The 144,179-nt window shown below is 40.0% G+C and overlaps 1 protein-coding gene across 16 annotated transcripts; it reads right to left on the bottom strand.

Moving 5' to 3' along the window:
• Positions 1 to 27,364: 27,364 nt before the first annotated feature.
• On the bottom strand, positions 27,365 to 143,302 carry RBPJ (recombination signal binding protein for immunoglobulin kappa J region). Of its 16 annotated transcripts, XM_063603750.1 has the most exons (13): positions 140,724 to 140,863; positions 140,074 to 140,142; positions 100,003 to 100,185; positions 75,946 to 75,984; positions 56,080 to 56,175; positions 46,697 to 46,862; positions 41,592 to 41,766; positions 37,823 to 37,960; positions 37,559 to 37,671; positions 33,434 to 33,574; positions 32,240 to 32,395; positions 31,773 to 31,876; positions 27,365 to 31,603 (listed from the first exon to the last, which is right to left on the bottom strand). In XM_063603750.1, the coding sequence occupies exons 3-13, from the start codon at positions 100,017 to 100,019 to the stop codon at positions 31,288 to 31,290; spliced, it is 1,461 nt and encodes a 486-aa protein (XP_063459820.1). In that variant the 5' UTR covers positions 100,020 to 100,185; positions 140,074 to 140,142; positions 140,724 to 140,863; the 3' UTR covers positions 27,365 to 31,287. The 16 variants fall into 16 exon arrangements, with proteins under 16 accessions (XP_063459820.1, XP_034814284.1, XP_063459819.1 ...); XM_034958393.3 differs by lacking the exons at positions 100,003 to 100,185; positions 140,074 to 140,142; positions 140,724 to 140,863 and adding exons at positions 142,206 to 142,321; positions 143,133 to 143,302; XM_063603749.1 differs by lacking the exons at positions 100,003 to 100,185; positions 140,074 to 140,142; positions 140,724 to 140,863 and adding exons at positions 142,206 to 142,321; positions 143,251 to 143,276.
• Between the last annotated feature and the right edge of the window lie 877 nt (positions 143,303 to 144,179).

Below are 144,179 nucleotides of genomic sequence, written 5' to 3'. Positions count from 1 at the left end.
CATACACCATTCTAAGAACTTCATGTATATTAACTCACTTAATCCTCACAGCAACCCTACGGAGTAGAAGCTCTTACTGCCCCTTTTACAGATGAGAAAAGTGATACCTAGAGAAGTGAAGTAACCTGCCCTGCTTCACACAGCTGAAAAGCAGAAGAGCTGGAAGGCAGGCCCAGGTATTGGCACCATGAGTCATGCTGTCACCCGCTACCCCACACACTGCCTCACAGAGCAGGTGAGGTTGGAGTGCAGGAATCGGCCAGCCTCATAAAGAGCTGGGGAAGAATATTCTAGACAAAACAAAAAGCGAGGAAATCATTGCAGTCCTTTAGGCAAGAGATGAGGGAGACAAGGACCAGACGGCAGCAATGGACACGGTGATAAGTGGAAGGTTTCAGATCTGTTTTCGCTCTGTGGTGGCATTTCTTATTTAAATACCCACCTTTCCTGATAAGCTGGTAGCTCCACAAGGGCCAATGCCTCATCTATTCTGCTCATCTTATGTCCCCAGTGCCTGCTATAGCATTTAGTTCATAGATTTTTTTTTATAGAGATGGCGTCTTGCTACATTGGCCAGGTTGATGCTTGAACTCTTGGCCTCAAGCAATCTTCCTACCTTGGCCTCCCAAAGTGTTGGGATTACAGGCATGAGCCGCCCCCCTACACAACCTACAGATTTTTAAATAATTCGGTATAGAGTAAGTAATTAGATAAGTAAGTAATTAATGAGCATTAGGCCAGCCTGACGTTGGTTCGAATCCCAAATCCTTCACCTCCTTCACCTGTTTACTGTTCAACTCAGGCAAATTACTTAAGCTCTCTGATCCTCTTTTGATTGTATCTACGATGGGGATAATAAGGCAATCACAGGGTTGAGTGTGGAGAGGATTAAATGAGATAGCTTTTGTAAAGGGTTAATAGCAAGGCAGTCACAAGACAGATGCCTACAGAAATGTTGACATCCAACATTCTTTCCCTACTACATAGAAAACCAGAGTCATTTCAGTGACATGAATCGTTGTAGAATCGAGAGCTGAAAGGGAATCAAAGCCCCTATTACTCAGTATGGTCCAAGGACCAGCCCCATCATGTTAGAAATAAAGAAACTCAGAGGCCCGGTGCAGTGGCTCACACCTGTCATCCCAGCACTTCGGGAGGCCAAGGCAGGCAGATCACATGAGGCCAGGAGTTCGAGACCAGCCTGGGCAACGTGGCAAAACCCCATCTCTACTAAAAATACAAAAATTAACTGGGTGTGGTGGTGTGTGCCTGTAATCCCAGCTACTCAGGAGGCTGAGGCAGGAGAATCACTTGAATCTGGGAGGTGGAGGTGGAGGTTACAGTGAGCCAAGATAGTGACACTGCTCTCCAGCCTGGGCAACAGAGCGACACCCTGTCTTGAAGGGAAAAAAATAAATTAAAAAAAAGAAATAAAGAAAGTCAAGCTCCACCCCAGACCACTAAAGCAGAACTTCTGGGGGAAAGGCCTGGTTATCTGTATATGTAGTCAGCACCACCACCTTTCCCAGGGGATTTTTTTTTTTTTTTTTTTTTGAGATGGAGTCTCCCTCTGTCACCCAGGCTGCAGTGCAGTGGCACGATCTTGGCTCACTGCAACCTCAGCCTCCAGGGTTCAAGCCATTCTCCTGCTTCAGCTTCCCAAGTAGCTGGTACTACAGGCATGCACTACCACACCCAGCTAATTTTTGTATTTTTAGTAGAGACAGGGTTTCACCATGTTGGCCAGGCTGGTCTCCAACTCCTGTCCTCATGATCCACCCACCTTGGCCTCCCAAAGTGCTGGGATTACAGGCGTGAGCCATTGTGTCCGGCCTCCCCCAGGGGATTCTTATCAAGGAGAAAGTTGGAGTAGGTTGAGCCTGCTGCAGTCGAGGGTCTCGTGTCCTTCGTACTGTCCTGAACACTCACTTGAACCCCAACCCTCTCCCCGCCTGGGGCTTGGTGCCTGGGCCTCCACACTTTGCTGCCAATCCATCTGCTGTGCTTCAGACACCTGCCACTCCAAGCTGGGCTTCCAGTGAATTGAAAGCTGCCCCATCAGACGCCCACACTGGACTAATCGGCTGGGGCTAGGAGGTTCCAGTAGCATCACGCACAAGGGGAACCTGAGCCTGGTTGGCTTGGCCACCAGCATCACAGCATCCTGGGAGAGGTGCCTTTGGTCCTTGGCAATCCTCCTGGACCACCTGCTGTACCTGAAAAACACAGCAGAACAGGATTCTGACTGTGGAAGGCGTCCCCCTGTCTGAATTATCCACCCCATAAGCAAGCCCTAGAGACAGAAGAACAAGAGCACACATTCTTCCAAGCCTCTGAAACATTATCCAGACCTGTCCGTGCCGATTCATCAACTCTGAGCTCAAGGAATCATAAAAGTTTGTTTTTTCATATCTAAGAGATGATCCAACCTTCTGGAAACTAAACTTTCTTCTCTTAGTTCATGCAGAAGTCATTTTAGTGAGCCACAGGATCTGCTTTTCATTCGTGATGACTATACCCATATGGGATTGTTGGGAGAGCCAATAAAGAACGTTTTTAAAAACCTCTCTGTAACAACTTCGCTTTGCACCTCAATACACCTGCTTCGAAAGGTCATTTAGAGACCATTTGTATTGGGATGACAAATGAGGTGATTGTACTAAGATGTAACTTTCATAATGGCAACAATCCTGTGTGCTACAACCGCCCCTCCTGGCACAAAGTGGGCCTTCAGTATAGATTTCTTAATAAATGCCATGAAGTATAGAAGTGCAAGCGGACTTTACAAAGATGCTCATTACGATCATAATTGGCGGCCACGTTTCAGTTCGTTTTTGTCGAAAGCTGTTTACCTTTAAGCCTATGATGCTCAGGCTGACTTGTGTGCTCTGTTACATCAAACTACCGAAAAGCCATTTCCCAGACCAAGTTCAAACTTACTGCCATCTACTGGCCAACACTTAAAATTAGCCTTACCGGCATATGTTTAAATTTTAACTACCTGCGTAAAATGGAAAACATTTGCAGAAAATTGTGGAAACATAATCTACCGTAAAGACTTGAGGCCAGGCGGAGTGGCTCATGCCTGTAATCCCAGCATTTTGGGAAGCCGAGGCGGGCGGATCACCTGAGGTCAGGAGTTCAAGACCAGCACGGCCAACATGGTGAAACCGCGTCTCTATTTAAAAAAAAAAAAAAAATTACCTGGGAGTGGTGGTGCATGCCTGTAATCTCAGCTACTCAGGAGGCTGAGGCAGGAGAATCACTTGAACTCGGGAGGCAGAGGTTGCAGTGAGCTGAGATCGCACCACTGCACTCCAGTCTAGACAACAGAGTGAGACTTCATGTCAAAAAAGAAAAAAAAAAGACTTGACAGTAGTATTCCATTTTCAAAAGAATGAACGGAAACTACTGTTTTTGCATTAATAGTGTTTTAAACGGTTACATTTGATGTATATATATATATATATATAATTTAACCTCTAAAATATATATGTCCCCCCAGAACATTCCTGCAAAAAAAAAAAAAAAAGCTTAGTTTATAAACTAGAGCTCAATGAAATTTCTAACCAGTAAATTCTGTGACAGCCTCCTTTGATAGATGTGCTGTTTCTGCTGGGTTTGATGCTACTCCTTCATAGACTGTGAGTCTGGGAAGAAGCAAACTGAGGTTGAAAGATGGAGAAGGTCTCCTGAAGATGGTCAGGCCTGGAATGTGGAGATTCAGAAAATCCTGGCACTCAAGAGCATACTGCCCACTCAAAAGCATACGCCAGAAGTCCCCCTACCCCACTCCCCACCAAAAAAACTGGTGTGTATGTGTGTGTATGTGTGTGTGTGCGTGCACACACACGCGTGCTTCCTGTGCTTTTTAAATATCTGCAACTGACATGTGGGGAACTTGCAGAGGAGAACAACAGCTGCCTTCACACTGCCCCCTACCCCACACTGTGTATTTAAAGGAAAGTCTGGCCCAACTTTCCTCTGAGTGCAGCAGAAGGAAAACACACACAGACCACAGCAGAGAAAACCACACAGACATATAAGCAAACAGACAGCTTCAATTTCAAAGATTCTTGCAAGACCCAGTGTGGCTCAGGAATGGCCATCAAGAAGCTGATGGTTCTGGAATGGGCCCTGATATTTATACACTCAACGCCTGGCTGCTGGTTTTTTTAGACTGACCGGAGTGGCCACTGCCTCACAGAATCACTAAAAGCTCACTCTGCCAGGGGCAGGCAGGCAGACTCTGTTGTAGTCCAGGAAGTGTCCTCTTTCCTTGAAAGTAGATTTAAACTTTCTGAGAATTAATGTTTGTCCCTAGGAACAGGTGTGTGTGTATGTGTGTGCATGTGTGTGCATGTACGTATGTGTGTATGTATGTGTGTTTAATGGTTGCCCCTTGGACAACTTCTCACCAGTAGGGAAGACAAACCCCTCATCCCCTCAACCCAACTGACCTGCTGGGAAGTCCCCATGGAACTTATTTATTCTATAAATTCATCCAGTAAATATATTTGGGGCCTTTACAGACACTATTCTTAGCTCTGGAAATACAGTGGTGGAGACAGATGTTTCCATCCTCCTGGGTCTTGCCGTCTGGTGGGTGAGAAAGACAATAAACAAGGACACGAATGCAGGAGCTGCAAGCGCTACATGGAAAATAAAGCAGGGAATGAGAGAAGAGTGAACGAGCTAGGGCGCTGGAGGAGAGAGAATTCTTAGGCTGGCCGTCTTTGAGAGGTGACACCTGAGTGAAGTGAGGAAGTCCACCATGAGGAGATCTGGGAAGAGCAATTCAAGCAAAAGGAAAAGTGGGCATGAAGGCTTGGGGGTGAGGGCCCCTTGGCATTTTCAAGGAACCAGAGAAAAGTGCTTCTTCATATGTGATCTCAATGTATCTTCGCAAAGATCCTAAGAAGTACTGCTATGATCCTCATGTTAAAGATGAAGAAATGAGGCTCAGAGAGGTTAGGTAACCTGTCCAAGGTCATCCAGCTGGCAAATGGCAGAACCAGCAAATATCCCAGGCAGTGTGGCTGTGGAGTCCAGGCTGTTAAAGAATTTGCCTGGATATAGTAAGAAACCAGCGTTACCTATTACCTGCAAGAGTTGGGTGGGAGGGACTGAGTAGGAGGTGGAGGGTGGATCCCAGGACCAAACCAGTCTTTGTGGATGAAGGGTGGAGTTTCCTTCCAACTGTGGGGCTTATAGAAAATAATCTTTCAGAAGAGCATGTGCTATCTGATGAGAAAGGAAAACGACGGCCTACAGTGTGTCTACACGGGTCCCCAGTGAAGTGTGTGTGTGTTTCCTTGGATGATGGAGACAGTCATATTGAGTACATCACTTTAAATTCCTCCCCACTGAAGACACATGTGCGCTCATTATCCAGCCCCTCTGTAGAGTTTTGCAGCCCACAGGGCCTCCCCTCCCCATATCCCTGCCTCCCTCGAGCTGGTGACAACGTGGCAGCATAGGTCAAGGAGGCTGTTTCTAGAAGAGATGTCATTCTGACATCTTTTGCAAAATGGAAAATGTGAGGGAGTTAGCCCCCGGGGAATCCCTCAGCCAATGGAGGACAAATCTAGTGAGTAAGTGCCACCCCCTTTCATTCCTCCAGGAGGCAATTCTAGCTGCATACACATGTCTCCCAAGGTGGTCCCCTGTGGAGTCAAACTCAGTGGCCCACAGTAGTGATCAGCTGGATAATGCACCTTTATGTGGCCTCTCTCTCTTTTTTTTTTTTTTTTTTAACACTATTCCCAGTCTCCCACTACTGTTTCTTGGGAGCATGCCCAAAATAAACTGCCTGCTAGCTGTTGTCTCAGGCTCTGCTTTTTGAGGGAAGCAAGGCTAAGACCATTGGGACCAGAAGGGTTCTAAAAAGCAGATTCTGTCCAGGCTTGGTAGCTCATGCCTGTAATCCCAGCACTTTGGGAGGCCAAGGTGGGTGGATCACCTGAGGTCAGGGGTTCGAGACCAGCCTGGCCAACATGGTAAAACCCCATCTCTACGAAAAATACAAAAATTAGCTGGGCGCAGTGGTGTGTGCCTATAATCCCAGCTACTCGGGAGGCTGAGGCAGGAGAATCGCTTGAACCCAGGAAGCAGAGGTTGTGGTGAGCCGAGATTGCTCCAGTGCACTCCAGCCTGGGCGACAAGAGCAAAACTCCGTCCCCCCCAAAAAATAAAAAAAAAAATTAAAATAAAAATAAAAAGCAGATGCTGTGGATGAGATTATGGAACCTCGGTGACAGGTTGATTTCCCCAGATTTCCTTTACCCTGGAAGAGGTTGCGATTTGCTTTTCTGGAATTGACGTCTATATCAGATATAAGTTTGCTTTCACTGCCAACAGTATCCTTGCTGGCACCACCACCTAGGACATGGGAACCTGCCTATGATTGCTTCAGATCAAGAGATCTATTTGTGGCCAAGAGGCATGGCAGTGGGTACCCAAACATGGGATCCACTGGCCCTACCATAAACCTGCATCACCTGGAAGCAGCTGCTGTAATAGAATGATGGCACGGACTGGTAGTGGTTGAGCTAAAATGACAGTTTAAGCACCCGCCCTATGGGGCTGGGGAGCTGTCCTTCAGGATGTGGCATGAGCTCTGAGTCAAAGACCACAACATGCCACTGTATTCCCAAGAGCTAGAATACTCAGGTCCAGGATCCAAAGGATGGAAGTAGGATGTTCCCCTCTCCCCATCACTCCCAGACACCTAATTGCAGAATTTTGATTTCTGTTTCCCAAACTTGAGGCTTTGCCCAGTGCCTTAAAAGGCTCAGTTAGAGACTAGGGAATCAAGAGAACCCACCATTTAAATCCTTTTGGAAAGATGGCAGATCCAGGGCTGGCAAAATAGGAGAGAAATAAGAAAGAGAAAAAGAGAGAGAGTGAATGAGATGGATGTTTCTTCTGGAGGTGTCTGTAAGGGTGGTGGGTACTGGCCACACAGGTGGAAATCAGCATCCAGAGACCCAGAAGAAGTGGCCACAGCCATGCACAAGGGTCACACACACACACTAACCTCAAAGCCCAGGGCAAAGCTGAAGTGTATAGGAGCTGCTTGAGAAGGAACCTTGAACATGAAGATGCCGGTCTAACACAAATCAGCAGGGGAAGGGTGCCCAGGGCCCAGCCCTCCTGCCCCCTAGTTTTTAGGTAGCCATCCAGGTGAGGCCACTAAGGTTTGACTGAAGGCAGGTATCTCCAAGGTACGGGGCATCCAACAGGAGTCCTTGACCATAACTGACAGGTCCTCTAGCAAGGGACTGTGACAGGGTGGGGTCGCAGGGTGGTCAGCCTAGATCTCCCTTTCACACAAGGCTACAATGTAGGCCTTTGATACTACACCCAAATAAGGATATAAGCCATCATTGTTTTTAAACTGGGTGTGATGAAAGTGTTGATTTGTAAAAAGTAAACATTTAAAATATACATAGTTTTTGAGAACCCTGTTTTGGCATTCCTTCACTTAAAAAAAATAGATTTATTGAGGAATCATTCACAATTGAGGTATCATTTAGGTACAATTAAATTGTTTTAGGTGCATAATTCTATGCATTTGACAAACACATATAGTTGTATAACCATGGCCATATTGAAGATATGGAGTATTTCCCTCACTGCAAAAAGTTCCCTGGAGCCTCTTTATACTCAATCCTCTCTTTTCCACTGTCCCTGAAAACCATTGCTCTAATGTCTGTCCCTCAACTTTTGCCTTTCCTGGGTCATATGATGGAATCAGAGTTCATGGCCTTTTGTGTGTGGCTTCTTTCACTTAGCACAGTGCACTTGAGATAAGTGTGACTATTGCATGTCTCAGTAGTTTATTCTTCTAACTGTTGAGTTGCACTACATTGTAGATGCATTACCACAAATCTGGTGGCTTAAAACAATAGAAATTTATTCTCTCACAGTTCTGGAGACCAGAAGGTGGAAGTCCAGGTGCCAGCTCCAGGAAGAAGTCCAGGGCTGTGCTCTCTCCAGAGGTCCTAGATGGGATTTCAGTTTCCTGTCTCTTCTAGCTTCTGGTGGCTCCAGGGGCCCTTGGCTTGTGGCTGCACCACTCCAGTCTCTGCCTCCATCGTCATATGGCCTTCTCCTCTTCTCCCCTTCTGGGCCTCTTACAAGGACACTTGTCATTGGATTTGGGGCCCACTCAGACAATCCAAGATGGCCTCATCTCAAAAGACTTAATTACATCTGCAAAGACCCCTTTTCCAAAAAAGGTCACATTTACAGCTTCCAGAAATTAGCACGCAGATATAACTTTGGGAAGAGCTGTCACTCCACCCACCACACATGGATAAGCCACAGTTTGTTTATTCTTTTGCCAGTTGATGGGCATCTGGGTTATTTCCAGTTTGGAGACATTATAAATACAGCTGCTCTAAACATCCACTGTTCTTTGCAGGAACCCATATTTTCATTTCTCTTGGCTGTGGGATTAGGAAGCATTCCTTCACTCTGTAACATATAAGGAAGGTGCTGCAAAAAAATGGAAGTGCATTAGTTGGGTGTGGTGGCGTGTGCCTGTAATCCCAGCTACTCGGGAGGCTGAGGTACACGTATTACTTGAACCAGGGAGGTGGAGCTTGCAGTGAGCCAAGATTGCACCACTGCACTCCAGCCTGGGCAACAGCGAGACTCTGTCTCAAAAAAAAAAAAAAAAAAAAAAAAGGAAGTGGCCCATCTCTCTCTGCCTATCCCAAGTGGCCTTGCCCTGGGGCTTTGGTTCCACAGCTCGTAGCACACTTCTTCCCTACCCTGGCTGCAGGTATGTTCAGGTCCAGTCACCTGCCCTGCTGCCCCTGCTCCTGCCCACACACCCCTGCACATCCACAGTCCAGCACCGTCCGTTTACATAAATGGGCTTCTACAGAGGAGGAGCTGGAGCAGGGAATGGAGACAATCTCATTTCCTGGGCCTGCTTCCTCGTGTGCCAGGGTTCAGGCTCAGACGTGGCAGGTTCTCTTTGTCACAAGCCCTGACTCACGAGACCTCGGTGGCCTCGGGAAGCAACAGGTACAGGGGTATCATGCTGCTGTGTGGGACTCTGGCAGCCCCCCTGTGACCACAGCCAGGCTGACCCAGACAGACTAATGGGAGATTTAAAAAAAAGTCAAGGCACACTGCTGAGATGCAATTTTATAATCAGCCTGTAACTTGATTATCTCAAAAATAAATGAACAATCAATACCGCTAATCTCAGCGTATTCCCCTGCTGAGACAGGAAACTTGAGCCTGGCTTGTGTTTGGCTACCCATGTCCCTCTTCTGGTTCAAAGGAGTCTTCTGTTTAATGTCAACATTTGCTTTTGTACCTTTTTATGTATTTTCATTACTTGCTTCTGCTTGTCCTTGCTTTGCGTGAGAAAAACCCAGTGCCAGGGCCCTTCTAGTCTAGCTGGTTCCGCATTTGTGAGATCCTGCACACCTGTGTGACCCTCAAACTCTGACTTGTCTCACGCTGATTAGGACACATCCAGGGGAGGAAGGAGTCAGTGAGCTTGTTTAGAAACATGGCTTACTGATGGCCGCACCTGTTCCCCAGGGAAAGCTGCCTCCTAATGGGCAGGTGAGAAGGCTGGTGAGGGGAGGAGGGGCAATAAGCCCTGATGCATCCTCCATTCCGGTTCCATTATTGACTCAGGGCTCTTTAAATTCTACGTCCTTGACTTTCTGGCTCCATCACCAGCAGTAACTCAGCCTGTCTGCGCTGTGTATCATGGAAGGCTCCACTTCATCCTTTTCCCCCCAGGATTCATTCCCTCTACTAAAAATCCCCCTCGTTAGCCTTCTGTGGCTTGAAATGCCTCGGTGTTTTGCAGGGATTCAAATTCCTAGCACAATCTCCCTTGAGCAGAGCGTCTGTTTCTACAGCAAAGGCAGAGAGATCTATCTTAACTTCCTCCCAGCTCAACTTTTATATTCTCGGCTACCCCAGGAGCTTCCTGAATTTTATGCAGCTTAATTCATAATGATAAACATGAGTTCTGGGAGGCTGAGAACAGGGAGCATTCACCCTTCTTACTAGAGAATACAGATGGCTGCTCAGACATGGGTGAAGGCCCCTCACCTCCTCCACCAAGGGATAAGTCTCAGTAGGGTGAAAATTCAGCCACCTTCCTTCCCATGTGCAGGTCTGCCTTCCACCCCAAAACACAGCTGAGTTTCCACATTGCCCAGATCAAACCTAGAATTAGCTGAGGGTCAACTTCATGCCAGGCACTTTTCATATTCAGTTTTTTTATGTTTATCAGCAACCTCAATAAGGCAGATAACATTACCCCATTTTACAGGAGGAAACTTAAGGTTAGAGAAATATAATAAAGTGAGCTGTCCAAAACCACAGAGCTGGGAGTGAGGAAGCTTGAATCTCATAAAGTTCAAAGATATGTGCCTCTCAGGTTCATGTTCCTTTCCCATACCATGCTCCAACGGCCCCTACAACTCCCCAGCTCTCACATCATTGACATCGTGCCCTTAGTCACATCATTTAGCTTCTCTGTGCCTCAGTTTCCTCATCTATGAAATGGTTATAAGAAGTCCTGCTCTCCGGAGTTGCTGTAAGTTTTAGAAATGCAATCAGGCAGGTAAAGTATTTAGCACACTTTCTGGCACCTTAGGTGTTTAGCAAGTAGTGATGACGATTATTTTCTAGTAGCAGCATTGAAGCTTTTGATAGCAGTCATAGATCATAGAAACTTCCACCCAGAAGTCACCTTTGAGCCCATCTATCACAATCTTCCCCTTTACAGAAGAAACAGAGGCCAGAGAGTCTAGCTGACCTTCCTAAGCTCAGAAGGTGAGGGGCTGAAATGCAGGCCTGACTTGGGAAAAATAAAACAAACAAAAAAACTGTTTACGCCTGTCCCCTGATCTGCCTAGCTGTATTCTGGGTCGTTTGGTCTTTTTTTCTTTTTTTTCTTTTTCTTTTGGTGTATGGGCTGGTGGGCTGGGAGGTGAGTGCAGGAAGATACAAATCACAATTGAAAAAAAAGTGGCAAAGGAAAGGTAGTTACAGGCTAACACCCCTAGACTGCTGGTTCTCAAAGTGGGGTCTCTGAATTCGCATCAGCATCACCTGAAACTTCTTAAACAGTTTCTTGGGCTCTAATCCAGATATCCTGAATGAGAAACGCTGGGGAAGGGTAATCTGAGTTTTAACCCTCAGGTGATTCTGTTGCAGGATCATGTTTGAGAACCGTCACCTAAGGCCAAGGAAGGAAAATAACTGGTGTCTGTGCATAGTCTCCATCTCACACACCAGGCATCACTGCTCATAATGCCCTTTAGTTAACCACAGATGCAGCCTCTGAATCCTTGTTTTTAAGTTCTGGGATACATGTACAGAGCGTGCAGGTTTGTTACATAGGTATACATGTGCCATGGTGGTTTCCTCCACCTATCAACCCATCATCTAGGTTTTAAGCCCTGCATGCATTAGGTATTTGTCCTAATGTTCTCCCTCCCCTTGCCTCTGACCCTCTGACAGGCCACACTGTGTGATGTTCCCCTCCCTGTGTCCATGTGTTTTCATTTTTCAACTCCCACTTACAAGTGAGAACACGCGATGTTTGGTTTTCTGTTCCTGTGTTAGTTTGCTGAGAATGGTCCTTCTTGACACACAGCACTCCTGACAACCATCACCACTACGGGCCACAGGGAGGCAATGGAGATAGTCATGTGTTAATCCACACAGAGAAAGAGTCACCTCCCTGGACTCAATTATCCATTCCGGGAGCAACTCCTGACATTTCTGCAGTCATGTTCAAGCCCAGAGCCTGGTACAGATCTGGGCCTGTTCCAAGAACTTGGTTTTCTTAACTGTGCCCTGTCTCCTTGAGTACTGGGCTTCCCTTGCAAAAGCAGGAGCAAAACTAAAACAAACATGGAATGGAGAGCAGCTCAACTGGGCGAGGCTGTGTTTGATCAGCAGCCAGGCTGTGGACCAGCTCAGAGGCCCTAGGTGAGACTCAAGCCTCACCTGTAGCTCCCCCTGTAACAATGAAAACCTGTGAGGTATCAGGAGAGCAACACAGGCTTTTGGAATCAAATTTTGGTTTCTATCCCAGTTCTGTCGCTTTTGAACTGTGGAATCTAAGGTAAATCACTTAAGGCATCATTTTCTAACCTGTAAAATAGAAATAATAACACCTGCTTCTCTGAGCGGTTTGGAAGATTAAATAAGATGATATATGTAAAGCCCCTGACTCAGTACCTAGTTTACGGGACAAGAATGATACATTTACTCCAGGAGCAACCCTCTGTCTTTTGTCCTCCACATCTCAATCAGTATCTTGAGTCAGTGAGTGGAAAAAAAAAATCAGCTAAAGTGGAATACTCATAAAACAGGAAATAGTATAAGTTTTAACTTAAACATATACATATTAGTGATCTTTGATATAGGGCTAAGGCCTTTTCTTTGACAATGTGCCCAGTAATTTACATTCTCCATGATTTTTCTTGCAAAAATCTCATCCCAAATCTGTGACTTCTGGTTTGGGTTTATTATTATGATTTTTTATTTCAATAGCTTTTGGGGTACAAGTAGTTTTTGGTTACATGGATGAAGTGTGTAATGGTGAAGTCTGAGATTAGTGTACTCATCAGCTGAGTAGTATATATTGTACCCAATATGTAGTTTTTTAGCCCTCACCCTCTTCCTAGCCTCCCTGCTTCTGTCTCCAATGTCCATTTTTCCACTCTGTCTACCTTTGCGTACCCATAGCTTAGCTCCCACTTATAAGTCAGAACATAGTTTTCCATTCCTGAGTTATTTTACTTAGAATAATGGCCTCCATCTCCATCCAAGTTGCTGCAAAAGACATTATTTTATTCTTTTTTATGGCTGAGTAGTAGTCCACGGTGTATATACACCACATTATCCATTCATTGGGTGGTGGGCACTTAGATTGGTTCCTTATCAACTGTGAATTGTGATGCAATAAACATATGTGTGCAGGTGTCTTTTGAATATAATGACTTCTTTAAACATATGTGTGCAGGTGTCTTTTGAATATAATGATTTGGTAGATACCCAGTAGTGGGATTCCTGGATCAAATGGTAGATCTACTTTTCATTTTTAAAGAAACCTCCATACTGTTTTCCATAGAGGCTGTACTGATTTACATTCCCACCAGCAGTGGATAAGTGTTCCCTTTTCACCACATGCACACCGACATCTATGTTTTTTTTTATTTTTTATTTTTTAATAATGGCCATTCTGGCTGGGGTAAGCTGGTATCTCACTGTGGTTTTAGTGTGCATTTCCCTGATTTTGATGTTGAATATTTTCACATTTGTTGGCCATCTGTATTATCTTCTTTTGAGAAACGTCTACTCATGTCATTTGCCCACTTTTTGATGAGACTTTTTTCTTGTTCATTTGAGTTCCTTGAAGACTCTGGATATTAGTCCTTTGTCAGATGCATAGTTTGTGACAATTTTCTCCCATTCTGTGGGTTGTCTGTTTACCCTGTTGAGTATTTATTTATTTTGCTATGCAGAAGCTTTTTAGTTTAATTAGGTCCCATTTATTTATTTTTGTCTTTGTTGCATTTGCTTTTAGGGTCCTAGGTTTTCTTTTAGACTTTTTATGGTTTGGGGTCTTAGATTTAAGTTTTTTTATCCATCTTGAGTTGATTTTTGTATATGGTGACAGACAGGGATCCAGTTTCATTCTTCTACATGTGGCTATCCAGTTTTCCCAGCACCATTTATTGAATAGGGTGTCGTTTCCCTAGTTTATGTTTTTGTATGTTTTGTTGAAGATCAGTTGAAGTATTTTGCCTTACTTCTGGGTTCTCTATTCTGTTCCATTGGTCTGTGTATCTACTTTTATACTAATTCGCCTTATAGTAAAAATTGAAGTCAGATAATGTGATGCCTCCAGATTTGTGCTTTTGCTTAGGATTGCTTTGGCTATTTGGGCTCTTTTTTGGTTCCATATAAATTTTAGGATTTTTTTTTCTAATTCTGTGAAAAATGATGTTGGTATTTTGATAGAAATTTCATTGAATCTGTAAATTGCTTTGGGCAGTATGGTCATTTTCATGATATTGATTCTTCCTATCCATGAGCATGGGATGTGTTTCCATTTGTTTGTGTCTCCATTTGTTTGTGTCATCTATGGTTTCTTTTCCAGCAGTGTTTTGTAGTTCTCCTTGTAGACAGCTCACCTTCTTGGTTAAGTATATTCCTAGGGTGTTTTTTGCTTTTGGTTTTCAGCTACTGTAAAAGGGATTGACTTCTCCATTTGATTCTCAGCTTGGTCATCATTAATGTATAGCAGTGCTACTGATTTGTGCACATTGATCTTGTAACCTGAGACTTTACTGAATTCGTTTATCAAATCTAGGAATCTTTTGGAGGAATCTTGGAATCTTGTGGTTTTCTAGGTATATGACCATGTCATCAGAAAACAGAGATAGGGCTGGGCATGGTGGCTCATGCCTGTAATCCCAGCAACACATTTTGGGAGGCCGAGGTGGGCGGATCACTTAAGGTCAGGAGTTGGGGACCAGCCCGACCAGCATAGCAAAACCCTGTCTCTACTAAAAATACAAAATTGAGGCAGGAGAATCGCTTGAACCTGGGAGGCGGGGGTTGCAGTGAGCCAGATCCTACCACTGCACTCCAGCCTAGACGACACAGCAAGACTCTGAGACAGAGAGAGAGAGAGAGAGAGAGAGAGAGAGAGAGGGAGGGAGGGAGGGAAGGAGGGAGGGAGGAAGGCAGGCAGGCAGGCAGGCAGGCAGGTAGGCCGAGCAGAGATAATTTGACTTCCTCTTTTCCAATTTGGATGCCCTTTATTTTTTTCTCTTGACTGATTGCTCTGGCTAGAACTTCCAGTACTACTTCGAATAGAAATGTTGAAAGGGAGCAACCCTGTCTTGTTCTATTTCTTAGGGGGAATGCTTTTAATTTTTTCCCATTCAGTATGATATTGGCTGTGGGTTTGTCATACATGGCTTTAATTATTTTCAGGTATGTTCCTTCTCTGCCTAGTTTGTTGAGGGTTTTTATCATAAAGGGATGCTGGATTTTATCAAATGCTTTTTCTGTGTACCTATTGGGTTTTGTTTTTAATTCTGTTTATGTGATGTAACACATTTATTGAGTTACATATGTTAAATCATTCCTGCATTCCTGGGATGAAGTCCACTTGATCATGGCATATTATCTTTTTGATGTGCTGTTAGATTCAGTATTCTAATATCTTTTTTTTAAGATTTTTTTTTGCATCTATGTTAATCAGGGTTATAGGTCTGTAGTATTCTTTTTTTGTTATGTCCTTTCCTGGTTTTGGTATCAGGATGATACTGCCCTCATAGAATAAGGTAGGGAGGATTCTCTTTTTCTCAAGCTTTTGGAATAGTTTCAGGAGAATTGTTACCCATTCTTCTTTGAATGTGTGGTAGAATTCAGCTGTGAATCCACCTGGTCCTGGGCTTTTTTATTGTTGTTGGCACTTTTTAAATTACTGATTCAATCTCACTGCTTATTATTGGTCTGTTCAGTATTTCTGTTACTTCCAGATTCAATCTAGGTGGGTTGTATGTTTCCAGGAATTTCTCCACTTTTTCTAGATGTTTTTAGTTTGTGTGCATAGAGGTGTTCGTAGTAGTTTTGAATCATCTTTTGTATTTCTGTGGTGTTAGTTGTAATGTTTCCTTGACATTTGAATTGTATTTGAATCTTCTCTCTTTTCTTGGTTAATCTAGCTAATGGTCTATTGATTTTGTTTTTTTCAAAGAACCAACTTTTTGTTTTATTGATCTTTTTTTTTGTTGTTTCAATTTCATGTAGTTCTGCTCTGATATTTGTTATTCCTTTTCTTCTGCTAGCTTTGGGTTTGTTCTCATTTCTCTGGGCCCTTGAGGCATGACACTAGATTGTCAATTTGTGATCTTTCAGACTTTTTGATGTAGGCATTTAGTGCTATAAACTTTCCTCCTAGCACTGCTTTTGCTGTATCCCAGAGGTTTTGAGAATTTATGTTACTATTATCATTTATTTTGAATAATTTTTAAATTTCCATCTTGATTTGTTAACCCAGAAATCATTCCTAAGTAGACTAATTCCCACGTATTTGTATAGTTTTGAGGATTCCTTTTGGGGTTGATTTCTAATTTTATTCCACTGTGGTCTGATACTTGATATGATTTCTATTTAAAATTTATTGAGACTTGTTTTGTGGCATATCATATGGTCTATCTTAGAGAATGTTCCATTTGCTGATGAGAAGAATGTATATTCTGCAGTTCTTGGGTAGAATGTTCTGTAAATACCTGTTAGGTCCATTGTTCTAGAGTGTAGTTTAGGTTCAGTGTTTCTTTGTTGACTTTCTGACTCGATGATCTGCCTACTGCTGTCAGTGGAGAGTTGAAGTCTCCCACTATTAATGTGTTGCTGTCTATATATATATATATATATATTTTTTTTTTTTTTTTGAGACGGAGTTTCGGAGTTTCGCTCTTGTTGCCCAGGCTAGAGTGCAATGACTCGATGTCGGCTCACTGCAACCTCTGCCTCCCAGGTTCAAGTGATTCTCCTGCTTCAGCCTCTTGAGCAGCTGGGGTTACAGGCATGCACCACTACGCGTGGCTCATTTTGTATTTTTTGTAGAGACAGGGTTTCTCCATGTTGGTTAGGCTGGTCTCAAACTCCCAACCTTAGGTGATCTGCCCGCCTCAGCCCCCCAAAGTGGTGGGATTACAGGTGTGAGCCACCATGCCTGGCTGTTTTCTTAGGTCTAGTAATAATTGTTTTATAAATCTGGGAGCTCCAGAGTTAGGTGCATATATATTTAGGATTGTAATATATTCTTGTTGGGTTGACTCTTTTATCATTATATAATGATCTTTGTCATTTTTTACTTTTTTTGCCTTAAAGTCAGATATTAGGTAAGATATAAAAAGTTACTTTTGCTCACCTTTAGTTTCCATTTGCCTGGAATATCTTTTTTCACCCCTTTACCTTGAGTGTATCATATACCTTAGATATTAGATGAGCCTCTTGAACACAGCAGATATTTGCTTTGTGATTTTTTTTTTTTTACCCGTTCTGCCAATCTGTATTTTTTAAGTGGAGCATTTAGACCATTTACATTCAGTGTTAATACTGAGATGTGAGATGCCATTCCAGTCATCATGTTGTTACCTACTTTGTTTTCTTCATTATGTTATTGTTTTATAGGCCTTGTGAGTTTCATGCTTTCAAGAGGTTCTATTCTGGTGCATATCAACCTTTTGTTTCAAGATTTAGAACTCTGTTTAACATTTCTTGTAGGGCTGGCCTGGTAGTGACAAATTCCCTCAGCATTTGCTTGTCTGAAGATCATTTCTGCTTCACGTATGAAATTTAGTTTTTCTGGAGACAAAATTCTTGGCTGCTGATTATTCCATTTAAGAGGCTAAAAACAGGACCTTAATCCCTTCTGGCATGTAAGGTTTGTGCTGAGAAGTCTGCTAGCAGTCTGAGAGGTTCTCCTCTATAGGTTATGTGATACTCTTGTCTCACTGCTCAGAATTCTTTCCTTCACATTGACTTTAGACAGTCTGGTGACTATATGCTTTGATGATGTCCTCTGCAACGAATCTCAGGTTTGGGTTTATTTAAAATGTAGTTAAGAAGTTCAGAGAAGGGTGGGGTGGGGAGGGCATGAACACACAGCTGCCAACAGAGATTAAGTGAAGGTGACAAGGATTCTCTCCTTGACCAAACTCTAGCCAGGCTCCTCTCAAACCCTTTGTCCACTAGATCTCAACCTTGGCCTATAAAGATTTGCAGAAACACTAACACAGTTTCTAACAGCTCAAGATGACATCCCTAGGATGACCATAGCCTCCCTTAAAGTGCCTGCCTGAGAAAACTCAAGGCTTCCAAACGAACTTAGTTTATGCTAGTCAACACCCAAAAATAGGGCCCTCATCTCTCAGTCTCTGTCCAGTGCCAGCTGGCAAGCCCAGATGGGTTTCTCATGGACCAATTCTCTCCCAAACCCTCCATACTTGTTGAAAAAAATATGGGAGCCAAAATGAAAAAGGGAGAGCTAAAAGGAAGATTAAAGGAAAACTCTCTCAATATGGGAAAAAAGAGCAAAGAGATGGAAAACAGATAATAAAAGATAAGACAAAGAATTAATACAGAGTGGTAGGGTCATCTGGTAGAAATTCTAGAAAGAAAAGACAGAGACAATGAAAGGGAAGAAACTTTCAAAGAAATAACACTAGAAAACTCCACTGAAGTTCACAAGTATCCATTTTGAAAGAGCCCAGTGGAATGTTGAGCACCTGTGTGTGAAAAAAAAAAAAAAGTACAACAGCACATACATATCAGTGTGAAATTTTAGAAACCAAGTATTTTTTTTTTAATCCCAAAATCTTCTAGAGAGTAAAAAAGCAAATAGAACCAAATAAGTACACTGTAAGGGAACAGATATAAAGGAAAAAGCCCACAGAAAAAATGGCAGTAAAGCAGAGGTCTCTGGAAGGAGGATTTTTAAGAAAAAAAAAAATTAACGGTTATTTGATATGTCCAAGTATTTAGAAAATAACTGATAGGAATTTAACCAAGTATAAGCTCCATGAGGGCAGATATTTTGTAATTTGTTCAGTGCTGATCTCTGGTGCCAGAAACAGTGCCTGGTGGATATTGGAAACTTAGAATTAATGAATCTGATGGACCACTCAAAAACAAAGAGAGACTAGCTGTATTGAAAACTGAGTAGGGGAAGAGATGAACTAATTAATTCCAAGAAAAACAAACAGTTGTACAAAAAAGAAACATAGTATACATATTATTGTATACTGTCAAGAACGAACCGCAAAACATAAGCATAATGTAAGCACTCGCCAATAATTTAAGTGAAAACTATCTTATACCTACAAGTATATTTGGAGGAAAGGAAGAGAGGAATAGCAACAAGGTATAGGCAAGCAAAATCTTCATCTATCATAGCAGTAAGATGACAGGTTTTTTACAATCCCATATTCTTGGGATTTTTACAGTCCCAAGAATCTCTTCGATCCCAATGTTTCTATTGTCTCTGTGTTGGATCTCTGATCTTGGGTAGTTTGCTGTCACTTCTAGATGCTTCTGTCACTGCCGTGTTCCAGGGTATGTTGTTCTTTATCAAGCTTCTGAGTTAAAGCAGGGATCTGGATTGTCAAGGTAGATTGGCCATACCATCCCGGAAACAGTCATCCATTTGGCAAATATTTATTGAGTACCTAACATGTGCTAGGCACTGTGCTAGGGTCTGGGGACACAGTGAAGAACAAAGTCCACAGTCTCAAGGAACTTTCATGCTGGTAGGAGGAGGCAGAAATAAACAAGCGGCCAAGTGATTACACAAAATATCAGGTGATGATAAGTGCTGTGAAGAAAAAGCAGGTCAAGGGTAAAGAAAGTGATGGGAATGGAAATATAATTTTGCACATCTATGTAAATAACCTTCAGGAAGGACAGATGAAAGAGTGTTCCAGGCATAAGGTACACCAAGTACAAAGGTCTTGAGGTGAGAGCAAGGTGAGAGAGTTTAAAGAGTTCAAGAAAGTCAGTGTGTTGGGAGTACAGTGAACCCAGGGAGGGGGGCAAAAGAGGAAGACTGAGAAGTAGGAAGGCCTAGAGGTAAGAGGCATGAGGATGATCTTGGTGAGCAAGACAGAAAATCTGTAGAGGCCTTTATGCAGCAGAGGGACATATTTTCAGAGAATCGGTCTGAATAGATTAAGATGGGAAGAGATGAAGCTGCAGGGGCGGTTTTGGACCAGTGCCAGTTAGCAAGCCCAGATGGGTTTCTCATGGACCAATTCTCCCATCTTAGCATCTAATCAGACCAATTCTCTGAAAATTCTTAGAAAGATACTGTAATAAGCAATGTGAGAGACGATGGTGGCTTGGCCCACCGCGGTAGTGATGGAGGTGATGAGAAGTGGCTGGAGTCCGAGTATGTTTTGAAGGACTCAATGACTGGATGTGGGATGTGAAAGAGAGAACCAAATCACAGCTACCTTCATAGTTCTCCTCCAAGCAATTGGAAGAATGAGGCATTATTTACCCAAGGTGGAAGCCTGGCTGGGTACAGTGGATTAGGTGAAGGCAAGGGGAAGGAAATAATGAGTTAGTTTTAGATAGAAGTTTGGAATGCCTATAGCCTTCAGATGTCAAATAAGCAGCTATATCTACATTTCTGGAGTTCAAGTGAGAAGTCTGGGCAGAAACTATGAATTCTGGAGTCATTTCCATATAGCTGGTGTTTCAATGTGAGACGGGGAGAGGTCACCATGGGAGGAGCACAGGTGGGGAGCACCATCGCTTTGGTGATTTTCTTATTAGGTTAAAGGAAGTGGGTAGGACTTCCCAGTAACTGGAAGGATAGATGGTCCATTTCCCTAATTCATTTTAGATAATTTCCATCAGTATGGAAATGGGGTGGGATTTGTAATACTTTTAGAGAAGATAATCACATAGCATCATTTTGTGTTAACCGAATTCAGGGGATGGGACTTTGTTTTGGAACTCTCCAAGATGCAGAGGTTGGGAAGGTGAGAAGGAACCAGCAAGGCGGACTGAGAAAGAGCAGCCTGAAAGCTTGGTGTCCAGGAAGCCATGTGAAGAGTTTCAAACATGAGAGAGTGATCAGCTGCCTCCAGTGAGTTAAAGCCTAGGATGTGCAATATTTCAGGCAACACTATAATGAAGTGATCTGCACCTAGTTAACAAAATGTGAGTTTGCAATTTTTTTACATCTCAGAAAACAAAGTATTTCATATGCCCTAACATGCTACTTTCAATCTTTGAAAATATCTCCATGTTTATTACAAATGTTAAAACAAACACAAAAAACAAAAGCAAAGCCCCAGGTTTGCCTGGGCTCTTGCGCCTACAAAGTCATCTTTCTCTCCACTTGTCCATAATGAGTCAAACTCCAGTAACTGTCCGAAGCTCTGCTCTTTGCACACACTTGGCCGGTGTTCAAATCACATGACAGAAAATGTTAAGCATCACATTCCAAAAAGAGACTCCTTGGTTTTGTTGAAACATTTTCAGAGCAGGTTTGCAGTGTGTGGTGGTAGTGGGGATGCACACTCACACACACGTGTGTTCCAAATCTCATTAGTGATGGGACTGCACATCTCAGTTGTCTTCTGACAACCCGTCTTTGGGACCTCCACATTTCTGGGACCTCTCCCTCTACTTTGCTTCTCTCTGCTCACCTTGTATCCACAATCCCCTCCCTAGAAGGCACCTGTGTCTTTGTTGGTGTCATTTAGATCTCAAATCACAGTGTGGAAAAGAAAGCACGGCCCTTCCAGAGCCAGGCCACAGGAAGGTTTCTCTAGATACGCCTGGCCAGTTTGAGTGAGGAGACACAGCTCTGAGGATTGTCTCTGTCTGTGAATCTCAGCACAGATACCTCTTATTAGGTTTTTGTGATAATTTAGCCTCTCTGAATTTGCAGAACTGCTCTCATGAGTAGGGGAGCTCACCAATTAAAACTGAGGTGTTTCTTTTCCCCCAAACCAAAGGTTTTTTAAACTCAGGAGTTGCCCAACAACTGTATGCGAACTTCTACATACAGCAACTTCGCCTTGGATGTCAAAAGGCTCTGTTTATGCACACGGTTAGGTAATGCAAGCCTCTGTATTGTGACTACAGTTGCATATGAACATTTTAGCTTTTAGACAGGCCACATTATCACATTATCTGACTATCTCATTTGTAATTTGGTATATGGGCCTTCTCAAGTATAAGGAGAAATTTTAACTCTGTTTAAAAAAACAAGGCAGCAAATTCTAAAATGACTGTTAACAGTTATTTGGAAAACAGTAACAATCACTAAAAATAATTACTTTTATGGAGCAAAGCCACTCTTTCACTTCTTGTCAATCACTCTCACTTCTGTCTGTGGACACACTAAGCTCCTGCCACCCAAAGGGGGGTCTTTTGACCAGCAGCATCGGTGTCACGTGGGAGCATGCTGGAAAATGCAGAATCTCGGGAGTCACACTGAAGACCTGAGAGTGACTTGGTATCTCACGCCCTCCCCTGGGGCTCAACTCTTCTCCATACACCCCTCCCTTGGTGATCTCATCAGGATGATGGCTTTAAATATCATGTCCAAGTGACTGACTCCCAAATGTTCCCATCCAGCACAGACATCGCCCCAAACTCCAGACATGGAGATCCAACTGCCTACTTGTCGTTTCAACTTGAAGTCTAACAGGGATCTCAAAATGAGCATAGCGAAAACTCTTGATTTCCTCTCTCAACCCTCAGCTCGCTCCTCCTTCCACCTACCTCCCGCTTCAGACTTCCCTGCTACTCATCTAGTTGCATTCTGTGGTAGACAGAGGTCACTCCTGAACCAAACCAAGAGTGACAGTGAGGCTGTTTCCTCAGCCCATCTGCAAGTTCCCTTGCCTTTCGTCAGCCTGGCTCTTCCGTCCCGCCTCCAACTTGTCTGACTCTACTCTAAGGTGGGGTTCTCTATCAGGAAACTCCTTGGAGATCCTGTAAGTAGCGCCTTCTTGGTATACAGGAATCCCAGAGTCACAGTCAGCTGTGTCAGTGTCTGGTGGGATTTCCTTGTCTCTTACTCCTCTCTCGATCCCTACAGTTCACAGGGGTCATTCTACCCTGATGAATGGTATACCCAGGGGCTGGTTACCTGAAGATGGCTGAAACAGACCCAGAGAAAGACAGCTGGGCTAAGCTTAAGTTACTTAACCAGCTTCACCTTACTGTGATATGTGCACAGCACCCCCACTGCAATAAACAGTGACATCAGAGGCAGCAGTTTTATGCTGCACATCACATATCAGTACATTTAGAACATAATTCTCACCCTGGATGCTGCTAAGGTCCTTTGATGGTCAGATTCTATCTATCTCTGAGCCCTCTGATAGGTAAACATGCATCCATACTGTTTCTTGCCTCTCTCCACTAGAAGGAAAGCTCCACGTTGCAGGCCTTTATTTATTGCCACATCCACAGTTTCTGGCTGTGGAGGAGCTAAATTAACTAATAGAGCAAACAGTTATTAATACCTTATCAAAGACAGAGGCTAATGGCCAGGCGTGGTGGCTCACGCCTGTAATCTCAGCACTTTGGGAGACTGAGGTGGGCAAAGTGCTTGAGCCCAGGAGTTCAAGACCAGCCTGGGCAACACGGAGAAACTCTATCTCTACAAAAGATACAGAACAATTAGTCAGGTATGGTGAGGCACACCTGTGGTCCCAGCTATTCAGGTGGGTGAGGTGGGAGGATCACTTGGGCCCAGGAGGTTGAGCCTGCAGTGAACCATGTTTGTGCCAGATGTGCACTCTAGCCTGGGCAAGAGAGCAAGACCCTGTCTCAAACAAACAAAGAAAAGGCTGAGTGCAGTGGCTCATGCCTGTAGTCATGGCACTTTGGGAGGCCAAGGCAGGCGGATCACTTGAGGTCAGGAGTTCGAGACCAGCCTGGCCAACATGGCAAAACCCTATCTCTACTAAAAAAAATACAAAAATTAGCCAGGCGTGGTGGCACATACCTGTAATCCCCCAGCTCTCGGGATGCTGAGGCAGGAGAATCACTTGAACCCAGGGGACAGAGGTTGCAGTGAGCCGTGATTAAGCTACTACACTCCTGCCTGGGTGACAGAGTGAGACTGTGTCTCAAAAATAACAACAACAAAAAGGCAGAGGCCAAGAATCAGCAAATGTCAATGGAAGGAAAGACAGTGGAGTCTCAGAAGGAACTGGCGCTGGGAATGCTCCCACTTCTTGCGGAGTGTCTGCTTCATTCTTCTCTTTGCAAACCAGTTCGCTTTGATCCTCTGTTCCATGGCAAAACAAGGCTGATGGGAGCTTGCACGTTTGTTCTCTGCCCAGTGGCCAGCGGAGTCTGCCAGAAGTCCCTCAGCAACCCTGAGTTTATCAGTCATAGTGGGAATAAAAGCAGCGAAGGCTGCCCATGGAAGGGACATTTCTAGAGAAGACTGCAAGCTAGAGATGGGCAGGGCTTTGTGCCTCAGGACCTGGGCATCCTTTCCAAAAGCTTCCCAGTGTATTATTAGCTAACTGGAATTTGAGGAGTAAGAAATATTTCATGTAAAGCCCTTAGCAAATAGAAGATAGTTCATTATTGAACCTATTGCTTGTAGTCCTCTAGAATGGCTGCCTGGCATCACTTCTCCCATTCTAGCAACCTCCAGGCCTCTCACCAGAGAAACTAAAGAGCCTCTGGAGGTCCCTTTTAACTGACGCTTCAAAGCGTACAGGCAAGTGACCCAGGCTCGCATGACCAGTTATTCTCACCTGCAAAGTGGAATCCTGATCAGGTATTTAAAGATAGAAAAGAGGGAATGCATTCCAGTCCCCTAGATAAGTCACTCCTATGATAAAAGATTTCCAACCTGCAGGACAGAACTAAGATGGAAAATATTTTGAAGTGTCCAATAATGGCTATCATAGTGAAGGTCTACATTTTTAAACCTTTGAAGTATTAAATGCAAAACAACCATATCACTGTTTTCTTGAAAGAACAAGCAAAAATCAGGCCTGAGCACTGAGCTCTCGTTGCTCCTGGAAGAACCAAGACAAAATGATCTCTAAACCTTAGGACAGCCAAAGCAGATCCTTGGGCGTTGAAGCTAAACTAGGGCTGGATAGGCAGGACAGAAACACAGCTAGGAGCTTTTTGTGTCCTCTCCTAACTATGCATAATTTCCCCCCACTTAAATGAAACAAATTAGCAAGGGAGAGCTGCAGAATCAGCCACCAGATGATAATCAATGGCAGAATGGTGTTTATGATTTGAGCATAAATCTCTGCCACGATTTCATACTCTGGTCCTTGGAGTTTGGGTCTTCCTAAAGTCAATGTGAGGTCCAGAAACATGAGGTCTAACCTGGCGTTAGAAATGACTACTGGCTCTATTTATAGATGAAGATCCATTACCTTTAAGATGAAAAAAACGCTTTAAGACAGGGGTGTCTTATTTTTAGGCTTCCCTGGACCACACTGGAAGAATTGTCTTGGGCCATACACAAAATACATTAATGCTAATGATAGCTCAAAAAAAATTTTTTTTAATCGCAAAAAAAAAAACTCACGTTTTAAGAAAGTTGGCAAATTTGCATTGGGCCACATTCAAAGCCATCCTGGACCGCGGGTTGGACAAGCTTGCTTTAAGGGGTCCATGATCACTCTCCCTAGCTTTGTGTAATCTAGCGCATATTCAAGTGTAAGACTTGGCCAGGGGAACTAAGAATGTTAGCAAAGAGGTCATATTTTTTCCCCAGACTTTTCCTTGTATCATCTAAATATAAATATCTGACCACCACAATAAGAGCTCAGTCATGAAGGTTTAACGAGCAGAAGAAAACCAGAAGCCCTGATTTTCGAGTTGTGTGATGAGGAAGAATAAAGGGAAGGACAGCCTTGCAGGGAGGAAAAAGTTCTAGGAGAAAAGAAAAGCTGCCAGAGCCAGCTCCAGGCCACTGCAGGAATAACCTAGTCACACTCCTTACCCCTTTATATGATGAAGGTGGGAGTGTTTCTAGATAGTTTGAAATGTAAGTAATTATGAGCATCCTGACTCTGCCCAGCACCAGTAGACATTATCAAACAGGTAAAGAAGCAAGAAATTGACTGACCTACATGCTCACCGGCACTGAATGACAGGACAGTGGACTGGAAGGAGATGAAAAGCTAGAAATGGTAGATAAAACTACACCTCATACTTACCTTTTTAAAAAATTTCCATAGAACATCAGAATTTAAAGTGCCTCCCTCAAAGCAAAACATCATGGAAATTCTAATAGTTATAAAATAACCTATTTGCATTTAGTATGCTTCTTACAAGAAACTAGTTACAACCTTTTCATTGTTCTGTATTAAAGAGTATTTACCTGCATTTTCTACAAACCAAGATTAGTCCTGAGTTCTATATAGGTGAACATTACAGGTGTACCTAACTCTGTTGAATGCCTATGTGCCAGGCATATGGACAGCCTTACTCTGAACACAAAGAACCATGGGCATAACCGTTCAGTCTTACAGGTCCTGACAGGGCTTGAGGCTTACAGCTCGACCTCTTTGATGAAATGGTCTTATTTGTACTTTATATACAACAGCTTCATCTGTCTTCCTTAAATGTTTTCTAGCACCAAACTTTCTGTTAGGGTTTCCTTTTTAGTGTATCTTTCTAGTTTGTTGTTGCTGTTGTTATTTTAGAGGTGGAAACTTCCTTCTGTGCTGACTCACTAGATTTGGAAACTAAATTGGCTTGCACATCATCATAACTGGTGGCCATCTAGGGGTTCAATGACCCAAAAAAAACAATATATTTAATTTTTTAAATAAGATTAAAGTGACCATGCAGTACTTATAGTAAGGAGTACAGGATTATTCTAAATTCTAAATCGAGTGACTCACTATCACTCTCAACCTCTGGAGGCCTCACAATTCAAACCCCAACTAAATGTTCGTTTCTAAAATCAATGAGTATTTATAGCAAGATGTCTTTTGCAAAATCCTCATAACTTAGATTCTTTCTTTGGGTGGGTCAATAACAACTGAACTTGCTATGATTTAAAAATTATGGGCTGGGCACGGTGGCTCACGCCTGTAATCCCAGCACTTTGGGAGACAGAGGCAGGCACATTACCTGAGGTCAGGAGTTCAAGACTAGCCTGGTCAACATGGTGAAACCCTGTCTCTACTAAAAATACAAAAATTAGCCAGGCGCAGTGGCGCATGCCTGTAATCCCACCTACTGGGGAGGTTGAGGGAGAAGAATCACTTGAACTCGGGAGGCAGAGGTTGTGGTGAGCCAGGACTGTGCCACTGCACTCCAGCTCAGGGGCAACAGAGCAAGACCCCATCTCAAAAAAAAAAAAAAAAAATGATGTAACTTCCCCATTTAACTTTGTTTCATATTAAAGAATACTATCCCCACTTCTAGGACCCACCGACCACCCCTCAAAGGCAAACTATTATGTGTTCCTTCCTATACCAGACAAAATGACCATCTTATATTGGAAAAGCAAGTTATTGCTAAGTAATATTCTCAAATTTTGTTGCAATCAGCTTTAAATGATTCTGATTTGAGAGATATGACCCTTGAGTGACAAAGCCCATTTCACCATTTACACGCGGGAAAAAAATCTCTTTAAAGCACTATATAGTTGAAAACATTGACAAGGAAATTAAATTAGTAGAGCTATCACTTTGATGTGATGTACATGGTAAGACTGTAAATACACCAACTATAATATAGAATTTAATTTTATCTTTATGAAGTATTCTGAAATAAAAGACGATAATACATGCATCAGGCACATTCGACAGAAGACTTTTACAATGGTTTACATTTCCTTTTTATTTATTCCTTGAAACTGCTCGTATTGCAAGTTTTTCATGGATGAAATATGGAACTGAGCAGATTCTTTTTTCTACAAAATTATGGTATAAACTTGCTCAATTTTCTATCTTATTGCTAATAAACCTTACAGGCGCACAGTTTGTAAAATAAACCCCTTAAGGACTGAATGCGTAGAGCATGCTGCAAGGTACAAGAAATAAGCTAAAAATGAGCATATAAACCTACATCTGGACCAACACAGTACTGAATGCTGGCAAACATTTATCACAACACAGGGGAAAATTAACAAAAGGAGATACAGTTCAGTCCTGAAAGGGTTAAACAGAAACCCTAATATATTATTGTTTCTAACCATCCATCCCACATTACAGTGCTTGAAAACAAAGTCATAAGTCTGGCACAGAAAATTACACACATTTGTTCAGTACTCATCAGAAACACAGCTGCTTTTGCAATCAAAGTAACTTGGTTACTAACTGAACAGCATTTTGTTTCAAAAGGAACCTCCTCCCCAGTGGATTTTCTGGTTAGCATGACTAGTTAGGTCAGTTCTCAAAAATGGCATTGGAAGTTTTTTGTGAAAGCACAGATGGTACCAGTTTCATTAAAAACAATAAAACAAAACAAAACAAAAAAACTAACCAGTTATGATTGCAGATAAGTCTGTGCAGTAAGAGTGACAAACATTTCACGATTAAGTCATGTATAAGCATGCCTTTAATTGCCACAGTTTAAAGAAAGTGAGCAGCAAATTTAGATAGTATACTAGTGTTCAACGCTGAAATCACTCAAAATATAAAGGGCATTTTTAAGGCTTTTAGCTTGCCTTCCCAATCTATGTGATAAATTAAATGGAACAAATAAAAACATATTGGATCAGAGACTCAGCTTCTATGTGTATGTTTAGAAACTGCATAGTCATGAGAGCATAAGATACATTTCTAAAACAGAATTTTTTAAAAATTCAAACATACTATAACTGAAGCACTCACCATTCTAATAAGAGAGTCTTTCTGAGGGTAAATGACCAGCATGTCTAATAATGCCATCACTGTAGGAGGGCACACAGTCTACTATAACCAGAGGACAAGGTTCCTATAAATTACATACTGAAAATGATTCACAAAACCATGAAAGAAAAAATGTAAGCAGCTGACAAAAGAACTACTGATAAACAATAAGCTACAATGGACAAATCATTTCACTCTTTAGTCTGTGGTATGAGAATGGCCAAAAATAGGTGGGGAAAAATGCCTGTATAAGTACATTCTTGGACTTTTCAAAAAAAGAAAAGAAAAGGGTTTACAGTATAATATTTCAATTATCTTACGGAAAGAAACTATCAAAATAAAACATAAACGTTTGTTAAAAAAGCACAAGTTCATTTTAATAAGGTCATGAACTTGAAAAATTATTTTTGAGCTACAAAAATGGGTAAGGAATAGTTTGTTCTTCAAAAGTATCTCTTTTGTTATTGGTTAATTTAATATGATTCCTTAACTAAATACCAAACCTAGGAAGTAGAGGAAACTTGTGGCCGTTAAAGCAAAGCAGCACTAGGAACATGTCCATGCTCTGAACAAAAGCACTGTGTAATGACTCCTGCCATGACTCCATAGAGAGGAATAACTACTACTCAGAAATAAGTGGTCCGTAAGAAAGAGACAGTGAACAGTTACAACAAAGAAAGATAAGGCCACAATGAGTTCTGCCCTTGATCACTGAAACAGATTTAAGGTGTGAGGCAGGATTAGCTTATAAGAGAGAAGTGAGTGATTGGAGCAGATTTGAAGAAAAAAGGCGATATAGAATAAAATGCAGCCTGGGGGTGATTAAAAAGGCTTGCAGTAAGAGAAAACCGCAATAACTGATTTAACCACCTAACGTGCTTTACAAATGACCTTCCCCTTGAAAACTGAGGAAAAGGCGATTTAAAGATGTTAGGAAGAATATTTACAGTGGCATAGTCTGAGCATAGAGTGAGTGATGAAGACAGCAAAGCTGGAAAAAAAAAATGCTACTAATAATAATTTCTAAAAAGTCTATTAATGGAAACTTTTTCAAAACAGCCCAGGACACCAGAAAGACAATCTTCTGTAGGGAAACACTGTAGGAAGTTACAGTTTTGCATTTATAAGGTACTGTGGCTCCTGTTTTATGGGACAGTAAAAGCTTACCACAATCTAGAGGTAGTTTTTACTCTAAGAGGGATGATTGTATTACTAGACTGTGTTGTATAACATTACACACGTGGTTCCTGTACTAAATGTAGCCCAATGAGTCTGCTGCAATTTCGAAGAAACCAAACAAAGGCATAAACAAAGTTCAGGAATGAAAGCACGGTAAAACCGGCGGGGTTAGCAAGCAAGGCCAACCTACAACCCTGAATGCAACCAAATCTCAACTGAAAAGAAAAGAAACATTTTCTGAGTTAGGAGACATTTGTGGAGATGCTCAGTACTGGAAAAGAGAAAACAAACAAACAAAAAAGGCAGAGAAAAAAATGAAAACATAAGTTACATTTGCATTTTATAATCTTACAACTATCTGTTTCTAAAGTACTGTCTTCCAGCTATTTTAGTTGATCATCTAATAAAAGCATCTTATGTTTTAAGATTACAATGATGTTCTGGCTAGGCTACCCCCTCCAACCCCCCAAAAAAGTAAAGATAATAAAACATGCTTTTGCTGACATTTTCCTCATTCTACCATTAAGGGCACCATCTACCAACTGGTAGCAAATACTTCCCAGATTTTTTGTCACTTGCCAACAAGGCAGAAAATACCCTGCTGAATGAAATCACTGGGAACATTCCAAGTTCAAAATAAAATGTTTAACTTACACATAATACAAGTTATGTACAAGATTAGGAGGGGGGAAAAACCTGAACAAATCCTGGAACACACATATGTATTTACGTCATGGGAAAAGGGGAGAGAACACTTCAAATATCAACAAGTTCTGCGCCATTAACTCATTAATAGCTAAATGGCCACACCAAATTGCATGTGAATGTTAGAACCTCTTGGATAACCACAATAAGTCCATATTTTTTTTAAAAAAAAGGAAAACACAGAAATAACTACCAACAGTGTCTGAGAAGAGAGACTAAGTTAACATACATTGCATGTATTGCAGGCAAGGCAGAGGCATTTTTTTAAAGCTTTTGCACAGACTTCATATAATCTTAAAAAAAATATGCAGGCCTTTACAAGATTTGACTTGCTGAAATCCAAACAATTTTGACTCATGAAAAGTCATAAGACTTCAGCTGAAAAAAAAGAAAAAAGTTCCAGCCTTAGACCAAAAAAAAAAAACCTGGAAGAGTATGATAGATTAAACAAGGATGGTCAGGCTTGGAACCTGAATGTATTTTAGAGCAAAAGCTCAAAGGTGGGTGGGGAAGAGAACAACCTATTTGGTAACAAGGTGTACTATAATACCGTGATATAAAAAAAGGTATGGTGAAAATGTACCTTTTACTAAAGCTTATACAATATACAAGTTCCTTGGTCCATAAAAACTATGTTAGATTTGTGTCTTCTAGTTTGTTCAACTTGTATTCCAGCCACATTATTCACTTCTTGCCCATTTAAACAAAACCAAACAAAAACAAACCAACCAACCAACAAAACAGCTGAAAAACTTGATTTCCAATATTTATACATTTTGATTTTTTTTTTCTTTTTTTCTTTTTTTCTTTTTTTTTTTTTACTGTGGCTTCTGCATTTCAAATCAGCACTTGCAGGGAGACAACGGGGTTTTTGAATAGTATCACCTGGTATGAAAAGTTTTCCCAAGAAACCACAAACGATTGTTCATTTTTTCTCCTTTTTTGTTAACTTTTTGCCACACTCAAGTCAGTTTAAGTCCTAGCAAAAAGACGGTAGTTAGGATACCACTGTGGCTGTAGATGATGTGACACTGGTTGAATTTGTGCTGGCGTTTGTGTAACTTCCCTCGCTGTTTGTGTTTGATTCGTTAGGGGGCACCTGGCTTGAATTGGCTCGAAGGATTGCTCCTGCTGCACTGCAATGTGGCCGCGGCCCTGGTTCTGGTGTGTAGGTAAAGGTAAGGCTGGTGGAATAAATGATTCCATCATTTCGGACCAAAGTTACTGGAACCTGGACTGGTTGCCGGACCCATCTCCAACCTTCTCGGAATGCAGAAATGTCTGGGACGACACAGAGCATACTCTCTCCACACCTGAGGAGGAAATAGAAATCACTTAAAAACACTTTAAAAAGCAAAGTACATGTTAAAAATGAGACTTAACACAAGGTTGTTTAATACATTACAATCAATGCCAGGAAAGAATCTCCTGTACCCACACCCCTCACAACCTCTGGATGATGCAAAAAGTTTTATCAAGTACCTGTACATAGTTTCAGCTTCTACATCCCCAAACCACACTCGTAAATTTGGAGTGAAATTCTGTCCTGTAAGTTCAAGCATTGCTACGTCCCCACCGCCATTCAACTGCAATTCACAGAAAATCACAACACTGAGAAAACTTTTCATTTTTCATTAAAGTACACAAATTAGATTCTCATTCAACTTTCATTTGTTTTTTTAAAAAAGGGCAATTAAAATGTTTTTTATTACAAAGCTAGCTAAAAACATTTCAAGATAACATACAAGTTTATTTACATTTAAATTTTCTGGCAAGTACGCTCCTCCTAATTTTGTTTTTTTTCTTTAAATCAACAAATGGTGTATATAAAAATCCCCTAATCAGACGATTGGAGAAAAATCAAAACTCCCATGAAATGAAATGATGCCAGGTCACAGCTGAGAGTAGCTGCAAAGAGCTGAAGGCCAACTTGGACTAGGCGTTCTCACCTGAAGGCTCTCTACCACAGGCACAGGCGTGACTGGGGCAAGGACAGGGCCCATTCCCTCATAAAATGTATACTCTGCCTTATCTGTGCTAATGATTGTCCAGGAAGCGCCATCATTTATCATCTCTTTATTTGGTTCTTTTGGACATGGAGTGGCCTAATAAAGAAAGAAGTTTAGAAACTAAGTTTTATACAGTTTGTATTAATAGGATAAGAAAATTTTACCAAGTAACCCTCAGACAAGAGTTAATAAGAAAGATAACTCAGTAAAAACTTATAAACTTTCTAAAGCATGGTGCTTTGCCAATCCCTACATAAACACAAACAGAATGCTAATACAGAAACCCCATAGACAGCAGTTTTTCTTATAATACAAACTATTTCAGTGACATATTAAATAATAATACCTTTCAGAACAACCATTGTGAGTATACCAATGCAGGTACAATTTCATTAACAGCAGATCAATATCTGTGATGTAAATGGCTGTTTAAAACTCTTCAAGGACTCCTAAGAAAGAGAATGGGACTCCTCATGCTTAGGCAACAGCTAGAAGCTTATGCATGTTCCATGGGAGGGAATCATGATGGGAAGGCAAAGCCCCTACCCCTACCTTAACACACCTAGACCAGGGACTCAGCATGCCCATCAGTGTGTGTGGGCATCTCTCTGCAAAGGAGTTTCACATGAAACTATAACTGTCTTATTAAATCATCTGCCCATGTCATAACCTCATGAAAGCCTTCTGAGTAAATGTAAAACATTAGCTTTCAAAGCATGTCATCATTACTATCTTCGGAAACCACGACGTAAATCTGATGAGATTTTGAGCCTTCACCCAGAAAAATGCTTCATCTATACAATGTTTGCACACAATTTCAGAGGATTCAATGAGCACTGAAAATCTATTTTTGGATATCCTGAGGGGCTCTTTGTTCTTCAATTAAGAACCCTGGAACCAGATGTTAACTGTTTTCTCTGAGAACATTTTCATAATTTTGAGTTCTTCCTTGAGGAAGGATTGCTTGCATGTCTGAGGATTGTGTGTTAAGGATGCTCATACCTGAGATAAATATCTGTGTATAGCTTCATGTATTTGTATATAATTAACAGCAAATGAAAATTTCATATTTTTGCAAGCTGCTAACCTCACAGTTTGTACATTTTAGATTTCACCAGTAATTTAAAAACATACCTGAAATTGAATTATTCTTTCTTGAGAAAGGCACAAATACATTCTTTCTGTATCCTTAAGGTAAAATGCACATTTATGGAGTTGTGACACAGGATCATCTGCATCCAATAATGCGGTCTGCTTATCAACTTTCCTAATTATCTATATTTAACAATTAAGAAATAAAAGGTCATCCACACATGGAAAGGATTTTCCTTGTGTAAAACATCAAAAGTACACAGAAGTTATATACTGCATAATAATACATCACAGTTATTTGTCCTATGCCTACATATATAAAAACATTCACAAACAAAAAGACTAGGAATAAAAAACACGTTTAGATTGCAAGCATGGCAGAATGTAGAAACTGTTACCCTCTTCCCTGAACATCTAAAAAAAAAAAAATCAGGCAGGCACTTGTTTTCTAGATCAGTGTTTTTCAAACATTAATGTGCACACAAATGAGCTGGGGTTCTTGTGAAAAACACAGGTTCTGATCTAGCAGGACTCTTGTGGGGCCTGATATTCTGCATTTCTAACAAAATCCCAGTTGATGTTAATGCTGCTGGCCTACAGACCATATTTTGAACAGCAAGTTCTAATGATATTTTCCAATAATATGCATAAAATGACAAATACTCCAACATCAAAGGGAAAAATCTCTAGAAGGCTACTGTCAGTGCAAACATCTTATATCCATTATCCAAAACTTACGTATTTAAAATCATAACAAAATCAAACTCATTTTACAGATTACAAAATGGGCTTAGAAAGGTCAGATAAATTGCTCAAAATTACCAGTTTAGTAGCTGAAGGACCAGAATATGTCCTGATCCCAGGGCTGGCTGCCTGTCCAACTGATCTCTAAAGCTTATAACCCAACTAGTCTACAAAACACATGAATATCTGAAAGATAATACTATCAAACCCTATATGACACTTGACACCTAGAAGGTAATGGCTAAGTAGATGATCATGATGAAGAGCAAAATTTGACACAGAACTTTTACTCTGTTTCCTTTTCTATTGATCACTTCCAACAACATACAAACATAACTATCTCTCATCTCAAAATCAAAAGTAAAGAAAACACTGACTACATGCTCCTGTCCCTCCCTCTCACTACCTGTTTCTCTGCAAACGCCTCTTCCTCACTGTCCAATCTCCTGCAATCTCTCCAACCTTTTATTTCAAAGACGCCACTACAACTGCTTTTCAAAGCCACCAAGGATTTCCAGACAGATGCATCTCACGGCACTTTTCTGCCCTCATTTTACTTCATTTTCTCAGAAGCTCTCAACACATTTTGCTTTCAGGACCACAACTGCTCCAACTGACCTTTAAAATGCCCAGAGCTGAGTTCTCAGCCCTCTTTTCCTCTCTTTATAATCTATACTGTTTAAAAATTTAAAGGTTGACAACTCCCAAATTTATTATCTCCAGACTTATCTTCTCTCCTGCATTCAACTTGTATGTACACTTAACTACCTATTCAACATTTCCACTTACGATGTCTAACAGGCACCTCAAGCTTAGCATATCGAAAACAGATTTTTGGATTCCCTCCTAAACTTGATCCTTCCCCAACTCATCTAGGTCAATAAATGGCACCAGCATTCACTCAATCCAAAAACCTTAAGAGTCACCCTTGATGCCTTGCTTTCTCTCACACCCAACCATCCAATCTGCCAGCAAATTCTGTCAGGTCCACTTTCCAACAAATCAGTCACCCCTCACCACCTTAATACTATGATCCTGGGTCTAAGATAGCATCAACTCTTGCCTCAATTATGACAACAATCCAAGCACCTGTCTCTCTGCTTCCACGGCCGCATTGCTATGCTCTCTTCTCCACACAGCAGCCACACATATACTTCTAAACAAAAATAGGCCATCGTGCCCCGTTTAAAATCCTCCAGTGGCCTTCTAACATGCAGAGATAATATGAAGTCCTTACCCTACATACAGAGAGGGATCCTACAAGGTCTTGCTTAGTGCTAACCTTACAGATTCAGTTCCTGCCACTTGACCTCTCCTCCCTCCGCTCCAGCTCCACTGGTTTCTTTACTAGTCATCATACATCCCCTGCCTTCAGTTCTGTACTTGTTCTGTTTGCCTGAAATGCTCCTCACTCAATTACCGGTTCTTTGACTTCATTCTGGGCTCTCTTCAAATACTGCGACTTCAAAAAGACTTCCCTGACCTCTCTAAGCGCTCCTCCAATTCTCTATCCCTTTATTATCTTGTTTTGTTTTTTCATCACTACATAAATCCTTTACATGGGTATTTGGCTTATCACTCTATCAAAATGTAAACTCCATGACGAGAGGCACTCGACTTTGCATGTCAGAATTCCTGTCATGAAACCCCTGGAAAGATTTATGTATCAGCGTCTTAATAATGGTACTGCAACTTTTTCTAATAAGTTAATTTTTCATTGCAACATTTTTATATAAAGCCATACAGTTTTGAGTGTAAAAACCTCAATTAATGACTTTCAAGCAAGGCAGGCTACTGGTACTTTACAAACAACTGTAAATGAAAACACTGTTTTAAATTTGGGTCTGTCTTCTAAGTGGTTTGTATTATAAACTATTGGTGATCAGAATCATCCTCCTAAGTTGTGCTTCTGCAGTACAAGCATTTAACACCAAAGCAAATGAACATCATCCTTGGAACAGAGGAAATGAATGAGAAGAGGAAAAAAATGAATAAATGCTGATTCAGATTTTTTGCTTGCTTCTGTCTCCTGCTCTGTTTTTCATGCCCTTCATTCCCTAACGTTACCCTTTTTATTATAATTTGTCTCAGCTGCAAAGCTTTACAGATTACTATTACTATACTTCATGTCTTCTAGCTTATTGCATTGACATGGGAAATAAAATCACCTTGTACAATCATGACAGAGGGTAAAAAAAAAAAAAAACAGTAACAAAGAAATGAATCACTGGCTTAGAAAACTGTAGATCAAACCAGCCTCTGCTGAAATGACCCCAGAAAATATAAGCCAGTGGAATATTGCACCAAAAAGATAAATAGAAGGCATGTTTAGGAACATTAATACTAAATGTTCTTCTACTCACCCAACCTCTTCAGTCTGACCTTGAATCAAACTTACTCATAAATCCCCTTCATCTTGAATATAAATAAATTATATTGTTTGAGAAAAGGAGAGGGAAAATTGGGAGGGTGGTGGCACTATAGAGGACTTTTGTTTTCATTTTACTAACAAAAGTAGTTTTTACAATTTCAAGATCTCCTTTTTTGTGGTTGTTGAGATAGGATCTCATTCTGTTGCCCAGGCTAAAGTCCAGTGGTACGATCACCGCTCATTGCAGCCTTGACCTCCCGAGCTCAAGTGATCCTCCCACTTACGCTTGAGAGTACAGGTGTGCACCACCATGCCTGGCTAATTTTTTTTGGGGGGGGGGGGCGCGGTCAGTGGTAAAGACGGTCTGACCATGTTGCCAGGACTAGTCTCGAACTCCTGAGCTCAAGTGATGCCAGGGCTAGTCACCTCTCCTTCTCCTGCCTTCACCTGTTGAAGTGCTGGGATTGCAGGTGTGAGTCACCATGCGTGGCCGAGTTTCACTGTCTTCTATTGAACAAAAGCCCTAAATCCTATGCCCTGCTCCCAGTTAGAAATACCAATTTTATTTCAGTTTTAATAAATCTATCTTCTTGTGAGAGAGTAAGCTAACAAAAATTACGCTTATATTTCAAAAGAAATAAGAATGTCTTCTGTTTGCAAACTTGGTCCTACATTGGGATATGGCAGGTACCACAAAAAAATGAATACGGTTTATCCGCATTAGTAAAGAAAAGAAATGTAATTTATAGTGCCCTCTACTGAACATCTTCAGATAAACAGCCAAAAAGGAAATTGCCACCAAAATATATTGGAAATCATTTAAGAAAAAATCATTAAGAATGTACTTGTAAAAACTGGCTATTACCTTAAAGCATTTCTGAAATAAGGTAGAGCATAACTGTCAATTATAAACAGCACTGATTACTAACATACCTTTTAAAATTAAAAAGCATAAAACTGAGGTGTGTTTTTCCATTTGAATGTTGTGATTTTCCTGTTTAAGGAATTAATTTTTACTTCACATTATCACTAAAGCAAAAGTAGAGCCATACCAATCTTGGGAGTGCCATGCCAGTAACTGAGCACACAAGTTTGACTGTTTGTCCATAATGGATGTAGCCATCTCGGACTGTGAATTCTTCTCCTTCTGATTCATCATCATCCACTGCAGTAGGTGGAAAAATAAATCAAATTGTCATCTTTTTAAATTTATTTTATGATTAGGCAAATGACAAAACTTAATATATCCATGTATCTCATCAAAAGATTTTAACAATTTCACACTAAAAACATTAAATGCACACTTTTATACTCACAGAGATGAATAAAAAAGGCTCCCCACTGCTGTGAACTGGCATGAAAATTACCTCCTTCTACATGCAAGTATCTGGTACTAACTGTCTGGGATCGTAGTCGATTAAACAGAGCCACCTTTGTTCCTGAGGCAATGCATACTGCAAAGAAAAAACAGCTCTTATTTATGTGATTGGAGCAGAAGGTGGGGAGGGAGCAAAAGAAGGAAATTCTGCTTGGCAGTGTATAATTATTCTTTCTTATCATTTAACAGTTTGACAAATATTTTCACTTTCTAAGACAGTACAGATGATATCAAAAAGTCAAGGTAACTGTTATTAATAATGTCAAGCTAATGATATCAAATGTCCATAAAAATAATTTTAAAGTGAAAGCTACACAGTATGTTTAATGTGGTGCTGATTATTAGAGAAAAACTTACTTTTAAAATAATGTTAGACAGTAGAAATTTAAATGATGACCTATTTAAAGGATGTGTATCTAAACACACTGATAAGAAAATATTTTCCTGGAATATCACTGAATGGAAAAGCAGACTATAAAATACTCTGTATGCTGTGGTTCCAGTAGGCAAATGTATATATTTTAAATATGTGTTTGCATCCAATTCCACAGAATACATGCATAGAAAAGGGACCAGAAGGATGTTTGTCAGAGTTGATGGTAAATGCCTCTGCATACTGTGATTTTAGAAAATTCTGCTTTCTTCTAAATAAAGTACTGTATGAAATTTCTTGAAAATAAATCCATGTAAGCAGAAAAACATTCTGAAAGTGAAATATGTTCTCTGCCATCAAGAAACTAATATTCAGTACAAACACAAAGTTAAAGCAGTTATATAAAACTGTGTAATCTGAAATGCAAATAGCCTGAATACAAGACATAATATACCTCCTAGCGCAGGAGAGCACACCACCACCTTTGAAGCAGGTCTTGCTTTTCAGAAAGAAAACAAGAACCAAAGGACAACAAACTTAAATCTGATCACCATTCTAGACTAAAGATTCTCTCCTTGACCATACTTTTAAGCAGGCTGCTCTGAGCAATCAACTAGTATTTGTCCTTGAGCCCCGTCATCAGTCTGTTTAGCTCAGTTATATATAGTAAGAATCCTCCTAAACTATCTCCCACTCTGGATCTATGATCACCTTGGCCTGCCTTTAGCAGGAATCCTAAGTCAGGTCAGAAAGAAACCTTCTACCTTTGATGTCTCCTTTTAGAAAGTTTCCATCCATTGACCCTCTCACTCTGCTTCATCCCCAAGTGTCTTTGTTGTATTCTGAAATGGAACTTGGTTCTATTTTCCCCTATTGCAATAGTACTGAATGAAATCTGTCTTTCCAACTAGGCCCACGCTCTATTTCTTTTTGACTCTACCAATTTACAGAAAATACATTAAACTATACCAAATAAATGAAATCAGCAAAATCTAGTACGTGGAAATCTCTAGTGACTAAATGTTTCAACTTACTTAAATAAATTGCAAGAGTTGAGGGGGTGTCCATAGATTATACTCAAGGACATGTCACAATATAAACTGTACTAAGTGGTAGATCTGAATTTTGATTCAAGCAATCTGATTTTTAAAATAATATTTTAGACCATTTTAAATTTGAACACTGATTGGATATGCATCAAACTAAAATAAGGGCAGAACAAAGTGGGGCTGGAGTACAGGTATAGATGAAGATAAGATTGGTTGAATGTTAAGATCACTGCTGACGTTAGAGAATGAACATAAGAGGTTTCATTGTATGGTGCAACTCTGTCTACTTGAGAGTGTTTGAAATTTTTCCGTAATAAAAACTAAGTGATATTAGTGGACTGAGTGGACTAAAATATAACCAAAACAACAACAACAACAACAACAACAACAACAACAACAACAACAACAACAACCAGGAGCTCATAATAAAACAAAATGAAAAGAAAGCAAACAAAACAAAAACCCTAAAACCCCACTGGTCACTTTCAAGGAATGTTATTATTCTGCAAATGAGTAAACAAGCAGCTAATCCTGCCTTTTCATTACATATTACAATTGAAGCAAATAGCTGATATGGCAAAGTCCCTCTTTGTAGAAAGAACTCCAGCTAACGAATGCAGAAGTTAGAATTTAAAAAATTAGAATATCACCATTTTGCAGCATTTAATGAAATGGATTTAAACATCATCAATGACTATTAAAACCATTAGGTTAAAGTTTGCTGAGGAACTTTATGGGTGGAATAGACTTACAACAGCTGAACTACTATAATCAATCTTAACATGACCAAAAAAAAAAGGGGATAATCAGATATTATGACTTCCAATCCAATGGAAATAAATGTATATTTTACCAATCAGTTCTGAAAGTCTTTATGTCTAACCACCAGTTCATGGAAAATAAGAGAGACAGAGAAACATGTAATCAGCCAAACCCAGAATATGGAATTCCACAACAGGAAAAATGATCCAGTTTCTTCAACAAATAAATGACATAGAAGGAAAACAAAGGTGAGAGAGGGTGAGAAGAAACTATTACAGACTAAAATGTGTGGACCTTATCTGAATCCATGTTTGAACAAACCACTGTAAAACAAAACAAAGCAAAAAAACTATAAAAAGACATTCTGGGTCAATCTGATAAATCTGTACATGAAATAGGATATTAGATGACACTAAAGAGCTGCTGTCAACTGTTACGTATAATGATGTTTCAAAAAAAAGGGCATGTATTAGTCACTATTGCAGAAATTTTGGTTCAAAGGATAGGATGAGATTTACATTAAAATACTCCAGCAATTAGAAGACGAAGAGGTGTTGGTGGTGATGGAGATAATGAAACAGAATTGATAAAACCTGTTGAGGCTGGGTGGCTAATTTCTCCCTTTTATATAAATTTGAAAGTCTCAGCCAGGCATGGTGGCTCACGCCTGCAATCCCAACACTTTGGGAGGTCGAGGTGGGTGGATCACCTGAGGTCAGGAGTTCAAGACCAGCCTGGCCAAATGGCGAAACCTCATCTCTACTAAAAAATACAAAATCAGCCGGGTGTGATGGTGGGCACCTATAATCCCAGCTACTCAGGAGGCTGAGGCAGGGAGGATTGGTTGAACCCGGGAGGTGGAGGTTGCAGTGAGCTGAGATCCTGCCACTGCACTCCAGCCTGGGCGACAGAGTAAGAGTCCATCTCAAAAAAAAAAAAGAAAAGTCTCCATAATAAAAAGTTAAAAAAAGAAAAATGGGTGTGGAGGTTAAATTTATAATTCAAACATACTTCTTCGGTAGTCTAAAAATAGGCTGATGAGACAGCAGTCTCTGCCAGAGCAACCACATTAAAAATTGTGTTTAGATTCTCAGGAAGGCCTGCCAAAGCCCATTTAGTTGGTAGCGTTTTTCAAAGGGGTACTTGTTGACATTGTGGGTAGATCAATTCTTTGTGGAATGGGAACTACCTTGGACACTGCAGGACATTCAATTCAGCACCACAGGCTCAAGACACCCAAAGCCAACATCACCCCCTCCAGTCACCGTAACAACAGAAGGAGAAAATCTCCCATTTCCCCAGAATGTCCCTGGGAGCATTAAGGAACCAACTCTGGTTAAGAACTGCTTCATTAGACCACATACTGTCGATTTACGATTAAAAAAAGAGAGACAATAAAGAGGGCCACAAAAATATTAGTAAAGAATTAACTGGCTATTGAAAAGGCAATTTTTAATTTAAAAAAGAGTCTGTCTTATTAATTCATGGTGGGAGTTGGGGATAAATAAGAAAAGCATACATACAGTCAGCATTTTTCAATGACTGCTTCTTTTTGGAAGGTTTGGAGATGACTTTTATCCGCTTGCTGAGGAACACACCAATGTCATCACTGTTGCCATAGAACATCTTTACAGACAACATGAAGTGCTTTCGCTTGTCTGAGTCAGATATATACAATGTTTTGGCTGTGCAATAGTTCTGTGAAAGAAAAGTAAAGTTTTAACAGCAGCAAAACCTTGTTTGTTTATGTAGTACCTAAAACTCAGAATGGCCATGGTTTAAGTAATAAGTAAAACAATTCCAAGGGATAGCTGATAAAACCAACTATAAAAATTATCAACTATAAAAATTACTGAAATTGATTTCTGAAAAGTACAAAGTCTTCCTTATAAAGTCTGTAGAACACAAACATTGTCATCTATTGTATCCTCTTTAAAAGACCATTTAAAAAAACAGCCTTTTCTTGTTTTACATAGCTGTACAACTGTGTCATGGAATTATCACTCAACGTTACAGCAGTAACTTTTAAAATAAATTTTACAGTTAAAAAAAATCAATGACTTTCTCCAAAAAAAAAAAAATAAAGCTATCAGAATTCAAGAAATTATGTAAAAGATTTTAGCAGTCGTTCTTCTCAAAATAGTGCATAAAATATTTTTCTTTATATAGCTGAACACTAGAGTAATCACTTATAAGATTGAGGAAAACAATGATAGACAAACTGGATGATTATAAAATATCTTAAACCAGAAAGAGATTATATAAGCATTACTTTAAAGAACTATTTTTAAAATGGTTAACTTTGCCCAAAAGGACGATTCATACGTATCACCAGAAGAACTGAATTTAAAGGTACTAGAGAAAATGCTCAAGGCATTATGTCAGTTTACCAGAATTTAAATTCTGATAACTGAAAAGATAAAGAGATATAGCACTTTACAAACAGCAAAGACCCTTCAAAATGCTACTGCTTATATTATATATAACAATTCTAAAATCTTTCCTATTCTCTTGATCCCTGTGAATCAGGGAGGGGTCTAAATTATTGTCCTTTTCCAGATAAGATAAATGATGCTGAAACACAGCATAAGTATCTAAAGTATCGAATTATATTTTTTAAAGGATCAACATTCCACTTTAAAATTCAGCTAAACAAGTTTCTTCAACTACCTCTCCTGTATCTTCCTTTTAAAAAGCAGAGCAAATGCTACTCAGGAAACAGTTAACGACTTCTAGGTTTTTATCTTTAAAATTTTACTCACAGACAGCCTCGGTAGCAGACAAAACTACTGCAATAGTTTATTGTATTTCTCATAGCAAAGCTATATAAGAAAATTTAGATGCCATCTTGAACATTATACATTTAAGTTTTTAAAAATCAAAAGTTTGGTAAAAGCTTTGAGAGGTTTTGCTCTGTAGAAGGCAAAAATAAGATAAAGCCAATCATAGTAATAAATAAAAACAGGCCAGGGTGGTGGCTCATGCCTGTAATCTCAGCACTTGGGAGGCCAAGGTGGACAGACTGCTTAAGTCCAGAAGTTTGAGACCAGCCTGAGCAACATGGTGAAACCCCATCTCTATGAAAAACACAAAAATTATCCAGGCATGGTGGTGCATGCCTGTAGTCCCAGCTACTCAGGAGGCTGAGGTGGGACGGTCGCTTGAGCCCAGGAGGCAGAGGTTGTAATGGGCCGTGATCCCACCACCGCACTCCAGCCTGGGCGGCACGGTGGCACCCTGTCTCAAAATGAATAAAGATAAAGAAACAAAAAACAACAGTACTTTGCAGTCACATCACTCCTTGCACCCAAGATCTCTAACGCACTCAGAGATGGCATCTGTGAGCTGCTATACCCATAGGTCGGCCATACTCTTAAAAGTGACAGACAGCATTGAAGGTCAAATTAAGCCTAAACAATGAAATTCTTCTGCAACATAAGACGAGGTCTATGCAAATGGGTATCAATGTACTAAAGCAGACAGTCATGGGAAGCAAAGATGAAATTTATATCTAAATGAAGGTAATTACATTCTAATGGGAAAGCTTAAAAATGTTGAGATGGCTTTTGAGTGTTAAAATTAAAAGGTAAGATCCATATCAGAAAGAGAAAATACTGAAATCCAGCATATTTTAAGACATATTGGCAAACAAGAAAGGAAAAAAAGAACCAAGAAGGTTGGATCATAATACCTACACAAAAAGAACTGCATTTTGTTCGGAAAAAACAAACACACATATATCTCCTTGGAAAGAAAGGAAATATATCCCTAATTACAATGAGTAGTTTGAATCCACAAAAATCATAATCAAGATAATTTTATGGGAACTATTATTTTTAAAAAACTATAAGGCCACTGACCACAAACTACTCAAATTCCATTAAGAAAAGAAGGAAAAAGTCACTGACTCATAGAAAATAAGCAAATAAAACTGAAATTACATTTGCCTTGCTATTGCAAAAGGTTAAATTAGCTAACGGAATTCTAGAAGAGAAAATGGCATATAATCATCTCTCTAGAAATACTCTTTGAAAACAAGATCTTTAGGCAATAAAAGACATTTCCCTGAAAGAAAGAAGAAATACCAAATCTAATGCTGCAAAGTGATACTGCAGAAATGTTTCAATTATAGAAACAAAATGTTACCAAGAGTATATGATGTTTAAAAATAAGAAAAACACAAGAGTGTTAACTAAGTCATCCTTGTTGCGTAGCTTACCTAGCTGTGACTATAAAAAATGTAAATTTTTTTAACAAATTAAAAACATTACACAAAATCTAAGATCCAACATATTACCTACATACAGCCAAATGTCATGACCATAAATTTAAAGCACTAGATATACTAGAATTTTGTTGCAGTGAGTATTTAAAATAAGTATAAACACCAAAAATTGCAAAATGAATATCCCATATTTCTCAATAACTAATTGTACCACTCAATGAACAGACTATTTCCTTACACGAATGGAGTTTAAGTGAGGCAGACAAGAGCAAAGTGCCTCTCACTGAAGCTCAGAATCCGCTGCTCAGGACACCTTTGCCTACCTTGGTCAAAACCATGTTCTTATACCTTTATGCTCTAAGCACATGATTATATTGTTTTTTTTCTGCCTGGGATGCCTTCTACTAACTCTCACCAGTCTTGCTTTACATAAATTTCCCTAATAGAATTTTTCCTTAAAATTAAATATTAACATATAATTTTGGCTTACAGACATTGTACTAACCTATTACGAGGTATTTTAAATACTAGTTAAATGCTCAAGCTCTCAGGTATTCTATTCCTCTTCTGCCAGTTTCTAGGCCTTGGGGAAAGGGTATACTAGTGGAAGTTGGGGAAAGGGTATACTAGTGGAAGTTGAAGAAAGATATAACGAAAAACAGCAGAAAGATCTCCATGTTGAGGCAGCCCCTAAAGGTACAAAATTAAGATGTGGCACTACTAAGCCACAGTGCTGCGAAAGGCAAGCAGTGATACTACTGGTTGGTTTATTTGGTATCACCTCATTTAAAATTACTGGAAGCTGGAACTGGTTAAAATGAGCAATGAAGTAGGATTAAACAGTTATACACACAGGTAGCTAGAATCCCTGGCTTCTCACTACCTATCTGATCCACTCATTCATAGTACTGAATGTCTACATGTGAAGCCTGGAGACATATAACTCTGAGACTTCCTAGGTAACAAGAAAACAGATGAGACAAGACTTAAGATCTATTAGATCAACCCACCACTTAAATATATTCGTTACTTTAGCTCAGGGATCATAATTTAGAAATAGTTTTAGTGGTTTAAGATGAAACTATCTTTATTGTAATAAGTATTATCCCAAATCTAATTTAAAATACATAGTCAACAAATCTTACTTACAAAAACTATAAAGATATAAATGACATACAAATAGCTAAATTTGAAGGAGGTTGACATTAAGACCTGTAGTACTATCTGTAAAATCACTAAAATTCAATTTGAGAGTACAAATCCCCTAGCTCACCTCCACCAACACTACTCCCAACCCATATCCCTAGTGCCAACTACAACATAGCAAACACTAAAATATTCAACAAAGATGTATCAAATAATGAAACAGCTGTTTATGCGCTATTTTAGAAGATGTTTAGTCATTGAGATCAGAACTAACCATTTTCCAAAGTACAGTAGCAAGGAAAAATAAAACCATAGCTAAATTCTAAGTGAATAAAAAACTATCTTTCAATACTAAAAGTATAGATTGGCTGGACACGGTGGCACACACCCGTAATCCCAGCACTTTGGGAGGCTGAGGTGGATGGATTGCTTGAGCTCAGGAGTTCAAGACCAGCCTAGGTAACATGGCGAAACCCCATCTCTACAAAAAAATACAAAAAAGTTAGCTGGACATAGTGACACACACCTATGGTCCCGCTACTTGTGAGGTGGAGGTTGCAGTCAGCCAAGATTGCACTATTGCATTTCTGCATGGGTGACAGAGTAAAAACCCTGTCCCGGGGGAAGAAAAAAAAAGATCTAGATTGACTGCTTTCTAAATTCATACAATATAATCAGTAAAACTAGCTGATAAATTGTTTTCTCTAGAAAATTAATTGAAGAACCCCTGCCACGCACTAAAATTTGCGTAAAGCCAACTGTGGCTGTTCTTGTCTACAGTATCACTCTGCTTCACTCTGATGTCAAGTAAACGTTTATGATCGTTATAACCCAGATAAATGCTTTCCACAATGTATATATTATCGTGTCTAGTATAAAACTAAGATTAAAATAGCAGAGTAAAACATTACTGAACAATGTATTTTTGTTGATAAACCTCTGTCAAACAGAAGATGAGCAATCAGCCTCCTAAATTTATTACTGGCTTCCAATAGAAATCTGATTTATAGTCTGCTAAAACTGCTTGCAAGCTGGGGAAGCTTACTGCATGCCACCTTCCAATGTCAGCAGCGTAAGCTTCATAAGTGACTAGACCAAAGCTATCTGAGAGGCATGTTTTTTGGTCCTAGTTTATATATTCAAGAAATTGTTACCAATAGTTATTAAAGAAAAAAATCTCCACCACAAAAATGAATATGAAAACTACATTCTGGTACCATGGTGCCCCTTTCTGGTGAACTAGCAGTCTTGATTTACCTTTCCTTCCAAGTTTAGCTGCTGCATTTCTTGGTCACTATTTCCTATCCCAATAAATGCACACGGTTGAGACTCTTGTTCAGAACAACCATCGCGTTCCATTTGTTCTTTTTTTTTCTTCCATCCACTGCCCATAAGATATACACAAGGAGGTGGGCAAAAAAACCTGAAGAATAATGGGGGAAAAAAAACAAGAAGCAAAAATCAATTAGATTCAATAAAGCATTTCCTTTCCTTGAACATTATGAATACAAAATCATATTGAAATGCACCTATTCCCCAATGAAAAATTTTGGTGAAGCCTTTTGTAATGCAAATAATCATGCCCACAGGACAGAAATCGGGACTTCCACAATGACTAAATCTGTTCAGGTAAAATATTGGAGTTATGCATACAGTTAGATTAAATACTTTTTAGAGTACAGAACTTCTCTTTGTATGGCTCAGAGTTCTAAATTACCAGAGTTCAGCAAATCCAGTGTACTCTAACATATTACAAAACATGATAAACCACCACAAAAATCTGTAATTACTAATTAAGGCCTATTCAAAATGACACAATCATTAATGAGTGACATTACTATTATGGATACTGCATTTAACTTAATGTGGTAATTAACCTGGAAAATTGTATTAGAGCATTGTCCATAGTAGAAACATCCAAAATATTAATAAAACTAAGCAAAAGAGTCAAAAATACATGGATCTCCTGATTATGAGCAGTGCTGTGTTTTATATATCTTTGAATTTTATACACACTTGGAACACCTGGTGCGCTGTAGATATCTGAGAAATATCTCATGCTCAAAGAACAATACACTGTGTTCTTTCAACTCACAGAATATGACAGGTTTGTTTTGCTAGTTGTCAAAAACCACCTTCACAAGTTCTTCTGAGAATGATTTTCTTATAATCTTTTATTTAGCAATTAAAAATATTATCTATTGCAAAGCCTAGCTCAAGGCTCATATTTTACATAGTTCAGACCATCAATCCAGTCCTTATATAGGGTGTAAATTCACCTTTGCTCAATTATAATGTTGACTTGTACATACTTTAAAACATCTATGCCATATCTCTCTAGAGGGCCTGAAAACTCGAATTAACTATAGTAGCCACATAAGTAATATAAATGGGTGAACGGCGTGTACAATAAACAGGAATATCCAGGCTGGGCGCGGTGACCCATACCTGTAATCCTAACACTTTGGGAGGCAGAGGCAGGCGGACTGCTTGAGCCCAGGAGTTTGAGACCAGCCTGGGCAACATGGCTAAACCTCATGTCTACAAAAAATACAAAAATCAGTGGGCGTGGTGGCAGGCGCCTATAGTCCCAGCTACTCTGGTGGCTGAGGTGGGAGGACCAACTAAGCCTGGGAGGTCAAGGCTGTGGTGAGCTGTCATAGTGCAGCTGCATTCCAGCTTGGGTTAGAGTGAGACTCTGTCTTAAAAAAAAAAAAATTAGGAATATCCTTTAGTTACCCAAAGAAGTAGTTTCCTTCTCTTCTTTCTTGAAACACACAGCCTCCATTGTCATTCTCACTTCTTGTACTGTTATTAGTACAGAAAATGGCTTACTTTTCTTAATCCTAGTATAAGAAAACCCAGAGCTTAAATGCAATGATAATCAGCCACTGGTGTATATATACCCACTCACACTCACGTGGCTGAACTATGGGCATGCAGGCCTAGTGTTGGTCCCGTCCTCCAATTGTTCAATAGATGACTGAAATAAAATTTTATATGAAATACTGTTTTTTTAAATTTGGCAACTAATTTACACTTATTAACACTCTGTAGGCCAACAACGTGCAGACTAAAAGAAAAAAACTTTATGTGCATATGTGCACACACAAGCAGACATCAGCAGGCTGGATTTGGTGCTCAGGTCTTCCTGAAGGTGGTAGTATCTACTTCTTGTTTGCTTCCCCCTCAGCCTCTACAATATTATCTACTGAACTGACTGAAAATATATTAATGGAACCTACTTTTTGCTCAACCCTAACCAGACTACTTTAGAGGCAATTTACATATGACTTACAAGAAGTAAGCTGGGTTTATTTAATATTCATTAATTCTCCAAATTATTTATTATATCCTGAGTGTGTTAACAGATACTGGGGATATAGCAGTAAAAATAAACAAAAAAATTAGACAAAATTCCTCTCCTTATGGATCTTACACTCTAATAGGAGAGAGATAATAAAAACAGATAAATGAGTGAAATAACATGCATATGTACTCCATTAGCTGGTGATAAGTATGGGGAGAAAAAAATAAAGCAGGCAAGGGGTACTTGAAATGGGGACAGCCCAAAGTGGTCAGGAGAAGTTTCCTTAAGAAGGTGACTTTGAGTCACGACCTAAAGCCATGTGGACACCTGGGGCAAGAGCATTTCCACAGAGGAAAGAGCCAGTGCAAAGGTTCTCAGATAGGAAGGACTGTGACCAACAGTGGGGAAACAACCAACAGACCAGAGCGGCTGGAGTAGAGAGCAAGAGGGGGATTAACAGGCAGCGAAGCCAGAGGTAGTGGACAAGTAGACCAAGGAGGCCCTACGGATTTAACTGAGGGAGGAGGGAAGTCTCTGTAGTCCTCTCACATTTATCTAATCCAATAGAAAAGAGCAGTTTTCATGCCTGTATACTTACACTGAGGCCAAGGATATAAAGGTCACAGCCAAGTTAGTGGGCCCAGTTCCAGGTCACTCTAAATTTGGAGGGAAGCCTGGATTAGCTGGGCTAGTTTTGGAGTGGGTTCAGTTCAAGTCTACAAAGGGGAGCTTTCTGGCTTCTAATGCTGGGAGCTACCCAATGCTTACTATGGCACAGAGTCAAATACCTAGGTTGGCACACTCTCAGGAGGTTGAGAAGGCATCAATTTTGGAAACACATCTCCTGTTTTTTTAATTGAACATTGATGTTAAGACTCCTTAGTAAATTGGTGTATCAGCTATAAAACTCAAAAGAGCTGTGTTTTAGTACAGGTTGTGTATTCCTTATCTAAAATGCTTGGGACCAACAGTGTTTTGAATTTTTTTTTCCCAGACCTTGGATTGTTTGCATTTATACTTAGTGGTTGAACATCCCAAATCTAAAATGCTCCAGGCTGGGTGCAGTGACTCATGCCTATAATCCCAGCACTTTGGGAGGCTGAGGCAGGCAGATCACTTGAGGCCAGGAGTTCAAGACCAGACCGGCCAACATAGCAAAACACTGTCTCTACTAAAAATACAAAAATTAGCCAGGCATGGTGGCGCACGCCTGTAGTCCCAGTTACTCAGGAGGCTGAGGCATGAGAATCGCTTGAACCCAGTAGGTGGGGTTGCAGCGAGCCAAGATAGCGCCACTGTACTCCAGCCTGGATGACAGAGCAAGACTCTTACAGGGTCATGTTGGCACTCGGGGTTTTCAGATTTTGGAGCACTTTGAATTTTTGGATTGGGAATGCGCAACCTATATGCCAAATACAGTAGTCAAATCTCAATGAGTTATCATAAATGGTACTTTTTTTTTTTTTTTTTTTTTTTTTTGAGAGGGAGTCTTGCTCTGTCACCCAGGCTGGAGTGCAGTGGCGCGACCTCCGCTCACTGAAAGCTCCACCTCCCAGGTTCATGCCATTTTCCTGCCTCAGCCTCCCGAGTAGCTGGGACTACAGGCACCCGCCACCACGCCTGGCTAATTTTTTTTTTTTTTTTTTTTGGTATTTTTAGTAGAGATGGGGTTTCACCATGTTAGCCAGGATGGTCTCGATCTCCTGACCTCGTGATCCGCCCGCCTCGGCCTCCCAAAGTGCTGGGATTACAGGCGTGAGCCACCGCGCCTGGACCATAAATGGTACTTCTTAATTTCACATCTGAAAAATATAAAGAGAGCTAAACTGATAAAAGAATGAGTAGTGCTGGTTTTCTCAAAAGTACTGTGACAAAATGCATGAAATGGTAAAAATCAGGTTGATAAAAAATTCTCTATTCAAAACACTGACCAAGTGTCTATCTTGAAAGTGCTTTCCAATCATGTAATAAATATAAGAAAAATGAAGACTTTTCAATAGTCTGAGTCTTTAAAAAAAAAAAAAAGTCAACTCTAAATTATTTCAAAAAGCCATGATGGAAGTAGCAAATCCAATATAATCTAAACATTCAAATTATTTCTATATTGCTGATAAAATCATACCTTAAACATCCCAATATCATCATCCCCTAAAATACGGCAAACAAATCAAGTTGTTGCCCATACTTCGTAAAAATCCAGTGATTGAATAAAAGTCAGCATATATACAAAAAAAAAGGCAAGAATACACGCAAAAGAAACTAAAGGGAGTGGGGTAAAAATAAAAGGCCACCAAATTAACAGAAGAAAACTTAAATACATCTTTATTTATTTATTTATTTATTTATTTAATTTTAAAGACAGAGTCAGACTTTCACTATGTTGCCCAGGCTGGTCTTGAACTCCTGGTCTCAAGGGATCCTCCTGTCTTGGCCTCTCAAAGTGTTGGGATTACAGGCATGAGCCACTGCACCTGGCCTAAAATATATCTTATGTGGTGTTTTTTAGGCCAGGTGTGTGAAACTGACGATTTTTAAAAATTTGGGCAGTTGGTCAATATGTATCAAACACTCAGTGAAAAGTCTGAAAAGTGGTTAGCTTACAGAATTTAACTGCTGCTATAAAAAGATATCCTATAAAACACGTTGCCTTTATTTTCTCATCTTTCCTAGCAGCTCTATCAACTATAACAAACAATACTTTCTCTGCCACTTGGTGGCGATATGCACACATTTAAAATTTTACTCCTTTCACAGTTGTCTTTATTTTCAGAGACTGTTTCAACCACTGATTTCCTCAAATCTTGAGATGATGTCTGAAAACTGCCTTACAGATTCAAAGAAGGCTTTTTATCCATTCCAATATATAAAATAAATTAGGTTAAACAGAATCCAAACTCATGATACTTGCATTATCTTGCTACCTTTGCAGAATCATCACTAACCTTTGATGATTATTCAGTTCACAAGGACCATATTTAGGAACTTTTTGCATACCACAATTGGCCAATTAACACAAATCTCAATATGACTTCAGAATCAGTCTAAATGACTTTACTGTTCATTGTTTTAACAGCATCATTACTGCTACTGCTTAATTACTTCCTTCGAGAAAGCTCTAGATAAAATAATCTTTTAAAAAGTTTATTCTTTAACCTAAGATCTTACTTAACGAGAAATTAATCACTAATATAAATGGGGTACTAGATGTGCCATGCAAACACATACTAGTTATTAGGCACCATATTTAACATCAAGAACAATTTTAAATTTGGAGATAAAATTTCCTAACCAAGTATTTTTAAGCATCACTCACTGGAGTTATTTTGTATGCCAAAAAGACACAGCCAAGAGGACTGTGATCATGCCCCCAGGTAACCTCATGCCTTACGCCTTTGCAACTCTTCAAAAAGGCCTGAACCAGGATCGGCAAGAAAGAAGACAGATCCTCTTCCCACTGTGCACTCCACCACCAAGTAAGAGCCCAGAACACTTCTCTGAATCCAGGGCAGTTTGACAGACATCCAGAGGGCTAGATTAGCATTAGCAGTCCTTTACTACTAACATCTGTTTTTTTAAAAAATCAAGTAAATTTAATGGGTTTCCCCTTTATTATAAAGTAATGCAGGTCTACTTTGAAATTTTTAACAATACAAATCAGTAAAAATATAGGAAAGTAGTTACTCTGGCCTTTTCATCATTTTTGTTCATTTTTTAGAGGACTTCAAAGCTTAGATTGTTAAAGCTTTCTTTTGACTGGGGTTTTAGACCAGCTAGTCCATGCCCAAATAATACAGAGAAATTGAAAATAGGCTGGGTGCGGTGGCTCACGCCCGTAATCCCAGCACTTTGGGAGGCAGAGGCGGGCAGATCACAAGGTCAAGAGTTCGAGACCAGCCTGGCCAACATGGTGAAACCCCGTCTCTACTAAAAATACAAAAATTAGCTGTGCGTGGTGGTGGGTGCCTGTAATCCCAGCTACTTGGGAGGCTGAGGCAGGAGAATCATTTGAACCCAGGAGGCAGAGGTTGCAGTAAGCCAAGATTGCACCACTGCACTCCAGCCTGGGCAACAAGGCGAGACTCTGTCTCAAAAAGAAAAAAGAAAAATAAAAGCTACTACAATAAAAGATATGGTTAAATTTTCCATTTTAACTTGACAAACCACTACAGCTCTATATATATGTTGGATTTTTTTCTTTTTTAGACGGAGTCTCACTCTGCCGCCCAGGCTGGAGTGCAGTGGCACCTCGGACCTCAGGTGATCCGCCCACCTTGACCTCTCAAAGTGCTGGGATTACAGGCATGAGCCACCGTGCCGGGCCGTATTTTTTAACAGTAACTAACAAACAGGAACCTTATCTGGACTTTAACACAATTTTCTAAATAGGTCTTCCCCTTTTGTTATCTCCAATGGGCCTCAGTTATACATCCCAGTATTAAATGACACAGTGACTTTTAAAACTCCTAGTAAAGGTCCTTTTGCATAAAACCTAGCACACAATAGCCAATCAGAAATAAAGAATAAGTGAATTCAATTGTACTAAAATGCATCTTCAAAAATCCAGAGAAAAGAAAAGCAGCTTGCCTAAATTTGAAGCTATATGATAAACACACATCTATTCATAATTCAATTGGGCTAGCCCAATCTCACCTAGGTAATGGAAAAGGGTTAGTCCTAGGCAAAGTTAAGTTTACAAAGTTTAAGTATTTAAAGGATCTTTTCCTCCTCAATCCCTGCTCTAGATAACCAACACTCAAACGCAAATGGAATGGTATGGCAATTAGGGTAGTAAAAAGGGTAAATATTTAAAATTAGGCCCTCAAGAGTTCCAACCCTAGCTCCACAGATTCCTAACTAATGTCAACCTGGACACATTTAAAGTCTCTGATTTTCAGATTCGTTGCCCACAGAATTTGGATCATAACATGACTACTTTACAAAATTGTTACGAGGATTACAACTTTAAAATATTTATAAAGCACTTTTGGAATCATGTCTGGCTCATGATTGGAGCCAATATGAAACTGTTTCTACCTCGGATTCACTATGAGGTGCACAGCTGGCCTTTTAGATTCTTCCTCCATAATGATGGGTGTTAACTTTTTCTGTTTTGCTTAAAAAGCAGAAAACTTGCTATAAACACACACTAAATTTTATTAATGAAAAAAAAATACTGAATTTCTAATATCAACTTCGTGGGAAAAAAAAAAGGACCACTAATTTGAGTTGGTACGCTATGTCCCAAACTACAGATACCAACACCAACTTCTTCCCATCTTTAACCCTAAATCAGTGTTTAAGTTGTATTAGTAAAGTAAGATAAAATAATCAGAAATTTAGTAAGCCTGAATAACAGTACCTGGCAGTATGAATCTTAAATATTGTTTTCACTTGTTCATCTTTGAGGATTAAAACTACCAATTAAATAGCTTTACCTTCTTGGCCAAGCACGGTGTCTCATGCCTGTAATCCTTTGGGAGGCTGAGGCAGGCGGATCACTTGAGCCCAGGAGTTTGGGATCAGCCTGGACAGCATAGTGAAACCCCGTCTCTATAAAAAATACAAAAATTAGCTGGCCATGGTGGTGAGTGCCTGTAGTCCCAGCTACTCAGGTGGCTGAGGTGGGAGGATCACCTGAGCCCAGTAAGTGGAAATCATACCACTGCACTCCAGCCAGGGCAACAGAGACCCTGTCTCAAAAAAAAAAAAAAAAAAAAAAAAGAAAGCTTTACCCCTCTTTTCAGCTCAGATCTAGTCAGCTTCAAGGAACTTCCTAAAAATTCTCTTTTAACATGTAAATTAATTTAATCACATACATATTACATTTCCCTTCTCTTAAGCATAAGCTGAGGTTTCCTTTATGTCACAATCTCTAAGAATTCTACTCATTCCTTTCACAACAATCCCAAAACCTTAGTCTTCATTCCTTTTCTCTTCAGTTGGGTACCTTTCTAGCCAATTAAAAAACCTTTGATCTTTCTCCATAAGCAGGCTTTTTCCATGGAATGCTTAACCAAAAAATGCTGTTTGAAAGACAGACTCAAGAAACTATTCAAAGAAAATTCCAGGAACCAAGTGAAGAAACAACAATGAAAGTCCCCAATTAAACATAAAAAATGCGGAAATTTATAGAATACCACAATAAATAATTTTTTAAAAATCACCTTGTTGTAATTTAATTTTGGTTAATCTACTTTATAGGTAATTTCTGTTGAGTCCACATTCAAGTAGTATGAGAGTATGAACCCAGTTTTGCTGTTTCTTCTTAACAGCAACCCAAACAAGAATAGGATCAAGAGAGAGGGCCAGGAGTTTTCTTTATAATCATTCCATAGCTCAATTAACCTAAGCTCAAGACAGTTTTAGGATCAAGAGCTTATTCAGCCTTTTCCTTTTCAAAACGGTACTTTTGGGGTCACATTTGCGTAAAAAACTACATTTTCCACCAAAAAGAAAGCTTCTTTGTGAATAAGCTAATGTATCACATAAGTATTTCGGGAACATTATGTAGCCCAAAAGAAAAACTGCGGATTATTTCATTTTGTAAGATCAGGGATTTATTAACCAGATGACCTTCATTAAATTACCCTTCTGGCTTGAGTGTATGTAGAAAGTAGAAAAGTTCCACCTTCAAAGCTCGTCTTGGTTTGAAAATAAAATAACAGACACTAGAAATCATAGCTTCTTACTCTAAAGCCTCCTATCAACTATCAGTTCTTACACTTTAGCCCAATTAGTTGCTTTGGCTTATTCAGGCATGTCTGGGCAGGCCCAGGCAAGTCTTAGCTCATAGCTTATGCCCCTTCCTTATTTGGAAATGTTATTGCTTTCTTAAACCTTTTGTAAGCAACTTCCTCTCTTCTTTGTTCTCCCTCGCACTTAACGTATTTAGGAAAGTTTTATGTTATTAGCAAATCAGGTATCAGTTTAATACTGTGAGGTCCAGCTCCAGCCAATGGATGCAGGACACAGCAGTAAGGATGACCCAAATGCGTAAGGGACAAATATGTCTGCTTTTCCTTTGTTCAAGTGTGCTCTCTCCATTGTTCCATCTGCAAGGGGCACCCTTTCTGCAGAAAGTAAAGACTGCCTTGCTGAGAGGTCCTCTGTCTCCATGCTGACTTTTCTTCACAGCACCAATTATCTATTCCTAACAGTATACCACAATTCACTTTGTTTCTCCCCTTCAGGAGACAAATCCCCTATTTTTTATTTTGTACTAGCAAATGAACCCAGTAATAGAAGCCATCCTCTGACATGTATATTAATACATAATTGGCAAATTCATGTGGTAACTACAATTAACTATCCACCAGAAAAATAATCTTACCTTTTTTCATTTCCATATGACTTCTGTGCAACTTTTGCATGAAGAATAAGTACTGTTTGATCCCCTCGCTCTTTTAAATAATTTCGCATAGCTTCCCTAAAAACAAATACAAATATTACTGTTACAGAGGTGAAATTCTTGATGAAATCTTTCATCATTACTACGCTTTGTAATGAGAGGAATGCTTATAAATATTTTTTAAATAAGCAAACCTTAAAAACAAAAACAAATCCATAAATTAAATTGGAAGATTATACAATGATACAATAAATACTGCTCATTTTCAATTCTATTCCTTGTTCTTTAAAAATAAGAAACTGTCTCTCATTCTTTGGAATTTATGATGTAACTCAAACCACAATTACACCTTCCAGAATAACTAGAATCAACATATACACTGCTAATGTGGCTCTAAAATATTATAAAGTTAATAAAATGCAGTAATTTTGTAGTTTAATAATGTAATTCCCTTCCTCAGTTTCCCTACCCCAGCTATCGGAAGCAATGTTTTTCATTGAATACAAAAGCTGTAACAAATCCTTAGGCCATCCAAATTTATTATTACATATCCTAAAATGACAATCCTATAAGGACCAAGAAAGGCCTATAGTTCACATACGAATACATAATTATCTCAAGGATATTATTAAATAAATAAAATTTAATAAAGTAATTGAAATCGGTGAAAATCTGAATTTTGAAAAAAATACAATGTTAATTCTTTCAAGTAAAAACAACTCTACATATTTATTGAGCAAATGGTCTATACAAAGTTCAATATCTTAAATGTATTTACATACTCAATTGTTTTGCTAAGCAATATTATACAGTAAAAAGAAAGCAAGCTCTACACAGATGAAACTATAACAATTCTGAATAAGCAGAATCCCAATTCTTGAGATGTCTTACACATCCCAAACTTAAATGTTATTTTACTGATACTATAAAGACAAATATCAGGTATAAGAGCATAGCTATACAATAGTAATACGTTATTAAATGTGAGGACTTCTAGGTTTACAGCACTTACACACTAAGTAGCCCGGTGCAAATCATTTAACCTCAACCAGCCTCTGATTCCCTAACTGGAAACTGAAGATAATAACACCTCCCTACCACAGGGTGGCTGAGGGGATTAAATGAGATAACCTAATAACAGCATTTATATTTACCAACTGAAAAAACCTGTTAGCTCCAAGGCAGGGCAGTAATACCAGGATATAAATAGACTGAGAACTAATCCCTACCACTGAAAAGAAACTCAAAGTCCAAATTGTAATTAAATGCAATAATCCAAGTAGAGATACGTACAAAAAGCACCAATAAGGGAACGCCTATGTAAAGACAGGGGTAGATGGTAAAGGACTACATGCTGGGAAAAGTTCTTAGAAGCCCTAATTCTGAGCAAGAAGTAGACACAGGAAGTGGGAGGAGGAAAGCATAAGGCGTTACAGGGCCTGATAATAGTGTGAATAAAGGCATCAATAACTGCACATTCAGGCTAAGGAGTAAGGCAGCCACAACAGTAAAACAAGAGCAGCTTATGTTTCTTGAGTGTTTACTATGTGCCAGGCCTTGAACTAAGCACTTTAACTCCATTATTTTATTTAATCCTCATAATCCAAAAAGATAAGTACTGCTATACAGCTAACACCATTTTGATTGTCATGCCCAAGCTCTTATAGTGAACAGTGGCAGTCAGGAATTCACACAAATTTTGTGAGATTCTAAGGTGAGCCACGGCAGTGAATAAGGTTGACAATGATAGAGTCAAACTATGAAAGGCTTTGAAAATTGGACATTTGTATACTTAAATACTAAGTATAAAAGTTTATGCTATTTCAAATATTACCCCATAACAGGTGATGATAAAAGTGGTAATACGTTTCTGCATAGCAAAATAAACCATCAATGGAGTAAACAGACAACCTACAGAATGGGAGGAAATACGTGCAAACTGTGCATCTGATAAAGGTCTACTATCCAGCATCTATAAGGAACTTAAATTTACAAGAAAAAAAACAAACAACCCCATTAAAAAGTAGGCAAAGGATATGAACACTTTTCAAAAGTGTTCCAACAAGCATATGAAAAAAAGCTCAGTATCACTGATCATTAGAGAAATGCAAATCAAAATCACAATGAGACACCATCTCACACTAGTCAGAATGGCTATTACTAAAATAGCAGATGCTGGAGAGGTTGTGGAGAAAAGGGAACATTTATACACTGTTGGTGGTAGCGTAAATTAGTTCAACTGTTGTGGAAAGTAGTATGGCGATTCCTCAAAGAGCTAAAAACAGAACTACCATTCCACCTAGCAATCCCATTACTGGGTATACACCCAGAGGAATATAAATCATTCTACCACAGAGACACATGCACACGAATGTTCATTGCAGCACTATTTGCAATAGCAATGACATGGAATCAACATAAATGCCCATCAGTGACAGACTGGAAAAAGAAAGTGTGGTACATACACACCACCGAATATTATGCAGCCATTAAAAAAAATGAGATCATGTCTTTTGTGGGAACATAAATGAAGCTGGGGGCTATCTTCCTTAGCAAACTTAACGCAGGAACAAAAAACCAAATATCGCATGTTCTCACTTACAAGTGGGAACTAAATGATGAGAACTTATGAAGACAAAGAAGGAAATGACAGACACTGAAGTCTACTTGAGGGTGGAGCTTGGGAGGTGGGAGAGGAGCAGAAAAAATAACTATTGGGTACTGGGCGTAATACCTGGGTGATGAAATAATCAACAAACCCCCGTGGCATGAGTTTACCTATGTAACAAACCTTCACATGTAACCCTGAACCTAAAATAAAAGTTTTTTTTAAAAACTCTTGGAAAATTATTTGAAGCACTTTTAGGGGAAGTATGGTTATATGGTTATTCATTATGATTAAACCTTTAAGTATAAAAAAAGTGGTAGCGTGTAGTAAAATCTTTAAAGATCCAGAGAAAAACAAAACGAAAAAAAAAAAAAAATCCATCACTTTGTGAATTGGGACAAGATCACCAGTCAATTTTCTCTCAAGCCCATTACAGAAAATCAATACTATAGAAACTGAATTTTCAATCTAAACTAAAGGCAATGAGAGATCTTATTAAGGTTTTTTAAAAATACGTAATTAATTTTACTTTTTAGTTATTTCTAGAGAAAGGATTCAAAAGCAGAGAAGACAAGACAAACTTATAAAAAGGCTCTCACACTAAGAAGAAGGTAACAGAAGATAGTAGGGGACAGGAAAAATAACTCTATGTATCTTTTGTTTTGGGAGAAGTGGGTATATATTATTACTAGGTTCTGCTGACAAAAGTCAACTCTGAAGTGCCCCTGGGACCTCCAAGTTGAAAGTATTCAGTAGGCTGTTGGAAGTATCTATGCATAGTTCAAGAGAGAGGTCTGGGCTGAAAAGGTGGGGTTCACTAGTATGTAATTGGCAAACAACACCATGGAAGTAAATGGACTCTCCCAGAACAAAAACACATTGACAGGAGAGTCAAGAAGAAAATGTATTAAAGGAAACTGAGAACTGATAAGAGGAAGAACTGAAACCAGCCTCAGGTGCTGTAGAAAGACACAACCTCGAAAGAAGGGAGCAATCAAAGGTGAAATGCCACAGAAGTCAAGGTCACTTTAATTTCAGCAAGAAGTCTAACAGATGCCAGCTGGGGGAAGGACATAAGCAGGAGTCAAGTATGAAAGTCTCTATTTTATTCGTAAAATGAGAGGCCATATGATGTCTAATGGATAAGAAAACAATACTGGAAATACCTTCCAGGGTATGGAAAAGGAAGCTAACTATGGACAAATAAAACAACTGAAGATTGGTATCAAAGGACCAGCTAATGTTGGAATCCAAAATTAATGGTGCCGATTCCCACTAACATTCCAAGGGAGGGAATAGGGAGACCACACTCTCAAACTGCTGGGTACCAGAGATGCAGTCTGGAGAGGGTAACATGATGAGGGATTTGAGGTGTTGCAAAGTCAGGTGACTGAACATAGAGTTCAGGGTGAATAAGAAAACAAAAGCAGGCTGGGCGCAGTGGCGCACGGCTGTAATCCCAGTACTTTGGGAGGCTGAGGCAGGCAGATCACCTGAGGTCTGGAGTTTGAGACCAGCCTGACCAACATGGAGAAACCCCCTTTCTACTAAAAATACAGAATTAGCCAGGCATGGTGACGCATGCCTGAAATCCCAGCTACTCGGGAGGCTGAGGCAGGAGAATCACTTGAACCCAGGAGGCAGAGGTTGCAGTCAGCCAAGATTGCACCATTGCACTCTAGCCTGGGCAACAAGAGTGAAACTCCCTCTCAAAAAAAAAAAAAAAAGAAAGAAAAAGAAAACAAAAGCAAAGCCAAGAGAAGGCCAATATCCTGACAAAACTGGCACAAAATTTCCCAGCACAAAACTTGAAGAGCTACTATATATTTGAATAGTTTTAAGCCATTAAGTGTATTTCCGGATACTAAATTCTATTTGTATTTGTAGTCTCTATTACATCATTTAGCAGTAACTGCATTGTGTTTGTCAGGTTTCATGTTTATTTTTCTTGTCTTCCCAAATAGACTACAAAGTCTTTAAAGGCAAGATCCATATTTTACATTTCTATCCCTTTCATGACAACTCGGGTAAAACAGGACACAAACTTGGTATTTGATAATATCCGAGGCAGTCACAAATGCTTTCTACAAAGATTTTAATTACAATCATTAAACGAGCTAAAATTAAGCAATCACTCTTCCAGTACTCTTCTAAGCATGTATTAACATAACCAATGACCTTGAGGGTAACACTATTATGTACATTTTAGAAACTGGGTAGAGGTTAAGTAACTTTCCCAAGATGATACTGAAGAGTGAGGATTCAAATCTGCGTAGCCTAGCTTGTGAGGACAAAATCATACCGTTAGTGATTAGGGGTATAGCTTTGGTGTGAAATAGATCCGGGTCTGTTACTAAGGGTCTGTCAATCACTAAGCCTGAGTTTTCTTGCCTGTAAGATAAAGACAGTAATGCCTCATATTGGTGGTGGGGGCAGGGGGACACTTTAAAGTAAGTTAGTCCCACAAACTGACAGAAAGCAAGTGTCAGTAGCCTCGAGCTATTACTATTATTTCCTTAGAAAGAAGACTTCAACCTTCAACAGTACACAAAATGCAGAGGGAGGGAAAATGGGACTTCCACTGAGGCTTTGAGAGCAAACTTGAAAATGACCTAGGAATGAATGATCAGGCATGTTACCCAATGTGCAAAGCACAAATTTTGCAAGTACACCAGGTAAAGTGCACAACTATCCATCTTCCCACTGAAGATTTATTGAAAGCTTACTATATTCTAGGCACTGGGCATTCTACTGGCTTCTACTACTGGATGTAACTGTTCACAGTTCAAAGATCTCACAGTGCTTATGATGAATGCAGGGTGACAGCTCTGGTTTTCCTCGTCTTTTCCTTCATGTTTAGAATACAAATTCCTGAAAAAGTAACTAGAGCCTCAAGGTAATCATGAACAATAGTTGTCCTGTAAAAGTAATTTGCCAAATAGCTTCTTTCAACAGTAAAAATAAATTTCGCTTTATTAAACAGAATATTAAAACATTAAAAATTATGTTCTCTGGCAATTAAAGCTTGATCATTGACTTTCTGCACCTTAAGGAGCCATAAAACAAGACGATATACTCTAAAGAAACACAATAAATAGTAAAGCCTGCCAAATAATAGCCCATATGCTTTTCATCCAAATAGAGGAATGCTGTGTCAATAAATAGGATTTCTATCTCAGCACTGCTGACATCCTGGGCAAAATCATTTTCTGCTGTGGAGAGATTGCGCTGTGCATTGTAGGAATATGTAGCAGCATCACTATCTTTTACCCTGCAGGTGCCAGTAGCACCCTCCTTGAATTATGACAACTAAAAATGTCTCCAGATGGTGCCAAATGTCAAGAAAGAGGATGGAGTGAGATGGTCACATGGAATGAAAACTACTGGGATAAACCCAAAAAATTTCAGTGGTAAGATATTACAATCATCCAGGGTTTTTTTAAATTAAAAAATACTGAAAATTTTATTATTGGAAAAACATATTACAGGTGCTGAAGAATCCTTGACCGTAGAATTACTGTTTAATTATTGAACTGTTTTTTTGAATACTTTAAAACATAAGGTAAATTTTGAAGTCTATTGTTTACTAATTTCATTTAATGATTTCTTAAATAAAATTTTCATTCTAAATGAAAACCAATTGGATTACGCCTGTAATCACAGCACTTTGGGAGGCTGAGGTGGGCAAATCAATTGAGGTCAGGAGTTTGAGGCCAGCCTGGCCAACATAGTGAAACCCCATCTCTACAAAAAATACAAAAACTAGCCAGGCATGGTGGCACGCGCCTATAGTCTCAGCTACTCAGGAGGCAGGGAATTGCTTGAACCCAGGAGGCGGAGGTTGCAGTGAGCCAAGATCGCACCATTGCACTCCAGCCTGAGCGACAGACTCCATCTCAAACAAAAAAAACAAAACAAAAAAAGGAGATTTTATTGTTATCAAAAATAATTTTACTAACATGAAATTATGGAATTATGGCAAATGCCATTCTGGTTCAACATGCTTAATCTGTGATTACCTCTGTCAATTTTTTGACTGTGGTTTGCCTTATAAAATTCAAACTTTTTTTATACAGAAAAAAAAAAAAGGAAAGAAAAATACCACAAAGAGAATACTACAGTGAAACATCCATGAATGGTAAGATAAGTTCATGTGCTGTTTCTAATGGATCTACTTTTACTAGTTATGCCAATGGAGGCAATGGGAGTCTGCAAAAAAAGGGAAGAACCTGGTCCCCGCGTAAAGGTAAAAGAGAACTTCAGTTAAGGGAACATAATCAATGTTATTAAATATTACGGAATAGTCAAGAAAAATAAAGATTAGAAACTCTTCATAAATTTGACAATTAGTTCATAAATGGAACGGCTTAATTAGAATCTTCTCAGTGAGCTGGTGGTGAGGCAACACCACTGAAGTAAGCTACAAAATGAAAGGAAGGGAAGAAAGTGCAATGAACATAAGTCATGCTGATAAGGAAAAGGGGTGGTGGCGGGAATAACTAAGGTTACGGCAGAAAAGTTTGTCTCTTTACAGGATTTTTAAAATTTTGGATATAAAGGGAAGTTTTTAATTCCTAAGTTTGTTAAAACAAAAAAAGCCAAGAAGAAAAGGTAAAGATGCACTGCAAAAAAACCTAGTATCTAGAAACTGAGTACTTTTAAGTAGCTGAAGTATATAACACACAGAATTCTGAAAGACGGGCTGGACGAGGTGGCTCCCGCCTGTAATCCCAGCACTTTGGGAGGCTGAGGCAGGCAGATCACAAGGTCAGGAGTTCAAGACCAGCCTGGCCAACATAGAGAAACCCCATCTCTACTAAAAATACAAAAATTACCCGGGTGTGGTGGCAGACACCTGTAGTCTGAGCTACTTGGGAGGCTGAGGCAAAAGAAGCACTTGAACGTGGAAGGCAGAAGTTGCAGTGAGCTGAGATTACGTCACTGCACTCCAGCCTGGGCGACAGAGCGAGACTCTGTTTCCAAAAAAAAAAACAGAATTCTGAAAGATGAGATTGGAAAGACAGGGTGGGGTGAGATTGGCTCAAGCCTTAAATGTCATGCTAGTAAAATGTACATTTAATCCATAGCTTAGTGTTTCTCAAAGTAAATTCCTGGAGGCAAGATCCTCCTTAAAACGGAGTTCTGAGGGCCAAGACATATGGAAAACACTACAAACCACATCTCCCGCTAGGACATTAATTATAGCGGTGAGTTTGCGGTGTCCTTATGGTGCTAATCGCCATTCTTCTGAAAACAGACTTCCTCACTTTCTCACCACACTCTTACACACCTCTGTGATTGGTCCAAGGGGTAAATGGAGGGAGTGTGGGAGAGAGGGAAGAGGAGAAAACCACCACAAAGATGGGAGGTCCAGTCATCTTTACCTCCAGGCTCACTCTCTGCACTTCTCAAATTGGACTACTGTCACTTTAAAATCCAAATAATAAAAGTCCAAAATGAACTCTGTCTTCTAATGAAGAAACTTATTTTTGTTGTATCAAGAATTTTCAAAGTAATCACACACACACACACACACACACACACAATATCACTCGTGAACATTTTAGAGAACTGAAGAGCATATTGAGAAACACAATAGGCCACAGTCATCAAATCACAAAGCAGCCTGTTTTTGTGCCCCCTAGGAGCTAAGCATGCCTTTTACATTTTCAAAGAGTTACAATGCCGGGCAAGGTGGCTCACGCCTGTAATCCCAGCACTTTGGGAGGCCGAGGCAGGCGGATCACAAGGTCAGGAGATTGAGACCATCCTGGCTAACACAGTGAAACCCTGTCTCTACTAAAAATACAAAAAATTAGCTGGGCATGGTAGCACACGCCTGTAATCCCAGCTACCTGGGAGGCTGAGGCAGGAGAATCGCTTGAACCTGGGAGGTGGAGGTTGCAGTGAGGCAAGATCGCGCCACTGCACTCCAGCCTGGGCAACAGAGTGAGACTCTGTCTCAAAAAACAACAACAACAAAAAAAGAGTTACAAAACAGAGACTAATAATATGCAACAGAGATAGTATGTGGCCCTCAAAGCCTAAAATATATACTACTTGACGCTACAGAAAATGCTTGTTGATCCCTGCAGACAATTTTTAAAAGTTTTTAAGGAAAAGTTGCAAAACAGAATTCTAATTAAATCAATTAAGTATATTGCACGGCTGACATTCAATCAAGATTTTTTTAATAAAATTCTTCCTCAAAACTTGACTTATGAACAACTGAGGGTTCAGAAAGCTCAGCTCAACTCTTCTCACATCTACTTGGGGATGCTGCCAAAAGGCATCCTGATTTATACGCACCCCCACAAAACCTTGAAGAACTGCCCTATTTTTGTCAGACTCTGGCAGTCTCGCCTTTTACACTGCCTCAGACACTTCTCAAAGTGAGCTCCACAATACTTACGGTTTACAAAGAAGCGTGTCTCAATCAAAGATGCTTCAGTGAAATCAGATAAAATAAAGTGAAACTAATTCATGGCAGAACTACTCAGAACCTTAAGCAAAATCTTCAAGAGAGGGATATTTGTAGGTTTCATTTTCCAAGCTATTAGACCAGACTAAGATCTCCTTCTTTTTCTTCCAAGGAAGCTTCCTGAGAACTACTGTTTGCCTGAGGACCAGTTTTGAAAATGACAATCTAGGGATACTATCAATAGTCAACAAGGTCCTGGTGCCCTTGTAACACAATAAAACATTGAGGCTGCTGTACTAAGTGTCTACATCTATCAGTGACCAAAGCTAAACAACAGTACAGGTCCTGTTCCTAAGGAAACACCTGCAAACCTCACTTCAATCCTCTCTTTTTATAGCAGAAGTAAAAATGTCCCAAAATTCCACAAAAAGTTTTTTGTAGATAAGTAAGTAAATTGCTTCAAATCCTGTCACACAGCTATGAGACACATCCTTTCAAATTCTGACCAGCTCTTGGTTTTCCCCTCCCCGCCTCCCACTCCCAAATAGGCATAGGCCGTTACATTGAGAGCAATGGGTCATCAACACATCTGTGTTCTATTAGCTTTAAAAGGTTATTGTACAAATAAGCCATTTTGCTACTTAAGGCTTTACATCTTATGTAGAGAAAAATTTGGGACTAGAGGAATCTGAGAACATAAAATAGTATGAGGTGCTGACAATCAAAGGCAAGTCACCATCTTGGCTCTTCTATTTCTAATCCTGGTTGATGCAAACTTGACTCTTCGAATCCCAGGGATCAGACCGCATAGTCTCTTCCTACTCTACTCCATTCTCTTATTCCCTCAAGATGCCCTACAAACATGTGACTGGTCTAAATAAAGTTGAATCTTATTTGCAACCCTTTTTAATATGAATTATTTACCCATTTATGGACTAATTAGTTGACTAACAGCAAAGGTCATGTATTACTATTCATGTAGCAGATCAACCTTAGGCTTTAATTTGACTATCAATTTAAATTCATTTTACATTTACCTACTTTGCATGGTGTTTGTTACTCATAGGTGTCTTATGATGAAACAAAATACATGACTAGGTTGAAACATGAATATTTTACCTGTCATGCAAAGAAACCTCTGTCTACCTATGCTCACAATTTAAAATGGATGCTCTCCTGTCTCAAAGTGAGGAGATGAATCATAAAGAGAAACAGGCACAGAAAACAGAAACTTTAACCATAATCCAGAGTAGACAAAGAAAATACACTGTTTTAAGAGTTTCTCATTAGGCACTGGTAAAATGCTTCTAAAAATTACATGCTATGGATAGGGAAGAGAAGAGATTCAAAAAGAACAGGGGTTTTCTCAAAGACAATGCAATCCCTAAATTAGTAGACAAATATGAACATATAATCGTCTTAGTCCGTTTGTGAAGCTGGGTAATTTATTTTAGAAAGAAGTTTATTGGGCTCACAGTTCTGCACACCGGAAGACTGGGCATCTGGTGAACGGCTCGGGGTGCTTCCACTAATGGCTAATGGGGAGCTAGCAGGCAGAGATCACAGGGCAACAAAGGAAGGAAGAGAGGGAAGGGAGGTGCCAGACTCACACCTCCCATTAGACCCCACCTTAAACATTCAGGATCAAATTTCAACATGCTACTTAGTGGGTCCAAATATCCAAACCACATCACCCATGTTAACGTGGACAATAGATATAAAGCTCATTTCTTCTTTTGTCTTTTTGAAGCAGATTCTCACTTTGTCACCCAAGCTGGAGTAAAGTGGCACAATCCGGCTCACTGCAGCCTCAATTTCCTGGGTTAGAGGGATCACCCCACCTTAGCCTTCCATGTAGCTAGGACCACAGGCGGGCAATACCACATCTAGCTAATTCTTTAATTTTTTGTAATTCTCCCTATGCTGCCCAGGCTAGTCTCAAACTCCTGGACTCAAGCAATCCTCCTGCCTTGGCCACCCAAAACGCTGGGATTACAGGCTTGAGCCACCATGCCTGGCCTGGAGCTTAGTTTCTTAACCTTCACCTTAAGGTATTATTACTTACTCTGAGGCAACCTTCAAAGCAAGCCAACAGAATTTCAGAAACTGATTATTTCCATATCTGACCATGGCCACAATGGAGGTACATGTGAGAACAGAGAGGTATGGCAGGGAGGCTAACAGAAGATGGGCTTTGCAAAAAGTGTTAGGCCAAGTGACAGAGAAAAAATATTCTTAGTGAGAGAACACTACAAAATAGTTACAACAATTACAACAAACCTTGAAGAAATGGTAAACTTTTCTGAAGAAAACCTCATGACATTAAACGGATTCAAGCAAAAGCATGAGGTAATGGCTACTAGTCTGGAGTGTTGTAGGGGAGAAGGTTAAGATTACGTTCTTTAGAAGTCTTCAGGATTCCAGTCTTACCTTTTGGTTAACAGCAGATCAGAATCACTTAGTACAACAGAATATTAAGTCGAATAATATCTCTTTTTTAAAAAAAGCACTTCAGAGCTCAGGCCTACTCTTATCTAAGAAACAGGCACCTCCACTCGACACACTAAGCACTCCTGAAGACCAATGCCTAACTGCATTGCAACTAAGATTTTCAGGCTCTAAATGACAAAATGATTTGAGGCTCTAAAAGCCTCAACAGTACAAGAATAATTGTTCTATGCATTATATAACATCTGATTATTCTATTTGGTTTTTTTTTTTTTGAACTGACAGTCAAGTTATACTTGTGGGCCATATTAAAGGGAGTATTTCAAGAGATTGGGACGTCCTTAAAAGCCAACACTCTATTCCTATCATATACATCCTGAAAGAATGTAATTTTTGTTAAAAAAAAAAAAAAAAAAAAAAAGTGAATCCAGGCTGGGCGTGGTGGCTCACGCTTGTAATCCCAGCATTTTGGGAGGCCAAGGAGGGCGGATCACGTGGTCAAGAGATCAAGACCATCCTGGCTAACACGGTGAAACCCCGTCTCTACTAAAAATACAAAAAAATTAGCCGGGTGTGGTGGCAGGTACCTGTAGTCCCAGCTACTCGGGAGGCTGAAGCAGGAGAATGGCGCGAACCCGGGAAGCGGAGCTTGCAATGAGCAGAGATCGCGCCACTGCACTCCAGCCTGGGCAACAGAGTGAGACTCCATTCTCAACAACAACAACAAAAAATGAATCCATAGTAACACTGAATAGTATATATTATTAACGAGCCTTAATCAAAAGTTTAAACTCTGTGTAGGCAGAACGATGTTTAGAACACTATCTAAAAGATGACCTTCACAACAGGATGCTTTTTCAATATTGCTTAATTTGGAAAATGGGAGTAAGAATAGTGTTTCAAAGATTTTTTTTTTTAAGGAATAAAATCTGCCCAATTTTAAACTCTCTGCACCCCAATGGAGAGAAAAAATGTTACAATATTTCTCATCAAATAAAATAAAAGATACTAAAATTTTCCTAACTTGAATATTCTTTAAAGGAGAAATGGAGGAAAAAAAACATTTTAAAAAGCATTCTCAAGGCAGGGTGTGGTGGCTCTCGCCTGTAATCCCAGCACTTTGGGAGGCCGAGGCAGGCGGATCACTTGAGCTTAGGAGTTCAAGACTAGCCTGGGCCATATGGGGAAATCCTGTCTCTACAAAAAATATAAAAATTAGCCAGGCATGGTTGTGTGCACCTGTAGTCCCTGCTACTCAGGAGGCTGAGGTGGGAGGCTGGCTTGAACCTGGGAGGCGGAGGTTGCAGTCAGCCAAGATCACACCACTGCGCTATAGCCTGGGTGATAAAGCCAGACTCTGTCTCTCAAAACAAAACAAAAAAAAGGCCAGATGGTACGTAAAATTATATTATCAAAGGGGAAAATTTCTGATTTCCAAGTTTGTGCTTAATAAAATAAAATTTTATCACAGATTTGGTCATTGATTTTACATTTCCATTTGCTGTTATACAAATTTTGCTAAATTTGCCTTATTTTAGCTTCAATAATAAACAATATAAATCTGTAGTTTGCTCTCTTTCAGAGATTTAAAAAGAAATAAAACTCACCTGAAGCCAGGCGTGGTGGCTCACACCTGTAATCCCAGCACTTTGGGAAGCCAAGGCAGGCGGATCACTTTAGGTCAGGAGTTCGAGACCAGCCTGGCCAACACGGTGAAACCCCATCTCTTCTAAAAATTAAAAATTAGCTGGGCATGGTGGCAGGCACCTGTACTCTAGCCTGGGTGACAGAGCAAGACTCCGTCTCAAACAAAACAAAACAAAACAAAAAAATAAACAAAACTTACCTTAATTTTCCCAAGAAGATACACTAATCCCTTTCAGAATATTTTAGAATATTTTTCAAGTATAAAAGCTTCTAAGTTTTTAACAGCTTTATTGAGATTTAATTGAAATATAGTAAAATACACTTATTTAAAGTGTGCAATGTGACAAGCTTTGGCATGTGTATATACACCATCACCAAAATCAAAATAAAGGTATTCACAATTGTGAGTTTCCTTTCTGCCTTTTTGTAATCTTTCCTCCTGCCTCCCCCTATCCCCAGGAAACCACTGATCTAGTTTTTGTCAGTACAGATCAGTTTGCATTTTTTATAATTCTATGTAAGTGGAATCATGCAGTACATATTCTTTTTTCCTGATATATTTAGAAAATTGAATATAATTATTTTAAGATCCATCTATGTTGTTGCATGTATCAAGTTCATTCCTTTTTTACTGCTTAATAGAAATTCACTGTAGAATACACTACAATTTGTTGATGCACTCACCTGTTGCTGGATATTGGGGTTATGTATGTGTGACTACTACAACTAAAGCTAACATGAACATTTGTGTTCAGGGCTTTGTATTCAGATGTTTTCATTTTCCTTGATTAAATATGTAGGAATGGAATAACTAGGCCATATGGTAGAGGTTTAACATTTTAAGAAAGTGCTAAATTATTGTCGAAAATTATTGTACCACTTTATATACCCACTGCCAGTGTATGAAAAGTACTAGCTGTTCCCATGATGAGTCCTTTAAATTTCAGACATTTTAACAGGTATACAGTATTAATAGTCTCTAACTGCTAAAAAGTGTATGTGTCCCCCCAAAATTCCTATGTTGAAACCTAATAGGAGGTGGGGCATCTGGGAGGTGATGAGGTCATGAGGACGGAGCCTTCAAGAATAGGATCAGTGCCCTTGTCCCTCCTGCCATGTGAGGACACATAAAGAAGACAGTCATCTATCAACCAGGAAGCATCTCCCAACAGACATCAAACACACTGGTGTCTTAATCTTAGACTTCCCAGCCTCCAGAATTATGAGACATAAATTTGTGGTTTATAAGCCACCCAGTTAATGGTACACTATTATAGCAAACCAGTGGAACTAACACACTCACTGTAGTCTTAATTTGCACTTCCTTAATGGGTATTTGTCATATTCACACATTCTTTGGATTAGTATCTGTTCAGACCATTTCCACCCTTTAAAAATGGATTGTTTCCTTATTATTTACTTTTCAGAGTCCTTTTCATCTTTGTTTTTTATTTTGATGAAGTAAAATTTATCAGTTTCTTCCACAGATTGTGTTTCAGTGTCTAAGAAATGTTAGCCTAATAAACAACATTTTCTCCTATGTTTTCTTCTAAAAGCTGTATACTTTAAAGTTTTACATTTAGGTCTACATTGAGCTATTTTTTTAATATGGTACTATGTATAGACTGTAGTTACTTTGTGTGTGGGGGGTGGGTTGAAGGAGGAATGGATATCCAATTGTTCTACAATCAACTGTTAGAAAAGACTACCATTTAAAAAAAAATCTAGCTAAATTGCCTTTGCACCTTGACTGGAAAGTAACTGACCACATATCTGAAGAACTATTTCTGGCCACTATTCTGTCACAATGGTCTACTTAGCTATCTTTATGCCAATACAATACTTTAAATTACCATAGCTTTATAGTAAGCTTTGAAACCAGGCAGTGTAAGTTCTTTTTTCTTTTTTTCAAGGTTATTTGCATTTCTATATAAATTTTAGAAACAGCTTGTCAACTGTTACAAAAAAGCCTGCTGAGATTTTGACTGTGATTGTGTTGAATCCACAGGATCAATTTGAGAAGAACTGACATTTTAACCATATATATATTTATTTGAGACAGGGTCTCGCTCTGTCATCTAGGCTGGAGTGCAGGGGCACAAACATGGATTACAGCAGCCTTAACCTCCTGGGCTCAGGCAATCCTCCTGCCTCAGCTTCCCAATGTAGCTGGGACCACAGACACATGCCAACATGCCCAGCTAATTTTTTTTATTATTTGTAGAGACAAGGTCTCACTTGGTTGCCCAAGCTGGTTTCAAACTCCTAGCCTTAAGTGATCCTCACACCTTGGCCTTTCAATGTGCTGGGATTATAGGCGTGAATCATCACACCCAGCCCATTTCAACAATATTAGGTCTTCTACCTGAAGAACATTTAATTAGGACTTCAAGTTCTCCCAGTAACGTTTGGTAGTCTTCAGTGTAGAGTTTTTGCACCTTTTGTCAGACTTTTCCTGACATATATTTTTATACTACTGTGTAAATTGTATTGCTTTCAAATTCCAATTTCCCATTGTTCATCAGTATACAGAAATACAATTTAGTTGTGTATGTTAATCATGTATCCTAATACCTTGCTAAACTCACTTATCAGTTCTAGTAGCAAGATTCCACAGAATTTTCTATACATATGATCATATCTGCAAATAAAGACAGTTTCACTTCTTTCTTTCCCATCAAGACGTCTTTCATTTCTTTTTCTGGCCTTATAGTACCTCAAAATACAATGTTAAATGAAATCTGTGAAAGCAGACATCCTTGTGTTGTTCCTGATGTTAGAGGAAAAACATTCAGTGTTTCACCAATCAGCATGTTGTTAAATGTAGTTTTTTCACAGGCACCCTATGATGAGGAAATTCTCTTTTATTCCAAGTTTGCTGAGAATTTCTATTAAAAATGGATGTCAAAAGCTTTTTCTAAATCCCGAGATAACGATATGATTTTCCTTTTTTGTTCTATTAATATACTGAATTACATGAACTGTTTTCCATTCCTGAGATAAAGCTCACTAGGTCAAGATGTATCATCCCCTCAATATATTGTTGGATTCCATTTGAAAATTTGTTAAGACTTTTTATAACTATGTTCACAAGGGATACTGGACAGTAATTTCATTTTCTTGTAATGTCTTGCCTACTTTTCGCAACAGGGTAATGCTATGCTCACAGAATGAACTGAGAAGTATGTCCTGCTCTCCAATTTTCTGAAAGAGTATGTATGGAATTGAGATAATTTTTTTCTTAAATATACAGTAGAATTCAACAGTGAAGCCATCTGGGCCTGCAGTTTTGTCAGAAGGTTTACAAGTTCAAGTTACCTGTTTCTTCTTGAGTAAGCTTTGGTAGTTTGCTAGTTTCAAGAAATTGTGTGCATTTCTTCAAAAGTTGAATATTATTGGCAAAAAGTTAATTATAATATTCGCTTATTATCCTTCAAACATCTGTGACTCTATAGTGATGTCACCTTTCTTGTTCTTGATATTGGTAATTTGTACAGAATCGGATTTCTATCTAGTATGATCATCCTTCTGCTTGAAGAATTTTAACACTGTAGCTAAGGCCTATTTGCAATAAATTCTTTCAATTTTTAATATGCCTAAAACGGTATATATCTACTGGGTATAGAATTCTAGGTTGACAAGTATAGGTCCCCCTTGAGCACTTCAAAGCACTTGCTCTGTCTTATCCATAGCAAGGTTTCAGATGAAAAACCTGTTGTCATCCTCTCTTTGTTCCTCTGTGCATAATTTGTCTTTGGTTTTCTGTTGTTTTTTTCTTTATCACTGACTTTAATCAATTTGATTATAAAGTGCTTCTGGGTGGTTTCTGTACTCATGATTAACTGATTTTTTTTTTAGATGGGGTCTCATTCTGTCACCCAGGCTGGAGTGCAGTGGTGTGATCTCAGCTCACTGCAACCTCTGTCTCCTGGGCTCAAGTGATCCTCCCATCTCAGTCTCCCAAGAAGCTGGGACTACAGGCACGTGCCACAACTCCCGGCTAACTTTTTTTTTCTAACTTTCTGGTACAGACACGGTTTCGCCATGTTGCCCATGCTGATCTTGAACTCCTAAGCTCAAGAGATCTGCCCGCCTCAGCTTCCCAAAGTACTGGGATTACAGGCGTGAACCACAGCACCCAGCTTTGATCTGTGGTTTTACAGTTTTCACTAATTTTCCAGTTAGAACATTTTTGCCATTATTTCTTCATATATTGTTTTATTCATACTCTTCCTACGATGACTAACTACATATATATGAGGTCACCTGACAATAAAACATGGCTCACTAATGCTCACCACTTTTTTCAGACTTCATTTTAGATAGTATCTATTGCTATGTCTTCATGTTTACTAATCTCCTCTTTGTCCATTCTGAAATTAATCCCAAGTGTACTTTTCCACCTTAAATATTAAACTTTTCATCTTTAGAGATTTAATTTGAGAGAGAGAGAGAGAGTGTGTGTGTGTGTGTGTGTGTGTGTGTGTGTGTGTGTGTGTAATCTTCTATGTCTCTATTTAACCTCTCCTCTAGCTCAGGTTCTACTAATTACAGTCTGTAGGCCAAATCCTACCCACCACCCATTTTACAAATAAAGCTATACTTCACTGTACAGACACTCTAATTGTTTACACATGGTCTATTGCTGCTTTTGTGCTACAACAGAAGGGAGTAGTATGATGGAGGTTATATGGGCAACAAAACCTAAAATATGTACCATCTGACTCTTTAAAGAAAAAGTTTCCCAGCTCTTGATCTTGACATCTTGGACATATAGAACACAAATATAATAACTGTTTTAGGCTGGGCACCGTGGATCACACCTGTAATCCCAGCATTTTGGGAGGCCAAGGAAGCAGGAGGATTGTTTGAAGCCAAGAGTTCAAGATGAGCCTGGGCAACATAGTGAGACCCTGTCTCTACAAAAAAACAAAAAAAATTTACTGTTTTAATGTTCTTATCTAATAATTCTATCATCTGTGTCATTTCTGGGTTGGTTTTGATTCACTGATTTTTCTTGTTATGGATATTTTCTTGCTCCTTTGTATGACTGGTATATTTTGATTTTGCCTTTCTGAGGGAGTGCTGGATATTTTTCTATTCCTGTATTCTTGAGCTTTGTTCTGGTACACAATTAAGTTTGTTCCCTTCAATCCTTCTTTAAGTTTGCCAGTGAAAACAGAGCATCATGCCTGGACCCAATTTTATATCACTACTGAAACAAAACCCTTCTGAGCACTCTAGCGAATGCCCCATAAATTATGAGATTTTTCCACTCTGGCTACTGTTAACAGGCACAATTCATAGCCCTAAGTGAACTTTAGAAATTGTTTCCTCTGATTTTTTGGGATATTTTTCCCCAATCCCCACCACGGAGTAGTTTTCTTACACACGCATGCTGATCAATATGCAGCTGAAGACTGAAAGGAAACCTCTGTAGATCTCTGGACCTCTTTATACAGTTAATTCCTCTCCACTTTGCAGCCCTGCTAACTGTCTTGCCCTCTGTGGACTCCCAGTTTCTCAGGAATCACTTATCCTTCTATACCTGATGTTCAATACCTGGAAAACGGTTTTTACATATTTTGTCCAGGTTTTTGTCCTTCTACATTTATTAGGCGACATGCATCTGTAAGGAAAAGTTATCCTCTTTGCCCCATTTATTAATTATAAATGACTTTTATTTATATAAATAATATTTATTCTGAGATTAATTATCTCAGTATAGACTTCAAAGCTGTTGTTTTATTATACAGGTTTTAATCCATTACTATCATTATTTACCTTGATAACCAAAGTGTCCCAGATTTCCCCTTCAAACTGTCCTTTGTATCCTTCTGTAGGTCCCCATCGTTCTTTAAGTGTAACAGCTTTTTTAAATAATAGCAATAATTTGGAAATAACCTAAATGGTCATCAATGTGAAATATTAAAAGTGGTATGAAAGCTATGAAAAACCATGGAGCCATTAAGGGGAAATATCAAGGTAGAAGATGTACTGTTAAGTGGCGTGAAAAGGTGTAGAACAATGATAGAGTGTGATCTCAGTTGAGTTTATGAAGAAAAAGGACAGACACATACATACATATACATACATATATATATATATATATATATATATCTCATTTTCTTGAAAGACACCAAAAATAAACTGCTAAAAACGCAAGGTTTACACTGACTCTAGGACATGGCCATAGAACTAGGTCTCTTTATTTTACAATTCTGGCTGCTGGAAATTTTAAAAATCATTTTTAAGACCAATACTTTCAACATTCATAATTAAAATGTATATTGTACAACTTATACTCATTAAAAATAGATAAAACGTGTGTTTTCTTAAAATGGGTAAAAACTGTTTTCCTTAAAATTCTTTCCTAAAAGCATTTACTTTCAAATCTTACCTGCAATCAACAAATTGTGATGGGCTAACCATAGCTAGATATAGAAAGCTACCTGCACTGCCGTCCATGTTGTATTCACTACATAAGACTCAAGACTAATTCTAAGAAAGGTTTCATTTTCCCTTTTCAACTATATCCTTTTGTTCCTGTTTTTGGTGAGGGAGGGGAGGAGAGATGAGGGAAAGGAAGTTTGAGAATAAGTTTATGCTCTAGACAGTAATATTTGAATGACTTTAAGGGTACCTATTAATATAATATCTAAAACAATAGGATTTATACTTTCATAAAATGTATGTGTAAAAAGCTGACTAATATAATACTCACCTAGTAAGTCGTTTAGGTGGAGGCCGCTCACCAAATTTCCTGGAAAAAAAAAATAAAGAAAATAAAGTTAAGTAAGCTTTATGATACACTCTACAGAAAGCTTTTCAGGCATCATAAAATCTCCTTTATGACTTATACTTCAATCTCACTGAAGAACATGAAGACAGAAATCCTCTGGTAAGCATCTGTATCCCAAAATTACAAAACACACATTTAAACATGCAAACAACATGCCCTAAGTAAGCCTTACAAATGCACTCTGAACAAGTAACACACAGATTAGATGGGGAGGACAGGTATCTTTTAGAGATGACTTACCAATAAACAGCTAGCCAAAGACCCTCACAAAGTTTATCATGTGTCAGGCACTATGCTATACATTCGTTATATACCCTATGTAATCATTATAAAATAATTCTATTAGCCTGGTGTTGTGGTACTTGTCTGTAGTTGCAGCTACTCAGGAGGCTGAAGTGGGACAAGAGACTGAGCCCAAGGGTTCAAGGGTGCAGTGAGTCATGATCGTGCCACTGCACTCCAGCCTGGGTGACACAGCAAGACTCTGTCTCAAAAAAATAAAATAAAAAAATAAATAAATAATATATTTTAAAAAAAGAAAAGAAAAAGAAAAAGAAAATTCTAGTGGGTATACATAGGCTTCATTTTAAAAATGTAAAAAGCAACAAGCCCAATGTCACAAAGTAATTAAGCATTAGGCAGAGATGAGACTTCCCAGATTTTAACTATTTAATTTGCCTATTTTTAAAATGGCCTAACATAGAAGCATTTCAACCGGTTGCGAGAGGGCAAAGAGAAAAGCAAGAGCAAAGGCAAGAAAGCACAATTCAGGCTGGAACTGGAGTACAACATGGCAGTTAAGAGGAAGACTCTAGAGTAAGATTGGCTGGGTTCAAATCCATGATTCCATATTTACTTGCTGTGTAACCCTGAAGTTACTTGACTTTCTAGACCTGTTTCCTCATCTGTAAAAAGGACACAGTGACTGTGCTTACCTCAAAGAGTTGTTGAGGGAATTAAACATATTAATTAATATACAGAAAACACATAAGGCTGGGCGCAGTGGCTCACACCTGTAATCCCAGTACTTTGGGAGGCCAAGGCAGGCAGATCACCTGAGGTCAGGAGTTCGAGACCAGTCTGGCCAACATGGTGAAACCCTGCCTCTACTAAAAATACAAAAATTAGCCGGGTGTGGTGGCACGTGCCTGTAATCCCAGCTACTTGGGAGGCTGAGGCAGGAGAATCGCTTGAACCCAGGAGGCAGTGGTTGCAGTGAGCCAAGATCACGCCACTGCACTCCAGCATGAGAGACAGAGCAGGACTCCATCAAAAAGAGGAAAGAGGAGAGGAAAGGAAAGGGGGTAGGAAAGGAAAGGGGGGAGGTGAGGAGAGGGGAGGAGAGAGGAGAGGGGAGGAGAGGGGAGAGGGGAGGGGAGAGGGGAAGAGAGAGGGGAGGGGAGAGGGGAGGGGAGGGGAGGGGAGAGGGGAGGGGAGAGGGGAGGGGAGAGGGGAGGGGAGAGGGGAGGGGAGAGGGGAGGGGAGAGGGGAGGGGAGAGGGGAGGGGAGAGGGGAGGGGAGAGGGGAGAGGCGGGAGGGGAGAGGGGAGAGGCAAGAGGGGAGAGGCAAGAGGCGGGAGGGGAGAGGCAAGAGGCGGGAGGGGAGAGGCAAGAGGCGGGAGGGGAGAGGCGAGAGGGGAGGGGGAGAGGGGAGGGGAGGGGAGGGGAGAGGGGAGGGGAGAGGGGAGGGGAGAGGGGAGAGGCGGGAGGGGAGAGGGGAGAGGCAAGAGGGGAGAGGGGAGAGGCAAGAGGCGGGAGGGGAGAGGCAAGAGGCGGGAGGGGAGAGGCAAGAGGCGGGAGGGGAGAGGCAAGAGGCGGGAGGGGAGAGGCGAGAGGGGAGGGGGAGAGGGGAGAGGGGAGAGAAGAGAGGAGGAGAGGGAATAGTGCCTGAAACACAGTAAATACTCAATAATAGCTAGTAATTATTATCGTTTTTAGCTATAAGTAGTTAAGCCAAAATAACTAAAGGAACTAAATACGATTTTAATAGAGATAAATAAGTATATGAAGAATAAACTGTGGTTTCTATGTGATAACCTGTTATTTCCTCTGAAATAGGAAGTGTAAACTTCTGAGACAGTGAAGACACAGCACTTGAAAAAGACCTTGAAGCAAGACTACAATTATAAACAGTTAAGTAACTTGTTCATAAACACAGTTATAGGATATGAAGTCTTATTTGACTTAAAGATTTCTCTACTGTATTTGTAATGTTCCACAAGATTATTAACTTTGATGATAAAAGTCATAGGATCCCATTTAGTTCATTTTGTTCATTTGTCCTAAGATACTGTTTATGAATTGATAATTCACAAGCAATTAAGTATCTGTGACTGGAATATTTTAGTATTTTCATTAAACCTAAAATATTGAAAAATGGCTTTAATTGAAATAGCACAAAAAATGGGCAAATAACCCAAGTTTTTGAAAGAAGATGTATAATTAGTTCTGTTTGATTTTATCCCACATGATATTCAATTTCTAAAATCAAGAAACAAGGCAAGGCATGGTAGCTCATGCCTGTAATCCTAGCACTTTGGGAGCCCAAGGTGGGTGGATTGTTTTGATTGCAGGAATTTGAGACATGGTGAAACCCTGTCTCTACAAAAAGTACAAAAATTAGCCCGGCATGGTGGCGTGAGCCCCTAATCCCAGGTACTCAGGAGGCTGAGGTAGGAGGATCACTTGAGTCCAGGAATTCGAGGCTGCAGTGAGCTGAGATCGCACCAGTCCACTCTAGCCTGGATGACAGAGCAAGACCCTGTCTCAAAAACAAAGAAAGAAACAAAACACAATGTTTTACTGGTAACATCAGCAAAGTAGCTGAGGAACACAGATTTCAAAACACTGAACTACTGATCAACCCACGAATTCCAGCTATGGAATTAAATGCAAAAATCTGAATCTTTTTCCACAAAACAATTTTTTACACTGATTAAATGTACCACTGTAGCATACGATTACAATAAAACTTCATTAAAGGTTATATATAGAATAGTGTACAAAAGCCAAAAAGTTTAAGATACTCTTTAAAATACTTCTTTAGATATAGATATTTATACATATGTGAATATGCAGTATTATACTTTATAAAGAGAGGCAAAGTGAGGTATGACCAAATTCTACCTAAGGCTTAAAATGGTAAAAATTTTAGAGACACACAGTTAACAAATGAGATAAAGCATTTTAATGATGCTGCCACCCATCATACCAGCTACAAATACTAAATATGTAACCAGCAAGTGCCCTCTGGGATGTATGCAACACAGGCTCTAACACAGGTTTAATTACATGGCTAGTAAGAGATTCATCGCACTCAAAATTCAACTGTAAATTTTGCTCCTTGATGCTCTGAAATTCTGTCAATATTAGATTAACAAGTAAATATTAATTAAAATATCTAAGTCCTTTTTTGGAAATGCCCATTAGATCAAGTCAACAATTACAAAACACGCCTGTGCAACAACACTCCTGCCCCACAGAAAATATGTGCAAAAGAGCTCAATATATTTGCCTGTTGAGTCTGGACAGTATTTTACACAAAATGATACATCCTTCTAGGTGCCATCCTAAGGCTAGAAATCTCATAAATGTTACTAAGATCAAATTGCTTCTTCTGTATATAATAAGACATTTCTATTAATTGCATGCAATCCTGATCTTTCTAATGCATATGCAATCACATTCCTATTTATCTCATTAAAACTAATGGTTACTGTATATATTGGAGTATGGAAAGAATAAGAAAATTAGTTTTCTGAAAAAAACTCAAAAGGAATGAGGCAGGTTGACAATGCATAATTTTAGCTGGGCGCAAGAGCTCACGCCTGTAATCTCAACACTTTGGGAGGCCAAGGTGGGTGGACTGCTTGAGCACAGGAGTTCAAGACCAGCCTGGATAACATAGCAAAACCCCGTCTCATCTAAAAATACAAAAAATAGCTGGGTGTAGCAGCTGGAGTCTGTAGTCCTAGCTACTTGAAGGCTAAAGTGAGACGATTACCTGAGCCTGGGAATGGAGGCTGCAGTGAGTTGTGACTGAGCCACTGCACTCCAGCCTGGGCAACAGGATTGAGACCCTATCTCAAACACAACAAAATAAAACAAAAAAAGACAATACATAATTCCGAGGTCACAATCAAACTAAATTCTAATTACTTAATAAATCTCCATAGGGATACACATTAAAAACTGTCAAGTTATGCTAAGGTACTACATGCATCCTGCACTTACCAAAGTCCACTTCCACTACTAATTTGATTAAACAAAATTCATAATGTGGTATTTATTTTATGCAACCAAAATAATCATTTCTCAGCAGAATGACAGCAGTCAGCTATCAATTACTCACAGCTTGATTATAATTTAATGAATTATAAATCAATAACTGATTATACTGTCTCTCCATCTTGAAGTAGGGACACTGGGAAAGAAGGTACACATTTTTTATCTTTATTTGCACTCTATTTTAAAAATAAGGTGTCTACTGACATAATCTTGTTGAGAATCAAACCAGAAATAAGTTGGACCAATCATGTATAGGCAATTATTATGTAAAACATTTTTGATAATAGGTATATGGTGTATTTAACAATGGGAAAAAAATCAATCCTTACGTGTCTAGGGGCCCTTTTAACTCCATGAAATGAGTTAATTCCTCATTGTAACAAAGAATCGCTGCTACTACCCAACTTATCTTTTTGCTAAGTATAGACTGTCAATATCTCACTTGCATGAGTAGGATTCTCAAATTTTCTGCATACTATATAAAATCTAGTTTTAATTAAATGTAATAATCCTGGCATACATTTAAAGGAAAAAAGTTATGATTCTGGGCTTTAATAACAACAACAACAACAAAAACAAAGCAAAAATGAACCAGGATATAGTTGATTTGTAAAATGCCCTTTCCTTCTTGCTCTATGTTCTGTATACTTTTCCCTCAGGCTGACAGTGGGAACAAAGAAAACATCTGCTTACCATCACCACCCAGTAAGGCTCATATAATACCATGGCTCAAGAAAATTTACATTCTTCACCATATATATGTCATAAGTAAAATTTAAAACTAGCAAATTCATTTTACTTTAATTTCACTAGCTTTCCTCTTCTAAGAAAACAATGATTTTATATTCAAAGTAAGAACAGCTGGGGAAAATGCTAGTTAGTGTAGGTAAATCTGATTTCATACACCTGGAAGTATGAGATTTTTTTTAAAGCTGCAATCTATCGTTAAACATGGTGCTTCCTACCTGTAAATAGTATTGAGGTTCCCACATATCCTCCAATCCATTAGAATTTTCAAGTAAGTAAAAAACCTGCATACACATTAATATATATACTTCTGTTTTGCTCACAGAGGAGGTATTGTTTTCTCCCAAACCACATACATTTGCTTCTATATACTTCCTTAAATAGGTGAATATGACCATAAATGTACTGAGGACAAATGTGATAAAAGTTATCAAAACTACACCATCTTAACACCTTTTCTGGCTAACAGATGCTTCACATAGGAAAACCAACTCAAAAATCACAAAAAGAAGGAAAAAAAAAAACAAGAAAAAACTTTTTTGAATACAGAAAAATATAGTAATTACACTGCTACCAAAAAAAAAAAAAAAAAACCAAAAAGCAAAAATCTAATCTATCTAGAATGCTGTCTAGTAACAGCAGTAGAACTTTGATTCGAAAAACATAGCTGGCTGAAAAAACAAGCTCACAGGGACACCCTACTTGCCCTTGGGTTGTGAAACTAGAAGTAATTTATTTTTCTCTATTTCACAAATCTTCTATTTAACACAGAAAATGAGATAAAATAATGGGATTAAAACTAAATAAGACAAGAAACACGGTGAAGTATGTGCTGGAGAGAAGTTTTAAAAAAGCATCAACAATCCAAACTCATAATTAAACTAAACTTTACACCAATCTGCTGTAAACAGTATATAAATTTTAGGCAGCTCAAAAGTACTGGGATTTCTGAACCATGAAGCAGCATTTGATTGGAGAAAAAATAGGCCACCTGATCCATACCCCCAAGGCAAATATGAACCAGAAGAAGAAAACAAATAGGTGATATACATTATTACTATATTCTATGATAACAAATAGTATGAAAAGTTAAATGATACTAAGAAGCTGCTTAGTAATTTACACACACACACACACAAAAACATAACAGGCTCATTAGTAAGACTACTTTTGCTCCCTGTGTCCAGATTTGTTCATTCACCAAATAGTATTGAGCACCTCTAGTAGGGGGACAATTATAGGTAGCTGGTATACATCAATGAACAAGACACACAAATCTATCTCCTTATGGACCTAATATGCTATTACAACAAATGAACAATGATGTATCTTCACAGATGTTCATCTATATAATTTATAAAAACAAAACATTCAGAAACTACTTAAATATTGTACCTATTGAATATGATTGAAGAGGTTAATATTTGAAAATACATTATTAAATAAATATGTAATTTTACTTTTAAAAGTTTACTCATTCTCCACCCACAGGTGCAGAAAATAGTTTAAGTCACACAAGAAGAATAAGACACTATGTCAGCCTTTGTCCTATTTCAATTTCTAGTTTCGAACCTGCTCTTACCTTAAAAACCACATTTAATGGCAATGCTGCTCGAAACTTGGCTAGGTATAACCAGTTGTCCTTGGCCACTAACAAAGGTGATCAAAGCAAGATGTGTTCTGGACAATCTCATCTATTAAACATGTTTTTAATGAAGAAACATCCTATAAGATGTTTCTTTCTTAGGCACTATGGCTCACACCTGTAATTGCAGCACTTTGGGAGGCCAAGTCAGGAGAATCACTTGAAGCCAAGAGTTCAAGACCAGCCTTGGGCAATAAAGCAAGACCCCCATCTCTACAAAAATATTAAAAATTAGGCAGGTGTGGTGGTTGATACGGTTTGGCTCTGTGTTCTTACCCAAATCTCTTGAATTGTAATCCCCATAATCCCCACGTGTCGAGGGAGGAACCTGGTAGCAGGTGATCATGGAGGCGGTTTCCCCCATGCTGTTCTCATGATAGTGAGTGGGTTCTCATGAGATCTGATGATTTCATGTGTTTGACTGTTCCTTCTCCACACATGCTCTTTTTCCTGCAGCTTTGTGAAGAAGGTACTTGTCTCTCCTTTGCCTTCTGTCATGCTTGTAAGTTTCCTGAGGCCTCCCCAGCCATGCAGAACTGAGGCAATTAAACCTCTTTTCTTTATACATTATTCAGTCTCAAGCAGTTCTTTATAGCAGTGTGAGAACAAACTAATACAGTGTTGCACGCCTGTGGTCCTAGCTACTTAGGAGGCTGAGGCAGGAGGACTGCTTGAGAGGCGGGAGGATTGCTTGAGCCCAGGAGTACCAGGCTGCAGTGAGCTATGATCCCACCACTGTACTCCAGCCTGGGCAACAGAGTGAGACCTGGTGGCAAACAAAAACAAAAACAAAAAAACCCACATCCTATGGGGTAGATTTCAAAGACATGCCATGCAACTGGCCACTACAGGTGAAGAAATGTACTTCCTTCTCATTATGTTTGCTGTACAGAAACATCTGAAAAGCACCATTTTCTTATTTTATTTATTTATTTTATTGAGACGGAGAGTCTCACTCCGTCGCCCATGCTAGAGTGCAGTGGCACAATCTTGGCTCACTGCAACCTCCGCCTCCTGGGTTCAAGCAATTCTCCTGCCTCAGCCTCTCGAGTAGCTGGGATTACAGGCACCCACCATTATGCCCAGCTAATTTTTGTATTTTTGTAGAGATAGGGTTTCACCATATTTGCCAGGCTGGTCTTGAACTCCTGACCTCAGGTGATCCACCTGCCTCAGCCTCCCAAAGTACTGGGATTACAGGCCTGAGCCACCACACTCAGCCTCATTTACTTAATTTTTAAAAGTCCTTTTATTCTACCTTTTTCAATTAAAAAACAAACAAACACCAATGAACTTCTCTTTATAACATTCTGCCAGCAGTTTATGTAAAGAAGCAGGAAGAATGAAAAGATCTAAATGAGGGTAACTAACAGCATCAACTGCAGCCACCCTCAGCATCTGGATTTTTAGGTACCTCCAATATTGTTTCCAGATTTGGTTAATGTCTTTCCAAATATCCATACCTGGAGAGGGATTCCCCTGGGTTAAATCTCTAACACAAGCCCCACTACCCAGACAGCACAAGTAAGCTGTGAGAATACGGGTCTCCATTAACATCTCATATGAAAGCCTTAAATGAAAAGTATGGCCTCAAAAAGAATTTTTTTAAATCTATGGCCTCAAAAAAAGAGAGGCAATCAGACTCTGGGGCAAACTACTCCAATTTCATATATCAAGACTGAATGAGACAAACTGACATCAAATGCCTCCTGATATGGTACATTAAGAAGAATACACCATCACTTCTCTCATACTCTATTACTGCCAAAAACACAGAACCAGAATCTAAACATAAGGAACAAGCCAAATTGAGGAACAAATCCCAACTGTGGAACAGTTGACAAAATGAAACAAAAAACTGAGGAACTGGCCCAGATTAAAGGAGACTAAGGACACACAGCAAAAAGTCACCCAGTTAGTAACATCAACTTCGAAAGAAAAATGAGATCTACATTTCTCATCTCCCCTTCCGCAGTGTATACATAAAACCCACACACCCTACACGTGATTATTAGTGATAATGGGCAGCAGCAAAGATTGTATTTTGCTTTAAAATGCATTATATAATTTGACAAAGAAGTTTTGTTTTGTCTTACCAATTAAGTTTGGCTTAGGTAAACTACAAGACACAAGATAAAATTGCATTCTCTACACATCAACTGATGACCACTCAAGCACCAACTCTAGAATACAAGTGGCTTAAAATAAAAACAGAGAAAGGCAGATAAGTAAAGAATTTACAGAAAAAAATGTCTCAGTAAGCAAATTTCACTAGGGAAACCATTTTAGAAAATATATGCCTGACTCAAACAAAGAATCACATCAAACCTAAGGGTTTTCCACAAAGAGAAATACAATGAAACTTTAAAGAGGTTCCAAGTGTTTATTCAGTTGTTACTAATAACTCCTTCAGACGCCTCACTTCATCTTATGAACTGCCTTTAAAATGGCACACATGCCTTTATGAATTTCAGTCACAGTTCCCTGATGATTTTGTCTGCCTTCTAGTTTGGCCACTGGAAAAAGTAAGATAAATCTTTGGGAGAGGGAAAGCAGTGTTCAAGACCTGAAAAGTGTCACTTGATGAGAGCACACACAAAGTTTATCATACAGGCTAAGGGCATGGACTCAGGAACTAGGTTGCTTAAATTGAAATCCTGGCTTTATTGCAAACTAGCGGTGTGACCTGGAGCAAGAAATTTACTCAAACTCTCTGTGCTTCAGTTTCTTCAATGGAAAACACAGATAAATGTACTTCTAATCAAAAAGGTTCATATATGTAAAGCACTATAATAGTGTCCAGCACTGAGTAAGCCCACTACTACTCTTTCAAGGCTGGATTACTGAATGATACCTAATCTAATGAATACTGTGAAACCGAAATGGTCCCTTCAAAACAAGTATATATTTATACTGCCTTAAAAATACATACAATCAAATATCGATACAGGATTTTATAAAGAACTCCTAAGCTCAACAACAAAGAAACTTAGTTCATAAATAAGCAAAGGAATAGACATTTCTCTAAGGAAGATACACAAGTGGCCAATAAGCACATGAAAAGATGCTCAACCTCATTAATTAGGGAAATGCAAATCAAAACCATGAGATACCACTTCATACCCATTAGGATGGCTCTGATTTAAAACAAAAAACAACAATAACAATAAAGTAACAAGGGTTGGCAAGGATATGGGGAAAAGTGGAACCTTTCATATATAGCTAGTGAGAATGTAAAATGGTACAGCCACTATGGAAAACAGTATGGTTCCTCAAAATACTAAACACAGAATTGCCATATGATCCATCAGTTCCACTCCTGAGCATATACTCAGAAAAAACAGAAGCTGGAATTAAAAGACAGCTGTACACTAATATTCATAGTACCATTATTCACAATAGCCAAAAGGTGGAAAACAACTCAAATGTACACTGACAATGAACAAATGGATAACAAAAATGTGGTACATACATACATATGATGGGATATGATTCAGCCTGAAAAGGAAATTCTGATACGTTACAACACAACATGAATAAACCTTGAAGACATGCTAAGCGAAATAAGCCAAACACAAAAGGACAAATATTATATGATTCCACTTATATGAGGTACCTAGAGTAGTCAAATTCATGGAGACAGAAAAATTGGTGGCTACCAGGGACCTGGGGGAGAAGGGAGAATGGAGAGTTATTGTTAAATGAGCACAGAGTTTCAGTTTGGGAGGATGAAAATTTCTGGAGATGGATGGTGGTGATGGTTAAGTACATTCACAACATCAATGTACTTAATGTCACTGGACTGCAAACTTAAAATTGGTTAAAATGGTTAATTTTACATTATGTATATTTTACCACAAAAAAATATATTTAGTTTGTCCTTAAACTATGGCTTAGAGAGGGATAACTAAGCTCAGCTGTGAAGGGTCCTATGTTAGTGCCAGGTCAGGTGGCTCCAGCTGCCCAGTAACAGAAAAAACAGACAAGTAGTTGTCAAAACTAGCAATAAAAAGGAACCTGAGGAGTATATGTATGAATATAAATGGTTCCTATTACCATCAAGGTAAGGATACAAAAGGAGAGAGAAGCATAGTGAAGTCTGTTCTAGAATCCACGCCTCCCTAGGAAGGGCGGCCAGAGAGCACGCAGCAAGCATCCCTTTCCCCTGGCTTGCTACATGATGGGCTTCGTGCCTGCTTTGTGTGCGTCCCAACAAAGACTGATGGGGACTGAACATCTTCCATGGAAAATCCACAATGTGATTATGGAAAACTGGCTTGTACATAGAAGACGTCACACAGTTTTTTCTTCCTTGCATTTTCTCTCTTATTTCTCACCCTCACTTCAAATTGTTTAAGTAGTGAAATTCTTTTGCCTATTTCACCTAAAACTGAGATGAAGAGGAATGAGGGAGAATGGTAATAATTAACTGTTCTCCTAGATTCTGGTTCCTTTTCCCTTTCACTATTCAACACACATGTAAGTGCCCATTAGGTGTTAGGTACCACACTAGACACTTGGAACAGATAGCAGCAAATAAGAAACACTGTCTCTATCCATATGAAGTACATTACAATAGCAGCTACTGGAGGGCAGGCATTATATTACATACTTTGCATGCGTATCTCACATCATACCCACATTATTCTTTTTTTTTTTTTTTTTTTTTTTGAGACAGGGTCTCCCTCTGTCGCCCAGGCGGGAGGGCAGTGACGTGATCTCGGCTCACTGCAACCTCCACAGGCTGAAGTGATCCTACTCCCCAGTAGCTAGGACCACAGGTGCGAGCCACCATGGCCACCTAATTTTTGTATTTTTTTGTAGAAACAGGGTTTCACCATATTGCCCAGGCTAGTCTCAAACTCCTGAGCTCCAGTGATCCCCCTGCCTCAGCCTCCCAAAGTGCTGGGATTACATGCATGAGCCACCGTGCCCAGCCCTCACATCAATCTTACCAGGTAGTTATTATTATCCTCATCATACAGATGAGGAAACCAGCTTAGAAACTACCTTGCGCAAGTTCATATACTGGTAAATTCAGTTCAAAATGTTAACTAGATTATAATGTTCATGATTTTCCACGTACTCTGCATTAGGACAGAATTTAATTGCATTTCAATTATGGACACTATGTTGTGAAAAGAGTGCCAGGGGCCGGGCACACTGGCTCACGCCTGTAATCCCAGCACTTTGGGAGGCAGGTGGATCACTAGGTCAAGGGATCGACACCATCCTGGCCAACATGGTGAAACCTTGTCTCTACTAAAAATACAAAAATTAGCTGGGCATGGTGGTGCGCACCTGTAGTCCCAGCTACTCGGGAGGCTGAGGCAGGAGAATTGCTTGAACCCTGGGGGATGGAGGTTGCAGTGAGCCGAAATGGTGCCACTGCACTCCAGCCTGGTGACAGAGCGAGACTCCATCTCGGAAAAAAAAAAGAAAAGGGTGACCGGATATGAATTTTTATGACAGAATTGTAAAGTGCACTAACTGACCTAAAACCTTCTATGATATAGCACTGATTTAGTGTGAGTGAGGGAGGCAACAAAAAATCTGAAAGGAAACTTTCTTTCATTACCTTCCCAAACCTTCAGTACTGACTAAATTTTGGAAGGGTAAAGAGTAAATTTTTCCTTGATTACTAGAAGTAAGAAAATGTTTTCTAAAGCTGTAAACATGGCAGAGCATGGTGGCTCACGCCTGTAATCCTAACACTTTGGAAGGCCGAGGCGAGTGGATCACCTGAGGTCAGGAGTTTGAGACCAGCCTGGCCAACATGATGAAACTCCGTCTCTACTAAAAATACAAAAATTAACTGGACATGGTGGTGTGCGCCTGTAAGCCGGTGGCGGGCACCTGTAAGCCCAGCTACTCAGTAGGCTGAGGCAGGAAGAAAGGCTTGAACCCAGGAGGCGGAGGCTGCAGTGAGCCAAGATCGTGCCACTGCACTCCAGCCTGGGTGACAGAGCAAGACTCCATCTCAAAAAAAAAAAAGTAAAAAGTAAAAAATAAAGCTGTAAACACAAAATTCAGGAAATCTAAAGACATCTGTTATGGGTGCCACACCTTGACTACATAGATACACACATAAAGACACTTGTGTGTGCACATATATGTATGTCATAAATCTGATGCTGAAACAATTTCTCTTGCATTTTTCCTGCACAAGAGCACTATGTTACAATTGCAGTAGGGACTGTGACAGTCTTCTGAATGTACGGCTTACACTATCAATCAGAATTCTGCAAAGAACGCTTTTTTTCTAAATTGAAAAAGAACATGAATCTACATAGAGCTCCATTTACTGAAGAGGTTTTGTGTTCTTTTTTCTGTTGGTAGAAATTACACAGACACAGTACCAGTCCAGCCTCCATCAAACCATGTTTGGCCAATTTCTTAGCACCCAAGCCTTTGACACACAGTTTGGTATTTTCATGTACTTGAATCCAGCAGTGCATCTTTCCTTTTCAATAACAGAGACCAGAGCATTTATGGAGCCCTTCAGAATAAGGCCTAATGCACAAAGGAAAGACCATCAGTCAGGTTTATAAGGGGTTAAGCTACTTCAGAGAAGCCTGCCCCTAAGGAAAAAATTAAAGATGACAATTGCCACTTTTAAACACATATAAAATAGGACATTGTAGATATTCTACACGAGTTTAAAAATAATGCAATAAACTAAAATAAAATGATGGGAATCAAAATTCCTATGTTCAGAATGGGGGAGAAGAGATTTCCAAAACATTTTATGTAACACCATTACATGAAAAAGGAAATGCCTTTTTTGCTTGAGTGTTAATACAAAGCAATACATTTCTTCTTTTGAATTGTAACTTACATTATAATGATCAAACCTACATTTGTGGTAAAAATGAAAACCACTTTGAAGAAGCGGTCTTAACCACAATACAAAGCTTATTGGCTTTCTGCCAACGTGTATCTGAGCCATTAAGCTGTCATGTTGCCTTCCTGCATTGCTAGGACCAAAAGAGCAGGCCCACCAGCTAGTATCTGCTCACTCAAGCCTCACAGGAGGCCATGAGGCTCTGAAAGGGAAAAAAACAGCACAGGAGCACAAGGCTTGATGGTGCAAGATCTAACTGCAAGCTGCTTTGCCTTGGGTAATACTACAAGCTCATTAATGCTTCTACAAACATCTGACAATGTTTGCCTTTGGAAAGGTTTGGAATTGAGACTGGCCAGATCACCAAGCACTGATTGAAGTACACATCATCAGTAACTTATGGAAACACTAGTATAGGAGGGAAAGCCTTGAGAGAGTGAGTCGGGGTGGCAATGCAGAAGACAAGAACAAGGCCCCTAGGAAGTGGACACGATTTTCAGAGTTTTGAGTCATTCATGTTATGTATTTACTTGATACTTTGCTATGCTACGTATGAACTTAAATTGTACAAGCTGCAAAGGCGTTGTGTTACAGAGTTAATTTACTAGTTAACTGTCTAGTCAATCGCCCTACGTCAAATTGCTTAATTAAGAAACAAGAGACTAGTTTTTCTTTAAAGATGAGCTCCACTGTAGCTATTTAATTCTTAATATTCCTTCTCTCACCAACTTCTGCACAGGCATGTTTCCTAAAGTCATGTGGTGTCTCTACTGTCTACAGCACTAGTACTACTGATCTCCTCCCTCATCTTGCCTTCCACCACAGGCAGTTCACTAACAAATTCCATCAACTGGATTTCCAAATTATCTTCTCTATCTCCATTCTCTAAATCTGTAAGATTAGATGAAGTCTCATTGCCACTTATACCTGTAGCTTCCTCAACTGGCTTCATATAGCAAAGTAAATGAGAAAGCAATAGACAAAATACATCTCCTTATGTGTATTCTCATTTAAGTATCATTAACAATCCTGAGAGGTCAGCATTATTTCTAATTAAAAAAGGAAAAACGAAGGTCGGAAAGCCACAAGGTGAGGGTTTCCCTCATTCCTGACTCTACAATGATCAACAAAGGTTAAAGATAATGAGCCCCACATATAAAACAAATAAGGAAGCCATATTCTGTTCCATAAACTACTTATATTCTTTGCCTTTCCAAAATAATGACTTTATCCCAATTCACTGATAACATTTATTCTCTTTTCCCAGTAAACAAACCACCTATCATTATTTAATGTTTCAAAGAAATCACATCTTAACCTGTAATTGATTTCTCAGCAAACCAAAACTGTTGAATCCCAAGGATGAAATACTGTAATATTCCAATTTGAGAATATGAAGCAATACCATAAGGTGAAATAAACCAGGGAAATCTGTGTTAACAGCTGTAGGGATCAGTCAAATTCAGACTCCTAAAGAATTATAACTAAGTAACCTAGCAATGAAGAAAATGTCATACCACTGTATTTGTACTGAGAAAAAAAAAATGCCAACTAGTTTCCACAATAAACTGGAAATGCACACTCAATATTTTAGGCTATAACTTTTAATCCTGGGCAGTATTTTTTCTTAATAGCATACATGCCCATTAGAGAAATATGGCCAAAGTTATAAGCTTGTATTATTCACATTCAAGATGACTCATGTGTGTACAATATTGAGTTCTCAAATACAAATCTGTATGCAGTAGGTGCTCACTATATGAATAAACTATAATAGCAAGTCATCTGTTAAAACACATGCAACCAAAACAAAAAGATTATTATGGAATTTTATCTATTAAACTACATTATTATTTAGATCAATTACAATTTAACATGATTAAAGCACAGTTAAATTAAATGATGATTTTAAAAAACTGATCTGTAATGTTTAAGTTAATTTCCACGATGGAGAAAAAAATTGTAAGTTGACATCAACTTTTCAATTTTTTTTTTTTTTTTTTTGAGATGGAGTCTCGCTCTGTCGCCCAGGCTGGAGTGCAGTGGCGCAATCTCGGCTCACTGCCAGCTCTGTCTCCCAGGTTCACACCATTCTCCTGTCTCAGCCTCCAGAGTAGCTGGGACTACAGGCGTCCGCCACCACGCCCGGCTAATTTTTTGTATTTTTAGTGGAGACAGGGTTTAACTGTGTTAGCAAGGATTGTCTCGATCTCCTTACCTCGTGATCTGCCGGCCTCGGTCTCCCAAAGTGCTCGGATTACAGGCGTGAGCCAGTGTACCCAGCCCCTAACTTTTCAAATTTTACAATGGAGAGAAAAGGGAACTATTTTACCAAATTCAGGTAGCTAAAATTGATAGAACTATCTTTCCTATGGAGAATGCCCTACAAAGATACAACACTATAGCTTACTGTTATTACTTGCTCCACAAGCAATGTTCTTTAATGAAGCATGTTGCCACTTCAAAGAAGTGATAATCCACATTTTTGAAAGATTCTATAAAGAAGTGGTATCAAGATCTAAATGGGAGTCTCTCAATACACCTTACAAATTCCCTGATGTAGTTTTGTTGAGTCTAAAACTAATTGATCGGAAAATGTGATACACCATGTTCAGATCTCCAGCAATTACACCCAGGCAATTCTTTACTGTAGTAACAATAATATACCACTGTGTTTAAGAAAATAATGACATTATTAAACATAATGTTATTAGTTAACAAATTGATTATCTGTGCTTTTAAAATGTTAGGAGCTCAGGATATAAAGAAGAATTTCAGATTGAAAAGAAAACCTTAATTCTAAGTAAAAATTTGAACTTTGGAACAAAAATCAAGTTGAAAGGGAGTCATTCTAACTGTTAATTTTTCCTATTATTTATCAATGTTTTGGTTTGGTTCTAGCATTTCTCCAAAATTAAAACCACTGGTCCAGTTATTATATTTGACAAGGACTTTATTCTGAAAACTACTACTCATCCTGGATCAGCTCTCTCCTTTTTGGACAATCTCCTAAGATCTAAGATTTATGCTATTCCCAGCATCCTCCTGACTTGATCCTTGTTGGTCAGATAACTTCTCACTTGACCTGCCCAGTTCGCTGACTCAAAAGCAATGTTCACATACTATTCTTTTACAGGCAGAATGTACAGCAAACTCTTTGGTTTGTTCAGGCTGCATGTAAATGAGGAATGGGAGGAGAAGAGAGAGAAAGGGGCTGGAAGGTTGGAAGAGAGGGGGAGGAAAGCAGAGAACACTGGAGTACAAAAGAGCAGTGAAAAAAAAGAGAAAGAAAAGATTGTTTGAGGGAGTGTCACAGCCACCAAGTTGAAGAGAAATAAAAGAGAGCAATGGAGTATCTAGTGGCCATAAAAGGGCAACTGTCCACCTCCTAACAAACCAAATCTGGTCAGTCCCAAATATGGAAATGTTTTAGTTGAAATACAGAGCTTTTCTTCTGTGGAATATGAGCATAGATCACAATCAAATAATCTCACACTTGGATATCTACCACTGTGAGAAAAATCTGGTGAATTATTACATAAACTCTTTCCACATTTTGCTTCCTCAAAATCCAGGTTTTTCTAACAAAAACAAACAAAGAAAAAATCCCAACACTTTTATAGTTATTCTAGAGCTTCCGTCTCTGTAAAATAGGAATGTTAATTGTTAGCAATCTGCAGAGCTATTGTGAAGACTGGGTAAATCATTTGGTAAGGGAAATCTTGTAAGCGCAATATTGATTCATTGTTAGCATAACACACTCAGATATTCTTGGCCTTCAGATGTACCAATCCCCACCTCACAAGAGTTCAGTGATGACAAATTTCTAGAAATTGAAATCATTTCAAAATAAGATTACCTTCTTATATATCTAGCTATTCTCTCAGTTTGTAAATTAAGAGGCTGGTAAATAAGAGTATGACCTGTTCTGCCATGACAAGATAGATGCATGTCTTAAAAACCTAGTAGTATCAAAAGTTCATTCATTTGACTAATATTTGCTGAATATCTGTTATGACTATTCACTGTTCCAGGGGATGGAGTTACAGGAGTCAACAAAATAAGTAAAATCTGCTAATGAGGGTAGGGGAAAGAACAGATTTGAAAAGTAGACCAAGGATTGAAAATTGGCTCCCTACAGAGATAGTGACTGTTTATTTCAAATATGAATGCTTTCAGTGTGTTCTGCTTGTACCCAGTCACCCCCATTTTATAAGCATATTTGTGTCATTTATCTCTGGCCTATCCCTGCCCCAGGGCTAGAATTTCTCACTCAAGTTAGTTTTTCCACAGAAAATTCAACAACAAAGGAGTTTATTTAAAGTTAAATTTCATGCACATTTGATTAATCTAGCTGCTTAGCTGCTGCCACCAACACTTCTACAGGCATTTTTAATCCCCTCACCACCCTTGGGTGCCATCTCTGGCTACTGATCTCAGTTTGGGGCCAACTAAACTAGAATGCAGTTTAGTTTCCTTCTAAAGTACACTCTAGGCGGAGAAATTTACCAAAGAAAAAGAATACATGCTGCTATCATGCATGATGACAACCAAAGGAAAGACACAAAGCTTTGAAGAAACAAATTCCACAGAGAGACAACATAAAACCTTGTGCTTCCAACAGGATAACCAGTATGAGGTGGAAAGCAGTGACAATGAAGTGAGTAAACATAACTTAAGGGGGAAAAAAAGCAATCCTCTTATAATGCCAAAAAGCCAAAACAACGCTATGGAAAAGAGTAGGAAGAGTTGGATAATCTGGGAGAAGACAAGGGGTTAATGTGGAATAGGGGGAATCTGGTGAAACAAAGCAACAGAAAAAAATGAATTCAATTCTTCCATACTCTGAATCCATATGTTTTCATTTACTGCCTCCACCACTAAAGATGTATGCCTGCACACATCTGTACAAAGACAAGCAACCATCATCAGGGTAGTTAACACACTGATTGGGAGAGGTTATTTATCTTCTGTAATTTCAAAACATGATTTCTGAAGAGCATATCATGCCCAATTCAGAGAACTGAACTATGTACTTTGACTAAATTTCCAAGAACTTGCAGAAAAAGATGAATTATGCATATTATCTTTTGTCCTCTTCTTTTGGCAAATAATTCTTCCATTTTTCAACTCCCAAGTGTAGAAAACTAATGTACAAATTCCACTGCTGTGAAACAATTTACCAGAAGTCTTCATCTTTTCTAAGGAGAAAGAAACTATATTTTAGACAATCTTAAAATATACATATGCTGATACCACCCTGCTCTGAAGCCTTATTTATTTTAAAATATTCACCAGAAACTCTGTGATCATCCTCAATAAATCTATAAAGCAAACATCTGCTGTTATGAGGACACTGCAGTAGGCACAGGAACTAATCCAAGAAAAATAAAATTTTAAATGTTACTGAAATCTTCACAAAAACAGAAGCTTTAACATTTGAACATTTAACTGCCTTCAGTATTTGTAATGTATTGGATTTATGCTTAATTTTTTGCAACTTTAAATTTTATATTTGCCTTCTGAATTGAAGAAGCACCTATTATACAAACAAGTCCTAACATATAAAAAATGAAACTGAGAGGTTTTATTTTTTATTTTTTTGAGACAAGAGTCTTGCTCTGTTGCCCAGGCTGGAGTGTAGTGCCATGATCTTGGCTCACTGCAACCTCCGTGTGCTAGATTCCAGTAATTCTCCTGCCTCAGCCTCCCAAGTAGTTGAGATTAACTGCATCTGGTTAATTTTTGGATTTCTAGTAGAGATGGGGTTTTCCCATGTTGGCCAGGCTGGTCTTGAACTCCTGACCCCAGGTGGTCTGCCCACCTCGGCTTCCCAAAGTGCTGGGATTACAGGCGTGAGCAACTGCACTTGGCCTGAACTGATAGGTTTTAGTGTGCATCATCATTTTATTTGTATTTTCTTTTTATTTTATTAATTAATTTATTTTTTTGAAACAGAGTCTCACAACTGTCGCCCAGGCTGAAGTGCAGTGGCGCGACCTCAGCTCACTGCAACCTCCACCTCCAAGGTTCAAGAGATTCTCCTGCCTCAGCCTCCCGAGTAGCTGGGATTACAGGCGCCTGCCACCATGCCTGGCTAATTTTTGTATTTTTAGTAGAGATGAGGTTTCACCATATTGGCCAGGCTGGTCTCAAACTCGTGACCTTGTGATCCACCTGCCTCGGACTCCCAAAGTGCTGGGATTACAGGCGTGAAACACGACGCCCGGCCTATTTGTATTTTTTTTTAAACTGCATGAGTCTCTTCCATCAATGCAAAGCAAGGGTAAATCCTTCCACAACTAGGATATATTGTAAATTTCCTATGTATGAACCTTTAAATATTTACCAAGACAGGCTGGGGGCGGTGGCTCATGCCTGTAATCCCAGCACTTTGGGAGGCCGAGGCAGGCAGATCACGATTTCAGGAGATTGAGGCCATCCTGGCTAACACGGTGAAACCCCGTCTCTACTAAAAATACAAAAAATTAGTCAGGCATGATGGCACGCGCCTGTAGTCCCAGCTACTCAGGAGGCTGAGGCAGAAGAATCACTTGAATCCAGGAGGCGGAGGTTGCAGTAGAGCTGAGATCATGTCACTGTCCTCCAGCCTGGGTGACAGAGCAAGACTTGGTCTCAAAAAAATAAATAAAAATAAATACATATATATATTTACCAGGGCAAACAAACACATACACATCACAAAACAATACAGCAACAAAAAAACAAAACCAAAACAAAACCAAAGTTTTATAGCAAACTAACTGTTCTCTACCATCAGAGATAAACAAAACAAAACAAAACAAAAAAAACTACTGATCTGGTAATATTTGTCTTAAATATCTGAAGCTTTTGTGGCTGAGGTCAGCTTGGCAATATGAATTTATTAGACTGAGTTTCATAGTTTTCCAGTTGATAATCACTAGAAATTAGGTCTCTGCAATCCCATACATACACATGCCACTGACACAGAAGTTTTAGAAAGGTATATATTGTGTGATACATTCATAACATTTTCTATTTTGTTCTTTTCTGTTTCATTAGGGGGTAGGGGGTTCACGGGAGGCAGCAACTTACTAAATTGATTCCAGAGTGTGCTACCACTGGCAGTTTGAAAACCACTGATCTATGAGTTGATAACCATCACAATACATGCCAAGGGGCAAGATACTACATCACTCTACTTAATAAAACAGCCTTGGTTAATGTTACTCAAAAGCCACTGCTGCTATGTTCTTCTACTCTCTATTCCTTAGATATTCTCTAACAACCTTTCCTTCAAAAAATAAAAGTAAAAGATGGTAGGAGGACCCTTGAAAGTAATGTAGAGGATATGGCATACCATTAGAAAGCATACTGAAACTTATGCTGGTCAATTCCTCTCAGAAGGCAAAATAATATAAAACTAATACCACTTTTAAAGGATGTCTATGACTAAGGGAAACATACACTTAGTGGAACTAAACAATATCCACATAAATGTGGATATATTTTATTTCAATCTTTTGATAAAACTAAACAGAAGTTTCAAGAAATACATTCTTTTCTATATTCAATGCACTGATATTTTATTTTCTATGCTAATACGTGCTTTAATGCTGGTCATAACCCACTGAATTTATTTCTTGACCCACTCATGAATGTGCTGAAGCCTGCAATTTGAAAAACACAGCTTTAGAAAACACACACATCACCCCAGCAGGATAAGATGATCATGGATAAAGTAGCAGACTCCAGTGGCCACCTTCTTTCACTGATGAGAAAAAGCCCAAAAAATTGAAAACATCAGTCAAATAGTGATGGCTTATTTTACTCTAGGAATAGCATAGAAGAGTACAAGACTCAGTCAGGGTAAGAAAAATGTAATAGCGTACCCTCTACAAAAAAAATCTAATCTGGCATTTAATAATCATCAACACTTAATCTGACACTGGCTTCCTACATGCCCAAACCTGCACTGTGTGTATATATATAATTATCTATATATAAATCATATTATATAATTATATAACAATATGCTTATTTTTCTAATATATAAATTTATGGGTTTTTTCAAGTCACTCTTAGAACTTGTCACAATAACAAGGGAAGTATTAGATTTGAAATGCAGGTGAGGTGACCCCAGGATCTAAGTAAGCTCTTAACCACAAAGTTATAAAGACTTCCAGGCCGGGCACGGTGGCTCACACCTATAATCCCAGCACTTCGGGAGGCCGACATGGGCAGATCAGGAGTTCGAGACCAGCCTGGCCAACATAGTGAAACCCCGTCTCTACTAAAAATACAAAAAATTAGCTGGGCATGGTGGCTCGCGCCTGTAATCCCAGCTACTGGGGAGGCTGAGGCAGGAGAATTGCTTGAACCGGGAGGTAGAGGTTGCAGTGAGCCGAGATCACACAATTGCACTCCAGCCTGAGCAACAGAGCAAGACTCCATTTCAAGAAAAAAAAAAAAAAAAGAAAAAGAAAAAGAAAAAAAAAAAAAGTCTTCCAAAGAGAACAGGACTTCCCAATCTAGCTGTACATCAAAAACATCTGTGGAGTTAAAACAAAACAAATGGATTCTCAAGTGCTACCCCAAAAAGAAATGTTAAAGTTGAGATAGCAAGTATTATAAAGAAACAATTTTGTAAACAACACATTGAACACTATCCTGAAACCATTATGTCCAAGAATATCTTTTTGGAGGGTGGATACTATTCTGTCCCATCAGACGTAAAATTCCTGATTGAACTAATTGATTGCCTTGGCTAATAAGCAGATGATTCTATCTTGGAACTTGATTAGATCACTGTTATCATAGACTAGAGTTTAATATAAAGCAGTTTCATCTTACTTTAACAACTAAATTCCATTAAGAATATAACTGCTAACATACCAAAAGGATTTTAACATTAAGGTAGACTAACTGACAAAAATCATGGACTATACCAGTGTATTTCTATTACACTTATCTACCCATGATTTATTTAAACCTGTCTTCCCAATATTGCTTCTTTTATTACCTAAAAGAGAGTTCTGAATCTGATGTAACATTAATGAATTCAGCATTCTTCACTCACTTCTACTACTCTTTAAAAAGAACATTTAATACCAAACACACAGTATGAAAATCAGGTTTCCAAGATTTCATATAATTAAAAAAATTTTCATTACATCACTCAAAATTTTATAAAAATAAAAACTTAAAAGGTTTTTGATTAAGTAGGTATTATGAAGACTAGAATTACTATACTAGTAACCACAAGTTACAGCAAAACTATATACCACAAACACATGAATAACTGCATACATACATTGTTAAATAAATAATAATCACAATATTAATTTTTTAAATTACTCATCTTTGGCCAGGTGTGGTGGCTCACGCCTGTAATCCCAGCACTTTGGGATGCTGAGGCAGGCAGATCACCTGAGGTCAGGAGTTCGAGACCAGCCTGACAAATATGGTGACACGCCGTCTCTACTAAAAATACAAAAATGAGCAGGGCGTGGTGGCGGGCACCTGTAGTCCCAGCTACTTGGAAGGCTGAGACAGGAGAATTGCTTGAACCCAGGAGGCAGAGGCTGCAGTGAGCCAAGATCGTGCCACTGCACTCCAGCCCGGACAACAGAGCAAGAATCGGTCTCAACAAAAAAATAAATAATAGGCTGGGCACAGTGGCTCACGCCTGTAGTCCCAGCACTTTCGGAGGCCGAAGCGGGTGGATCACGAGGTCAGGAGTTCGAGACCAGCCTGGCCAATATGGTGAAACCCTGTCTCTACTAAAAATACGAAAACTAGCCAGGTATAGTGGTGAGTGCCTGTAGTTCCAGCTACTCAGGAAGCTGAGGCAGAAGAATTGGTTGAACCCAGGAGGTGGAGGTTGCACTGAGCCGAGATAGTGCCACCGCACTCCAGCTCAGACGACAGAGCAAGACTCCATCTCAAAAAGAAATAAAAATAAAAAATAAATAAATAACTCATTATCCTTTAAGTGAAAATTCTTTGGAAAAGAAAAAAACTGTACTAAATGGCCCAAATAAAAATTGTTTTGTTTGATCAAATTAGTAACCCAACTGAAGACTTCATCCAACTATTTCCTGTACAGGCTACCATAAAATGACAGTTCTGTAGAGAACTAGTCTATGATGTAAAAGATAATTACAGAGTAATACATGAATAATCCCTAAACTATTTGGTGAATGAAATTACAGCCCATTACTATAAAAACTTAGGGAAAATACTTACAGTATCCTCCACAACCATATATCATAAAGGAAAAAGAAAATCCATGGGTTTTTGTAACAAAAAATACTACCATAAATCCATAACCACATCTATAATCAAAAGTTATATAACTTAAATATGTAATAACTAAATACAGAATATCTTAAATATGCATTAACTAAATACAGAATCATGAGTGTTCATTCTATCCATGACCTTGGGGTCACTGGGAGATTTCTAAAGCATACCTTTTAATCCACGCCATGGTACTTCAAGAACATGTTAAGGTAAGTCACAGCTTGGAACACTTCGATGCACCTCAAAACACCTCAGCCAGTGTATCTGTATCATTCTCCTTTCGTTTTGAGATCATAATGGTTCCGAAGAACTATAATGCTTCCATTTGAATGATAGTCTCATAATTTCAATGACTTAAAAACAAAAACAAAAAATAAGGCCTTAAGTGTTGGTATGTTAAACTGCTAGTGCACTGTGTTAACTGCTGCCATGACTAAGAAAAACAAAAAAGCTGCTGCTACCCTGTGTAACACTGTCATTTTTAATGTGAACCCTCATATGAATGAGGAATAGAGTGACAGTCCTTGCTTTATCGAGATCTTTCTAGTAAAACCCCACAAATCTCTTTGCCCCAATTGTTTCTTCAATTTTCTTCTCAGGGAATAAAAATTACTTAAAAGACTGGTCTGAAGACTTGCTAGGTGCTAGGTCTGCTTCTCAACGACCACTATTCTATTCTGTGAATGAGGGCCAGAAATCACCTGTACACCTGTCTAAATAAAAGGAAACTGATTAATAGACTAGGCAGAGGATCCTTCAAACAATGCTCTTCCTGATGCCGTTATTAATGAATCCGGTTAATTGCATGGACGTCATTAAACTGAAAACAGCTCCAGTTTCTAAAGATTACTTCTATAGTAGCATTCATAAAAATGAACAGACAGACGGCTAACCATCAAGTTTTACCGCCATTCTCTGATTGACTTGGCAGGTATCTGTTCCTTTCCTCCTAACCCCACCCCACCTTTCTTACATAAAAACATAAAAAATATTTCATTTTTAGAAATGGTATAGTAAGAAGTGTATGTATCACATTTTAAATCTACTAAGAATTCACACTGCTTTTACCACAAGTGTGGCATCACGTAGCTACAAGAAAGAACACTCAAGCTACACAAAGTAAAACTGATAACTGATCAATAAATATATTCATTTACTGTCATAAAGCAATTTAAATTACTTTAAGATGACTGATAAGGCAAATTTTTAATACACGCAAGCCATAAAAAGAGCTTCCTAGGAAAGAAGTAGATGAAAACAGCTTTACACAAGCTGTTCCACTCTAGGCATGTGGAACAGCTTGTGTAAAGAATGAAGATGAAAGTTTCCCAGCTAGGGCTAAAAAGTATGTGCTAAGGAGAAAATGAAACTATTTCCTGGTTGAAAGAGTAGATGTAACTGATGAAAATCTTTCAATCCACTGTCAGAAAAAATTATGTATTTTTAAGATTTAGATTTACTGTAGACTGTGGGGAATGCAGACTATAAAATGTAGGTCACTCTTCAGAAAGCTGATAATGGTGACAGAATTATATATACTGAAAGAACTCTACCAGAGTAGGTGGGAAGAAACTAATGAAGAACAGAAACAAGAGACCTGATCCAGTGAAATCTCTGCCTGTAGCCACAACCGTCTTTTCAAACTGATGATTTTAGCCCATTAGTCCATCCCTCTGGCCCCTTCCCATTCCTTCTTAAAACAACCTAATGGCTCTGAATGTGACACACACACACACACACGCACACACACACACACACGCACACACACACTCACTCCTGAAAGGATATCACATTGTTTCCTACACTCTGCTCCTCCAGACAAATGTATCCTTCACAGAACTACAAATCTTTATTTTATCTGTAGTTGCACTCTATTTTTATCTTCAGTAATGTGTATTAAAAACCCTATGAGGCCGGGAGCGGTGGCTCACGCCTATAATCCCAGCACTTTGGGAGGCCAAGGTGGGTGGATCACCTGAGGTCAGGAGTTTGAGACCAGCCTGGCCAACATGGTGAAACCCTATCTCTACTAAAAATACCAAAAGAAAAAAAAAATTAAAAAAACCCAAACATTAGCTGGTCATAGTGACGCGCACCTGTAGTCCCAGCTACTCAGGAGGCTGAGGCAGGACCTGGGAAGCAGAGGTTGCAGTGAGCTGAGATCACACAACTACACTCCAGCCTGGGTGACAAAGTGAGACTCTGTCTCAATAAAAAAAAAAAGCACCTATGAAACTGTCTAGAAAACATTCCGCTTCCATGCTAGTTACTACAGTCTCCTTCCTTTACTATGCTGTGAGGTCCCAAGGGTATAACTTTTGTCTTTCATCTCTGTAAACCTATCATCACTTTACCACCAAAGCCCGCAACACAATAGGCACTAGAAACTACTAAATATGTGAAAATGTTACGACTGTACTTCGAATATATGATTGATAAGCTAAATATAGAAAGTTCATGATGGCAGGTAAATCTGATATGCCATTAAACACAGTAGGTACACAAATATTTATTGAATGAATGGAAGAAAATATTTAGGAATGGCTTTTCCAGGCAGGATAGGGAAAAACACACATTCACCGCTAAATGATATTAAGAATCTAAAATGATTTTTGGTATATCCCATTTTCCATTTTAAAATTAACTTATTTGGTGGATTATATTAATATTTTGAGAATTGTATTTACATCAAAATTCACATTTATAATTCAGAACTTTGTATATATTAATACACTAAAAATACACTGTGATGCCAGTATCAAGGAGAGCAAAGGCTCTGAAAGCGGAAAAATTAAATTAACATAAATAAGGCCCACTTTTTTGATGACTAAATTCTGATTATTTTGTTTTGGTTTTGACTACTGAATTTACAACACACAATATTTATGAAATTATGAGATCAAATAACTGCTAGCAAACTACTGCTAAAGCATAAACTTCAGGAAAGTAGTTAGAAACAGATGCCAATAACTAATGTTTTTCTAAACAGCCTCATATAATAATCTGAAACGACAACAATGAAGGTGTTGATCCGCGGGGTGCTCACGGGACGCCGAGGGTCAGCTCCAGCTCGCTTGGCGGCAACCGCGGAGCTCCTGGCACACCCACGCCACGCCCGCCCCGGCCCGCTCGGCCACCATCCCTCCTGTCGGCGGGGTGGGAGAGCACTCGGGAACCTCACGTCCCCCGGGGCTATGCCTGTGCCAACCCCGAGGAGCGCACCGCGCAAGCAGGGAAGGCCTCGAGGCTGCCGGCGCCGGCAGCAGGGGCGTCCCAGCCAGGGGCCTGCAGTTTGCCAAGGGAACCCCCACCCGAGCCCAGAACCGAGGAAGAGGGTCGGACATACTGGACACACAGCCGCTCCATAAAGTAAAATACAACAAAATGTTAAAAAAAAAAAAAAAACAATGAAGGTGTTATAAAGGTCATTGCAATACTGATTATTAGGAAAGGTTTGGGTATTTCTTTCCAACACAGGGGAATGGTTAAATTATGACACACCCATACAATGGAAACGTTCGTTAAATAATACTGAAATAACATGGTAATATGTTAATTACATATGATTACCTAACTACATATAGTATTTTCCTACATATTTTTGTATGTCTATTTATACATTTTAATCAGGACAGAAATTTTAAAATACATTTAATAAATATAAATATGTACGTTCCATGAGATCAAGAAAAATTTTCAGATGTGTACATTCCTGTACCTCCAGCACTTATGACAGCACCTTGACAAAGGTGTTAAGAGTGGCAGCAAAGCTTAAGAGAAGATTGTCTGGATCTGATTCCTAGATCCTCTACTCACTAGCTATGAAACTTCAGGCAAGTTACTTAACTTCTAGGTGACTTACTTTCTCCTTTTGAAAAACTGGGATAAAAATAGTGGAAGGGGGAAAACACTTAATACATGTAAGGCACTTAGAACAATATCTGGAACATAATGATGGCACAGTGAACTGGGATAATGGGCAGCAGTGAACCCATTGCCTCAAACCTGAATAAATGAATGGACTTTTTTTTTTTTTTTAAGAGACAAGATCTTGCTTTGTTACCCAGGCTGTAGTGCAGTGGCACAATTATGGCTCACTGCAGCCTCAACCTCCTGGGCTCAAGTAATCCTCATGCCTCAGCCTCCTGAGTAGCTGGAACTATAGGCATGCACCACGTACCCCACTAACTTTTTTTTTTTTTTTTTTTTTTTTTTTTTTTTTTTTTTTTTTTTGCAGAGATGGGGTCTTGCTATGCTGCCAGGCTGGTCTCAAACTCCTGGCCTCAAGTGATCCTCCTACCTTGGCCTCCCAAACTGCTGGGCTTATAGGCATGAGGCACTGCACCTGGACTGAGTGGACTCTTTTTAAAATACAAAAAGAAATGTTAGTAAAGTCACCTGTGTGGGAACTCAAAGACTAGAACATATATTACACCTTCACTGTTTTGGACACTTCAAAGTGCACGTAATTTTGTGCCTATTACACTTCCTTATGGTAATCCAATTACCATATATTAAGAATCTCAGGTCTTCTATTAACTTTATACTAAACCTTTGACCATTATGGTACTTACTACTAGTAGGATACATATTTTATGCTATTTTTCCAATGGTCATGATATATTTGCACAGTACAACGTATAGTCTTCTGTAATCATCCTTTTAACAACCAACACTATTTTGTAACAATGGATCTATATAAGAGTGCAGTGGTTTGTAGAGTTTTATCAAACTCAATTTTATTATATTCATTCTTTATTAACTAGGCAATTCACTCTCTGATCATTAAAAAAATACACACACACACACACACACACACACACACACACGAATACCCCCTCAAAAACATACAAAAAACACCTGAGCATAAGTAACCCAAGTTACTTATGAGTGGATTTTAAATGTGGTATATGCATAGAATGGAATACTATTCTGCTTTAAAAAGAAACAAAATTCTGACAACGCTACATGGATGAACCTAGAAGACATTATGGTAAGTGAAGCAAGCCAGTCGCAAAAAGACAAACACTACATGATTCCACTTACATGAAGTGCCTAGAGTAGTCAAATTCATAGAGACAAAAAGAATGGTGGTTACCAGGGACCTGGGGGCAATGGGGAGTTATTATTTAATGGGTTAGGAGTTTCAGTTCAGGCAGATGAAAACAACTGTGGAGATGGATGGTAGTGATAGTTGCACAGCACCGTGAATGTACTTACTACCACTAAACTGTACAATTTAAAATTGTTTAAATGGTAAATTTTATTTATGTATATTTTGCCACAATAAATAAACTGAACACACCTGATGAGATACACAAATAGTGGATAGTAACTTACTTTTTTCCTTATATTTTGACAAATTTTCTAAATATTTCCTTTGTTTTATAAATCGAACCTATTTCTATCTTTGTTAAGTGGCACTACTCATCCTCCCAGACAGCCACAACATTCAACCATTTTCCTTCCCATCCTAAGCCAAGTCTTACAAACTGATCTTAACTCTGTAACACTACTTGAGTTTGATGCCTTTCTTTTATTTCTAATGCCTCGGCCTTCATTAAGTTCTTCCTTACAGCACAGGATCACTGTAACAGTCCTATAGTCAATCACCTATCCTCAAAAGCCTAGCCTTCACAATTATCACTAGCTATTTTCTTGAAATAAAGCTCTAGTTTTAAAACCTTTACAAAGGGCTCCACTGTTTCTTCAAGTTTAAAGTTCTAAGCAAAACATTAAAAAATACTTTTTTGTCTGATCTAACCTACCCTTTTGGGCTCACCTTCACAAGACCCTTCTGCTTCCCATACTCTACACCAGATTCTTTACTCCCTTTTTCCTCACCATCCCCACCAGGCTCTGCTACCTCCATGCTTGTATGCACACTTCTCTATGTGGAATCCTCTTCCTTCCAACTTCGAATGATATCTATCGATTCTCAGACACTGCTATATGATAAAAGAAACATAAGAACAACTTGGCAGTATCTATCAAAAGTATAACTGCACATATCTTTGCAACTAGCAATTTCACTTCTAAGTGTCTGGTCCTACAAAAATACTCAAACATACAGGACACGAAGATATTCACTGCAGTGTTGTTTCTAAAAGAGAAAAACATCTAGTTGGGCACCAAATGGGAACTGGCTAAATATATTGTTACAACTATATTATGGATATGGAATACTACACAAAATTATGAGGGGGGCAACCCTAAATATACACTGATAAGAAAAGAACTAAAGAAGAATTATAAATTTTAAAAGTAAAGATAAAGAAAACCCAAACTGTATTTATACACTTTTATGTATTTTTAAGTACACAAAGAATTTGTCTGGGAGAATATATTCAAATTTGTAACAGTGGTTATCTCTGGGGAAGGAAATGAAATTTGTGCAACATTTCAAATGGGTTACAAACAGACAGGAAGAAGCTAAACAGATTCACTCTCCTACTTTCTCACTCCCAGTCTATTTGGCCTGATCTAGCTCTGACTCCACTTAGCTACTGATACAAAACTTAAGCTGAATGGCAGTAGCTACACAGAGCCCAAGTGCATGTGCAGCCTGTCTTGGCAGACTTACCTAGGCCACAAGCTCCCTAGCTAAAAGTACTCACAGCTGCCAGTGACACACTCTGCAGGTCCAGCTCTAGCAAAGGTGAGAAAATAGCCACATTCTTACTGGGACTCTACTCAGGCTTACCTTTCTATTGATGTTCTGTTTTCTTCCAATTAAAGGAATGTTTACCAACATGGGCACTCGTGGTTTTTGAACAAATTCATCTCTAACAAGAACCACATCCTGAATTGGCAGGAGGGTCAGAGGACAGTCAGTACTCAGGTATTCCTTAACAAAATCTCTTGCCCCCAAATTTCCAGAATTCATCTTCCTCTAACATAGTTAAAAAGTTTAAAACTGAGAGGTGGAAGAAGAAATCCCTTCCTGAAGCTTTCACTGGAATCCCCAGTCTGAATTAACCATCCCCTCTTCTTGTGTACCTCAATGCTCCTTGGGAAATGCCTGTTACATGAGCTATGGTGTTCTTCCTTACAGTTTGTGTGAGTGTACCTGCAGTCCCCAGTGGGGCACAAACTATCAAGGGCCAGACTGTCTTCACTTACGTTTTATATAACTCAAGGTGTTCAAAGTTCTTATCTGTTAATGAGGCTTTTTTGTTGGCAGGAGAGGGGTTAGGGTTTTGATGTTTTAAGAGATGGGGTCTTGCTCTGTTGCCCAGGCTGGAGTGCAGTAGCACAGATCATAGCCCACTGCAGCCCTGAACTCCTGGGGCTCAAGGGATCCTCCTGTGTGGCTGGGACTACAGACATGCACCTCCACACCCATTTTTTTTTTTTTTTTTTTTTGGTAGAGATGAAGTCTTGCTATGTTGCCCAGGATGGTCTCAAATTCCTGGACACATGCAATCCTACCTTGGCCTTGTGAGATTACAGGTGTGAGCTACCACACTTAGCCTTATAATAGGTTTTTAAGAAATGTCTCCTGAGTAGAATTTAAAATAGTTCAGTGCATGATGTTTGACAAGTTCACAGATGGGATGTATTTAACTTCAGAATAAAAATGTTAGTACACAGCCTAGGCAACAAAAAATAAAATATATATATAGTCGGGCCATATGGTACACACCTATAGTCCCAGCTCCTGGGGGATTAGGGGGAGGTGGGCAGTGGCTTAGGTAGGAAGACTGCTTGAGTCTAGGAGGTTGAGGCTGCTGTGAGCCATGATCTCACCACTGCCCTCTACCCTATACAAGAGAAAACAAGACCAAAAAAATACGGCAGGAGACAATATTAAATCAAATAAGAAAAACAAGTTTTAAATCAAGTTTTATTTCAAATTATTTCATTAAATGAGAGCTTTGAGCTGAAAGAGAGAATATAAGCCTGAAAAACCACTACATGTCACAGGCAAAGTAGAAAAGTATAAAAATTTTTAATGGTATTTAAATAGAAAACAGTCCATCTCTATTTGTACCCAAAGGAAAAAAGCCTGTATCCCCTTTACATCACAATAATCTAAATACAATTACAGTTTCTGTATATTGTAATTATTTGATCAGTTTCCCACGTAAAATCTCTTTGCCGGCCAGGCATGGTGGCTCATGCCTGTAATTGCAGCACTTTGGGAGGCCAAGGCGACCCGATCATTTGAGGTCAGGAGATCATGACCAGCCTGGCCAACACGGAGAAACCCGGTCTCTACTAAAAATACAAAAATTAGCTGGGTGTGGTGGCAGGAGCCTGTAGTCCCAGCTACCTGGGAGGCTGAAGCAGGAGAATCGGTTGAACCCAGGAAATGGAGGTGGCAATAAGCTGAGATCATACCACTGCACTGCCTGGGTAACAGAGCAAGACTCCGTCTCAAAAAAAAAAAAAAAAAAAAAAAAAACAGAAATCTTTTTGCCAATAAATAAAAATATAAAATGCTAATTTACTACATTTTTTATGTTTTCCTTGTGATCTATATTTGATGGTGAAACAAAAATCCTGCCTTCTAGTAAATATTTTGTATTTAAATAAAATCGGGATATAAAAGTAACATGAAAACATTAAGCTTGCTGAAAACAGTCCCCGGTGGCTGTATAAATTATCTCATGATCTAAAGAATATGGCCGGGCGGGGTAGCTCAGGCCTGTAATCCCAGCACTTTGGGAGAGGCCAAGGCGGGTGGATCACGAGGTCAGGAGATCGAGACAATCCTGGCTAACATGGTGAAACCCCGTCTCTACTAAAAAATACAAAAAATTAGCCGGGCATGGTGGCACGCGCCTGTAGTCCCAGCTACTCGGGAGGCTGAGGCAGGAGAATGGCATGAACCCGGGAGGGGGAGCTTGCAGTGAGCCGAGATCACGCCACTGCACTCCAGCCTGGGCGGACAGAGCGAGACTCTGTCTCCAAAAACAAACAAACAAACAAACAAACAAACAAAAAAACAAAAGAATACTGTGGCAGGGCACAGTAGCTTACACCTGTAATCCCAGCACTTTGGGAGGCCAAGGCAGGCGGATCACCTGAGGTCCAGGAATTCAAGACCAGCCTGACCAATGTGGTGAAACCCCATCTCTACTAAAAATACAAAAAAATTAGCCAGGCGTGGTGGTGGGTGCCTGTAATCCCAGCTACTCGGGAGGCTGAGGCAGGAGAATTGCTTGAACCCAGGAGGCAGAGGTTGCAGTGAGCCAAGATCGCACCACTACACACCAGCTTGGGTGTGACAGAGCAAGACTCTGTCAAAAAAAAAAAAAAAAAGAATACTGTGAATTATAAGAACAATTGCAAATAAGATTTATTAGTATATTTGAAGTATAAAAAGGTTGTCTAATATTTTAAATGTATTATCTCACTTATTTACTACCAAACCTATGAGATAGGCATAATAATTACATTTTATAGACACACAAACTGAGGTTAAAGTTGTGAAGTAACTTGCAGGAAGAGACATTTAAGTGGCAGAACCAGAATTCAAAGCCTGGTCTCTCTGATCCCAAAAACAAATACCTGCCTCTGCATGCATTTAACAAATCAAATCAAAACAAAAAGTTTGTTCTGATACAATGTATGTTTCCTTGCTGTGATCTGCTGCATAGGCAGCATAGGGGAATGAGGTTGACATAAATGAAAATCATGTTACTTCATAGACAATTTTTCCTAGCATATTAATGTTTTGAAGCAACTGGAAATAAACCTTTCATGATTAAAGAAAAAAACCTTAGCAACAGGTGAATATTTTAAGAAAAAAGGCTGAAAATATACAAGTGCCTTTCTTTGTTGCAAGTAGTAGCTGATGTAGTAGCTTCAGAAATTGCTACACTTTCCACCGGGTTTTGCTATACTTTCCTTTCCAATGGATTTTTTAGGAATTGTTACACTTTCCACTATTTAACAAAGCTACCGGTACATAAGAAGCTGGAAAACAAAAACAAAGCTTACTAAAACAATGGACTAATGATGAAGGCTACATGCTGGATTAGATTTTAATTTTAATGAAACTGGTCTCTAAGAAGCAATGTCCTCCCAGAACTTACATGGCAGTATAACAGACTTCTGCAGGCATTAGACAAAACAAGCCCTATGAACCTTCAGTACCCATGGTCCTACCAGAACGCCACGGATAGATTTTGTTTGATTTTGTTTGAGGTTTTTGTTGTTGTTGTTTGAGACACAGTTTCACTCTGTGGCCCAGGCCGATGTGCAATGGTGCGATCTGGGCTCACTGCAACCTCCGCCTCCCAGGTTCAAGTGATTCTCCTTCCTAGGTCTCAAGCTCCTGACCTCAGGTGATGCACCCACCTCGGCCTCCCAAAGTGCTGGGATTACAGGTGTGAGCCACCACACCCAGCCTTGATTGAATTTTTAATGATGTGAGTGCTATGGTTTGAATGTTTGTGTCCCCCTACAAGAGATATATTGAAATCCTGACCCCTAACGTCACAATATCAGGAGGGAAGCCCTTTGGGAGGTGATTAGGTCATAAAGGCACAGCTCTCATGAATGGGATTAGTGTCCTTATAAAAGAGGCTTGAGAGAGATCCTTCACCCCCTATTCCACCATGTGTAGATACAGCTAGAAGACACCATCTATGAACCACAGCAGGGACCTTCACCAGACACTGAATCTTCTGGCACCTTAGTCTTGGACTATGAGAAATAAATTCTATTGTTCATAAGCTACCTAGTTTACGGTATTCTGTTACAGTAGCCCAAAAAGACAAAGACAGTAAGGTAAACTCCCACTATATAGAGAAAATAATGCTAAAACTGCTACCATTAGGACAAGGCTGCAGGAGTATACATTAATGCTACTCTGAATTGAAAACAATTTAAATACACAAAGATCAATGTCAGTTCACTGTGATCCCAAAGTAGGTATGAAAGGGAACTCCCCACCATAACCACACACCTCCCCACCGACCCAAAGCAGCTCTGAGCACACACTGTTTCTTAACAGAACATCTAGAAGTTAATAGCCATGGAAAGTGACCCTACTGCACAACCTGTATAAAACTAGCAGTGGGGCCTATTTGGCATGCACATATTTCCAAGTACATAAACGTACTATCAAAACAGAAAGCTCATACAGGAAGATATACATAGTTGTAGAGAAAACAAGTAATATATAGCAGCTATTTTGACAGATACCATTGTCCTGTATTGTTCGTAACATAAAAACCATTCTCAAGGCCAGGGACAGTGGCTCAGGCCTGTAATCCCAACACTCTGGGAGGCCAAGGCAGGCGGAAGACTTGAGTTCCTGAGTTCAAGACCAGCCTGGGCAACATGGTGAGACCCTCTCTCTACAAAAAATACAAAAATTAGCCAGGTGTGGTGGCACACACCTGTAGTCCCATCTACTCGGGAAGCTGAGGTGGGAGGATTGCCTGAGCCTGCGAGGCAGAGGTTGCCGTGAGCTGAGCCTGGGCGACAGGGCAAGACCCAGTCACCCACCCCCCACCAAAACATAAACAAAGCATTCTCAGAAAAATTCTCTCAAGTGATGCCTGGAGACCTAAGTATGTGATCAAAAACTTCTGTGTCTTCTTCCTGTTAGTATGAATATTTGCCTTCAGGACTCCCTAATTCCCTTTTACTATCTCAATATTCTAGGTATCTATGTTCCTCAAGTGTCAGAGATCACGCACTAATGTACACAATGTTTCCACATATACTTTTGAAATCCACAGGATAGGCCTGGGAGTTAGCATAGTAATTAAGCATATTAAGGTAGAGCAAAATAATCTCAAGTAATTTTTTCAGGTAACCCAAACTTAGTGTATATAATATATAACGTATATAATATAGTGTTCCATTATTGGAATGCTAAGCTTGTGAGAGTTATTTATATCCTACTGCTCAAGGCTATCACACAAAAAAAATTTTGCAACGTATGGCATAAATGGGTTAAAATCATGTTTCCTACCAAGAATTGGCTAACCTGAGATTTGTTTTAACCTGTCACCATGCAAAATCCAGAAGCCATAAAAGCAAATCATTCATTTATATGTAGCCTCATCTCACAACCTCATACCTAAAACTTGTTTCCCATATTAAATGATGGCAACCCTGTAATTACCATTGCTCAGGCCAAAAACCAGGGAATCATCTTTGAATTCTGTCTTTACTTCACATGCCACATCTAATCCAGGCATACTCTGCCTACAGGTCTTTACATTTGCTGTTTCTTCTTGCTAGAATGTTATCTCCCTTATATGCCCTCCATCCTCACCTCTTAATGTCCTTTAATCAACTGTTCACCTATCATATGTCTATAGGTTGTAGGTTTTTTGTCCCGAGCAAGGTTTAAAGTCATAATTTTCAATTCAGTACTTTGGAAAACTTCACTAAATTTAACTACGTATGTTCAGATGTCTCTTTTAAGGTTTATTTTATATAATAGTGTAAGATAAGTAGCCAAATACCATGAGGAAAGACTTGTCCTTCCTGTCATGGCAGAAAGACTGAAATATGACTTGGGGAATCATATAGACATAAACCAAAATGTATTTTTCTGTGAGCAAATTACTGTATAAATAAGCACATAAAAAGCTGTTGAGGATCATAGGGCAGAGTGGGGAAACTAGTATTAGAAAAATTACCTAGTGTGAGAAATTTGCCATAAAGTTGGTAGTACAAACCATTTTTCTAATATACCTTAGCTTATAGTCTTTGCTGGCTTCTTAATGAAATATGAAAATTTGTAACAAAGTATCTACAGGAAAACATTCTCAACTACAAATTCATTTCACAGTTAAAATTTATTATGTCTTACACAACAGGCACTCTTGTAGGTTCAGAGCTAGAGCACTGAACAAAAAGACAAGGTCTCTGTCTTCATGGAGGGAGCTTCCTGACTTCTTTAATAAAAGCATTTTATGAAATAACAGTGAGAGCATTATCTGCTATGCAAGTAGCTGCTTTAACCGAAATAAAACAAATTTCTGTAGAAAGTGTACTGAAATTCCATCACACAAGACATTCATTCATTCCATCTTACATTAGCAACAGAAGAAATTAAAGGCAGAATGGCATAAAGTACTGCCGATGTAATAGACAGTTACTTTTATAAAACAATACATCATCATGAGACAGAGAGTAACCATGAAAATCTCTTATACCACATGGAGGTCTGCTGTTTATCTCCTGGTAAAGCACTTAGAAGTAAAAGTGTTGTGAAACTTGATGAGTTACTCATTTTCTCTATGCAAAAAGGTCCCCAAATCAATTACTTTTCCTGTGAAGACAAATAGCTGCCTGTAGTATGCTACCTAGTAGACATGTCTGTAAATCAAAACACTTAAGCATGGCATTTAAACAATAGCTTTTCAGCTAAGAAAATCACTTACTTATATCAAAATAAAACGAACTTGGACCCAGTCCTTTGAATGACTCTATCGCAAAGTATTAAAGAAGTGATATTCAAATAAAAAAGATAAAAAGAAGTGATATTTAAACACATTGTTCTCACTAAAAGCTACATGTGAAGATTGGCCAGGCACGGTGGCTCATGCTTGTAATCCCAGCACTTTGGGACGCTGAGGTGGGAGGATCACTTGCGTCCAGAAGTTTGAGGTCAGCCTGGGCAACATAGCGAGACACCATCTCTACAAAAAAATTTTAAAAACATTATCCAGGCATGGTGGCTCATACCTGTAGTGCCAGCTACTCAGGAGGGTGAGGTGGGAGGATGGCTTGAGCCCCCGGGGTCAAGGCTGCAGTGAGCTGTGAGAACGCCACTGCACTCTAGAGCCTGGCAAGTGCGTGCGCACGCACGCACACACACACACACACACAAACTTGTGATGATAAAATGAGTTCCTGCCATTAACTTTTAAAAACATCTTTAAAACTTTGTTTACAGACCAGGCATGGTAGCTCACGCCTGTAACCTCAACACTTTGGGAGGCCTAGGTAGGAGGATAACTAGAAGTCAGGAGTTTAAGACCAGCCTGAGCAACATAGTGAGACTCTGTGTCTACAAAAAATTTTTAAAATTCGTGGGCCATGATGTCACATGCCTGTAACTCCTATCTACTTGGGAGACTAGGGCAGAAGGATGGCTTGACCTCAGGAGTTCAAGGCTGCAGTGAGCTATGATCATGCCACTGCTCTCCACTCTAAGTGATAAAGTGAGACCTTGTCTCAAAAACAAAAAAAAACAAAAAACAAAAATCAAAAAACAACCAAACTTTTTGTTGTTGAGGTGAAAAGCTTTGCTTACCTCATCTTTATCAAAATACTTTTTAACATTTCAAATTTATGTACATATTTCAGTATACTGGTACAGTACAATATGATAATCACATATATTGGGGTACATGCTAACTTTCTACTTACTGATAAGAGCAAGCAATCAAAAGTCTAGAGGCAATCAGTTAAAAGAAAAGAAAAAGAAACTGATGTATGTGCCACATAGCTCTTACAGTAGTATATGGATAAAGATCCCAAAGACAAGTAATATCTTTGGCTTCACAGTAATAAACCAAGTCCATCACCTCATTTAATATTAGAAGGACTGAGCAAAAACATGAAACAATCAAAACACAAACATCACCCCTCCAGGAGACAAACACAGAATATTTTTTCTGATTAAAATGAAACAGCAGGCCGGGCACGATGATGGCTCAGGCCTGTAATCCCAACACTTTGGGAGACTGAGGCAGGTCGATCATCTGAGGTCAGGAGTTCGAGACCAGCCTGGCCAACGTGGTGAAACCCCATCTCTACTAAAAATACAAAATTAGCCAGGCGTGGTGGCGTGTGCCTGTAATCCCAGCTACTCAGGAGGCTGAGGCAGGAGAATCACTTGAACCTGGGAGGCAGGGGTTGCAGTGAGCTGAGATGGTGCCATTGTACTCCAGCCTGGGCAACAAGAGCCAAACTCCATCTTAAAAAAAAAAAAAGAAAAAGAAAAAGAAAAAAAAAAGGAAACAGCAGATGTAGAAAGACTCTAAAAGAGAATCAAATTGGTAAATGTCCTCTTGGTCACAGAATTACTGAATGTGTGCCACTTTCAGTAACCCCCTTTTAATTCAGGCTTTTCATTAACACATGAGAAGCAGCACAAGGTTACAGAAAAGGCAGCAACAGGAGTTAACAATAAAAGTTTCATCTCTTCCCTCTTCGTGTGTTCCTTCCAATAAGCATCTAAACATATCGAGCCTATTCCATCTTCAAAGCTCTACCTTAACACCCATGGCTCCACTCCCACTCTCCATGTTCTTAAAAGAACTGCTCTTAAAAGAGTTGCATACTCCCTCACCTTCAACTCCTGAACCACAGTAAGATCTCACCAGTTCTTGCCAGGGTCTCTGAAATCCTAAATCCAATGAACATTTAAACTTACCTCACCCTCACTGCAGCATTTGACACCACTGACCAGTGTACCTCCTTCTAGAACTCTGTCTTCATTGTTGTAATGCTCTACTATTGAGGCTTTTATTCTACCTTGTTTGCTAACAGTTTTCTTCTAATTTCTTCTATACCTCTACCCATTCCTTAAATTTTGGTGCTTGCCAAGTCTGTCTCTGCCTAACTCTATCCAAGAGATATTGCCCACTCCCAAGGTTCTAATTAGCATCTACCAGTCTTCAAGTACACATTTCCGACCCTGACCTCTCTCTCTTGAGCTCCAGGATCGCCACGTATAACTGGCCACTGGATATCTTCATCTAGCTTTCTCACAAGAACCTCAAAGTCGACATGTTCAGAAGCGAAATCTTCTCCCCAAACTAACTCAACTCTTCTACTGTGCCTTTTACCTCAAGGCCATCTCATTTCAACAAATAGTGCCACTGTTCCCCTGGCAACACGTGTAGAGCATCAGAATTTTTTTCCTTCTTGACAAATTTTTATTTTTATTTTTATTTTTTATTTTTATTTTTGAGATGGAGTCTCGCTCTGTCACCCAGACTGGAGTGCAGTGGCGCAATCTCGGCTCACTGCAACCTCCGCCTCCCGGGTTCAAGTGATTCTCCTGCTTCAGCCTCCCAAGTAGCTGGGACTACAGATGCATGCCACCATGCCCAGCTAATTTTTGTATTTTTAGTAGAGACAGGGTTTCACCACATTGGCCAGGCTGGTCTCAAACTCCTGACCTCAGGTGATCCACCCGCCTCGGCCTTCCAAAGTGCTGGGATTACAGGCGTCCTGAGCCACAGCGCCCAGCCAATACAGCCTGTTTTTAGAATCCTAATGATAAAGGAGTTAAGAAGATATTACTTAGGCAGATAGTGAAGGTATGGAAGTCCTCAGTAAGGTTTTCCTTTTAATGAAAAGCAGTCCCAAATCATTTTCCTTTCTCACAAAGAGCAGACTGTAAAATCGAGCTACAGACATATATGTCAGCAGTTGTGCCAATCATGTTCAAGATAGCAGCTCCATCTTCCCTTCTCTGTCAGCCATGTGTACAGTAAGGAGTAGATAAGATGGCACCTGCCAAGGGGAAAGTTTACTTGCATAATAAGATTAGGCAGCCAGCCTTCCCCGCTGTAAACGTCATACCTGACCCAACCAATCTGTGAGCCCTATGTAAATCAGATATCCCCTCCTCCAATCTGACTATAAAATCCAGTACATCCGCAGTCGCCAGTCTTTTCCTCTCTGGAAGTCCCCTCTCTCTCACTAGAGAGAAAGCTGTTTTCCTTTCTCTTTCTCTTTCTTTTGCCTATTAAACCTCCACTCCTGAACTCCTCGCGCATGTCCATGTCCTAAATTTTTCGGGAGTGAGATGATGAACCCCCAAGTATTTACTCCAACAATGTGGCCGCTTCACTAATACTTGACTATTTTTGAAATTTCACTAGCATAAATATACATGTAGATTCCCAATTTGTGTTTGTGTGTGTGTGTGTGTGTGTTTTAATTTCCAATGGGAGAAGAAAAACAGACATTTTAAAAAGAGAAAGATTAGTAACAAGTGAAATCTCCAAAAAAGCTTCATTATAGAGCTTAGAAAAGATGTGATTTTGTCATTTTAAGCCCCAGCATCACTGTATTCTCTGAAAATCTTCCCCATACATAATAGAATCCTATCCTTAATTCTAACAAAAACCTACCAATGCCTCAAAGTACGGGATGGGGTAGTCATCTGACTAAGCAGAGATGAAAATAGCACGTAGATGACAGAGTTAATGAGAGTTAAAAAGCAGAAGTAGCAGCTTGGGAATCCCTGAGAGTACAACTGAGGCAGAAAGGGGACTTGTGATAAGAAAAGTAAAGTACTAGCTACCAGGCGATTCCTCTCATTGGACAGACTACTCTCCCCAGGGATGTAGGAACTATAAAACTTACAATTTTGGATGCTCTCAAGTTCACTAAGTCATATTAATATTTACATCATATTCTGTTACCAGGTGTGATCTTTCAAAAGTATACTGAGTTGGTGTGATTAGGAAATCATCCAACAGAAACACAAACCTCAGTAGGCGCTTTTGGGGACCAATACTAGGAAAGCCATCTGTTTGCTGGAAATAATATTTCTACTTCCCTAGTGACTACAGCTATCTATGACAACTGGGAAATCCCAAGAGAGGAAAATAAATTTTAACTGCCTCAACACTTTAATTATTCATATAAGCTGTCCAAGAAATTAAAGTTAAATGTTACACAAAGAGATCTCTAGCCCCCTAATATTTTTTGGCTAATTATTCCACTGGTAGTCTACATCTGCTCTGCTATAATTTGGTTATGAATCAGAAGTAACTCACTGGAAAACCTTTATATCTCTTATAAAGTGACTATGAATAATAACTACGATTCACAAAAATGGTTATTTTTAATGTGCACAAAAATCCTCATGAAAACATGTCCCACACAAAAGAACAGCTGTTACTGTCAAAGTTTAAGCTCTTTTGTAGGAAGAACGAGACTAAATTTAACAAAATTTTTTTAATGTTTAAAAATAAAGCAGCAGCTCATTTTAAGCAGCACATTCAACCTGTATTTTTTTAAAATCTTCAATATGAACATCTTATGATCAGGAAACATGTTAAGCATTGCCTTTAAGAAGAATGTGAATCTATTATGATGAGATTCATACATATAAACAGTTCGGAGATTTGCAAATATACACTCTAACACCAGAAATACTGACCATAACCCCACATATACAGTGGGCTTTGAGGTGGGGTGGGGAGCAGGATTCCTCATTTGTTTCCATTGTTGCTATTCCACCCTTCCTTTTTTCTCTTCTGCTTTAAAAGACATTTCCTAGGATTATTTTGAGAAATTTATCTTCTAGGTATATTTTGATTAAAAAATTACCACATCTCCCTTATTATTTGTAGGTCAGCTCCAGGTGATGTCTTTCTGAGTAAAACTACTTTTAATAATTATAGTTAGCAGCCGGGCGCGGTGGCTCACGCCTGTAATCCCAGCACTTTGGGAGGCTGAGGCGGGGGGATCACGAGGTCAGGAGATCCAGACCATCCTGGCCAACATGGTGAAACCCCATCTCTACTAAAAATACAAAAAAATTAGCCGGGCGTGATGGCAGGCGCCTGTAGTCCCAGCTACTCGGGAGGCTGACGCAGGAGAATGGCGGGAACCCGGGAGGCAGAGCTTGCAGTGAGCCGAAATCACGCCACTGCACTCCAGCCTGGGTGACAGAGCCAGACTCCGTCTCAAAAAAATAAAAAATAAAAAATAATTATAGTTAGCTATATGTCTCAATAACATATTAAAACCATATTCCTGGCTAGGTGTGGTGGTTCACACCTGTAATCCCAGCACTTTGGGAGCTGAGGTTGGCGGATCACTTGATGCCAGGAGTTCAAGATCAGCCTGGCCAACATGGCAAAATGCCATCTCTACTAAAAAGTACAGGCTGGGGGCAGTGGCTCAGGCCTGTAATCCCAGCACTTTGGGAGGCCAAGGCAGGTGGATCACTTGAGGCCAGGAATTCAAGACCAGCCTGGCCAACATGGTGAAACCCTCTCCCTACTAAAAATACAAAAATTAGCCGAGTGTGGTGGCGGGCGCCTGTAATCCCACCTAGCTGGGAGGCTGAGGCAGCAGAATCACTTGAGCCCGGGAGGTGGAGGATGCAGTGAGCCAAGACCACACTATAGCACTCCAGTCTGGGCAAGAAGAGCAAACCTCTGTCACAAAAAAAAAAAAAAAGAAGAAAGAAAGAAGTACAAAAAAATTAGCCAGGCATGGTGACACACACCTGTAATCCCAGGTACTCGGGAGGCTGAGGCACAAGAATCGCTTGAACCCAGGAGGTGGCAGTTGCAGTGAGCTGAGATCACACCACTGCACTCCAGCCTGGGCAACAGCGCGAGATTCTATCTCAAAAAAAAACAATAAACTAACAAACAACCTGTATTTTTCTGAAATAAAAGTGGGTACATACACTATGCCTTAAACTATTCATATGTATAAGCTGGAAATATGTAGCTTCAAATAACCCAATATTTATATCTTGAGGCAGTAACTAGAGGTAAAGCATCATCTATAAATGCTATTACACACAGTAGCTACTGTGAGCAAAAATATTTGATGACAGAAACCACGTCTATAACATATCTTACAATTTACCTTCCCACATATCCAAATAATATGTTTAGAGATTCATTACAACAGTCAAGCAAAAATATTCCAAATTCCTTAAAGTCATAAGAAGTAAAGATTACCAGAACAGAAACTCTCAGTTTGTGCCGTCCTAACTCGCCCTGCTGAAAAAACAGTCACCCTTAGGGATTCACAATAACAAACACAGAATTCATTGCAAGTGTGGCTACAATTTATAAGCAGCCTTTCATTGCTCCATAAAGGCTCATCATTGTAGAAACTCATCAGTTTTTAAGCCACATCCACAGCTGCTGTCTTAGAATAACAACAAAATTTGACAGCAGAGACTTTAAAATGACATTTATACAACAGTTTTACATAAAACAAAAGTACTCCAGTATAATAGAAAGAATGGATGACATGTAGAATACCGAAAAACAAGAGAATCTTGAGTCATTGTTAATAGCAATACCTGTCATTTATATAATGCTAGAACCATTTTCCTAAGCTCCCTAGCATGTCAGAGATACCATTACACTGAAGAAAAGTGAAGCAGAGATACTACCCAAATTAATTAGTGGTGAACAGAATGTGTTTCATGACTAGCAACCTGTGTTTTTTGCACAAACCCTTCTTCCAAAATTGTATAGTGAAACAGGGAGACAAAAAAAATTCCACATAAACCTATTCCCTGTTCAACTTTACTCTCCTGCCTCAGATCTATAATCTGCCTGGACTGAGAGGCTTGTCTGGTTAGTGAGCACACTCAATCATGTGTTGTCAGATGACTAAGTTAACCACGCATGGGAGAAAGGAATGAGGAGGGGAAATGCTAGTAGGATCACCACATACTAAATTACACTATCGCTAGCAGATGTTCATGCTACAAAGCAGCAATGGAACTGAAATCTGGAGATACAGGTTTGAATTCCATTTCTCCCACCAACTAGCAGGTAAACTTGGTTAAGTTTCTGTAAAACAAGATAATACTACCTCCCTCACCAAACGATGGCAAGGTCTAATGCAACTAGAGACCTCCTGGCTACTAAACACCACATTCCCTTTTTTTTTTTTTTTTTGATAACCCAGGTGTTCAGCATTTGTACTAATGTATATACTCATCTTTTCTGTCTTCCCTCCTTTTGATACAGAGCAGTGGTTCTCAAAATGAGGTTTCTGGACCAGCAGCAATAGAATCATCCGGGAACTTGCTAGAAACGCAAATTCTTGGAGTTCCACTGCAGACCTTTTGTGTCAGAAACTCTGGAGATGGGGTCCAACCATCTGTGCTTCAGCAAGCCCTCCAGGTGACTCTGACGCCTGCTGAATTTTGCAAGCCACTGTGAGAACTCTGCTTTGGGCAGCCTAGTTTTGCACTATGTCCCATCCCTTCTTGGCTATGCTAGGATGTTGGACTAGCCAGCTACCCTTTCTTCTCTCTTGTCTCAATTTTTACCTTTCTACTGAAACATTATTGACAACATACAAACGTGCTGGTATTTCTCCTTTGGACCCCACAATCCCTTCTAGTTCCCTGTTTCTTTGCATCCTTTTACAACAGACCTCTGAAGGGTTCTTTCTGTCTCCAATTTCTCTCCCACTCCATTTAGGTTTTGTCTCCATCACTTCAACAAAACTTAAAAGTTCCCTCCACGCAGCTAAATGTAGTGGTCAGTTTTGTTTGGTTTTGTTTTTGTTTGTTTGTTTTTTTGAGATGGAGTCTCACTCTGTCACCCAGGGTGGAGTGCAGTGGTGCAATCTCGGCTCACTGCAACCTCCACCTCCAGGTAACAAGTGATTCTTCTGTCTCAGCCTCTCGTGTAGCTCAGATTACAGGAGCACAGCACCATGCCCAGCTAATTTTTGTATTTTTAGTAGAGACAGGGTTTCACTATGTTGACAGGCTGGTCTCGAACTCCTGACCTCAAGTGATCTGCCTGCCTCAGCCTCCCAAAGTGCTGGGAGTACAGGCATGAGCCACTGCAGCCAGCCAGTGGTCAGCTGTCTTTTACCACATGTTATCTGACTGGATCACTCCCTTCTTGTTGAGCCATCTTCTTTATTTGACTTCTAGGATACTACACTCCTGTTTTCCTTCCTACCCCACTGGCACCTCTTTCTCAGTCTCCTTTGTAGTGTTTTCTCATTTCACCACATTTAAACTTTGGAGTGTCCAGAATGTAGCCCCTGGGTTTTAGCATTACGTTGCCACCAACACAGATCTTGATGATTATGGCTTTAACTACTATTAATATGTTGATGACTCCCAAATTTTTATTCCCAGCCTTGACCTCTTTTCTAAACTCCAAACTTTATATCCAGCTGTCTCAAAAGACATTTCCTCTTGGGCGTCTAAAAAGCATTTCAAACTAGCACATCTAAAATGATTTTTTTCCTTTATGACACTATTTTTTCAAGGCTTTCACATGCTACATTTCTTTCTTTCTTTCTTTCTTTCTTTTTTTTGTTTTTTTTTTTTGAGACGGAGTCTCACTCTGTTGCCAGGCTGGAGTGCAGTGGCGTGATCTCAGCTCACTGCAACCTCCGCCTCCCGGGTTCAAGCGATTCTCCTGCCTCAGCCTCCCAAGCAGCTGGGATTACAGGTGCCCACCACCACGCCCAGCTAATTTATTATATTTTTAGTAGAGATGGGGTTTCACCATGTTGGCCAAGATGGTCTCAGTCCTCTGACCTCATTATCCACCCACCTCAGCCTCCCAAAGTGCTGGGATTACAGGCGTGAGCTACCCCGCCCGGCCCCAATATGTTGCATTTCTTACTATCAGCATCATCTCTACCTTGAATTGTTGCAGAATCCTCTTAACTTTTCTTTAGCTCTGCTCTTGTTCTCAGTAAAGTTGCTTGAGAGATCCTTCTCAAGATCGTGCAGTAGCTACTCATCTCAAAATAAAAACTAAGTTCCTCTTTGTCTAAAACCTTGTACATTTTGGACCACCGTTTTATCCTTGACTTCAGCTCTTACTGTTCTTCCTCTTACTACTCTGCTCCAACCTGGCAGGTGTTATTCCTTTTGTGTGGAACGCTGTTCTCCCACATACCCACAGCAATCTCTTCCTCCCTCCACGTCTTTCTCAGATATCACCTCTGTGAGGCCTTCCTTGACCATCTTGCCTGCTTTTTATTCCACCTTTTATACCCTTTCCCTGTTTTATTTTTCTCAGTTGCATGCATCACCTTCTAACATGTTAATTACTTTTAAAATTTTGTCTTTACTACTAGCATATAGTACTGGTAAGTAGTATGTACTCAATAGGTATTTGCTGAATGAATGAATGAAATGTTCTTTTTTTTTTTTTAGACGGAGTCTTGCTTTGTCACCCAGGCTGGAGCGCAATGGCGTGGTCTCAGCTCACTGCAACCTCCGCATCCCGGGTTCAAGCAATTCTCCTGCCTGAGCCTCCCGAGTAGCTGGTATTACAGGCAGCCGCCATCATGCCCGGCTAATTTTTGTATTTTTGTAGACACAGGGTTTCACCATGTTGGCCAGGCTGGTCTTAAACTCCTGACCTCAGGTGATCCGCCCACCTTGGTCTCCCAAAGTACTGGGATAACAAGCATGAGCCACTGCCTGACCAGAAGTGTTCTAATGTAACTTTTTGAATGCTCTTTTTCTCACTGATTTGGAGTGTTACTTTTACACACTGTATGTTACAGAGGTTTTTTTTGTTCGTTTGTTTTTTGAAACAGAGTCTAACTTTGTCACCCAGGCTGGAGGGCAGTGGCACGATCTCAGCTCACTGCAACCTCGGCCTCCCAGATTCAAGTGATTCTCCTGCCTCAGCATCCCGAGTAACTGGGATTACAGGCGGCCACCATCACACCCAGCTAATTTTTGTATTTTTAGTAGAGATGGGGTTTCACCATGTCGGCCAGGCTAGTCTCGAACTCCTGACCTCAAGTGATCAGCTCGCCTTGGCCTCCCAAAGTGCTGGGATTACAGGCATGAGCCCCGGACTGTTAACAACGAAATTGAAATCTGGAGATACGGGTTTGAATTCCAATTCTCCTACCAACTCGCAGGTAAACTTGGTTAGTTTCTGTAAAACAAGGTAATACTACCTCCCTCACCAAACTATGGCAAGGTCTGAACGCAACTAGAGACCTCCTGGGTACTAAACACCACATTCAAGTAACAGATTATATTTGAAACACACAATATAAAAATATAATATAAGGCTGGCACAGTGGCTCACACCTGTAATCCCAGCATTTTGGGAGGCCAAGGTGGGCAGACGGCTTGAGACCAGGAGGTCCAGATCAGCCTGGGCAACATGGCAAAACCCCGTCTCTAAAAAAAATACAAAAAATTAGCCAGGCATGGTGGCGCACAGCTGTAGTTCCAACTACTCAGGAGGTTGAGACTGCAGTGAGCTGAGATCGAGACAGAGTGAGATTCTGTCTCCAAACACACACACACACACCCAACTTTGCCAGGCCTCACACCTGTAATCCCAGCACTTTGGGAGGCCGAGGCAGGTGGATCACGAGGTCAGGAGTTCAAGACCAGCCTGGCCAAGATGGTGAAACCCCATCTCTACTAAAAATACAAAAATTAGCCGGGCAGGGTGGCAGGCACCTGTAATCCCAGCTACTCAGGAGGCTGAGGCAGAGAACTGTTTAAACCTGGGAGGCGGAGGTTTCAGGGAGCCAAGATCGTGCCACTGCACTCCAGCTTGGGAGGCAGAGTGAGACTCTATCTCAAAAAAAAAAAAAAAAGTTAGAGCCTACATTATGTAACACACACCAAAACAAACAAAAAAGCCAAACTTCCAGAAGGGTTAAAGAGATACATCGATTTTTAAACTATAAAAGAGCACATGGAAGAAAAATACATGTAACATGAGGCCGGGCGCAGTGGCTCACGCCTGTAATCCCAGCACTTTGGGAGGCCATGGTGGACAGATCACGAGGTCAAGAGATTGAGACCATCCTGGCCAACATGGTGAAGCCCTGTCTCTACTAAAAATACAAAAATTAGCTGGGCATGGTGGCGCACACCTGTAGTCCCAGCTACTCGGGAGGCTGAGGCAGGAGAATTGCTTGAATCCGGGAGGCGGAGGTTGCAGTGAGCCGAGATTGCGCCACTGCACTCCAGCCTACCAACAGAGCAACACTCCATCTCAAAAAAAAAAAAAAAAGAAAGAAAGAAAAAAACATATAAGAATGTTTCCATAATGTTAGGGTGAGGAAGATGAAAAAAAAAAAAACAAAAAAACACAAAGCCAAAAGAAAAACTACAAATCTGACTACCTAAAAATTTTAACTCCTGTATGACAAAAAATAAATAAAAATGAATGACAAATGAAAAACTAGGGAAAAAACCATAGAATTGACAAAAGTAATATGTGGAAAATAAAAGTGCTTATATACAAAATGAGAAAAGACATAAATGAATAGACAGCCTGGGCAACGTGGTGAGTTGCTCTCTCTATCAAAAACTTAAAAATTAGCCAAGCCTGGTGGCACATGCTTGTGGTCTCAGCTACTGGGGAGGGTGAGGGAGGAGGATTGCCTGAGCCCATGAAGTTGAGGCTGCAGTGAGCTATGACTGTAGCACTGCACTCCAGCCTGGGTGACAGAGTGAGACCCTGTCCTTCAAAAAAAAAAAAAAGGATAAAGAATTATAAGTATATATTTCACAAGGAAAATACAAATGGCCAATAACCTCATGGAAAAAACAGTGATTCCACTTAAAGGTATCAAGATATTGGTTACCTTCACACATGCACAGATATGTTTGTGGCAGCAGTATAAAAAAATAAAAAGTTGGAAACAACCTCAAAGCAGCCAGTAAGCATGGGGAGCCACACCTATGGATAGCCAGAGCTACGGAAGAGATACTGTTTAACCACCCAACCAACAAGAAGAACAATATGCTGCTGAATTGGTATAATTCAATTTATTTTATTTATTTATTTTTTTTTTTTTTTTATTTTTTTGAGACGGAGTCTCGCTCTGTCGCCCAGGCTGGAGTGCAGTGGCGCGATCTCGGCTCACTGCAAGCTCCGCCTCCCGGGTTCACGCCATTCTCCTGCCTCAGCCTCCCGAGTAGCTGGGACTACAGGCGCCCGCTACCACGCCCAGCTAATTTTTTTGTATTTTTAGTAGAGACGGGGTTTCACCGTGTTAGCCAGGATGGTCTCGATCTCCTGACCTCGTGATCCGCCCGCCTCGGCCTCCCAAAGTGCTGGGATTACAGGCGTGAGCCACCGCGCCCGGCCGGTATAATTCAATTTATGTAGAGGAAAGGAGGACGGACAGATAGAAGAACAAGATTAGAAAAGATTATGTAAGCATTTACATTTATTCAATAGCCATCTAAAAAATACTATGCATCAAACACTAAACAGGCTGGGTGCGGTGGCTCACGTCTGTAATCCCAGCACTTTGGGAGGCCAAGGCAGGAGGACGACCTGAAGTCAGGAGTTCAAGACCACCCTGGCCAACAGGGTGAAACCCTGTCTTTATTTAAAAAAAAAAAAAAAAAAAAAAATTAGCTGGGCATGGTGGCTGTCGCCTGTAATCCCAGCTACCCAGGAGGCTGAGGCGGGAGAATCGCTTGAACCCGGGAGACGGAGGATGCAGTGAGCAGAGATCGCCCATGGGCGACAGAGCGAGACTCAGTCTCAAAAAACAAACAAACAAACAAAAAACGCTAAACAAAGACCATCAGGGGCAGAAGCAAGGAAGCACTACGCTACCATTTAGGCTTTTTTACAATATATTTATAATTTAGGGAGGTGGTAAAAGTTATTTTTAACTTTGAAAGGATAAATATACCTTAAAATGTTAATGTGTTTTGGTAGAATTATGTTTTTTCCTTTTTATATTTTGTTATTTTTGTTATCAGGAGAAAAAAACTACGTATACAGTGTTTTAAAGAGAAAAACCTACCCATATCCTTTAATGTATGTGAAAACATCAAAAGCTTACTTAAATTTCTAAAGAAATTTTTTTTTTTTTTTTTTTTTTTTTTGGTAAAGAAACAAGGTCTTGCTCTACCACCCATGCTAGAGTGCAGTGGTTTAATCATAGCTCACTGCAATCTCAAACTCCTGGGCTTAAGTGATCCTCCAGCCTCAGCCTCCCAAGTAGGTAGGACTACAGACACACGCAACACTTGTTTTGTTTTGTTTTGTTTTAAGAGATGGGGTCTTCCTATGTTGCCCAGACTGGTCTCCAACTCCTAATCTCCAGCTATCCTTCCTCAGCCTCCAAATCTGCCATCCAGCAATCCTTCCACCTCAGCCTCTGGGATGGCTGGGATTACAAGCCACAGTACCTAGATCTCTAAATAATCTTTCATAGAAATAGTAACCATAACTCTTCCTTTCTCAATGCAAGAAACAGACATGAGCATGTCAAGAAAAGAACTAGAGTTTGGAAGGAAATTTACTCCATTGTAAACATGCATGCATATCTCTGGGAGCTGGGATCTAGCGAACTGTCTTACTCACTTTGCATCGATTTAGCCTACAATTAATATGTATTTGTCTGATGATATTTAGACAGGATTTTAGGGTAACACTGGCAGCAGCATAGCTTTCCAATCTCTCCCACATAAAAGAGCCATAACTAAGATAGCAAAATCAAAATCTGTGGGCACCATTTACAACAAAATTAGGTGACCAGGTCCCCCTACAAACCCCCAAATACTCACATGCAGAACAAACACCAAAACTACAGACTAAAGAAGTAAGCATTGCCGGGCGTGGTGGCTCATGCCTGTAATCCCAGCACTTTGGGAGGCCGAGGCGGGTGGATCACAAGGTCAGGAGTTCGAGACCATCCTGGCTAACACAGTGAAACCCCATCCCTACTGAAAATACAAAAAAAATTAGCCGGGCGTAGGTGGTGCATGCCTGTAGTCCCAGCTACTCAGGAGGCTGAGGCAGGAGAATGGCGTAAAACCCAGGAGGTGGAGGCTGCAGTGAGCCGAGATCGCAGCACTGCACTCCAGCATGGGAGACAGAGCCAGACTCCGGCTCAAAAAAAAAAAAAAAAAAAGAAGTAAGCATATGTGGGCTGGGGAAGTTGACATGGCTGTGACAATAGTCTAACTATGAGATGAAGCAGCCTGGAGAGTAAGGCAATGGCAGCGAGCAAAAAGAAGAGAACGCAGAATATCTGATAAGAAATAATGGATGCAGGCCGGGCACGGTGGCTCACACCTGTAATCCCAGCACTTTGGGAGGCCAAGGCGGGTGGATCACGAGGTCAGGAGATCGAGACCATCCTGGCCAACATGGTGAAACCCTGTCTCTACTAAAATACAAAAAATCAGCCGGGCGTGGTGGTACACGCCTGTAGTCCCAGCTACTCAGGAGGCTGAGGCAGGAGAATCACTTGAACCCGGGAGGCGGAGGTTCCAGTGAGCCGAGATCACGCCACTGCACTCCAGCCTGGGTGACAGAGCAAAACTTCATCTCAAAAACAATAATAATAATAAGAAGAAAATAAGAAAAACTGATAGTGGGAGGAAATAAGGAAGTTACTGAAGTTAACGTTTACCTGTGGCAGCCAGATGGACAACAGCACTATAACAGATATCAAGTCTATTTTATAGGATGGTATCACAGATACAGGTGGTAAAAAGAACAAGTTGTTTTGGAAAAGGCAAGTTTAATGAGCCTGCAGAACAACCAGTAGGAATTTTTAAAATGCGAATCTAAACATCCACACTAATGACACAGACATAAAGTCAAAGAATACAGCAAGAGGAAGACAAAAACTGCAAATCACAATACTTAAGATTGGAAGAGAAGTAGCAAAGAGAAGATGGAATAATCAAGAAGTGGAGATAGTAGCTTGTTAGTCAAGAATAAAGACATAACATAACAAAACAAAACACAAGATGCAGAAAAATGAAATAGGCTGATGACTGAAATGAGGTTTGGGGGTCTGGTAAAAGGAGGTTATTTACTGATGGCCTGGGGTGAAAATCAGGTTTTAATATGTAAGCATAAGGGAAAATAAAAACAAGACCAAGTCAAGAGATGAATAAAAGACATGGCAGTAGCTTGAGTTAAGAAAGGAAACGGACGTTAAGCAATCCTTATAGACCAGGACTAGTCTTGCAGCCCCTTTGCATACACACGTTTGATCCTCAGAAGAATTCTCATGTATGCTCTCCTTTGTACAAAAGGGAAAACTTAAGTTGCAATGCAATTAAGTAACTTGCCCAAGGCCACACAGGATGTATACAGAATTTAAAAACCTAAAAATTGGTCTGTAGGCGAAAAAGGAATATTAGAAAAAAAAAGAGAAAATACAAAGCAGAAAAGTTGGGCCAGGCATGGTGACTCATTCCTGTAATCCCAGCACCTTGGAAGGCCAAGGCAGGCAGATCAACTTGAGGTCAGGAGTTCGAAACCAACCTGGCCAACGTGGTGAAACTCCACCTCTACTAAAAATACAAAAATTAGCTGGGCATTGTGGTGGGCGCCTATAATCCCAGCTACTCGGGAGGCTGAGGCAGAAGAACTGCTTGAACCTGGGAGGCAGAGGTTGCAGTGAGCCAGGATAGCATCACTGCGCTCCAGCCTGGGCGACGGAGCGAGACTCCATCAAAAAAAAAAAAAAAAGGCAGAAAAGTTGGATTAACTGATAGAACAACATCCCAGGGATGCCCTGACAAAATTATTTTAAAAATTATGTCCGAGCCATGTACAGTGGCTCACAACTATAATTCCAGCACTTTGGGAGGCCAAGGCAGAAGGATCGCTTGAGCCCAGGTGTTGGAGACCCTGTCTCTACAATAAAAATAAAAATTAGGCAGGCATGGTAGTGCAAGCCTGTAGTCCCAGCTACTTGGCAGGCTGAGGCAGGAGGATCACTTGAGCCTGGGAGGTCGAGGCTACAGTGAGCTGTGATTTTGCCACTGTATTCCAGCCTGGGTGACACAGTAAGATCCTATCCCAAGAAATAAATAAAATTAAGCCAGGCACAATGATGCATGCCTGTAATCTCAGGTACTCAGGAGGATGAGGCAGGAAGAATGCTTGAGCCCAAAATTTCAAAGTCTGCCTGGGTAACAGAGTGAGACGCCCATCTCAAAAAAAAATTTTTTTTTAATTTAAAAAACTTTTTAAAAATGAAATACAAAATTTTTACCTAAAGATACATTACGCTACTTCAGAGAAACTTTGAGCCCAAAGACTAGTCTAATCAAGTGTAACTTTAAAAATAAGTTTATTTCCTGGAAATTCATTTAAAGTAATCTAATAGATAGAGATACCACTTCCCTCATATTGTAGTTGAGGACTGAGTAGATATTCAACAAAGTGTTAGCTCCCTGGCACCTTTAATATTATGTTTGCAAAACTATTGAAATTTTTAAAATAGAATAGAATGTCAGCGTTTCCATTTCTTTAAATTAAGAAATATATCGTTGTTCCTTGGTATCCGCAGGGGATTGCTTGCAGGATCCTCCCATACCTCAAAATCCACACATACTCAAGACCGGCAGTCAGCTCTCCATATACACTATTCTTGCATCCCATGAATACTGTATTTTCCATCCAAGTTTGGAGGAAAAAAATCCACATATAAGTGGACCCACTCAGTTCAAATCTGTGTTGTTCAAGGGTCAAAGGTACTCCCAATTGTTAACAGTGATTATTTCCTGGTATAAGACTATAGTGGCTCACTTTACACAATATACTTAAGTAACTTTTGAGGCCAGGCATGGTGGCTCATGCTGGTAATCCCAGTGCTTTGGGAGGCCAAAGTGGGAGGATCACCAGAGACCAGCAGTTTGAAACCAGCCTGGGCATCACAGTGAGAGACTCCGTCTCTACAAAAAATACAAAAATTAGCCAAGACTGGTGGCGAGTGTCTGTAGCCCTAGCTACCTGGGAGGCTGACATGGAAGGATTGAGTCCAGGAGTTTCAGGCTTCAGTGGGATATGATGGCACCACTGCACTCTAGTCTGGGTAGCAAAGCGAGACCCTGTCTCAAGAAGTAAATAAATAACTTCTGAATTTCTTATAACAAACATTACTTTTCCAACAAGAAAAATAATCAAGATGATTATTTTATACAGATGTGAAATCAATTAATTTCTAAGAAAAATTTCCATATCAAGATGGTCATTTCCCTGAAATAACTATGAAAACAAGCTAAAAATTAAATAAATGCCTTTTAAATTACATTAGAATTTAAACAAAAATGTATATGGTAGCTTAGGTGGACAGTTGATTTATTTGTATTTAATTATTTAAGCAACTGACAATTTCCAGGACTTAGGGTACCTAAGAAACTGTTGTTTAAGTAAATGACATGTCAGTAAATCCTGTGTGCAAAGTGTACATATCACATTGAATACATGGGAGGAAGGCCAGGACAAAGAATGGCTTACTTACCAATAATTATGAAATAACCTCTGAAAGGTCTTTTTTTTTTTTAACATTACAATAGTGACATGGCAACTCCCATTAATTAGTAATATCCATTTAATCAAATAATGACACTCATTATTATAAGCTGTAAGTAAATTACCATATACTATCACTACTATCTTTGGAATGCTGAAATTAATTCACTTCCTTGACATGTGGATAAGCATGGATGACAGATACAACAGACTTAATGAATCCCATAGTCAAGAGAATAATATTGCCTTGGCATATACACTAGAAAAAATTCACTACACACATCATCATCATGTTCATAAACCAGATCATCTTTCAGTATAAAATTTCAAGTTGTAGCCTCTCTTCCCTGTATGACAGCCTTCTTTCTTTTCACTCTCCTCTGTCCTTCCATCTTCCCTTCCAGAGGCTGTGGAAACAGCCAGCTGCAATTTATTGCAGGTGGCATAACCAAGAAGCTAGAGAGAAAAGAGGCAGAGACTGGAGTAAGCCAGAGGTAACTGCGTCCAGCCAGTTCTCGAGTAGGAGCAACTGAAGCAGAGTGGATAAGGAGGTGTGCAGTGAGGAGGACAACTATGTTCCTGAAGAGGCCACCTGGTCAGTTAGAAATACAAGACAAAGATCATAAGCAGCACCAAAAACAGGAACACAGCAAACGAGGAAAGAGCAGGCAGGCTCCGAGCTGACCATTTAATGAAGCAACACTGGCTGCCGCACTCTACCCATCAAGGCTTGGGAGCTGAGGGATTTACAGTCTTGCTCTAAGTCTGCACATATGAGAAAAAGGGCTATTTTTTAAAAATGCATGTAACATTAAAAGGCAGCTGAGTGAGATAAATAGAAAGGTATGGGAAAAAAAAAACATAACGTTGGGTACAGGGGTTCACACTTGTAATCTCAGCACTTCGGAAGGCTGAGGCCAGCAGACCCCTTAAGCCCAGAAGTTTAAGATCAGCCTGGGCAACATGGCAAAACTCCGTCTCTACAAAACCCAGCTAGGCATGGTGGCGTGCACCTAGTCCCAACTACTCAGGAAGCTCAAGTGGGAAGATTACGAGCTCGGGAGATTGAGGCTGCAGTGAGCCATGACAGCACCACTGCATTCTAGCCTACGTGACAGCAAACCCTGTTTCAAAAACAAAAGACTAACATAGGCCTTCCCCTCCCCCTAAAACAAACCAGGAACTAGCTCAGTCACTGAATGTGTCTCAGCCATTATCTAACCTGTCTGTGTAAATGAATGGGTACTTTTAGAATATATGATTAGTAAGGTCTTCTCCGGCTCTAAAATTTCCTGAATCTAATGGATTTAATAATATATATCACACGTGTCACACAGGATGTAGTTACCTTTCTATGTTATGTAAGTTACCATTCGATGGTATGTTACTTCTCAACAGGAAGAGTACAATACAAATAAGAGCACACAGAATCATAGCCTAGCATCAGTACACACCACGCTTCATCATCGTTCATCAAATCCTCTGAGAAACAAATCCTCACAATATCTTCCTTTAAAGCAATTTACGCAGTCATAACAACAAAAAACAATGCCTAAAATCAAACCATCATGCTTCACTTTAAGCACATTGAGAGATGGGGAAATGTGCTTTGTTCACTTGTGAATTTCATTGAGCTTCCATTCTGCTTCTTTCTACAGGACATATTCTAAAGGCATTACACTTTTCTAATTTTCAACAGTCTAAATGAGTTTTCTATATGATATGTGTTTCATATTCCACTTCAAAAAATATAGGTACAGAAAAGGCAAAAAAGTGAATATAATCCGGGGGTCAGTTTCTACGTGGGTTTCTAGGTAGAAAAACCTATCTATCTATGCTGAATGTCAGCTTTATCAAGACCAAGAGCCACCTAGTGGCAAGTGTTATATATTACCCAATCTGCTCAAGCCATATTCATCCAGCAAATAACATTCTGGCAGATGGTAGGTGCTCCACAATTGTGCAAGGTAAGTAAAATAATTGCTCCTTTTCTTATGAAGCTCACTGACAGATTAAACAATCAATTACAGATAAATTTATATAATTGCAGAACAATGTTAAGAAGTATGCAAAAATAAGCATCCAGCATTTATTAAAGACCTACAATAAGCACAACACTTTGTTAAGAAGGTTCTCTTAAATCTGTTCACCTTACTCAGAACTTTTCCTTTTCTGATTATTTTATCACCCAGGTTTTAATTTCAGGTTTTTTCCTACCCTCCCTTCTGAAGGGGGTGTACCCCACTCCCATCTTATCCTTTAAATTCCACACTTCAGAAAAGGGGTAAGGAGAACCTATTTATTAAGCACCTACTATTACCAGAGCCAAGCTAGGCATTTTCTTTTTTTTTTTTTTTTTTTTTTTTTGAGACAGAGTCTCGCTCTGTCGCCCAGGCTGGAGTGCAGTGGCACGATCTCGGCTCACTGCACGCTCCGCCTCCCGGGTTCACGCCATTCTCCTGCCTCAGCCTCCCGAGTAGCTGGGACTACAGGCGCCTGCCAACACGCCCGGCTAATTTTTTGTATTTTTAGTAGAGACAGGGTTTCACCGTGTTAGCCAGGATGGTCTCGATTTCCTGACCTCGTGATCCGCCCGCCTCGGCCTCCCAAAGTGCTGGGATTACAAGTGTGAGCCACCGCGCCCAGCCGGCCCGGTCGGCATTTTCTATCTCTTATTAATCCTCACATCAATACCAAGAAGTATTATTTTCTTCCATTTTTTTAGACAAAGGAAAAAACCTAGCTTAAGTGAAATGCTCATAGCCACAAACTTATTTTAGTGACTTACAGTACAATTATTCCCAAGTTCCCTACATCACCCTGCCTCAAAAAGAGCTTCTTGGCTTATTCATTCCTAGGCCCACCACCAAAATCAGATTTTGATTATATTTCTCTTATGGTGTCCACCAATTCCAATCTATTTTACACTGTTTACATCCAGCCCTACCTCATCTTAAAACCCTCAACGCCGCCAGGAACGGTGGCTCATGCCTGTAATCCTAGCACTTTGGGAGTCTGAGGCGGGTGGATCACCTGAGGTCAGGAGTTCGAGACCAGTCTCACCAACATGGAGAAACCCCGTCTCTACTGAAAATACAAAATTAGCTGAACGTGGTGGCGCATGCCTGTAACCCCAATTACTCGGGAGGCTGAAGCAGGAGAATCACTTGAACCCGGGAGGCAGATGTTGCGGTGAGCCAAGATCGCACCATTGCACTCCAGCCTGGGCAACAGAGCAAAACTCCGTCAAAACAAACAAACAAACAAAAACCTCAATACCTTACCCTTGTCCTCTGTATCCCTGATTAATATTCAAATAATCACCTTAGGCCATCCATAATCACACCACATTGGGAGACCAAGGCAGAAGGATCACTTGAGCCCGGGAGCTCTGGACCAGCCTGGAAAACATAGCAAGGCTGTCTGTACAAAAAAAATGTTTTAAATTAGCTGGGGTTGCTGGCGCACACCTGGGTTTGGTGGCACACACCTATAGTCCTAGCAACTGGGGAGGGTGAGGCAGGAGGATCCCTTGAGCCCAGGAGGTTGAGGCTGCAGTGAAGTACGACTGTGCCACTGTATTCCAGGCTGAGCAACAGAGCAATGAGACTGTCTCTAAAAAACACCAACCAGCCAAAAAACCAAATAATCAGGTTAGCACTCAAGGTCTTCCAAGAGGCTCCCAATTACTTTTCCAGCTTAATTTCCCATCACTCCCTATCAACTCTCACCTTTTCTATGAACTCCCCTCTAACTGAAGATAATCATTTACATCTGTGTTCCCACCAACACTAAATATCGGTTACAGCACTTACCATAATCTCCCTTACACAATAATTACCTGTGTACACTCTACCAAGTCATGAGCTTCACCAAACCATTTCTTAGACATCTTTATAGGACCAGCACAAAGAGTGTCTTATACCTAATAAGTGTTCAACTGCTTATTTAATAAATATATTGTTATTAAAACAATACTAAAAGGAGAGCCACTAAAGCATGGTTATACTATTAACATTTTCCTTAACACCCCTCCTACATGTTTTAGGACCCCAGTGTTTCTGCTTACTCCAAATGGTGTATGGATTAGGAGCTTTGTACAGAACTAGGTAATTTTTTGCATGAAAAATTTTATCAAATTAAAAAAAAAAAAAGATGTGAAAAAACATGCTGGCAAAATCAGGCACAATCTTTGCAGATCTGCAGTTTTCCAAAAGGGAACATATACCTTTGTTCTATTTATGCAAACCAGTCTAAAGCTAGTTTGCACTGGAGGAAATTAAGCTATGTCCAAATAAACTGTTCACATTATTTAAAAAAAGCTACAATATTACATTTATATTTCATAAAGCAATACTGTACTTCTATAACACAGTATCATACTTATAAAAAAGTTTTATAGAGTGAAAAACTTTTCTTTTTTTGAGACAGGGTCTTTCTCTGTCACCCAGGCTGGAGTACAGTGGCATGATCACCATTCGTTGCAGCCTCCAACTCCTGGGCTCAGGCCATCCTCCTGCCTCAGCCTCCCAAAGTGCTGGGATTACAGGCCTGAGCTACTGCGCCCAACATTAAATATTTTTTCTCCTGTTATGTAAACTTTTTATGAGAAACTATTCTTATCACTTACAACTCTGATTATCATCTCATTAACAATGCACAGATAATCATTAGCTCTTAGGCTAAGACTACTGAATACAAAAAAAAAAAAAAAAAAACCCTCCAGGGTCAACTTGATTCTCTAGTGTATTCTGCTTCACATCAAATAGATGCAGTTTTCATTGCAAGGCTTTTGCAACTCAGAATGCATTAAAAAAATGTGTTTTCTATATTTTATTTTTTGTAAACTTAAAATAGTATAAATATTCCCAAGATTGCCGTAAACTTCACCAATATGACTGAAAAGCTCTCAAACTTACCATTATGCATTGTCTCAACACAACAAAATTATACAAATATCTATACGGATAGGTAATTACTACCACTTACAGTGCCTGTGACGCCTTCCCCAACCTCCTACAGTAAATATGACATGTTCGGAAATACATGACCCTTTTTAGACCATTAGGGTATCATTTAATTCCCTTAAGCAGCAGGTCTAATGAGGCAGAAGCAACACCATGATGTTGTGCCAGGCCTAAGAGGCATACAGAACTGTGGGCAGGATAAGAGTCTGAGAGATAGTAGCAGCTAGACATTCAACATTCCTACATTGTTACAGCTGCCCAAGCAGAGAAGAGAGCAGTAAGAAATAGACCCCAAAAAGCTGGGGGTGACTCAATGACAACATTCGTGGTCAAGCAGTAATTTAACAAATATGTCTGCTTAAAATGCCAAAGCACATATTTCAAGGGTTGCGGTCCTCTGCACCAAATACATTGCTGCCTTCCTAAAACATGACCCACAAAACCACAGCTTGCAGTATAAAAAGTCCATCTTGAGCCCTGCTCAAGATGAAAGGTTACCAGAGGAAACTGATTCTTATAGTAATTAAAATATTTGTATAGAATGCTTTACTGTTTACAAGTCACTTACACATACACTGTTTCATTTGACCTTATTTCACAAAATTTACCTTATTTGACAGTCACAATGTGCCTGACAGATAAAATTATCATCCCCTATTTTATAGAGGTAGAACCTGAAGCTTAAAGAAATTATCTGTAAGTAATATGTCCATGAGACCTGAGTCTCCATGTAGATTATCAACTTATTATTTGGTTCTATGGCATGGATTCCCCAAAAAGCAGTCTACAGTGTTCTACGGTTTAATCTAACATACATCCCTAGCCATCTAGTACTGAAAACAGTTAAAAATAATGGAATCTTTTGATAGACACTGACAGCCAATCATATAGAAAACAAAAGTGAAATTTAAACTTGTCAGTTTTATACAAATATAATGTAGTATTTTCTAATAATCAAAAAAAAAAAACTTTTGCCTAAGAGCCTTACTATAATGTTCTCAGGGGCTATGAGACTGCTTGTGGCTGAAAATATCAATTCCTCTGGGTACTTCAGCAATTACTCCTTACAGAACCAAAGTCAAATACCTATATATAAATTATACATATATATGAATTAGACACACATATACTGTATACACACAAGCACACACACAATTATAAAATTGTGCCACATGAACCATGTTGCACCAAGATTTCAAAGCACTGAATCCTATGTTCAAAAATTCTTTTTGCTGAGTCTCTATCATGTGATAGACAATCTTCTAAGTATAAGAATATAAATGATACCTGCCACCAAGTGACAATATTTGGGTGTGATAATTACAACTTAGTATCATGCTTCCAAGAGAATTATATACAGCATTTAATACTGTATTAAATATACAGTATTTATACAGCCAGGCACCAACTGTAGTCTGGTAGATCTGGTTAGAATATTTCCTTAGTCTTGAGAAATAACCTACTAAGGATCATTACTTTTCATACACAAGAACGCATTAAACTGCTGGGCTCATGCAGAGATGTCAAAATACTTTAATATGACTGAAGCACTGATTATGGAGAGAAAATGGCAAACAACTCAGCTGGAGAAGAGACAGATGAAATAGTTATGGAGGATCCTATGCGCCACAGTAGCTAACATCTTTTGAGCACTTGCTACATGCCAGGAATTCTGCTAAATGCTTTCATACATTATCTCATTTAATCTTCACAACAACTTTCTGAGTTAGGAATAATTATCTTGCAATTGATAAAGAGATTAACTTGTCAATGTTACAGGGGTTTTAACTGGCAGGGGTTTTAAGTGCCAGAGACAGAATTGGAACCCAGTTCAGATTAAACACTAAATGTGAGCTCATAACCCTCCACTCTGTTGCCTCTCTTAATGAACGCTGCTAGGGGGAGCCATTGAAAGGTTTTTAGATTAAGCAGTGATCAGATTTGCTCTTTAGAAAGACTGCTCTGCTACATGTAGAAGCTGGATAAAGGTGGTGACTCTAGAAGCAGAAAGAGGCTGTCAGTACGTCACAGTAAACCAGGTGAGAAATGACAGCATGAACTTCGGCAGTGAGGATAAGGGAAACAGATTCAAGAAATTTTTTAGAAGGAAAAATGATCAGTTCTCAGTAATTAAATGTAAAGGCTGGTGAGAGAGGAATTAGGAATCGTGGCTTTGGGAACCAAACGGAATATGGTATCATCTACCAAGAACAGAGAAGCAACAGGTTTCATTCAGTCAATACGTATCTACAGAGTGTTCCTCAAATGCAAAACACTTTTCTAAGGCCAAGAGTCAAATCTGAAATTATAGTCATGGTTATTAGAATTTATTCTTAAGAGCAAATAACAAAGCACTAAAAAATATAAGGCATATTTAAAATTAATCACTGCTATTAACAGACTTGGCTTAGAGTCCAGTGAAAGCATGTTGTACTACCATTTGTTAAATATTACTACATGCAGGCCAGGCATGGTGGCTCACCCCTGTAATCCCAGTACTTTGGGAGGCCAAGGTGGGCAGATCCCTTGAGGTCAGGAGTTTGAGATCAGCCTGGCCAACATGGCGAAACCCCATGTCTACTAAAAATACAAAATTAGCCAGGTGTGATGGTGCACGCTGGTAATCCCAGCTACTCAGGAGGCTAAGGCACGAGGATCGCTTGAACCCAGGAGGTGGAGGTTGCAGTGAGCTAAGATTGTGCCACTGAACTCCAGCCTGGCCACAGAGTGAGACCCTGTCTCAAAAAATAAAATAAAATAAAATAAATAAATAGAATATTGCTACATGCAGAAAACAAAAGAGGAAAGGCATCCCATAATTTTATAATGTTATTACATTTGAGTTTGACAGAACTTCAATCTCTTACACCACACACCCACACACACACACACACACACACACACACACGACACATCACCCTGTAATTTGTTTTATTTGTCTCTTTCCCTATAAGTTTATGGGGGGCAGGAATAAAGGTATCTGTTTTATTACCCATATTATAATACATATTTGGGATTTTAAAAAATCCCACTATCGCTACTGTGTCTTGCCAAGAACTTAAAAACCTCCTATTTGACTTCCTATAAAATATGACCTACTTTACATTAGCTTATTTCAGTAACAATTCCTAGACCTTCCCCACAGTTTTCATCCAAGGATGCTCTCTGCGAATCTTAAGGCACAGCAATCCCGTGCAGATGTGGCAAGTTATTATAATTCCCATTTTACTACATAGTTAGGAAACTGGCCCAGGGGAAGTAGAGTAACTTGGAAATAATCACAAAGCCAGATGCCAAAAATAACAACTTTTAGTCAATCCATGAGAAAATACTGCCCCTAGTTGAAATAACATGAAATTTAGTATTAGGAGGAAGCAAAATGCAAAATAATGCTTTAAAGCCAAGTCCTGGGTCTTATTTCTAAAAATGAACAGAAGAACGAGATGTGTAATAACTTTCAAACGAAACAATTTTTTCCTAATGCCTTACCCATCAAGGGTGCCAAAGGTTATTTAATGAATTACATCTGGCAAGAATGGCCTGTCAACCAAACCAATTTTGATCTTACCCACTTAAAAAAATATTGATAGAAATCTGTTGGTATAGGACAACAGATAACTTTTTAACAAACCTAACTGCTTAAAATCTAATGCCTACAAGTGTATATTAGTACAGATTTGAAAATATTGCAAGTCTCCTGTTTTCTGAAAATATACTCACAGATCCATCAGCAATATGCATGGATAATAAAATTTAAAGCTTTAACAGTTAATACTCAGAATGAAAGTTCTCCAGCCACAACGCATCCAGATTTCGAAATATGCTGCTGTTATAATTTAATTAAAAGCAGTTTTATTTCACCAATCGTGTAAGTAAAAGTATTACACGATTTAGAAAGAAAAACGCAACTCAAATGGTAAAAGCGCTTTTATCATGTCTGTGTAATCATTCTTACAGGTACAAGTCAGAGCAAAATACCTTCCATTACTACACAGTATTTACACTTTGCTCCCAGTCAGAGAACCAGTGAGCTCAAGATTTTACCTTCAAAACAATGATTATGTACAAGAACAAGTAAGGGAGACATAAGATTATTGGTAAAACCCACTCAAGCGACCCAGACTGCAGATTTTCACAAAAAAACTTATGTATCAATCATGAAAACATGGTTTTCCATTAATTAAAACTCAAACTACTAATTCTAATCACAGCCAGAAAAAAAAAATATTTTCCAATGCTCCAATACTCGTTAGAGTAGATCTCGTATGTCCCCTATCAACAACACTTTACTATTGTAGAACTTCAGTTTGTAAATGAAATGACACTCCAAATGATTTTATGGGTAACATACCTTCTAAAAGTAGAGATCAACCAGTAGGAAAAAAACAAACTCTTGAAGAATACCTTCAGCATAGTAATCCTGGTAAATATAGTAACTCTTATTCCTAGCACCAGAATAACTCAAGTCATTAGAATACATCACACCACACCCCCCACCCCCATTCACACAACCCCAAGCTTTTAGCATTACCAAAACAATAAGAACTCGAAACACTTCAAGGGTTCTTTAACACTAGGAAGTGTCTTTAAAATAATCTCACTACAGGCTATTACGTGTGTGTGTATATATATATATAATATACATATTATACGTATACTTTTTAACTGCATTTGATTAATATCTTCCACAAAGATCTTAGAAGCAGTATTCATCGACCAGAAACTGCACTCTTCGGTGCTGTCCTCATTTCAACCCCAATGATGGGACAGAAGGGTTGTCACGCATCTACAGAGCAGCAAAAAGCACAGAACTGTAAACTATCTAATGATTAAGAAAAAATAAAACATTTATATAAAATTCCCAAGCGGAATGCCTCTCCTTTTCCTTATGAGGCAGAAGTTACTGATAAATTCTAAATCCAGATTTCTAGAAAATGCTGAAATTCTCCGCCCCAACACTCACAAGTTTTTAACATGGAAATTCACTCAACTCCTACTCACACGCCAAATGAATATCCATTGTGGCTATCTGAAACTATTCTCAAACACTAACAGAAAAACACATATATACATCTTGAGCCTCCTTCTAACCGTCCTACGATACCCTCCAATCATCCTCAGGCAGCCTAGATTGCAAAGCTTCGACAGACAGCTGCCCTTGGCCTACGCCGTCAGGAACCAGGAGGGGGGCGGGGGCCGGGGGGCGCAAGAACCACCAAGAGACCAGATCTTTTTCCAAGGCTACTGTTTCCAAGCAAAACAACCCACGGCACTAAAAAGACGGCGATGAAAATTGGAGACGCTTTAATCCCGAGAGAAAGGGGTGGCGATAGGGGGGCGGGAGGGTACAAGAAATCCCGAGAAAAAGAGGTGCGGAGGAGAAAACTAAGTATCCCATGCATCTTTCAGACCCACAAAACAACAACAAACCGTAGAGTCTTGTGTGCACTTAGAAGCAGCAGATGGAGTCCCCGGGGCTGAGACAGTTCAGCAGACGTACACCGTGGGTTGTGGATAAATCAACCGATGACGGGAGAGGAAGGGGGTGCCGAGAGAATAAGCCCGTGGATGGGGGAGACAAAGCGTCGGGGGGTGATCCAGGACCATACAGAAAGGTGAGAGGGGACCCACAGGAGAAAGACAATGGAAGAACAATTAAGGCAGAAATCTGGTGCCCGGGCTGTGGCAGGTCACTGGGCTAACGACAAGAGTGTGGCACAACAAAGGGGCACGGGAGGAAGGACAGCGGAGGGGAGGAGATGGAGAGGGGATGCGGGACGCCACGGGTCGGACAAAGCGCCCAAGGCGGCGAAACAAAGGGCCGGGGGTAGAGAGTCGCAGGGGGTAGCGGTGAAAGACAAAGCGCCCGGGGCCGGGGGCACTAGCGGGGCGAGGCGGCGACAACGGCCGCGAGGAACAAAGATGCACGGGGCCCCCAGGCAGAGCCCGCTGGAGGCGCGCGGGAGGCACGGCGCCCGAGGGCCCCGCGCGCCCGGCCGCACTCACGCCCGCACCCGCCGGCCTCGCCGCCGCCGCCGCCCGCCCTCACGCGCTGGAGCCTGAGCCACGGCAGCGCAGAGCGGCAGCGCACGGCCACACGCCGCCGCCGCCGCGCTCGGCGCACGCGACGCCGCCCCCGCGGGCCCCCGAACGCCAAGCGCGCCGCGGCCCCCGAACCCGCTGCCCGCCGTGAGCTGCCAGACGCCCGCAACTTTCCCGGTTCCCGGCGCTCCGATTCCCTCAGACTTACCCTGTCACAACAGGCGCCATCTTCCACAAACTCTCGCCAAAACTCCAACCCTCGCGAGATTCCCCCCGACGCCTTCCCTGGTCCCTCTCCCCCGCCCCTTCCCTTTTTCCTCACTCCTCGATTCCACCCAGCCCCCGCGCTCCCTTTCCCCTCGCCGCCGCCGCGAAGAGCCAGACGCCTCGCGCCGCCCGCAGAGTAGGGAATCCTGCTCGCTGCCTTCCCTGGAAACCTACCCAGGCGATGGAGCATGCGCAGGCGGCTCCTCCGCGGGCGAGCCCTCCGTGTGGTCCATGGGGAGCGCTCCGGTTATCCGGGTTTTGGGACGCGCCTTGAGGGACGTACGTGGAGACTGAGGAAAACCGGAGGGGATTACTACGGGGACGAGGAATGGAGGGGTCAGGAGGCGGGGCCGAGGAGAAGGGAGGAGGGGTCCTGGGAAAATGGGCTGCGTTTCACAGGCCTAGATGAAACACCTCCTCAATGGGTGTTTTCCAAGCGGCTTCCCGCTCACTCTGGGTTCCCAGCTCTTTTCATTCATTCAAACGTTCCCTGGGCGCCTCCTTTATGCTAATCTCGGCGTTTGGTGCAGGAGCGCCAGAGATGTCTGGGGTTCGGGCAAGTGACACGTCGGGGACTGTCTTCATTCATTACACCCCCCCATGCTAATGAGGAGGCCCTTCCAGAGCTCCTCAAGCGGAAAACTTTTGCAGTTGAGCTCTCTCGCCTTAGCGTTCTCCTTGGGTGTGAAATGAGGTCAAGCCAAGGCCTCTAGCAAAGACACCCCTAATGGCCACCTCGCAGACACACGCCAGAGCGCGGAGTAGTTCTCTCCAGAAGGGAAAACTGCCTTGGAATTGAGAGCCACATTCTCCCACCTCCGAGTCTGGCCAGAGGACCCGATCAAAGCTCTTGCCGCTCGCGTGCTGCATGGCCTCTCTAAGACCCCATCGCAGCCACCACCGTGTGTGAGCCCAGGTGTGTGTTGAGACCACTACTGCACAGGGAACCGGGCCACCCGAGGGCCTGGCACAGCCGAGGACACTGCCGGCTGCCCGAATCGCGCTTCAGGCGGCCTGATCCCGGAAGCCCCCGGGCAAACCTGGCCCCACGGGGCATGGAACAGCAGGGTGAAGGGCCCGAACCCCGCCCCCTCCTCCTACCTGCAGCCCCCCATCTTTCCCCTCCTTTGCCCTTTCCTTTCCTAGAGATTCCCAGATCCAGCACTGCCTCCCGCAGGGAGCCCCAAAACCCGGAGAACTGGAATTCGCCGCCCGAAACCTGTTGAAGGCGCTGCAGGATTGGCGCGGCCCGCGCGAGCGGCACTGCGCATGTACCCAATGCGGGCAGTCCAGTCTCACGCTACACCTCCTTCCCACCGCCTTCCACTACTCGGCTCAGACACAACACGGCCGTGGGAAATTTCCTAAACCTCGCGAGAACGTGCCCCCTGTTGCCTAAGCTTTCGCCCCAAATCTCGCGGAGCCAAGGCAGGACAGGTGTTTGCCTAGACCAGCTCCGGGCGCCGTTCGTGCAGCGCGTGCCCGGGAGGCGGGCGGCGGGCGCGGGCGGGGTGGGAAGGGAGCGGCTTGCCGCGGAGGCGGGGCGGGAAGGCGCGTGGCTGGGAGCACGGGGCGGAGGGCGGCGGGGGAGGAGACCCGCGTCTCGCACACAACACGCACACGCCCTGTGACGCTGGATGGAAGACGAGGGGTGGGGAGCCTCGAACGGAGGAAGGGGAAGCCAGGAGGTTGGAAGTCGCTGCCTGTACGGAGAGTGAGAGGTCAGGCTCTAGGGCAGGAGGAGCCCCAGGCCGATCTCCCGGGGAGGTTTCCTGTCGCCCTCCACAAGCCTGGTACTTTCCTAAAACGTGTTAGACACCGCGCCCCCGCCTCCGGGAGCTGACAGACAGCCCCCAGAGTCGGGTTTGAGTCATGCCTTGAGTCACCTAGTCTGGCCACTACTTCGCTTACTTTGAAACAAGTTCTGATTCCTTAGCTACTCTACTTTAGCAATTGGTTTCTTTTTTTTTTTTTTTTTTGAGACGGAGTCTTGCTCTGTCGCCTAGGCTAGAGTGCAGTGGCGCGATCTCGGCTCACTGCAAGCTCCGCCTCCTGGATTCACGCCATTCTCCTGCCGCAGCCTCCTGAGTAGCTGGAACTACAGGCGCCCGCCACCACGCCCGGCTAATTTTTTCTATTTTTTAGTAG

Source organism: Pan paniscus, chromosome 3, assembly GCF_029289425.2.
Source record: "Pan paniscus chromosome 3, NHGRI_mPanPan1-v2.0_pri, whole genome shotgun sequence".
In the NCBI taxonomy this organism is placed as follows: Eukaryota; Metazoa; Chordata; class Mammalia; order Primates; family Hominidae; genus Pan; species Pan paniscus.
The sequence above is the reverse complement of the archived record's forward strand: the minus strand, read 5'-3'. Positions and strand labels throughout refer to the sequence as shown.

What these genes read in the sequence shown, in the direction of transcription:
- RBPJ (XM_034958393.3), bottom strand. Translation starts at nt 142,264, where the DNA reads ATGGACCACACGGAGGGCTCGCCCGCGGAGGAGCCGCCTGCGCATGCT. An exon ending in GCGCATGCTCCATCGCCTGG is followed by an intron (nt 75,985 to 142,205) that starts GTAGGTTTCCAG and finishes TTTTTTTTCCAG; the next exon opens with GAAATTTGGTGAGCGGCCTC. An exon ending in GCATGGCACTCCCAAGATTG is followed by an intron (nt 33,575 to 37,558) that starts GTATGGCTCTAC and finishes TGTTAAATATAG; the next exon opens with ATAATTAGGAAAGTTGATAA.